This window comes from Desmodus rotundus, chromosome 3 (genome assembly GCF_022682495.2).
Source record: "Desmodus rotundus isolate HL8 chromosome 3, HLdesRot8A.1, whole genome shotgun sequence".
Taxonomy (NCBI): Eukaryota; Metazoa; Chordata; class Mammalia; order Chiroptera; family Phyllostomidae; genus Desmodus; species Desmodus rotundus.
Window position 1 is genome coordinate 199,259,393 of NC_071389.1, and position 109,911 is coordinate 199,369,303.

General features: G+C 47.6%; 3 protein-coding genes across 10 annotated transcripts; 2 read left to right on the top strand and 1 right to left on the bottom strand.

Moving 5' to 3' along the window:
• The first annotated feature begins 3,056 nt into the window (after nt 1–3,056).
• Nucleotides 3,057–27,887, top strand: FAM118A (family with sequence similarity 118 member A). Of its 6 annotated transcripts, none has more exons than XM_024579051.3 (9): nt 3,057–3,205; nt 12,589–12,644; nt 13,390–13,645; nt 16,622–16,843; nt 18,650–18,778; nt 19,925–20,210; nt 21,740–21,772; nt 23,015–23,092; nt 26,680–27,887. In XM_024579051.3, exons 2-9 carry the CDS (start codon nt 12,598–12,600, stop codon nt 26,697–26,699), a joined length of 1,071 nt encoding a protein of 356 aa, XP_024434819.1. In that variant the 5' UTR covers nt 3,057–3,205; nt 12,589–12,597; the 3' UTR covers nt 26,700–27,887. The 6 variants fall into 6 exon arrangements, with proteins under 6 accessions (XP_024434819.1, XP_024434820.1, XP_045042754.1 ...); XM_024579052.3 differs by having other exon boundaries at nt 13,393–13,645; XM_045186819.2 differs by having other exon boundaries at nt 3,059–3,205; nt 12,528–12,644.
• A 1,800-nt stretch (nt 27,888–29,687) lies between these two features.
• SMC1B (structural maintenance of chromosomes 1B) lies at nt 29,688–82,952 on the bottom strand. 3 transcript variants are annotated; one of them, XM_024579518.3, is made up of 25 exons: nt 82,812–82,952; nt 81,401–81,589; nt 78,973–79,085; nt 78,682–78,885; nt 76,254–76,492; nt 74,477–74,735; nt 73,228–73,368; nt 68,195–68,277; nt 67,378–67,585; nt 62,441–62,626; nt 60,106–60,285; nt 58,275–58,421; nt 55,631–55,768; nt 55,193–55,309; nt 53,515–53,621; nt 44,756–44,897; nt 43,749–43,894; nt 40,952–41,105; nt 40,271–40,369; nt 38,117–38,273; nt 37,467–37,621; nt 36,251–36,402; nt 34,239–34,308; nt 31,479–31,589; nt 29,688–30,135 (listed from the first exon to the last, which is right to left on the bottom strand). In XM_024579518.3, the coding sequence occupies exons 1-25, from the start codon at nt 82,918–82,920 to the stop codon at nt 30,034–30,036; spliced, it is 3,708 nt and encodes a 1,235-aa protein (XP_024435286.1). In that variant the 5' UTR covers nt 82,921–82,952; the 3' UTR covers nt 29,688–30,033. The 3 variants fall into 3 exon arrangements, with proteins under 3 accessions (XP_024435286.1, XP_053775670.1, XP_024435287.1); XM_053919695.1 differs by having other exon boundaries at nt 44,756–44,884; nt 53,493–53,621; nt 82,812–82,920; XM_024579519.3 differs by lacking the exons at nt 34,239–34,308; nt 36,251–36,402.
• A 118-nt stretch (nt 82,953–83,070) lies between these two features.
• Nucleotides 83,071–96,073, top strand: RIBC2 (RIB43A domain with coiled-coils 2). The gene is made up of 7 exons (XM_045187265.2): nt 83,071–83,373; nt 84,159–84,240; nt 86,352–86,696; nt 89,721–89,839; nt 93,037–93,264; nt 94,756–94,922; nt 95,905–96,073. The coding sequence occupies exons 1-7, from the start codon at nt 83,260–83,262 to the stop codon at nt 95,981–95,983; spliced, it is 1,134 nt and encodes a 377-aa protein (XP_045043200.2). The 5' UTR covers nt 83,071–83,259; the 3' UTR covers nt 95,984–96,073.
• Nucleotides 96,074–109,911: the final 13,838 nt, after the last annotated feature.

The following is a 109,911-nucleotide window of genomic DNA, read 5'->3' on the forward strand; positions in this document are numbered from 1 at the left end:
TCCCAGGCGGTGTCTTGCCCTTTTACTTTCACAGGTGTCTGTCCCTCCCCCACTCTCTTCTCTCTCCAGTCTCACCATGCCCTGACACGTGTTCACTGTCGGATTCCCTGTCTACACGGTGGGCTCCGTGGGAGCAGGGGCTCATGTTCCCGCTGTGGCCTCCACTGCCCGCACAGGGCGTGCTGCTGCCTGGCCCCTGGCCGGAGCACGGCTGGGGGTGTGGTGGGGGGAACGGACATGGCCTGGTGAGTGGAGACCTCAGAGCAGCCTGTTGCCAACTTCCAGGCCAGTGGGGAGGAGGCCTGAGCTGGAGCGTGGGTGGGCTGGGTGGAGCTGGGGTGCAGGCCCACCCAATGTCAGAGAAGGAGGGCCAGAGAGACTTCCAGGTGCACTGACCAGGCTGCCCTCCTCCCTTCTGCTGGCAAAGCTGTCTGACAGGTTCTGCACACGCGACGTGCTGCCCGGTGCCCGTGTCCCCGTCCTTCGGCCAGCCTGCCCAGCGCTGGGCAACACTGGGGTTTCTGTGGGAAATGATGTGTAGTGTGTGTGTTTGTGCGCACACGCATGCACTTGTGTGTCCAAAAGGCTTAATCGACTTCTTTTGCATGAGAGCGTGTGCAGCACGTTTGTGTAAGGAGAGATGTGCACACAGTGTGAGGGTGTGTGGCATGTTATGTGTGGAGGATGCGGTCCAGGGCCCTCACGCCAGGGCAGGGCATCCGTGTACCATGATGTGGGTTTCTCCACTCAACAAAGCCACGGGCCTTCTCCAGGACGGAAGGGTTGTCCACTGGTCCCTGGTGTCTCTCCGCTCACTCTTCGGAGCGTCCCTCCCAGGGCCCTGCCTGTGACTGTGTCCCTTTTCTCCTTTCCGATGATGTGAATCCCCTTCTGTAGCCACACAGCCCCTGCCAGCAGTTCTGAGCAGACGGCCCACTTTCCAGCTCGGCCTAGTTACCGTAAATCCTCTCTGTTTTCCAGTCTGTTAAAGGGGACTATTAATACTAGTGCAGACGGCGACTGTGCGGAGGAAGGAAGATGTGTGCACGGAGAGTTTTGCAGAGCACCTGGCGCATAGTAGGTGCTCAATAAAGGGGGTGTACACACACACACACAAGCATGTCTTTCCACACACACCAGCATCTCACTGGGCAGCCTGGCCATTTCGGGCACACACAGGCACTCCTTTGTTCAGCACCCGCAGACAAAGGCGCTCACACAGGCTGGTGGAGGCGGATAGGGTCCCCTGCACCTGTGGCCTTCAGCAACGTGTGACACACACCTGCACAGCAGCACCACGCCCGCCCCTCACCTACTCTGAGAATGCTCAAGGCGGCCAGGTGGCCGTGCCTCCCAGTAATTTCCCACAACCTGAGAGACTCTGGGACTTGCTCGGAGGCAGCGGAGAGGGGCGCATTGCTCCTAAGGCATCCCTCCTGCTGGCCTTGTCCTCCTAAGGCTGCTGGCCTGAGTGTTTGGGTGGAGGGGCCAAGACACCCCCGCCTGTGCTGGGGCCACACTGATGGCTGCTCCAGCACCCACCGCCCTGGAGCCCTGCCGCACCTTGGGCCTGCCTCTGACTGCACCTACCCCCCAGGGCTGTGGTTCTCAAGGCCTGTGCTGGGACCGTGCCTCCTGCAGGTCTGGTGCCGGCCCCTGAGCACAGGAGTAGGTGAGCACGAACCGAAGGGCACCGTGTCTCAGTCCTGCAGCCACGGGTGGGGAGCTATCTGCAGCGGTGGGTATCTGTGTGGCCTGGGGCAGGGGCGGTCTGGGCAACCTTGCTGGGCCTCAGTGGCATCCTGTCAAACTGGAACAATGGTGGCACCTTCCTCATTTGGTTGTTCTGAGGACTAAATGCAGGAGCACATGCCACGCGTTCAAGCAAGAGCCCGGCACCACATAGGAAGCCCAGGTTGGCCCCGTTCACACCCGAGCCACTGGCCCTCAGGGGGTTCTGGCATCCAGGCCCCCACAGTTCACAGGCTGCCAGAACCCACTAGCACAGACTGCGACTAGATAAATGGGAGGCTTCCGTGTGGTCTGGGGGTTGGGCAGAGGAAGTGGCTTTTTTAGATCCTGAACAGGAAGGCTTGTTCAGGGCGGGAAAGACTTCCAGTGGCAGAGTAGGAAAGGAGGAGGCCACCAGAATAACATGGCCACCAGGGCACACTAACCGGGCTGCGTGGGGCCAAGCCCACCTCATTCGGTCCTCTCAGCCACCCCGGGAAGCCGACCTAGCATCCGCCCCCCCGTGTACAGACACGGGACCTGGGCGCAGAGAGCTGACAGATCACAAGGTCCGACGGGACGAACCCAAGCTGACCCCCATTATCAGCGTCCCAGGAGGATTATTTCTTGATGAGGGAAGCTCACCAGGAGGCCGCGCATGCATTCATAAGCAAACGTTTGGGCACCAGTCGTGTGTCCTGCCCCGTTCTTGCTTCTGGGGACCCAGGGGTGTGCTTGGCAGACACGTCCGGCTCTCTCAAGGGAGAGGGAAATAAGTGCAGGTCATTAGGAGAGTAGTAAGAACTCTGAAAAGAAAGAACGCGGGGCCGGGGGAGAGGACCGGCGGTCTTAGTGGGGCAAGATGTTTGGGAAGCGGGGGCGCGTGTGGGGACCGGAGGCGGCTCGGGTGCTGGAGCGCTGTGCAGGGGTGCTGTGGAGGGGCGCTCCCGATCGCACGGAATACTCGCCACGTGCCAGCAAAGCGCGCCGACCCCGCTTTGCAGATGAGAAACCCGGAACGCGCGGCGAGCAGGGGACAGGTGGGGTTCAGGCAAATGTTTGGAAGCGGGTGGTCTCTTTGCGAGCACAACCCACCTGCACCCGAGATTCCGAGGGGGCGGGGCCTCAGTGGGGGCGGGGCCGGAGGCTCGGGGCGGAACACGAGTCCTGGCCCCGCCCCCCGCAGGGCCGTTGCCGTCGGGGCGGAACCTTGGCGCGGCGGGGGCGGGCGCGCGGGGGAAGGCTTTGCGGCGGCGCCGCGGCCGGCTGGCGTGGGAGTCGCGGCTGAGGGGCAGGGCGTCCGCACCGCCTCCCGCCGGGGTGCGCGCGCAGCCCCTCCGGGCAGACCGCTCCCGCCTGACCCCGCCCAGCGCTGGCGGCGTGCGGCGCCGGAGCCGGGAAGGGGACCGGGACCGCTGAGCTGGAGGAGGCGGCGGGAGCCAGAGCTGCGACCAGCGTCTGGGCGGCTCCGCAGGTGAGAGGCGGGTCAGAGAGGCCCAGGGGTCCCGGGTTGAGAGCCAGTCAGGACCCCGAGAACTTCTGGGTCCGCTCCGTCCCCTTCGGGGCCCCCGGGGCCCTGACACTCTCGGGATCCCCGGCCATCCCAACGACCGCGGCAGCAGACTTCGGTTCCCAACAGCTCCCCTTTCCCTCGAGAACCCCGCGGGGTCCGCCTCGGCCCCCTGGCCCTGTCGGGGTCCCCTGCCACTCTGAGGACTCTTCGAACCCCAAAACGCTTCAGGATTTTCCCGACACTCCGAGGTCCCCAGACGACGTCCCCCCCGCTGCAGGGCCCCGAGACCCCTCAGAACCCCCTGAAGGTTCCAGAAACCCCCAAAGATTCGCTCAGGATCCCAGAGACCGTCCCCGATGTTCCCGTCCCCGCCCCCAGGCCTCGGAATGCCCCTGGATCCGCTTCCCACCCTGGGCTTCTCCCCTGTCCCTCTCTAACCCGTTCCCGAGGTTCGGTCCCTGTTTGGCTGTTTCTCCACGCTGAACTGCGGGCGGGTTTCTAACACCTGAAGTCCCTGGACCCGTGAGGCGCCTGCGAGTGTATTCCGGGCTGTGCGGATCCTGGATGACAGTGCGAGTAAAAGGAGAGGCAAGTGCCAGGTCACCCGATGACCCTCTGTAACCGAGCAGGGTGGTGATCTGAGCGCCCGCATTTGCATTTTGCGTTTTCTGCCGCATCGAGGCCAGAGCCGGGATGGTGGTTAACTTTTAATGCGCTTTGGCGAGACTCGAGTGGCCCGTGGGAGTCTGGAGTCAGAGCTGATGGGGTGCAGGGAGGTAGAACCAAGTAGGTGAGGGACTTGGGGCGAGTAAAGATGCTTTGAGGTTGTCTCCTTAATTTTTTTCACTCCTGGAACTAACATTTTTTTGAGAGCCTGATAGTTTGCAGGAGTTGGCAGAGGAACTAGAGAGCTCAGTTCCTGCTCTCAGGGCCTGTGCAGGGCGGTGAGGAAGAAAGAAGGTTGCTTTTACATTGTGATAACAGTGTAGTGACCTTGATTTCAGCTTGGGGGGGGGTCGTGGATTCCTGGAAGGGGTGTTAAGGAGGGCTTCTGGAGGGGAGGAAGTGACAGCTAACAGGTGAACTGATCTGCAAAGCTTGAGGTTGAAGAGAAGTTTGCTAGGGAGGCGTGCTGTGAGGCACACCAGATTTTGGAGACCAAGAAGCGTGGCTGGAGCATAGATTCGTTCTGTGGTGGCTGGAGAGGAATTGCTTCCCATATGGAGAAAGGTTCTTGGGGTGGAGTTACAGGGACTCTTATATGAGGCAATCCAGCTTTATTTCGGAGGCCCACCCCGCCCTTGGCCCTTGCTTGAATCACAGCCTCTGTCATTGGCCTGAGTCTGTGAGGACCCAGCGCAGAGCCAGATGAAGAGGGGAGCTGGAAAGTGGAGGGGAGGCAGGGAGGTGCTTGGAGGAGGGGAGACCAGAGTGGGGGAAACGGGGGAGGGTGGCAGAGCAGCGTTGTAGCTGGGGCATGGCAAGAAAGGGGGTAGGCAAGGGGCATCAGGACCGAAGCAGGAACCCTTCTGGAGGCCCTGAGGGGATCTGGCAGGGCAGCGCAGGAGGGGACTGACGATGGCTTTGTGCTTTCGGACAGTTGCTATCTGGGCTGCAGGAGAATTGTTGGAGGAAGCAAGAGCACGTGACAGATGGTGGCGACCTGGACAGGGTGGTGGCAGTGGGGACCTCGGCTTCCTTGGGCATGGACCTGGGAGGCTGGGGTTGAGGTTTTTCCTCTGTGAGACTACAGTGTCCCACTTGGGGAGTGACATTGGGAACTTTTCACCCCCTTTTGTGAGGTTTTGTCCTTTTCCCCGAGGGAGGGTGGTCCCCTCGGGCTTCGTCAGGGTGACTGCAGCCCCCACCTGGGAGCTGCAGGCAGAGCCAGTGGGGTGGGACGAGAGGTGGTGCTCGGAAAGGCAACGACACCTGGAGCGTGTGGAAGCCAGGCGGGTCCCCAAGGACACGGGAGGCTCTTGAAAGACAGACGAGTTCAGGTGCGCTGTGTCTGACGTGTCACTCTGGAGACGGTGTGGGCTACAGACACTGAGAGGGAAGCAGGGAGGCTCTCAGCAGTGACAGCTTGTGGGGACTTGAAGTAGAGACGGAGGGTGTGGCTTAGAGACACAGGAGGAGGGCTCGAAGGGACTTGGGTTGCGGTCTGGACTCGGGTGTGCGGGACATGGGATAGAGCTCGCAAAGTGTTTAAGTGTATTTAACCATATACAGAGGGTCTAGTGGGAGGCAGACTGGTTTTGAGGTTTTTTTGAGAGGCAACACACATTTATGTGGGATTAAGAAAAGATCGCTGTCCATGAAGAACTGATTCAGGCAGAAGCCCAGGGTTCCGACTAGGAGGCAAAGACCGTGGTAGGCTTTGTTCTGTTAGATGTGATCCCTTTGAGTGTTTCCAGCAGCCCTGTGAGGGCTAAGGGACTCCTTTTGTACAGCTAAAGGAAACAGGCTCCAAGATCGTAACTTACTCGTGCTAAGTTGCACAAGGAGTACCCGGATGTTTAGCCCTAAGGCTGGGCTCTTCGAGTGAGCTCCCACGTCTTCGCACAGGAGCCCAAGGTGTCCCTTTGCCAGGAGCGTGACATCCTCTTGAATGGTGGCATTGTTCCCTGCCAGCCCTCGCTGAGACAGTGTGATAACACCAACAGCGGCCAAGTAGAAAAACTGTCTGGAGCGGGTTGTTTTCCCCGAGGCTCCTGCCCGCAGTCTGACATCTGCCTACGGGCTGGGGGAGACGGCAGGGTGGCTGCCGATCAGTCGACTGGACTGCCGCTGGTTATTCAAGCAGGTTGAGTGTTACTGGGGCTGTGGTGAAAGGTTTGGTTTTGAAGGAGGTAGAAATTAGGGCCTTAGGTGAAGTTCTGGAGTCACAGGGCATCAGGCGACACCCAGGACGGTGGCAAGGTGATGGAAGGGAGCCAGCAGTGAGTTCCCAGCTTGCCCCTAATGCCGAGGGACCCTGACTGATCACAACTCTCAGAGCCTCCTGCTCACCTGTGACCCCACTATGTTTCAGACCCCTCTAGCTCCGGGATGCCTCGTTTCAGGTTGAGTTGGCCGTTTACTTTCTGGAGCATCTCCTGTGCCCCTCTGCCCCGGGAAGTGGCCTCCCGTTGACCTGTGGCCTCTGCGCTGGTGTGTCCCACCATCACTGGCTTAGCGTTAAGGGACACGTGTGTTTGAATTACGTGGCGCGTCTCAGCTGACGCACGAACTGTAAAGCAGTTAACGATTTGGCGGTTGGCAGGGTTCCTCGTGAAATGCCAGGTGTGTTTGCTTGCCGTCCTGAGCTGCGCCCGTGGGAGGGGAACGTGTGCAAGACTGCATGTGGCGCCTTGGCCTCTTAGACGGGGCGGACGTCACCGGTGGGCGTCACGATAGCTGCTTCACAGGCTTATCGAGGGGGTTAAGTGAGGTGACGTGCGTAAAGTGCTGAGGGCTTTCCCTTGAGTCTAGTGAGGTCACGAAAAGTGTCAATAATTAATGTATTTGAAATAAACTGTGACCTTTACATTTTTTATTTGTGGTGGGTTTTGTTATTTTCTTGGTTTATGCCCAAGTAGCTCTGTTTGGAGGCACTGGTTTCAAGCAGCAAGTGAACACATTTTGATTATTGCAGAATAAGCATTTTCCCCATCGTGATCCATTTGGACTGAAGTAGCGTGTGCTCCAGGTTTTGCATGTTCTGTAAGTAAAGAAAGCAATTCTTTCCAAAGACCCCTCAGCAGTAACAGCCCGGGTTAGGGTTTGCCAGCCCTGTGGTTAAATTAGTATGTGGTTCTGCTGGCTGCCTCGGAAAAGTTGCCTTGGCAGCCGGCTGTGGCTGAGGGAGATAAGCTGGCGGCTGACGGGGTCCATAGTAACAGGTAGACCTTTCGTTGTGCGTTCAGTGCACCGCAGCCTGCGCAGCTGTGCAGCGATGGGAGCGGTGGCCCTACCAGGGGACAGATTTGCACACTGAGGTCCAGGAGTTCTGGCCAGGGAAGCGGTGTTTCCTTCACTCCAGACGCTGTGTTTTCTCCACCCGAGGGCCTGTGCTGCCGTGGGTGGAGGGGTTGCCACCTCTTGTGATTCTGGACGCTCATTCTTTGTCTGTTTGCGCCATGTTTCCAGCTCGGGCGAACCTAGTCAGCCTAACCAAACTCGGAGGAAGCTCGTGAGCCAGGCCACAGGGGTTTCGCTGGTGGTTGGGCGTGTGCTTGTCAGACGCACTGGAGGAGTTACTCCTGTTGCCCAGTGATTTCTGCTTTGTGGCCCCTCCCAATCTCCACGGGAACCAGATCGCCACGGGAAGGGCCATTTGTGGGGCTCCAGCCAGAGTGATGAGGGTGCTGCTGTGCAGGACCTGGGTGTGTTGGTGTTCAGGGTGCTAGGCAGGGCCTGCTCCCTGCTCTGGGCCTCCAGGCCCGCCCCCAGAGTATGGTGGATGGTTTGGGCCTCCGCGAAGGATGTTCCAGCCCTTAGGAACCACGCTGGTTAGTTAGATGGATTATACCTAAAACTGGTATTTGCAAGTCTTGGGTCTCTTGTGAGCAGCCCATTCACACATCATTTCTCACGTGGGTTACTTTTGGGCCAGGAGCAGAGTGGTCCTAGGAGCCACTGATAGCGGCAGCCTGTTGCGTCGCCCCAGGCGTTCTGGTAACCTGTGTGTGACTGTTCCCGCGGGTTCTGGGGCATCTTATTCCGTCACTCTGTGGTTTGACCGCAGGGGAGTTACAAGTCCCCGTTTTAAACGTTGATGACTCTTTGCGACGTCCCTCGCCCGCTGTGCAGGAGGCCTGGACTTGCCCGTGTCTGTGCCGCCTCTTCGCTGCGCTCAGGTGGGATCTCCCTGCTCTCGCACGAGAACCCGCACACTCGTTTATTTACAGAAAGGAAGGAAGAGGCTTATCTAAGGATATTTTTGAGGATCCCACAGACCTGAAATTTCTTGGTTTGTGTGTGTAAAGTGCAAGGGTGGTTTGTAATAGAAAGTAGTTTTAGGATTTAGTTATGCTAATAATTACTGTTCTTTTAAAAAAAGACTTTATCTATTTACTTTGAGAGAAGAAGGGAGGGAGAAACAGGGAGGGAAACATCGATGTGAAAGAGAAACATCGATCTGTTGCCTTCCATGTGCACCTGGACTGGGGGACCAGACCCACAGCCTAGGCACGTGCCCTGACCAAGAATCGAATCCACGGCCTTTCGGTTTTGGGGGTGACGCTCCAACCAGCTGAGGTACCAGGCAGGGCAACAATTACTGTTCTTGACATTTTCCTCCCCTCCTCCTCAAACCTTTGGGGGCTCGTTCACTCACTGATTCTTTTTCCTTTTTGTCTCTTGGCACGTTTGTCTTCTCCCTCTCCCGTCCTCTCTCCCTCTCCCGTCCTCTCGCCCTTGAGCCTGTGTAGACGGCGGCGGTCGCGAGCGTTCTGAATGCCCGTCAGTTCTGTGGGTCGGTTCAGCAGGCCTCTGGCTGGCCTTGCTGCGGTTGCTCATGCCACTGTGGCTGTCTGGCTGCGTGACTGGCCTCAGATGGCCCCAGGCAGCCTGTCACAGTTTGGGTGGGTGGCGCTGGGTTGTCAGCTTGGGTGCCTTGGCTCCTCACTATGGCGGTCACCCTCCCAGGAGGCTAGATGGGGCTTTTCAAGACACAGTTCCAAGACAGAGCAGGCTCCAGTGTCAAAGTGCTCACTGAACTCTTGCTTACTTGTTGATATTTCACGAACAAGCCTAGAGCCGGTGGGTGAGGGACTGGGCCAGGGCATGTTACTAGAGGCCCAGGAGCGGGCGGGGCGGTTGTGAACTGCCTGGCACAGTGGTGTTTGGGAGGGAGCGGGTTTGTTTGGCCAGCTGCAGGTGACAGGCGTGGTGCTTGTAGTTCATTCTCTTTTGCATCGGGCCTCAGTTTGATGGGCGTTTATTTAGTGCCAGAAGCTGGGGGTTCAGAGAATAAGGCAGTCTCTGGCTGCTCGGGAGCTAGTGCATAAAATACTCAGGGTCTCAAATTTTAAGCAGGAAACTCCTGTTAAGACTTCTTTTCATGGCTTGTGATAACAAGGACAGGAACTGCTCGTACAAATCTGTGTTGGGCCTGATTTCGCTTTCAGAAAATGCTGATAGGTCCTTGAAAAAATGGGTTGCTATGAAGGCTTGGCTCGGGGCCTGCAAGCTGCGGTGACGACTTTGTCACCAGGGAAACCAGAAGATGCAGCTTCCTAAAGCCCTTGGAGGCTTTTGTTACTGTTCTCTGGAGTCTGATTGCCCTCGAAGAGTGGTGCTGGGGACGGGAGCAGAACCCCGCTGCTGTCCTTTTGAAACTTCTGGGATCCGGTACTCATTGCTTTGGATATTTCCTGCGTGGCCCTTGGTTGAAAAACAAGGGGAGATTTGGGGTGCTTTCTAGGTGCTTGTGGGATGTGGCCCTGATGGTTGCACTGCTGAGGGAACAGGAAATGAGGTGATGTCTGACCGTGCGCGCCGAGGGGGACTGGGATGTCTCCACACTGGCAGCTGTGCAGCTCGCCGTTCCCGAGTCGCAGTGTAGGGTGCTAAGACAATTGGGTGCTTCCCACGGAGACTTGGACCCTCCAGGGCGGACGGCAGAGTTAAAGTCTGGAGGCCCGTCTGCCTGAGCGGGTGTGACCGAAGCGCGAAGGCACCAGCTGCACACCTTCAGCAGGTGCAGGCCCAGTGCGGGGTTTGAGCGCCGGAGCCGGCACTGAGCCGCACCGGAGTACGCGCTCACCCGCATGGAGTGCTCGGCGGTAACTCGTTCGTTTGGAAACCCTTGAAATTACTTAGTGTGGAGTTAAGTCCAGCCCGTGAAGTTTGAATTGTTCATACTTTTTGGCAGATGTGTGAGCGCAACGTTAGTTTTTCAACCGGTCACTATAACCGTGCACATACGGAGAATCAAGAGTAACCAGTAATTGAAGAACCAGAGCTGGTTTTTCAGGCTCTGTACCACGGAAACAATTTTGGGCAGTTATTCAGTCTTCGGTTGACCAATGGCTGTTAGAAAGGGCTCTAAAATGTAGTTGCGTAGAGAAGGCTGAGATGAAAGGCCACTCCCCATGGGTGGGAAGGGGCGACTGTTTCAAAGTGATGTGGATTATTTGGGGGGGGCAGAGGTGAGGGCAGTTGGGGTAGTCCGCAGATAAGCATCTCACATTAACGTTTCAAGTCAGGCACACAGCGAGTGCACAGGTGTCGTATGTGGAGTTGTACACCGGGAGTGTGCATGCGTAAGGTTGTTACCCGGTGTCACCCCAGCTGTTTAATTAAAGAAAATAGGGCCCTGGCTGTACGTGTAGCTCAGTGGATTGAGCACAGGCTGGGAACCAAAGGGTCGCTGGTTCGATTCCCAGTCAGGGCACATGCCTGGGTTGCTTGCCAGGTCCCCAGTGAGGTCCACTCGAGAGGCAACCACACATTGATGTTTCTCTCCCTCTCTTTCTCGCTCCCTTCCCCTCTCTCTAAAGAAATAAATAATCTTAAAAAAAAAAAAAGAAGAGGGTTGAATAGGAGTGGTTCTTTGAGTCCTGTCCTGCACAGGAGGTTAAGAAAGGAAGTGTGTGGGGGGCCCACTTGGCACAGGCTGCAGCCTGTGCGCTTGGCCTCGGCAGCTCGAGCTTCCAGAGCGCCATTCACGCCCCCAGCCTTCAGCACTCCGTCAGCTAGCGAGAGTCCCTATTTCACACTTGTTAAAAGCGTTGGCAAAGAAAGAGTGAGGTTAGTCGGTGGAGCTCAGGGCTGGGCCAGGGTTGCGTATCCAGTGGAAAACCACAGTGTTACTTTCCTTAGAAAACACCTAGGAGGTTAAAACCACAGCCACAATGGGATGATCTGACCTTTGACGGCTGTGACAGTCCCTCCCCAGAGGGAAGCAGGGTGGGTGAGGGCGCAGCACCGGCCCTGACAGGGCTGTCCCCTGGGCAGGTGGCATCTGCGAGCTGCGTTTCCATCTCCTGGAACTGCGGTTTCTTCACACCCGGGGAGGATGTCACAGACACCTTTGAGGTGTGAGGGAAGCGCCGAGCCCTTCCCCTGGGGTGGCACCTAGTGTACAAAGTGCAAACGTTTTTGGGGACATTCTTAGGATCCCATTTGCTGTGAAATGTAATGACGCTTACACACTGATTAAGCCGTGTTTTCTTGCCCTGGAAGATTATTTTAGGTGACCTGATTCTAATTGAGGGGGGAAAAGATTACACGTCTGAAAAAAGGCGGTTTTCAAGCAGTGCAGGTGGGACACAGCAAAGCGGGCGCGTACAGGGTCTGCTGCCATGCGTCACCACCCTCGTCTTTGACCCGGCGATTCTGCTTCTCGGAAGCCTCTCCTAAGTCAATGATTTCAAAAGATACAACAACTTTGGCCCGGAGACGGTTGTCAGGGCACTGTGGCCGCGTCCTGTGCTGGGGGCACAGGTGGGGTGAGTGATGGCATTGGGGTGAGACCGGGTCTGGGGGAGGAGCCAGCACACTCGCATTTCCCCACGGTTTTCCTAACACGCGGGAGCTGCTTTCATTCTAATGGGTGGGGAGAGTGGGATGTGAACTCCGGTCTCCAGTGATTGAAAAATTTAAAGTAAAGTGTGGAGGGAAATACGTAGATGTTAGCAACAGCTGTTGCTCATTCTGTATTTTTCCTGTACATTTTCCTGTTTCCAGTCAATAGTTCCGGCATCGGGAGGGAAGTGCCACTGCGGGCAAGTGGAAGGGCGCGGAGGAGGGCTGACCACAGAGCCCAGGCTGGGGTCAGGGCTTGTTTTGTGTGAGCGCAGAGCTGACCTTTGACTTTGATGGTTTCTTTGGGCTGGATTTCACTCCGGCCACGGGGAGGCCTGGCACCTGGGAAGACTTGCTGAGAAGTGTCGCCAGCCTCCTCGGGGGCAGTGGTCAGTACCCCAAGGCGCAGGCACACCTCCCCGAGAAACGGCTCTGCCTCCGCCGTGTTGTGCATCGGACGCTTCTTCCTCCGTGAGGAGGGGTTCGAGTTCACGCCAGCTGGAAGCTCTTCCGGGACAGGGTCGGAAATGGGCGGCGTGAGAGCGTGGCACTGAGGCCGCCACAGCACCTGGACTCGGTGCCCGGGTTCCCCTCGTTTCCTGTCCTGTGCAGAGGACGGAGTCTGGATCCGAGCCTTCTCCTGGCCTGGCAGGTCACCGGGGTTCGGAGACATGGGTGTCTGGGTTTTGTACTGATGTTTTCCAGGTGGCCCAGTTTAAGGGGACATCCTGGACCTTTGATTTTAATTCCAGCCTTAACTCTCTTCTAGGGGACTGATAAAAACTTTTACCTAGGAAATAGAAGTCGCTTTGACTGACTTTTCTCTTCAGGTTTCACAGATGGATTCACTGGAAAAGATGACAAATAAAAGTGAACAAAAATCAAGGTAAATAAAGTGAACTCCACCTTCATGCAGGCTTGTAACATCCATTACAAGTCTCCTTCTGCTGCTCGGCACCTACAAGCGAAAGTGAGGGGAGAACCCTGGTCAGGACGGGGTCTCGGGCTGTGTGATCACCTTTGCTTCTTCATCAGAAACATTCCGGAAGGCAGTTGTCTTGCCCAAGGAAGGGACCCTAACCTGGGGTCACCAAGCAGCAAGTGACCAAGGGCCCCAGCGCAGGCTAGGGTGCTGGGCTTTGCCGGGTCCGCTGGCCATAAAGTGCAGAGCAGGAGGCCCTTTTCTTGGAATGGGCTGTGATTGGTAAGTGGCAGAAAACCAGCATTTTGCCAGGATTTTTATCTGTCACAGGAAGCAGGGGTCATTTTGTCATAGTTGTTTACAAGATCTTTGCAGCTTCAAAGAACTAAAATGCTGAGCTTTTGGTTCAATGATAAACATCATTTACACATGCCTTAATGCCCCGGGGTTGGGGTGGGGGTAGTGGGGCTCCAGGTGAGTAAGACTCAGCTGTTCCCAAGTCCTCTGTGCAATGAGGCTGGACCAGGGAAGTAGACGGAAAAGAACGATGCTTCCTCTTCGAGCAGCGTGGCGTGGGGGAAACGTTTGTGGGTCCGGGTCAGGCCGGACCCAACTGGACAGGGCACAGGCCTTCCTGACGGCCTTGCCTTTCCTCCTGGTTGCGATATTTCCATGTTGACTTTCACTCTCTCCCTCCCTTGTTTTTAAGCAGAAAGTTTTTAAAAAGTCTCATCCAGAAACAGCCGCAGGAACTGCTCTTGGTGATGGGGACGGGCGTCAGTGCGGCGGTGGCCCCGGGCATCCCTGCCCTCCGCTCCTGGAGGAGCTGCCTGGAGGCCGTCCTGGAGGCTGCGGAGCAGCTGGAGGTGCTGCACCCCGGGGACGTGGCCCGGTTCCGCAGGAAAGTGATGAAGGACCGGGACCTGCTGGTTGTGGCCCACGATCTGATCCGGAAGATGTCACCTGTGAGTCTTTCGCAGACAAGCACTCCTGGGTCACGGGGGCGACTGGCTCTGGGCTGGGCTGGTGAGTCTGTCACTCTAGCATTTACATTCCAGCCAGCCTACAGACGTCTTTTCTCAGCAGAGTAGGCTGATGAGCCAGGAACCTTCAAGTCCATCAGAATACCGTCTCCTTGGGCCGCGGGGCTGGGTGTGGGCTCCTCACAACCGTGCTTGTTCCCTGGTGCCGGGCTGTGTGAGACTGTGTCAGGGACGGCGTCAGTCAGGCTGCTTTGGGGATGGAGCCTAGGATTTCCTACTGCTTAGTGCCGGGGTGCCTGTAAGGTGAGCTTCGGGTCTGGGCTGGCCAGCCACATGTCTTCAGATGACAGGTGCTTCCTAGAATCCCTGGGAGATGGGAGAAGTTATGGCTTCTTTGTCTGCCAGTGGAAGCACCTACTGTGGGGAAGCACTTGGTGCTGCGAGAGACCAGCGCCGAGCGAGGCCCTTGAGTTGGGGGGCCGGCGTGGGCAGCATCGGCCCTACCCAGGTGCGTAGCCAGGTCGTCACTGCACAGGCAAGCCACAGCGCCAGGGCAGGCATGGGGACCCCAGACCCTGTGGTGGGGGCGGGTTCCCTTTCTTCTTGTCATGCCTGTCTTCGCTGAGGCAGCGCAGCCTCACCTGGGGAGCGGAGTGGGGAGCAGACGTTGGAGGGCTGGCACAGGAGGGGGCGAGTCTGGGCCGCTGTACAGAGAGACCCACGGTCCTGGGAGAGTGTGGTGGCCTGGCCATGCCAGGGACCCGCTGCTGTCTGCCTGCTGTGCTGACCTCACCCCGCAGCCTGCGCTCTGGGGCAGGGCCCTACACCTGCTGGGACTGACTGTAGTGGGTGGGAAGGGCCTGCCGTGGAAGTCACGCACACCACTTCTGTTTTCATTGCGTTGGCCAGTGCCACCCGTGGTCATACCCAGCTGTGCTGGAGTCTGGGAAGTGTTTCCAGCTGGGCAATGGCCGAACATGGGTGTTGGATTGATGAGGGGCAGCTGGCATCACTGACGGACAGGTGGGCCCCACCTGCCTGCGGCCTGTTCTGTGCACGAAGCTCCATGGGGCACGGCCGTACCCATGGTTTGCACACTGCGGCACAGAGTGGGCAGTAGCAACGGAGGCTGGCCCGCAAAGCCGAGAACGGTTCCTCTCCGGTCCTCTATGGGTGGAGCGCTGGGCCCTGTCCTGGGAGACCGGGGTAGGAGACAGAGAAGTGCCACAGGGCTGCGGGACAGCCCCGGGCCGTCCAGAGGAGGGCATTCCTTTGGAGAGAGGCCAGGTAGGTTGCTGCTTGTTTAATCCAGGAGATGAGTATTTGGAGCTTTATTCTGCTCTTCTCTTTACTTCTGCATGTTTTTGAAAACTTCCATAAGAACACAGGTAAAGCGCAACCAGACAGAAGGGTCGTGTTTTCCCTGCCTGTGGTCAGCACGCCAGGAGCAGGCGAGGGGTCAGTCTGTGGGGAGCTGGGCTCTCCGGGTTGGGGTGCCACCGGGGATGAATTCTAGCAAAGCAGGGGAGGCCGGGGTCGCAGGCCAGAAGCTTACCAGCCTAAGGGGGTTGGCGCCATGGTAGCGTTTTCTAAGCTGCTCACTGGAGATGATTAGCCGGCAAGGGTGTGAGTGACAAGGTTAGCAGTAGCGGGGTCTGTGGCCTGCAGGTTGCGGTGGGGTGGACGTTGTCCTGGGAGTCTGCAGGTGCTGGAGTTGGGCAGATGGGGGAGAGAGGCTGGACCGGTGGTTCTGGACAGGCTCCTGGTAATGGTGAGGTCCTGGATGTGGCCGTGGTGTGATGGCCAAGCTGGGACCAGCTTATTGGAGGAGAGGGATGGAGGAGTGTGGAGGCCATGATGCAGGAAGGGTCCCGTAAGGGGATCTGAAGCCAGCACAGCCAGGCATCCAGGAAGGACAGCCAGGCAGCCTTGACAGTGATCAGGGCCCCCCCCCCCCCCCCCTCACGCTGGTCCGGGGGCCTGGGGGTTAGTTTTCTGTTGGGGATGGTGGTGAGGATGGAGATATGGGGGCTTACCCATGACACCCACTGGGAGGATTGGAAGGGTTTTCGGGATTGGGGAGGGTGTCAGAAAAGGGAGTGCCCAGAGCCATGGCACCAGCGACAATCTGGGAGTCTCATGACAGCTGACATCAACAGGGACAGAGGGGTGGATTCGGATGCTCAGGCAGATGGCGATGGTGAGGCAGAGTGGGCACAGGCGTTCCACATGGATGCACGGTCTGCCGCCTGTCCAGTCTGCAGGTGGCTGGGTAAGGGGCGGCCTCACGGGGCTGTGTCCTCCCAGTTGCCCCCGACTCCTCACGGCAGAGCTCTTCAAAGGGCTCTCTGTATTTCCTCCTCCTCACGAATCTACCCCAGCCTGGCTCCATCCACTGAAGCAGATTGCCAAGGCCACTGGTGACCCTTGGCACACCACCCTGAGGCCACACCTCATCCTCACCCTGTGGACTGTCTCAGCGGCGTGTGCCACACTGTCTGCCACTAATTTAAGATGACGTAAAGACACGCCATTTCCTAGACCCTGAACGAAGGGAAAACCAGTAGTTTGCAGCTCTCAGAGGAAAAGTCTCTCCCTTGGTCTTCAAGGCCCCACCTCACGTGGTTCCAGGTCGCCTCTCTGACCTCACCTGCTGACTCAGCCCCTCATTCTGCTGCAGGGCATTCTCTCTGCAGAGGCCCCTCCCTGATGCCTGTGACCCAGCCCCGCTGTGCCCTGGCCGTACCTGTCCCCCTTTCTCTCCTCTACTTTCTCCAAGGCATTTAGCACCCTTGATGTATCACTTATGTCTCCCTCCTGTAGAGCTTAATATACTACGAGGTCGGCCAGCTCCCCCCTCTTTCCCTCCCTCCTCCCCACCTAGAGTGTTACCTGGGTGGGTGCTCACGTGGCTGAGACATGACATCTTTTGCTAACTCCCGGTCCACCTTCCCGCAGCGGACGGGCGACACCAAGCCCAACTTCTTCCAGGACTGCCTGATGGAGGTTTTCGACGACCTGGAGCAGCACATCCAGAACCCGCTGGTGCTGCAGTCCGTCCTCAGCCTGATGGAAAGGGGCACGATGGTGCTGACCACCAACTACGACAACCTGCTGGAGATCTTCGGGCAGCAGCAGAACAAGCCCATGGAGTCCTTGGATTTGAAGGACAAGACCAAGGTAGGGGCTGAGGGGCCGCGGGCCGGGGGCGGGTGGAAGGGAGAGGCCCCAGCGTTGGCAGCCCGTGGGTGTGGAACAGGCGTTCGTCTCTGCAGTGGGGGTAGGGGGGATGGTCGGTCATAGTGAAAGGTGCCGTCAGCTCCCCATGCTCCTCCCCACAGTGAAACACGGCCCTAACTGGTCTTGACCTTGTGCCAGCCCGTCCTGCGGGCCGCTCCAGTGGAGGGGTGACGCCCTCACGTGCGAGCTCACTTCGTACTGCCTGCTCTTGTCTTTGTGTTCTGTCCTGCTGACGTGCAGGGCTTTCTCACCTGCATTTCCTCGTGGTCATCACAGGAAGCCCTGTCTTACTGTTAGCAAGCTTCATTCTTATGAATAGGCAGCGCTGCATCGAACACCCTTACACTTCTGTGTCTCTGTTTCTTTAGCGCAAGTTCCTAGAAGAGGTTTAGGGTCAAAGTGTATGACTTTTAAAGACAAATGACATAAATTACCAATTGTTTTCCAGGAGGGTTCGTAGTTCCACCAGCTGGGTGTAGAGTGCAGGCTGACCTCGCTTTCCTGTGCTTCACAGGTTTGCGTCTTTTACCAGTTGGAGGCAAGACCCTCCCCAGCAGAGCGATGAGACTTGCTGTGGTGCGATGGTCTGGACCCGAGCCCACAGTGTGTCTGGGGGCGGCCTGGGTCCATTGCCTGCATCTTGTCCACACGTGGTGTCACTAAAAGACACAACAAAATACATTTCACGTTTTTATTTTTCTTACTAGTGAGGTTGAATGCAGTTTTTTTTTTAGTGACTATATTCTTTTATTGTATCTCCGTGTGTTTTGTGTGTTTGCTTACAGATTGCATATGATCACTACTCTCGGACACCGCTGCTAGGTTGTCTGGCTAACTTCCCGAGGGAAGGCCTCAGCCCGGCCCTGCATGCTGGCAGCTGTCGTGCGCACGGCCCCTCGGACCCCAGTCAGGCGGGGGATCAGCCGCACCCTGAGAGCTCCCCTTCGGCCCCCTTTCTCAGAGCTTGGCCAAGAACGTGTGCTGGGTGGCCGCGGGCACACGTCCTGGGCACAGGCTGTCCTGAAAGGGTGGCGCTGGGGCTGCCGAGCAGGCCCCCTGGTGCAGCCGTGCCTCCCTGAACAGGACACCTGTTCACGTGCCTGGCCCACCTGGGAGGCCTCCTCGCTGTCGCAGATGGTGTCTCTGGAAATAAACACAAATGGCTTGTGGCAGAATTCTAGCTGCTCAGCTGCTTGTTCGGTGTTGGAGCTGTTGCTGTCTGTCTGTCTGTCTGCCTGCCTGGTGTGTCGGCACGACCTGCTGAGGTGAAACCACTGGTGTGAAAACGGACATCCACCCTGTATGTCTTTTTAAGGACCTTTGTTCTGGATCTTGAGTGGGAATCAGTGTAGAGTAATCGATACGTTATCTCTTTCATGAATTTTTTCCGGGTGTTGAATGCTGTATACATAGCGGTCATTGAAATACAGTAGGTGACTTTAGACGTGAGAATCCTCACAACCCTCTAAAGTGATCAGTCTCGGCACCCTGCCGTCATCTCAGGGGTTCAGGAACTTCCTGCATCACTGTCTCTGTCTCGCAGTTCTTTCTGATGCGATGTGGCCGGAGTCAGCAGCGCTAACAGCGGAGTTACTCTTAGATTTCAAGGGTCCAATTATTAATGCGAACTTCTCTTACTCTTACCAAGGTAGCTCTGAAAAACCACACATCCAGTTTAGACGTTTCCCTCTTGTTTCTGTTTTCAATAATGACAGGTTTCTTTTTTCTGGGCTCGATTTTTGACAGGTCCTTCAGTGGGCAAGAGGCCACGTCAAATACGGAGTTCTCCACATCCACGGCTTGTACACAGACCCCTGTGGGATGGTGCTGGACCCCTCGGGCTATAAGGATGTCACTCAAGACCCAGAAGTGATGGTATGGCCGCCTGATTTGGCGTCGCTTGTACTCCTGGGGACTCTGGGGCAGCGAGTGGTCTGAGTGGTTCCCAAGCCTCCAGGCGTTCCTGCCCTTGGAGCTCACGCGGCTGCCTGCCTGCGCCACCTCACTCGCAGCCTCGGCCCCGTCCGACTCGCCTTGCCACCAGCCATTTGTGACTCAGCTGCCCAGGGACAGCTGTGCTTCTTCAGAGTAACGTGCAGGCCCACAGAGCCTGTGATGCTCTTCGCCAGCCACCCCTCCCTCCTTGTCATCTCTGTTCATTCACGTGTCCAGCTGTCTGCAATTCTGTCCTTTCTGTCCTTAGCTCTCTCTCTAGCTTTCATAACCTAGTTTTAAATTCCACTCTCTGGGAGGCTTTCTTGATATCAGAGACAACGTAGAAAACTGCTTCCCCACTTTTTATAAACTCCTTGGTTACAGTGCCGAGAAACCACAAGGTCTTTGCCGAGTCTCTGCAAGTCCAGGGCTGGCGCTGGCCTCTCCGTACTGGCCCTGAGCCACCCGTGGGACGTGGCCAGGTGTGGCACGTCAGATGGGTGGCTGAGGCTCCTTGGTGCTCCAGTGACGTGTCCTGGGTCAAGAGACACATGAGCTGATACCCTCTGAGACGTGGGGTGTCCGAGTTGGTGGGTCTCCACTGCAGGCCCGAGTGACCCCACCTGTGTCGCTGGACCCGCCTCAGCTCTGCTGTCCTCACTCCCCAAACCCTCTTCTCCTGATGCCAGTCCCCATCCCCAAAGGTTCTTACCCATGATCCACCGAGACAGTGAATTCCAGGGTGTGGCCCGGGCATTTGTGAACTGAGACATTTAATGTCATTTATTGTGTGTTTTAGAATCATACGTGACAGGTTGGAGTGAGCGTACTCAGCTCAGGCCTGGTGGGCAGGGTGGGCCGTCGGCCGTCCCCACCTTGGGTTCACGTGCCCTGGACGCTGACTCGGGCCCGGCCAGGTATCCTGGCCAGAGAGAAGAGGTGCTGCTTCTCTGACTGTTGGTCAGGGTGGCTCTGGGAAAGGTTGCGGGGGGCGGCGGTGGCTCAGAAGCACGGTGTCGTGGCTCATGGGTCTCCTGGATCCATTGTCCATCGGGTAAGCAGCCGGTTTCTTGGTTGGTCTCTCAGGAAGTGCTCCAGAACTTGTACCGCACCAAGTCCTTCCTGTTCGTGGGCTGCGGGGAGACCCTCCGGGACCAGATATTCCAAGCGCTCTTCCTGTACTCGGTGCCGAACAAAGTGGATCTGGAGCACTACATGGTTGTGCTCAAGGAGAGCGAGGACCAGTTCTTTAAGCACCAGGCCGACATGCTGCTGCATGGGATCAAGGTCGTGTCCTATGGCACCAGTTTCGACCACTTCCCGGGGTATGTGCAAGACCTGGCCTCACAGATCTGCAAACAGAGGAGTCCAGGTATGGGAGCCTGTTCACTTTTCCGTGTACAAAACCCAGAGGGTCCTTCCAGCGCTCCCCTCCTATTTTGAGATATAATTTACATACCACAAATTAAAAGTGAGATCTTAGTGTACCTAACCATGAAATCCACCAGTCCTTTAGTTATTTTCCAAAAACGCCTCTGTGTGCTTTAAAACCAGAAGGCTGCTGTGACAGCGGGGTCTGTGAGCCAAAGGCGTTGCCCACATGGAGCTGCCCACGTGGAGCTGCACACGGGGCTGTGCCAGGTGCCACGCACGCTGCGGGTCAGCGGACCGAGACAGGAAGCCTGAACCCTCCACGTGTTTCATACCTTTACCTGTCCCAAACTGCAGGGACACTTCTTTCTTTTATATCACACCTTTTCCGTGTTCAGCGTGTGCAGCCCACCGTCCAGGCGACTCTCCTTGGCCCTTTGTTGGGGGTTGTTCACCTGCCAGGAGCGACCAGGATCACTGAGTCACTCTTAAATCGGCCGACTTGACGTGTGGGTGGCTGATGGCTTTGAGTTGGTGCCGTAAGTTGTGGATGACAGCGACCTTGGAGAAGCCTGTGCTGACTGTCGTTAAATGGTAGTAGGAAGCTCATGCACGCAGGGCATTGGTTCAGCACAGAGACAGACAGACAGCTGGACCTGACCAGCCGTGACTGTGAAGACTGGAGACACTAAGATCGTGGGTGACAGATGCGTAGATGATCCAGCACCTTTTTCCCATAAGTCCTTTCCGTAAATAATTAGTGAAGTGGGCCTATTTAAGCGGCATTTCCATTAGTGAAAGTGCGACAAGGGCGGTAGTCGGTTTCTTGCTGAGAGGAGAAGGGGGCTGCACTCTGTCACACACCTGTGAATGTACATTTGTGACTTAACTTCGTGTTCGGTCATAGTACCCACCGTGGCCAAGAGCTGACTGGTAGACAGCGGGATGAGCCCAGAGGTGAATGACTTGCCCGGCTGGTGCCGGGATATTTAAAGCTGGGATGGGGCCCTGGACTGAGCAGGGGGAACCGTCCTGTTCAGGGTGTCCCCGAACAGGCCTGTGTGATGGCTCTGGAGAGGGACAGTGTTCTTGTCACCTCTGCCCCTAACTGCCATCTCCCTTAGCCTCCACACGCACCAGGACCTGCGTGAGCCCAGGCTCCTGGGGTGTGCCATTGAGTGTCTTTCTCTCCCCGCCAACACCCCTTTTCCAGACCTTGTGAATCTGTGTGTCCTTAGGGGCATGTGTACCTACATTCATGAGGTGCCTCTCCTGGCTGGAGAAGGTAGCATACTGATGATGACAGAAATAAGTGACAGCTGGTGCCATGCTGAGCTCCCTGTGTGCCAGGCCACCTCAGGTGCTTCACACATGGCCCCTGGGAAGTGGGGGGGGGGGCGGTAACCAGCCCACGGTCCCACAGCGGGCCAGGGCTGCGTTCATGCTGGGCAGCGGCCTCACTGCCCCTCCCATGCCAGCCGGCCGGGGCACACGGAGGCTCGGCCTGCTGATAGTTTCCTTCCTCCCCAGATGCTGACCGAGTGGACAGCACCACACTGTTGGGTAAGGCAGACCTTGAATTTTATCAGCCTGGTTTTTGCCCACACATTCTGTTGTCTTCCTGCCACTATTTGTAAAATCATAAAAATGTCTGCAAGTTAAATTCTTGGCTGTGCCCTGGCTGGTGGCTCAGTTGGTTGGAGTGTTGTCCCATCCACCAAAAGGTTGGAGGTTCGGCTCCCCATCAGGGAACACGCCTAGGTTGCAGGTTCAATGCCTGGTTGGGGCACAAATGACCAGTGTTTCTCTGTTACGTCAATGCTCTCTCTCCTCTCCTCCCTCTCTCAAAATCAATAAAAATACATAAAAAATGCAAACACCTAGCCTGTGTTAACACACCGCTGCCACAGACGAGACACAGCAGTGCCTGCATGATGGTCCCTGCCACAGGGAAGGGGATAAAGTGCCTCCCTCTACAAGGAAGCACAGTTTCATCGTACACGGGCCTGAGAATAATTCCTGTCCTACAACCTAGCGTTCCAGGGGAATCAGGGCAAGATTCTGTTTTGTGAGAGCATTCAGCCCGAGACGCGGTGACTGTGACCTGTCCCTTTCCGAAATTCTAATTGCAAAGGCTCTAAGCTTTCATATACAGTTTTCCATTTAATACGTGTTTGAAATATAAATGCTTCCTCTGCTGGGCTCAACTCTGCCTGTTTCTGAGTTAACAAGGTATGGCCAAGCTCGGTGGCTACCAGCAACCTCCTTGGGCAAACTTGACAGTGGCCTTCTCCACGCCGGTTGTTCTGTTGGTCAGGAGGGGCTTGGCCGTGGAGCGGGGCCCCTGCAGGGCTCAGCGACCCAGATATGAAACTTGTGAGTGCGGTGGGCATCAGTTCAGGAGTGACGACATTTGCACTCAGCTTTCCATGTCTGCCTGCTTCCCTGTGAACGGACACACTCATTATGGTTGTGTTCTCATGTCAGTGTGACCCTAGCACCCTCCTCCTCTTCTGAAAGAGCATTAACTCGATACATGTCATCTGGACTAAACCAGGTGCATGCATTGCTCTGTGGAGGGTGGGCTCTGCAAAGGAAACTTTTATTATTGATGACTGATTGATTGATTTTAGAGAGAAACATCGATTTGTTCCACGCATTTATGCATTCATTGGTTGCTTCTTTGGTGTGCTGACTGGGGATTGGACCTGCAACCTTGGCATATTGGAATGATGCTCTACTAACCAACTGAGCTGCCCAGCCGGGGCCTGGACGAGCTTTTTAATGAGTTTCTTCCTCTTCCAGGGAATGCATGCCAGGGCTGTGCAAAGAGGAAGCTAGAAGAGAACGGAACTGAAGTCTCAAAACAACTCCGACAGTCAGGTACCAAATGTTTCGAGTTCTTTCTCTGTGTCGGGAGCTTCTGCAGGTTTCCCTAACTTGTGGGCATTGCAGCCACAGCACTGTCTTTACTGTCCCGGTCCCTGGAAGGAGTGAGGCATGACACGGGCTATTCAGACCACCCCGAGGGACCCGCTTCTAAGCACTTCTGTTCATTTAGGTTAACATATCATTGACAAAAATACAGAGAAAGTGCACAGATTGTGAGGGCGGCCAGTGGATTTTCACAATGTGAACACACTGATATAATCACATCCCTTTCCAGACACAGAATGTTGTCGGGAACTCCGCCCCCCCCAGCTTTTCAGTCACTCCTGCACCACCCAGGGGTGACCACTGTCCTGACTTATGACACCTTAGTCCCCACAGAATACCATTTTAGATCATTTGGTTTTTGTTGCCTCTATGGCTGGAGAGTGACCTAAACTCTTTATTTCAGTAGATAACCTCTGTTGGCTCCAGGAAGGTGGTTTCCCTCTTGCACTGTCCCCTCCCTCACCTCCTACTGTGAATTACTCCTTGTCCTTTAAGTGATGTGCTTGTTCCTGCTTCCCAGTGTGAAGCTGGCCTGTGATGGGCCACCCTTCTCCCCTCTCCTCCCTCCCCTCACTTCCCTAAGTCACCCATGTTGATCTCCATCGCTACGGGGCTGAAGGAAATTGGCCCTCAGTCTGGCTGTAGGCTGCATCTCCAAGCTGGGGAACAAACTCACTTTATTAAAACAATGTGAACGCCCGGGCTGGTGTGGCTCAGTGGACTGAGCACTAGCCTGTGAGCCAACGGGTCACCAGGTCGCCAGTTAGATTCCCGGTCAGGGCACGTGTCCAGGTTGCAGGCCAGGTTCAATGAGGATGTGCGAGAGGCAACCAATTGATGTTTCTTTCTCCCACAGTTCCCCTCAAAAATAAAATCTTAAAAAAAAAAAAACCCAGTGGGAACATTTTCCCAGTTAGCCGGCTGTGTGCTGTGTTAATGGGCCCGGTGTCCCAGTTTCTGTGCCAGCGGCAGGACATGTTCTCATATCAAGGTCAAGTGTCTCCTCACATTCCACTAATTATGTTCCTCTTTTGATTGTTGCATGTTGGTGTTCCCTGTGCTTTTTATTTTTTGAGGAGTTTCTAGATTTCTTTTCTCCTCTTGTCCAAAAACTATGTTTCATAATAGTTTTTAACGTCTGCATTGTGCGACACAGGGCCCCTCAGTTCCCAAGATGTCTTCCGACCTGCGGTCTGTTCCCCTGCTTGCGGGTCTCCTTGGCCGCCTTCCTGTCCGGGCTTATCGTCAGGTCTTCTTCCTTCTCCTGCTCCCGTCCACTCTGCGGCCGCTCCTCAGGGAGCCCCCACAGGCCCAGTGCCCCAGGGCCGGTGCGTCTGCGGCCGCTTTGTGTGGTCCTCATACCCGTGGCTGGTTGGAGTGTAGGTTCTTGGTTCGTAATGTCCCCTTGGAACTCCAGTCTTGTGTCCAAGTTTCCTGTTGAGAGTCTGATGCCAACCCAGTTCTCAGTGGTTTGTAGGCGACCTGTTGCTTTCCTTTCTGGAAGCTTTTAGGATCTTCTTTTTCCTTGGTGCTTAGAAATTTTGTGATGTATTTAGATGGATTCTTTTATATACCTCACTCCATTTCCCCCCATTTTCTCCAGTTCTGGAATAATCCATGGCTTTCTTGATTTAACCTTTCTGTCTTCTCTCTCCCTTTTCTTCACACTAGTGGGGTCTCCTAGATTGAGTTCTACTGTCCACTGTTTCTCTCACGTTTTTTTACTTTGTTTTCATTTTTCTAAAATCTTTCTGAGATTCTGAAAATTATATTCTAGCCTTTGGGTTAAACTTTTGACAGTGTTACTGTTAATTTCTAGGGGCTCTTGTTTTTTGAGTTATTATTTCTCATTGTCATTTTATGACTGTAATATCTTTTTAAATCTCTAGACAAATCAGAGGCTTCTCTGGGTACCTGACTCTACTTCATTCCTGAAAACATTGGCATGCAGGGTTTTCAGATAACAGTTTATTTTTTAAAAATTTTATTTACTTCCAGAGAGTAGAAGGGAGGGGGAAAGAGAGGGACAGAAACACTAATGTGTGGTTGCCTTGCACGCTCCCCACCGCCCCCCACCGGGGACCCAGTCAGCAATCCAGCCATGTGCCCTAGACCAGGGAGTCAAACCCGTGACCCCCGGCTTGCAGGCTGGTGCTCAGTCCACTGAGCCACACCAGCCAGGGCCAGAGTTTATTTTTTACTACTTTATAAGAAAACCTCCGTGAAACACTCTTAAAAACTTCTATAGTAACCCACCAAGAATTTCTGGGGCCATGAAGCATTTACCTACCCTGCTAGTGACGTGTAAACTAACTTCTCCGTGGGCATGTGTGAGCCATACCGTGATCCGTATTTCCTTCTACAACTCAAGGGTCATGTACTGTTGAAATAGTCTGTTGTAGATAAAAAGATTCATAATGCATGCAAATAACATGTAATCAGAAAAACTCAACAAACAAGGCAGTTGTTAAAATGGCTGCTTGCAGAGTGAGTGGTGGCCCAAGTTAGGACTGTTGGCAGGAGATGGATGAGGCTGTGGCCTCTTGCTGTCTCTGGTGGGTGGAGGGGAGCACGTTACTGGGGACCTGATGGGAAAATGGCCGAGCAATGACTGCAGCAGATTTCACAGACTTCACCTCGATTTTGTACAAATTCATGTGTTTTGTACAACTTCAGCGTATAGTCATTAGGAGAATTCCACTGTAATAGCATTTTGTATAAAATTCTTCAAAGTCTTGTAGCAAATATGTGGATTGTGAATTCAGCTAGCAGAGACTGCAACTGAGTAAAAACAAACAAGACTTGTGTTTTTGAGTCGTTTCCTCCAGGTGAGTGGTTCTTTAGGGCCAGCAGGTGTTTGGAAAGGCAGGCCCAGGTGGTGGTTTCCGCTGCTGCGGCAAACACATGGCTTTCCTCCCATGGTGGGGACTCGGAGTGGGAGTGTGTGGGTCAGGTGGCAGGGCTTTCTGCCTGGTGAACTCGCTGTGCAGCAGTGAGCAAGCCATGCAGCGCCTTCCCTGGGCCCATTCGATGCCAGTGCCCACACCAGCAGCTACCTGTTTAGACAGAGCGCTTGTTCTTTCCTGCAGAAAGCTTGTCCTGTTCTGCATGTGGGTGAGAGGCCAAGGTCCATCTTCGTGGTGCTGCTGGCCACTCCCACAGGCTGGAGAGCTGAGGGGACCACGGTGGGCTCCCATCTGTGTGGGCTGAGTGTCCTTTGTCTTTGCACTTGATCAGCTCCATTACATGTGCTGAATGTAATGGAGCACCTGCCCCGGTGCCCCAAGAAGGGAGAGCGCACCCATGTTTACGGGTGGAGATTTCTGCGTATCTTTGTAAACATGCGCCCCTGATGGTGCCGGCCACGCGCACGGTCATTTCCGGACCACGGCTGCTGTTTCCATTGTGGAGGTGTGTTCTAAGTCTTCGGCACAAAAGGAAGGCTTGAATTTTCCAAAATAGAAATCCTATGGCAAATACTTTTTGAAACTGAACCTTAACATTTTGGTATTCCTTTCTTTTCATTTAAACAGATGACGCTGGAGCATCTTGAACTCTTTAAAGCTAATAAAACCTGCAACTTGAAAACTGGCCTTCTGTAACCACAGTGCCATACCCGAGTGATGAGGAATATTCCACACGGTCTCTCACTTCTGAACCGTCATGCTCCCCAAGAGAGCCCTGTGGGGGTGTGGCCTGAGGTTGGGTGACAGTCCCCCTGTGTGTGTTCAACCGCACACACTCCAGGTATCCTTTGTGAGGGCTGATGGACGACTACCTCAGGGGCCCAATCGGCAGGAAGGAAGGTGCCTGGTATTCTGGGCTCCCACTCGACACTCCCCCTTTGTCCAAGTGGGTTTTTCTAATAAAAGGGAGAGAGTGAAGACTGTCCAAGCAACAATAGTTGCCAAAGAGAAAATAAAAAACTAGACTCTTAACTTTTATAATTTTTATGCCGAAACATGTTACTTTAGAAAAAACTTTTCAGGTGTGTGTGTTACATTGTTATATAGTAAAGAATACCCGAGGCATTGACTCTCCCAGTAAGAGTGGTGTGACTTTGAAGAGTGACCAAATCAATAGGGCTTCTTTGGAATCCCAGTTTTAGTTAACTTCAGTTCCAAAGACTGACAGTCTAACTAGCACGAGAGGCGAAGTCACAGAGAAACAGGGAGGACCTTTTCAAAGGGCATTTCCGTGCTGCACATGTCCGTTTTGCAGCTGGTAACTGAGAATCTACAAGTGGAGCATAGACCATGTTTTTAACTTTTAGTTAGAGTATAAATTCCCAGCTTTCAAAGTCCAGCCTCTCTGTGCTCATCTCTTGCATCCCCTCCCATGGCCTGTGAATGGATTCACAGAGCGTGGTGGGCAGACCTTGCAAGGGGAGGGACTGCAGCACCAGATGTCCCGGACCCCCTTGGGCAGGGGGCGGAGACAGCTGCTGCCTGCAGTGCTCCTGCGGGGGGTTGCTCGAGAGTGGCAAAGGCCCTGCTTGGTTTCTGTTCCAGGGGCTATTTTCACATGGCATTTCTTGTCAAGTACTAGGGCCCTTCCCACTGCTGGCACGGGAGCTCCCCACAGGTACAAAGAACACGAAACGCTGGGGGTGGGGGGGGGAGAGGGGTGTGTGTGTAGGGAACGAGATAAGCCAGAGACCTGTGTCAGACCTTGTCTTCTTTTCGAAGCATGAAAAACAAATCTTTTGTGCTACTCTGGTCATAAATAAAATTTTAACTTCCACTCTGTGTGCTCAACTTTTCCTCGGTTCTGACAAAGCTTGGTTTAATTTATTTAATGAGACTTTTTACCATGAGTTGTCTGTCAGTTGTGAAATCAAGTGATTACCTGAATGTTTCAGATTTTTAAAAAGCAATTATGAATTGTTTAAAGACTCACAAAGTGCAATCTGGGATGGCTCTGTGAATCTGCAAGTCAGCCGACACACGGTATGTTAAGGTCACAAGCATGGAGACGACGCGAGAGAGATGGAAACCTGGAAAGTCATGCAGGGTCCGTTCAGCACCTGCTCTGAGCCATGCTGAGGGATGTGGGCCTGGCCATTATGCGTGGATCTGCCCACAGTTCTGCTGTGACACCTGTTTTAAAGAGCAAACTCATTCCAGCCTGATTGATAACGGAGAAATAATTTGAGCATACTAGCTTTGCTAATGTACAGCGTCTTCCACGAGAAACAGGAGGTTACATTTTAAAGTTACATGAGCAACTATAGGATACCCTCTTTGTTGTCTCACCAAAGCCTGGACTACTCACTCTGGGGCCCTTGAAGACAACTGCACCCAGCGGAAGAGAGCTGCATGGAGATGCACCAGCCCTGACGCCACCAGCTCCCTCAGACCCTCCCCGTCCACTGCCAGATCTGGTGATGCCCACTCACAGGCCAGCTCCAGGGCGCTTTCAAGATAAAGTGCCACGTTTACTATAATGTTTGTGTAGTTCTTAACCATTTAATGTGTGTAAGCCAACTATTAGCAACCCCATGTTTCCCATTGCCTGTGGGTTTGCCTGTTCTCAATAGCGAGGTGGTTCCAGGAATGGGGTGGGGGTGCTGCTTTAGAACGGACAGTCTGACGCCAAGTTAGGAGAGCAGCCGGGAAGAGATGAGGGTTGACACTGAGCTCAGGTGGCACTAAAGGGACATTACAGTGTTAGGCTGATGTCTTTCCAGGCAGAGGGAGTCGGGGATTTAGATCGTGCTGCCAGTACTGAAACAAGGACAAAGGACCAGCAGAGTGGTTTCTGCTCTGCAGTTCACAGAGATGAGCTGCCGAGGGCAGGAAGCAAGGCTCGGGGCTTAAGTTCTTGGGCACAGAGTGTGTTCTGTTACATGAAACAATGAGTGCTGTTCAGAAGCAATTCCATTACTTCAGGCTACTCCTTGGTTGGTAGCTCTTGGGCCCAAAGCAGTCTTACACAGAAGACTGCCAGCACCCTGGAATGCTTTAGTCTGTTCTGAAATGGAAGTAAAGTACTGTTGACAATTATGCAACTTTCTTTCCCGCCTGTTAACAACGGATTAAGTGGAGAAGGCAGCTGGGAACACCTGTGTTCATGTCCTTCCTAACAAATCCTATTCAGAAAAATTTAGATTACATTGGAGCAGTCATAATTCAATTTTGCCTTAAATTTTTTTTTTTTTGCTTAGAAAACTAGATGGGAGACATTTGAAATTAGATTATTTTTAATTGGTATTTTCATATTGACATCAGTTTCTCTGAAATTATTTCTCATAAAACCTACGTTCAATATCCTATAACTAATATATTTAGAAACCAAGAGTATCCTTTAAAGATTACTTAAACGAACAAGGCAAGACCAGAGTGAAGATGATGTAGAATTCAAAATTTTTCTGGCTTTCAAAATGGAAATGAAAACTACGGTACAAAATTGTACCCTCTTTTTGAAAGTCATGCAAAACTGACTCTCACAGGAAACTACCTACGGGAATGAGGCCTGAACACTCCTTAATGGAAATAAGCAACAGCTTGTTGAGCTGGAAATAGTTAAGCTTTTACTTTTTTAAAAATCCTCACCCCAAGGACTTATTTTTGATTTTTTTTTTTTTTTTTGAGAGAGATCATCAATCAGTTGCCTCCCATATGTTCCCCAACTGGGGATTGAACCTGCAACCTAGTATGTGCCTTGACCAGGGATTGAACCGGAAGTCTTTGGTGTAGGGGAGGATGCTGCAACCAACTGAACAACCCGGCCTGGGCTAAGCTTTCTGTTAAATGGCGCACAGCCTGTCTTGCTTGCTCCATAGTTAATCAACGGCTGTTTGAACATTAGAGAACTGAACAGTGAGGACCCTGACCACTATCTGATCTGCTTGGAGAGTTGGCAGTGGCTCAAGGGCGCTATGGCCCCTAACGAGACTCCTGCTGTCTCCTGCTGCTTTCTTGGCCTTCAGTGTCTGGATACTGAGAAAGATCTAGGGTCAGTACTCGGCTGAACATGTGGTCGTCGCGCTGAAATGGAGAGCAGAGAGGTGAGTCAGTCCTTCGTAGGAAAAGGCGTTACTAAGTGTAAAGTAAGAGCCAATAGTGAATCTGGATTTGCATTTAAAAAGGAAATTCCTTACGGCCACCTAAGAAGGTATCAACTGTCTGCATTTACATCAGCTTTACTGATTTGCTTAGTTTTTGTATTATCTGATAAAGAGCACTAGAATAGTCCATGCCAAAATATGGTTCTCGTGTATGCGGATTGTTTTGAGCTACTGCGAACCAGCAGATGCAGGAAAGCTACAGGACCTGGGCACAAGCTTTCCTCTTGTGAAGGAAATTTACATTTTGTAAAAGGTGATGCCTTCCCTACTCTTAACAACTCATCAATGGAGAAGGCACCTATTTGAATCTGCAGAGCAAACATGACTTGTTTACCACACTCTTCCTGGTCACCTTCCCATCACCACCCTCTCCAGAAGCCGGAAGCCCTTTTCTCTCGTTACAGCCTGAGGTAGTTGGGAGGCCCAAGCTCTAGCCACCCCTTAGGTTACTCAGGCGCGATGCTCATGTTCATGAGCTCCTGGTTTTCTCTCGGTAACCTGTCTCGCCCAATCTGATTCACAGGCCCAGCAGAGGCCCTAAGAAGGAGACTGTTTTCCTCTTCCACATGGGGTGAGAGCTCTCATTTCTCTCCTGCAGCAAAGCTCCCATGGTCCCCTAACATTTTATAGGCACAGGAAGGGAAACTATTTTTTATCTTAGCTCAAAGGAGAACTCAAAAAGGAAAACCTCGCTGTTCAAAAGTGGAATGATTAGAACTAGTTGCTCTACTTCATTAGCCTGAGTATTTTGAACAGCTTAAGAAAGTGTGTTCAAATTCTACAAACTACTATGCAATCTGGAACTTCCGGTCAATTTCTTTGTTTTTTTTTTCCTTTGGTACTTTTGGAAGGTAAATGGTTCCTTGTTAGTTCTACCACAATGCATTTGTCTTTGCCTAAAACATTCAAACATTACAGAAATAGGAACTACAATATTAAGTTTACTCTGCGTAGTTAATATGTATTATTATTTTCAGAGCAATGCTCTGCAATTTTTGATTTGCTTTTTATATTTTAAATCTCTGTACTGCCAAAGAAAAATATCTGAGTACTTTTAAATCTTATTTGATTAAAAACTAATGTAAGCCTGTAGTTATCAGACGAGATTGGGCGCGTTCAGGGTGGTATGGCCGTAGACGCGGGAGGTGGCCTCCGGCAGCCTCAAGAGCCCATGTAGTTATCAACAGCAGAAATCAAACAGTATCTACAGTCTCTACGAGGAGCCTATGGTTGTGCGTCAGGACCCCGGAAGGTGGTCTTTACCTCTGGGTAGATACCGATCAGAGCATCGGCCTTGGAATAGAACTCCTCTTTCAGGGAAATGATTATCATCTGAACCTGTTCTTGAGTCTGCTCTTTGATGTAACTTGACACCTGGGAGGAAAGAAAAACCACACTTTTCACCAGCAAGAAAAGACCTCATTTCTGGACTCTGGGGGGAGTGTTCCTGCAGGTCTCAGCCAGCCCATTTTAGGTGACAGACACTTACCTGCTTTCCTGGTAATTTGGTAAGCCCACTACAACTGGAGAAACAGAACTAGCTCAGATTCTAACATAAGAGGTTAGTAAAATTACAAACCACATTAGATCTAGGATCTAAAACTTCAAGAATAAAACTTTTTTTTATCCACAATAAAATGTGCAATTATATGCCATAAATATGCAATCATCCTTTATAACAAGATAAAACAAAAGCTACCACTCAGACGTTTTATGAGGGTGAAGGACAGCTGGTGTTTAAACTTCCAACTTCCTATTTTGCCAGCTGAAAGCCTGAAAACGGAAAATACGGCAATGACATGTATTTATAATCCAGTCATTTGGTTAGAGGTGAGCTCTGCAGTTTCTTCAGGAAGGTCAATTCTAAGGAATGAGAATAAGAACAGAACAGTCTGGATAGAAATGGGCCTTAGTAACAAACTGCTCAGAACTTGGAGAATGGTGAAGAACTTAGACTTAAACCACAGTTTATCAAGACACTTGCCAACTCCCTGGATCTCCCTGTGTGCCCAGAATGGGTCTTCTCCATGTGTTTTGGTCCTGACTGCACCCAAGATACTAAGCACACAGCGTTGGAAGCAGGAATGGCAAGCTTCAGGTGAGGACTGAGTCACTAGCAGAGCTGAATGACGAGAAGAGGGAAACTGCTTTTGGCTAAGAGGTTGAATTGACAGAGGAACCCCAGCATAGTAGGCAACGGTAGTCACTATGCTCCAGGACTAAAAAAGTCTTGGGACATTGATCAGAGAGGAAGAGGAGACAGGATGTAACGATGGAAGGCATGCATTCTGCTTGGAGGGTTACCTATGAAAAATGCTGGGCACCCTGGTCACAAGGGGGAGTGGAGCGATGTGACAATTGCTCGTACGGCGTGACTGCTAAGACTCAGTACGGCAACGGAGTGCCAGGAACTCACATCTCAAAGGGAAACTGGAAGTGAAGAGGTTTTTAACACACAGGATGGAGAGTAAAAGAAAAGTCTTAAGTAGGACCTAGTTCCTGGAGACGCCATCATGTGAACATCAACCAACAAACATCTACATTTTGCTAGAAGATACAGGCATCTTAAATGCCACTGAGAGAAGATGCAGTCCACCAAGACAGATGCCCACTACTCTGTAACACACAGAATATAGGATACAAGGTGCCCAAATTAATCGAACGGGTGATTTCTCCCAAATAAGCCAGGCCTTGGAGTCCAGTTCCCTGATGTAGACTGGTTGGCATTCAAGAGACAAGATGTTCTTTTGTTCCTATATTCTTCTCCCAGTTACCCTGAAGTCTGGAAGGTCACAGAATGCGGCTCGTGCCTGTCCTCTACACGGTTCAGGGGACTAAGTGTTGTGGGTCTGGAGTTGTCCTGTTCTTATTCGCACTGAAACATGTCCAGAGAGCAGGCTCCTGAGAGATCTGGGTTAGATGAACGCATCTTGGGAAATGCTGAGAGGCAACCTGCACGCCATTCGAAGGTACCTGGGACTGCAGCTCCTGAAAGTCCCGACTCTCCCAGGCCTTTCGCATGAGACTCAGTAAGAAATCAGGGAGGTCAGCTTTAGAGACTCGGGGCCTGGGACCTGAATGGCACCCCGAGAGCGAATGCATGTCTCTGAGAGGGGGACTCTAACTACGCTCACGAGACGAAGGTGTAAACCAGAATGCCCACTTACAAGTTAATAATGAGAAACTTATCTGTCAGCGTGGCCGATCTCCTGGTAAGCAGCTGTAAACACAAAGCCCAGTCATTTTTGGAAGGTGGATGTGCCTCGAATCAGAACCAGGAGTCTAATTCACCCATCTCTAAAAATGGGTGTTCTTGGGCAGGAGGATCATGGCACCAGGAGTCTGTAGGCCACAGGGGCGCCCCCCTCCCCCCAGGCAGTGAAGGGTCATGCTGGCGTGGGCCTCTGTCCCTTGGTCATGCTTCCATGGCTGGCCCCCTCCTCATGTCAAAAGTCAGGATGTGCAGCCTGAGAGCCTCTTCCAGGTGGCCTGGCTATCTGCGCACTGATCTTTAAGGCTGACCTGAAATTGAACTCTCAGGAGTTAACTGTTTCCTTGGTTCCCTCACTGTCTCAAATACTGGAAACACCACCACACACAAGTTCAGTAACTGGATAAACTTTAATGAATAAAACGGAGGGGCACCACTTCAAACTTTAATTACTTTGGAATTTTATTTAGAGATATTATTTTTGGACTTTATTGAACAACTGATTTGGTCCTGTTTGCCACGGGGCCTATTAGTGACTCTAACGTCCCAACATCTAAATTACAAGCAATGCTGGGGACCTGGCACCGCCATCTTCACTTGGCTCCGTGTAGAACCCTCAACGCTGATGGTCCCCTAAGCTTTGAATGAAACTGTCCAAACCATTTTGTTTTTAGATATTTAACTTATATTTGATTTTTCATCAATAATTATCAAACAAACTATTTTTGCTCAGGGTATACTGCCTCCTGACCAGAACATGATCCTTGAATTACAGGCGTTCTGTTGGGAATTAAAAGCAGAAGGACACTTACTTTGCCAATGTTAGTATTGTCCAGGGCTGCATCCACTTCATCCAAAACAAAGAATGGAGCAGGCCGAAAACTAGAAAGAAGGACAAGTTACAACTTTCCATCTGTTTTTCAAAAGACTGGGAGGAGAGGATTAGCCATATTCAGATAAATAAGATACATGCTTTGGATGCTTTTATCTAGGTCACCAATGAGCGGTATGTTACCAAATCTAATGCTCTATTCTCAGTCCACATCCCACTTGACCTTCACAGGTGGTGGTACCTGGGGCGGTCCTCTTGCCTGTTCCTCCGATGTCAAGGATGACAGGGTCTATTCCCCACCGACCTGTACCCACTGCCCCTTCCCAGCCCTGTCTGCCAACTCCTTGGCTCTCCATTTAACCCTGCAGTGCCCCTGGGGCTCAGGGCTTAGAGCACTCCTCTGATCTGCTCCCTTGCTGATTTCACCTGCTCTCAAGGCTGCAAATAACACCCACATGTGGATGGCCCCCACACTTCTGCTGATGGTTCTGATTTCTCTCCTGAACTTGCCTCCATTATCTAACAGCTTACTCAGCAATTCCTGATGGGTGTCTAATAAATAACTCAAACTCATCCAAAATCAAACTCTTCACCCGTCCCTCCAAACCTATTCCCTTCCTATTCCCTTCCTGTTGCCTTCCCCTCCTCAATTGATGGCAGCTCTTACCAGCCTAGTTGATTTACCAAAAGCCATGTAGTCATCCTCCCTGACTCCTTCTTCACACCCATGCCTGTCTCTGACCCTTCTGCTCTCACCCTGGTCCAACAGTAGTTTCCTAACCCTGTGCCTGACACAGCTGCATGGTGTCTCTCTGGCCTCAGGGCCTTTGCACGTGCTGACCTTCATGTCTACAACATTCTTCCCTTAGCTGTCCACGTTACTCGCTTCCTTAGTTCCTTCATGACTTTGCTCAGTTGTTACCTTCTCACAGAGGCCTTCCCAGATGACTCTTTAACATTACATCTCTTCACTGCTACTTAGAATCTCCATCCCCTGCTTTGTTTCTATGCAGCATTTGTCATTTTCTCAGGGTCTCCACATTAGAGATTTCATTTGTTAATACGCCTTATTTACCACCTGTCTTCCCCACCTAGAATGAGTATCTCTGAGGCAGGGATTTTGTTTTGTTCACTGCTGTCTCTTCAACGCATAAACACCACTCGCCACACAGTAAACACCGAATGAATAGCTGTTGAATAAATGGATGGGGGTGACAGCCAGAAATCGTCCTACTCTGGTAAGATTTACTCATCACGGGCTCATGTTTAGATCCTGCCCCGCTTTCCCCAGCTCCCCCTGCATTACTGTCTTTTCCTTTTGTCCCGTAGGGGTCTATTTCTCTTCCTTCCTGAGACCAGTAAAAACCAGTCGTAGAACTTCCATGTCGCCATTCCAGACCATGAGAATACAGGCAGCATCATCTGCACCTGAGATCTTTACGTAATGCCTTGGATGCTGAAAATTAATAGCCTTAATTAACTAACTTTTTTTCTTGATTGATCTTATAAACAGTGCCACTGTCATCAGTAGAAATGAAGGGGTGAATTTTTTTTTTCTAGAAGACATACTTTGCTTAACATTCTTTACTAAATAGCAGATCTCTGAATATGGACTAGGAAAATACTGTACAAGCTGGGTGTTTTTGTTTTGTGTTTGTTGTTACTGTTTTGTTTTTTCTTTTTCTTTTTTGGCAATTCTGATGTCACTCACATTTGGCCATTCCAAATATTTATTTTTCTATTTACTTTTGTATGAAGCGGAAATATCAGTAACAGAAATTTAATAAAAATCTGTCAAAGACTGAATTCTCTCTTAGATTTTCTGTTTAAATTGTTACAGACAGAAAACATCACCTGAAGTGTCTGGCTGAGGAAAATAGCTTTGTATCACATACTGCTAAACACAAGCAAAGACGAGCAGGGAACAGGGTCCGGGAGGAAGTGCACCGGTCTCCGCCCCGGTGTGGAGCCCCCAGTGCGCTGCGACCTTACCTGTGCACAGCGAACAGGAGAGCCAAAGCGGCCACACATTTCTCTCCCCCCGACAAATTGTCCATCGGCATGAACCGCTTGCCTGGGGCCACGCAGTTATAGCTAATTCCCTCCAAGTAAGGCTCTTCAGGGTTCTCTGGGCTAAGAAATGCCTGAAACACAAGTATTTATTTAACAAAATCTGGAAAGCAATTAGTAAATTTTAACTTGGATTTGCAATAGGGCTAATTGCAAAATATTCTAATGGTTAGGTCCCTGCCCCTACCCCCCACCCCCATTTTGATGGAAAAGACCAATGCCTGTGAATAATGTATCTAGCTCCACATGTGGTCACAGACAACAGGGTGTCTGTCTGGGAGGGACAACACGAAGGATCAGGCCTTCCAGGAGACTGCCATTCGAACTGCAGCAGCACATGCCAGTCTTAAAAAGGTCTTCATTCAATTCAGTCATTGGTCCATTTGTCAGCTGTTTATTGAACACCTATTTTGGGCCATGTATAGTAGGCACAGAGATGAATCCTGCCCTCAAAGAGTTAGTGAGTCTTTTTCTGTCCTACTTTACTCAAACTAAGTGAATTACATCTGGCTGAAATTCAGAACACCTGCTCCAGGGTCAGCTCTCAGTCACAAAGGACCACCATGAGAAAGGGTAACATATGAGAAAGCAGATACATAAGACCCGCCCTGCCCATCTTTCCTCATTCAGGCCCACAGTACCTGCTGTGGACACTGACAACGGAAGGGAGGGCTTACGGCACGGACTACCATTACAGTTCACCTGGCTGGGTTTGGGTCGGGCCTTCAGTTCTTTCCTTCGTTACTCAGGTCAACTCTACAGACCCCAGCTCAACCATTTCCCAAGACCCTCTCCGCTCCCCTACCTTCACTACAGAGACCACCGGCAGTTCAATAAAACCAAACTAGTACCAGTCAATGTAAGTCCAGAACTAAAGGGAACTTGGAAACCAGGTGATTGATCCCACTCATTTTGCAGATGAAGAACCAGGACTAGAGACCTGGACTTGTCCAGGCTGGCTGGAGGTCGAGTACGTGGGATCTAGAACGGACTATTATGATAACCAGTCTTCATCAGCTGACTCTGCCCTGTCAGTGGGTCACTCAAATAACGTGGTGGGTATTTATTTCCCACCAGAAAAAAAGCACAACCAGTAATACAAACTTCCCAATAATACTTTGGGGTGAAAAATACATACTTGGGCACTGTTGTTTCTGCAGAGCTTCTTGTAGATTTGATCAATTGAGACTGAGACGTGCTCAAAACACTGGCTGAAAAGATCATATCTCCTTTTTTTCACCTGCTCAAACTCTTGCCTACACATTCTGGCTTCCTTTCTGCTGGCCTCAAAAGCTAAGAGAGAATCAATGTTCTTTATTTTAGAGACCACTGAGGAGCTTCTCTTTGATTTTATAGCATAAATTATTTAAAAAACTGGATTTTGAGGTTGGTTGTCTTGAATAAAATCTACTTTGAAAACTCATAAGTTATTATTAACTCCACAAACATGGCTCTTGCAATTGACAAGCCCTTATTCTGTTGGGGTGAATTTTTAAATAATAATGACTAGTTCTAATGAAGTGTCTAATATGCCTATTATGCTGATATAAAATATATTATCTGTTCAAAAACAATAAACTTGTTTTTAAATTAAAGTAGAACACTTTTCAAAAGGGAAGCAATTAAAAGTGATGCAGTATTAAAAATACACATTAATATAAGACAACGAAGAAAATATATATAATAAAAACAAATATGCGATCCAGGGGGAGTTGTTGATAACTGTTACAGAAGCCAAACCCAACCCCCGGGAGCGCGATCTTGCTAAGGACTGAAGCTCAATTTCACCATCTGCGGACTCCTGGAACTTGTCTCGGACAGTCTTCAGGTTCTCCAGGGCTCTCAGGTTTGGGGCTGCTGTCTTCAACAGGACATCTTCTTGTGATGCTACTTGTTGCATGAGGAGCCTAAGGTGGGCCTCGATTTCTTTATCAGATTGTAGAGACTATTATTGGCAAAGAACAGCAATGATCAGCATGCCTTTTAGATCCAAACTGCTAAGGGATCAGTCACAGGGTCTGGCCCCACCTCCCTCACCAGCCCCCTCCCTGTCTGATGAGTCACGCGCACTGTTTGTGCCTTCCCAAGTGGGCTGTGCTTTCACAGCTTTAATTATTGTTACACATGTTGCTGTCTTGGAATGTGCTTCCCCTCCATATTTCTTCATTTGGCTGAAAATCAACAATGCGTGTATTTCCTTCACTTACTCGTTCATTAAAAATACTGACCATCTACTATTAGATATGGAGAATTCAATGATTAAAAAACAAGAAACCTGTCCCGCCTTGGCTGGTGTGGCTCAGTGGATTGAGTGCCCACCTGCAAACTAAAAGGTTGCCGGTTTAATTCCTGCTCAGGGCACATGCCTGGGGGGTTTCAGGCCAGGTCCTCAGTTGGGGACGTGTGAGAGGTAACCGAGTGATGTATCTCTCACACACTGATGTTTCTCTCCCTCTCTTCCCCTCTCTCTGAAAATAAATAAATAAAATCTTAAAAAAAAACCCCATCTGTCCTCTTCTTGCCTTTAAAGAGCTCGCAGGAAGTGGGACATACACGCTGGCATCTGCAGCAGTGCGGAAGCCCTCTGACAGGCAAGCACGGGTACCACGGTGAGGGAGGGACGTCCAACCCACCTGAAGAGTATCACAGAAGCTAGAGCCTGAGCATGAACAGCTCGAACTCGAGCAAGGGAACAAGTGGAACGGGCATGACCTGCCAGGAAAATTGTCTTGACCTCCTAGAGGGGGTTAATTACTATACAATAAATAGGACTTTTTAATTTATTGGGAAAGAATTATTTGAAAAACATTGAGTAAATTGCTTAACTTAGGAACCTTTTTCAAAACAGATTCTTACCTCATGCCATATGCTAAAATAAATTGCAGATGAATTACATAAGTGAATGAAAACAAAAAAAAACCATAAACAGGAAAAAATATTTGTATTTACTCTGTAATGGGGTATGATGGACTTTCCAGATATGAAAGCACTAAATAGACTGTAGAAAAAATAAAAGGTTCTTTCTGATTGCCTAACAATACCACAGCTACAATCAAAAGGCCCAACAAATGTAATAAAATATATTAAGAACACATGAAAAGACATGGTGGGTATTGCTACTTGGCATCCGTCCACTCAGCATTCCCTCCTTTCTCACACAGCCTCCGTTTGACCGTTTCGCCCTCATAGACCCCTAGTGCCTGGGGGGAAGGTGGGGTGGTGGGCCTGCTGGGTCTAAGACTAAGTCCAGCCCACCCCAACAGTGATTGGTTTGGAATGAACATGTGACCCAAATCAGGCCCCTGTGATGAGGGGACAATTGCTGGAGCTTTGTAGGAAAAGCTCTCCTTCAATGTCAAATGCCCCCCACTGCAAAAGGCCTTTCTCTTCTGTGAAGGTCATGGCCGTGGCTGGAAAGCAAAGAACGGCTGCAGTCCCTTTGCCCTCCTGAGAGAAGCAGCGCAGGACGGAGTCAAACACGAAGAAAAGCAGGTCCATAGGGATGACTGAGAACAGAGTCAGAGACTCTAAGTTCGAGACCGTGACCTGGATTCCAGGCCTGTGCTCTGCAGCCAGGAAGGCTCTGTCGCCTACTGAGGTAGCACCCTAGGACACTGCAAAGCCAAGTCAGCACACGCTGGGGCATGTTGGCTACTTTTGTCTATTGCAGGACTTAAAAAACTTCAATGTTCATTGGGAATCGAAATACTGGTGACCACAAAGAGCTTTCTTCTTCCGCAAGATACTTCATGGTATTAGTGTTCTGCAAAATGCAGTGAGAAATGCTGATATAAATGTTTAATAATTTTTATCAGCTATTTCTTCATTAGAAAATCTACATTTCCTTTGAATTTATGCTCTAAGGTCTAAAACTTACCCTACAGTATTTAAATATTCACTATACTGCAAGTCAGTCATGAACAACAGAAATCTTTCAATTACCTTCAAATCTTCTCGTAGAGAGCTGTAGTCTATCTCAATGGCTGCTTCCTTTTCATATATGTCCAGTGTTGCCTGGGTACTTTCTACCTCAGTCCCCAACTGGAAAACACAGAAAGCCCTTTCCTCGTTATCTGACGTGGGGATCTCCACTCATCTGTCTTGCCCCACCTCTCCAACTCCAAGTGACTGTCACCTCACTCAAGTCTGGCCTGTAAGACCATGACAGTGTGGCCCCAGCCAGCTGGTGCCGTGTCACCCCTTCAACTGCACTCTGTGCCAGTCTCCCCTGCGCTCACTCTGCTCCAACTGCACAAGGCAGGCGCATATCCCCCCCGGGACCAGCACGCGGCCCTCTGCCTGGACAGCCGTCCCCCAGATGTCTGGGTCACTTCCCCTCTCAACTCCAAAAGCTTTAACTCTCTGACGTCTCTTGGGTGTCTCCTCACAAGTAAGAAACTGGCCTGTCCCATGGGCTAAAAGGACCTGGATGAGCAAGAGCAGAGAACTGCACAAAGTGCTTGGTCATCTTCTGTCCCAGGAGGGGGAGACGTCTTCTCTGCCCCTACAGGGGTGCCAGGACACGGGGAAGGACCTGCAGAGCTGGGACATCACTAGGCAGCAAAGGGCACTGCGTCAAGTTCTACACAGCTGCGCCCATTTTAAAACCACTGGCTGGAATACCTCTACTTCAATGATGTCATCCAGTGACCCCGACAAAAGGATTATTTCAATGTCTTGAACTTTGCAATCAAGCAGCATATTATGCTTCTCTAGCCGTTTCTGTTCCAGAGAAGACTGAATGGTTACAACTTCTTTTTGCCATTTTCCCACTTCCCTGTAAACACACAGATATGAAAAAGTGATTTTATTTTACTCACTATATAAAATTTCATCGAAGAAGAAAAATGTTAAATTTACATAAAATTATTTTTTCCTATGAGTGCTATAAGTTCTCACGTGATCTCACTTATGCTGGTAATTGAAACTTTAACACTTGGGAATGTAATTAGTTAATCCAAGGGAGAATTATTCAACGATGAGCATTCCTCCTTTCATCAGGCTACCAATAATACAGTTCTTTCCTGCTTACTTTAATTTTAAATCTGTGCAATTTTTCAAGCTGCGTTTCTTCTTATTTATTTATTTTTTCATTGAATCGAATGGGTAACACTGGTTAGTAAAATTATACAGGTTTCAGGTGTACAGTAGTGTAACACAGCACCTGCATATTGCATTGTGTTCCCCACCCCAACCAAGCTGCACTTCTCCCTCAATATAAGCTCTACAGTTTAGACCCTCAAACCAAGAGAGTCTCTTAGTAAGAGGAATGTCTCTCCAGTTAAGGTATTTCACACCTCACAGCTCTGGGAACTGTGTTACCACCACCACGACCACCAACGTAATGCCTTTTGTCTTCAGTGAGTGCTTGGGAATTCTACCAGCTAAAACAATAAATGATTTTAAAAAGAACCTAGAAACAGAACCAAAAAATAGAGTTATATGGTTTTCAAGAATATGACAACAAACAAAAGATGTGGTTCTGTTTCATCTTTAAAAAAAAGAAGAGTAAAAAAACTTTCATTGCACTCAAGAATCTTAGACAAAACTTTTGGCTGTGTCTGGGGCACATGGAAAAGGGGCCACATAATGACCCTGACAAGCTCAGGGGAGCTCTGCATAGTGGGCCCTACAAAGTTAGAGACAGAAAGGGACCTCGCAGGACGGTCTGAACATAAAATTCCTTGCTAAAAGCAAGACAGAGAGTTACATTCTAGGCTTGTAGCTTCCTTGCAAAGGCCGATCTTTACCTTAAGTGAGCCTGTCCATTGTCTTCCTGCATCTAACACATGCTTAGAAAGTCAAAGTAACCTCCTTCTCCAGACCCCTCAGGGCAGTACAACCCCCACCAGAGCCAGAGCAGGCGGCCACAGAGCCCCTCATTGCTCTCATGGGCAACATGCCAAACCTTGGCATGTGGGCAACGAGAGCAATGTGCTGTAACGGTAGATATTAACTCTCCCATGCCCACCAATGTGTCTGTTTTAGTTTTCATCCAATCCCAGAGATTTCCCCACTCTGTTTCTCCCACACCCTAACCTATATCCAGTGGATTTCATATGACCCCTTATGTCTTTTCCTCGGATTTGAAAGTGTAACATAAGCTGCAGAACCGCCATTCTGCAAAGCATTTTCTCGATCCATTGCAATTTTGCTTCCTGGTAATTGTCAAAAGTGTGGCTCAGGTAAACTCTTGTAAGTCTTCTTCTTAGGTTGGATGTTCTTTTGTCAACACCTGAAACACTGAACATCTCCGAACAGCGAGGAACACCGTGAAACGCCCAGAGACCGAGCAGAAACAGCGCATTTCACCTATCGCTGACAGCGGCGTCAGTCACACAGGAAAGCCGCTGTCACGGCAGTGCGACAGAGTCAACTGATCCAAGAAGTTACTGTCATCATCGTGGCAGATGCACACGCCCATCAGGTGCCGGGCACTGTTTTGAGAGCCCATAAACGGCCACTCATTCAACCTCACAACTATTCCCTGAGTGGGCACTGTCATCCCCATCTTCCTGCCGAGGGAAGGGGGTGCAGTATTTAAGGAGCAGAGATGGGACACGCAGCCACGTGGTCATGGTCCCCACCCGTCATGCTTTGTCACACAAACAGACTAGAGGGAGACTCTGCAGAAGGAAAATACCAGTGTCAAGAGGAATTTAGGGTAAGGGACTCTTTTAAAAAAATATTGTATTTATTTATTTTTAGAGAGCAGGAAGGAGGGGGAGAAAGGGAGGGAGAGAAACATCTATGTGAGAGAGAAACATCGATCTGTGGCCTTGGGGTCCGAACCTGCAACTCCGGCATGTGCCCTGACTGGGAATCAACCAGCAACCTTTCACTTTACAGAACGATGCCCAACCAAGCCACACCAGTCAGGGTGGGTGAGGGACTCTTTATATAGGTCCATGTTTTCATCTGTGAAAAAGAACCACTCACTCTTGCCCTGGACAGTGTAGATTAGTTGGTTGGAGCAGCACCATTCTGTAATCGAAGGGTTTCAGGTTCGATTCCTGGTCAGGGAGCACACATCTGGGTTGTGAGTTTGACCCCCGATCTGGATGTGTATGATCCCCCATTCAGGCGTGAACGGGAGGCAACCAATCGATGCCTCTTTCTCTCTCTCTCTCATCAATATTCTCTCTCTCCTTTCCTCTCTCCCTGTCTAAAAGTAATGAAAAAGTGTCCTCAGGTGAGGATAAACAAACAAACAAACAACGAACAAAGCTACTTACTCTAAACAACTAAGCTGTCTCTTGGTTTCCTCCTAAATTAGGATGTTAAAAGCTGTGATGTGAGACCAAAAGCAACAAAGGACACATATTCAAATAATAAAATTTCCTACAATAAATATCAAAGTCATGATAAACATCTTCAGAACTTGGTTATAGCCTTTCAAACTGATGAACTTCTTAATTACCTGTCAATAGCCAGAAACTTCTTCCGTTCCTCTTCCATTTGAGCTTGGGCTTTCTCAGCGCTGGAATTCTGAGCAGCAAATACGTCCTGAAGTCGCTGCCGCTTTGCCATGAGCTCATCCACAGCTTGCAGACAGTTTTCTTCAGCCTGAGTGGAGGTGATTTGCATTGCAGCTTTACCACCTTTTATGTCAATAAGGGCGATAGCTCTGCCTCTTACAGTGAAACCAAACCAGTCATTCTGAGGTGCACCCTTGTCCTGCGTGCTGCCTGAAGCTCCCTCCTGGAACAGGACCCTCTCGCTGCACACTCCTCGGAAATTGGTGATCACCACTCTGCCTTGGTCCTGCACTCTGGGTTCAGTCCTCCACTTACTGCCACCTGACTTCTGCTCCTGTCGTCCGGTGAAAACGTTCTTGCTACTACGACCTCTTCAGTAGCAAACTAGACATCTCCCAGGCTTTACTTTTTTGACAAGTTTCATCACTTCCTCCTTCTGGAAACTCTGGGGCTCCTAGGCTATCACCCCACTGCTTCCCCTTCATAACTTATGTGAACGCTCCCCTAGGCCCCCTCCCCGCTCTGCTGCTCTGCACTGCTTTCCTCTCTGCCTGGGAGTCTCAACCACTCACAGATGGTGTCTGTTTAACCCCACAGCCCGTCTAGACCTCTCCTGTTATCCACATGCTCTCTAACTCCTGGGTGAAAACTGCTATCTAGACATCACATAGGCACCTGAAGTCCCACAGGTCCAGAATTTTCTCTCCTTAACCTGCTCCTCCTATCTGCCAACTGCTCAAGTTATGACCAGCCAGTCCTCTGTGGCATGCCCCCTTCCACCTTCTCTCCCACTTCCAAATCTAGTAATTCATGAAACTATGCCCATTTTACTTCAAGTTACTTCTCAAATCTGTGCCCCCACCCCCTCTGTAACACTCAGGAGCATACAAAGGTGTACTCAGTGACGGAAGTCATTATTTCAGTGAGGAGACACTTCATTATTAATTACCTTCTTCAGGTTATCGATATCTTCTGCACTTTTCTGGATAGTTTCTTTTAATGTGCTGATCTTACTTAGTTTCTTCTTCAGCTGATTGCGACTATATTCGAGTTGAATATTAAGCCGAGTTTTTTGTTTCTCAAATTCTAATCTAGTGTAATAAAGTCAAGTGTTACAAGTGGTAAACATAATCCTTCGATTCTTTCTTTACTTTTTATACGGAAAATTTCAAACATACAAAAGTAGAAAGAATACTATAATGAATTCCCAGGTCACTACCACCCAGTTTTAATAATTATCAACCCATGGTCAATCTTGATTCACCTATTACCCCACTTACTACTCCTTTCACCACTGGATTATTTGAAGCAAATTCCAGACATCATGTAATTTCATCTGTAAGTATTTTAGTATGTATGTCAAAGTGAAGTGACTTCTAATACATAACCATACACTATTATAGATAAAAACGATAATTTCTTAAATACTAAATTGCTATCATTGACAAATTTCCTGGGTCTCATTTTTTTTTTAAAAAAACTGTTTCGTTTGACTCAGTAGCCATACATTGTATATGAGTATGTTTCTTAAATCTTTCATAATCCATAGGTTTCCTCTCCTCTTTAAGTTACAATTTTGTATCTATTTTTATTTATTTAGTCAGTCCTTTGAAATAGCTATTCATTCACAAACTCCAAACTTGGGAATGCAAGACCATGTTCCTTCCTTACCCACGTCCCTGTGTTGCAAGCTTCATAAAGTCTTCTAAAGGACTCTAACAACAACTGCAGCTCATCCTTTCCACCCTCTCTCCCTCAAATCTTGCTAACAGAGTCGTTTGTTCAAGAAACTCTTTAAACACTAATTGTATCAGATACTGTGCTAGAGATTACAGATACAAAGACAACAAAAACACAGTAATGATAAAAACAAAGAATACTATTTAATGACAGCTTACTAATGTGCCTGGCACTGTTATAAATGCTTTTACATAGATTAAGTCAAGTTGTTTGTCTCTCTGATACAGGTAATACCACTGTCCCTATTTTTTTTAAGATTTATTTATTTATTTTTAGAAAGAAGGGAGAGAAGAGAGTAATAGAAACATCGATGTGAGAGAGAAACATCCATTGGTTGCCTCTTGTACACACCACCAGGCATGTGCCCTGACTGGGAATTGAACTGCCAACCTTTTGCTTTGCAGGATGATGCCCAACCAACTGAGCCACACCAGTTAGGGCCCACAGCCCGTATTTAACAGAGAGACCAAGGCACAGAGAGGTGAGTATCTTGCCTAAGGCTACCCACTTAGAAGTGATGTAGCCTGTGTGACCTACTATGTGGGGCAACAGAACCCCTGCTCCTGACCATTCTGCCTGTAGGAGCGGTTAAGAACAAACTCGAGGGATTTCCTTCTGCTACAGGGGGCAGGCCTACAGACTGTGTATGAGTGAGACACTTCTTCACTTGGCTTTGGGACACCCCACTACTCTGGCTTTCCTCTCCCCTTACTCACTGCTCTTTAATGATTCCTTCTTATCTGCTCCATTTGTTAACATCACCTGGGAGCCCTTTTCTGTCTACATTCATTCCCTTGTTGATCTTATCCATCATATGACTTTAAGTACCATTTGTATGCCAACAATCCCAAATTTATACTTCCAGGCTGGACCCTACCCATGAACTCCTAACTTGTCTGTTCAACTGCCTGCGCTGCCTCTCCAATTGGACGGCAGAGGCATCACCCTAGGACGCACAATGGGTCAGCTACTGACAGTAATGGGGTGGGCCCTAGCCACGTGGCTCAGTTGGCTGGAGTGTTGTTCCATGCACCAAAGTTGCCGATTTGATTCCTGATCAGGGCCCATGGTTGGGGCACATACAGGAGGCAACCAAGTGATGTTTCTCCCTCACATCGACGTTTCTCTCTCTCCCCCTTCCTCTCTGTCTAAAAGTCCTCTGGTGTGGATTTAAAAAAAAAAGTAATGAAGTTTTATTAAGTTATTAGATGTTAGATCAATCTAAAATTTGATACCACTTTCTACATCAGTACAACTAGAAAAATACTGTATTCTTCAGTGTGTAACAAACACTTTTTTGCCCACATTTCTGAGGGAAAAATAAGGAATCGCATTATACATGGATATAATGAATACATGCCATGGGCGTAATACGGGGTATAGTAACCCTGTGTGCAATGTGCACAAAAACCATCGGGGCACATTATACGTGGTAAAATACGGCATCATAAATAAAGGTACTATTCATAAGAGAAAAAACTAAATTTGTAGGAATTAAGTTAGTAAGTACATATTTCTATGAAAAAAACTTTAGAATTATGATAAATATGATGATTTGAATAAGAGACATTCAATGTTCTTATTGAGAGGACTTAATATTTTGAAGATGTTCTCCCCAAAATAAATCTATAAATCCAATGCAATCTCAATCAGAATTCCAGTTTCATTATATGAGAAGCTCAATAAAAAGTGATAGGCAGAATTCTTTACAAAGCAAATCTGTTGAAGTTCAAATAGACTTCAGAATAAGAAGTATGACAGGGGTGAAAAGGGACATTTTATAATGATCAAAGATTTCATTCAGCAAAAAGACAACAAGCTGAAACATGTATGCACCTAATCACAAGGCTTTAAAATACAGGCGGTAGAAATGGACAGAAACTGGAAGGAGGAACTGACAGACCTAGAAGCACAGCTGGAAGTTCCAGCACTCCTGTCTCAGTGACTGCTAGAGGAACTAGACAGAGTCAGCAAGTACACAGAGGACGTGGGAAATACCAAGCAACTCAGCTGCCACTCAGAGAACACCCTGTCCAACAGCAGAATGCACTTTTCAAGTGTACACGGACATTTACTAAGACAGAATACACCAGACAAGCCTCAATGAATGTGAAAGGGCTGAAACAATGCAGAATATATTCCTTAACACAGCGAAACTAAAAATCAGTAACAGAAAAATATCTGAATCCCCCCTATTAAACAACATGCTTCTAAATGCCCCATCAGTCATAGAAAGAAATCACAAGGAATGTTAGAAAACGTTCTGAATAGAAAAATGAAAATACAACATACCAGCAGTAGTGGGATGCAGCTTAAGCAGTACTTAAAGGGAGTTACGAAGTCTGTCCAGAAAGTATCCAGCCATGTCATATGAAAAATAGAGATGTTTACTGAAGAAGATACAAGGAACATTGTACATAGAACAATGATACCTCAGTCCCCTTCAAGTAAGCCCCATGGGACCTCACACAGTTTTCCCAATCTCTGTCAGTTGCCCTGTTGTATTTTCTTGAATCTCAATGATGGCCTGAAATCTCCTCCCTTTCAAAGGTGCTATTAGTTTTGGGAAAAGGCAGAAGTCACAGTGCACCAAATCTGGGCTTTGGGGGGGCTGAGTCACCTGGGTGGGTGATGTGATGTCTTGACAAAAAATTCTGCGTGAGACGAGATGCATGGACAGCTGTGCTGTCATGATGAAGCTGCCAACCACCAGTTGCCCAGAGCTGCAGCCTCCTGAATATCCAAATAGTTTTGTGGAGGAATGTTCAAGCTTAATGCAAAATTTTTTGCAGATTCGTTGTTTTACTTGCTCATTTTGAATGTGACGGCCACATAATACAGATGCTCATTCAATGACATCTACTGCCCTCACTGACTAGTACAGTGAAGTCATCAGTGTTCACACATGCACATTCCAGTCCACGCTCCTTGGCTGCCAGGTTACATCGATGTCATGTAAACCATTCTTGTTATATTAACAATGGCTGGACTTTTTCTGGACAGACCTCATATACAGCTCAAAATGCTTATAAAAGAAGAAAAGTCTAAAATACATAATGTAAACTTCTATTTTAAAACCTAGAAAAAGAAGAGTAAATTAAACCCAAAATAAATAGAAGAAAATAACAATGAGCAGAAATCAACAATATAAAAAGACAAACCGCAGAGAAAATCAATGATGCCAAGAACTGATCTTAGAAAAGACCAATAAAATTAAAACATCACTAGCTAAACATTAAGAAGAAAAGAAAGGAGACAAATCATCAATATCAGAAATGAAAGACACACCAGTAAAGATCCTACAGACATTAAAAAGGATAACAGGAAGTATTAATAACTTTATGTTTATAAATTTGACAACTTGTATGAAATACACAAATTCCTTAAAAGACACAAATTACCAAAGAACAGCCCTCTATATATTAAGGAAACTGAATTTGTAATTAAAAACCTTCCCACAAAGGTGGGTGGCCCTGGTGGTTTCCCTTGCAAATTTTACTAAACGTTGAGGTAAGAAATAATATTATTCTACAGAAACTCTTTCAGGAAAAAAAAGAGAAGAAAACAATTTTTGACCAATTTTATGCATCTGGCATTGCCCTGATACAAAAATGTGACAAAGACTTTGAAAGAAAAAAAACTATAGGCCAGTATGCTCATAAATGTAGATGCAAAAATCCTTAACAAAAATTTTAGCAAATCAAATCCAAAAACAAAGAATAATACAAGCCCACGTGGGTTCATTGTAGTTATGCAAAGTTGGTTTAATATTCTTAATTTAACCAATGTAATTTACCATGTTAATTACCAACACCGCAAAAAAAACCCAACCATATAATCCTCTCAACAGGGGATAGAAAAAGTATTTGACAAAATTCAACACTCATTCATGATAAAAAATTAAGCAAACTAGAAATAGAGGGAACTTCAGCTTGCTAAAGGGCACCCTACAGTTAATATATGTAACCATGAAAGACTGCTTTGCACCTAAGATTGGGGATAAGGAAGGATATCTATTCTCACCATTTCTATTTATTCAACATTGTACTGGAAGTTCTAGTTAGTGCAATAAGACAAGAAAAAGAAATAAGCCATACTAATTAGAAAGGAAAAAATAAATTTTTTAATTTACTGACAACATGTCCATCTCATGTAAAAAATCCTCAGGAATCTATAAAAGAGCTAGAACTAATAAATGTAACAAAGCTACAGGATACAAGGTCAATTTACAAAAAACATTTTTATTTCAATATACTACCACCAATCAATTTGAAACTGATAATTAAAAACAGTTCTATTTATAATAGCATAAAGATATGAAGTACTTAGGAATAAATTGAACAAAATATGTGCAAAACCTGTCATTGCAAATGAAGATTAATGAGAGCAATTAAGGAAGACTTAACTAGGTGAAGGCAGATATCATGTTCATGGATTAGTATTGTTAAGATGTCAATTCTTTCCAAAGTGATCTATAGATTCAACATAATTCCAATCAAAATTTTAGCAAACTTTCTTACAGCAATTGAAAAGCTGATCCTAAAAGAGTAATGGAAGTCCAAAGGGGCTTGACCTTCCTTGACCATGTTGAATAAATGAACAGACATGATAGAATTATAAAAAGAGGAAACAAGCCAAATGCTGAGTTTTATTTCTGGACAATGGGAAAATGACTGATTTTTTAAAAATATTTTCTCTATTTTCTCCAAGAGGCACATTATTACTTTTAGATTTAAATTATATTTGATTACTCTATCTATATGAAAGGACAGATGCTAGCTAAACTTACTGTAGTAATCATTTCACAATATATGCTGTACAGCTTAAACTTACACAGTGAGGTACTATCAATTTTATCTCAGTAAAACTAAACACAGAAATGCTAAGTACAAAATACATCCATCATCCAGATGAGTATAATACAGTGAAGTCTAGATCTTAAATAATCTGCAGTCATAAATGCTCTGTGTTTACTATTTTTTACATGGTCTCAACTCCTTTTAAGTACAGGGGTGAAAAAAGTAGATTTACAGTTGTGAATACATGAAACAAAGTTTATTCTTATATTATTATTTATTAGTTATTATATTATTTGTATCAGAACTGTAAACCCACTTTTGCCAAGCCCTGTATAAAGTGACAGCATCTTGGGAAAGGAGGAATCCCTGATGTTCAGTCCTCCTTGTCCTCATCACTACTGCACACTGGAATTCAGGATTTATAGTCATCAAGGCAAAAAACTGTATTTGAATATGGTACAAAATTTAAAAGGTGTAAAAATATCAGCAATTCAACCTAAAACACAAAATAACAAACAAGCAGAACAAAAACAGACTCATAGATACAGAGACCATTTTGACTGGGGCTGGATGGGAGGAAGCTGGAGAATGAGTGAAAAAGGGGAAGGGGTTAAGAAGGACTAATTGGTTGTTACAGAACCACCACGGGGATGCAGAGCACAGCACAGGGAATACAGTCCTCCCCAGTATTCTCATCTCTATCCGTAGTGTCAGATGAGTATGAGATTGTTTGGGATGATCATTTAGTCAGTTCTATAACATCTAATCACTGGGGTGTGCACTGGAAACTAACACAATAATGTATGTCAACTCTAACTGAAAAATGAGAAATGATTAAACAGTAATTTAGAAAAAAGAAAGGTGCAGATAAACTGCCGCTGTAGGGTTTTCAGAGGACTGAGTCATATTTATTTGGGAGACCAAAAAAGACCGTGTGCAGAGGGGAGGGTGGTTAGGGGGCCGGTGAAGAAAAGGAAAAAAAAAGGTGTAAGAATATACAAAAAGTAAAATACCTCTTTCACACCCTCCCAGCCTCTCTCGAAGCAACAACTCCTACAATTTCTAAACATATACGTGTATGTATATTTTCCTCCAAATTGTCATTTGTCTTCTCATTTTCTTCGTGGTACTTTTGCTATGCAAAAAGTTTTTTTATTTCTATACATTTGCATTTTATTGATCTTTTCTTTGATGGTGTCTGGCTCTTATGTCATACTGAAAAACCTTCCTTAATCTGAGACTATTTTTAAAACTTCTCTTATGATTTATTCTAATATTTTTATGCTTTAATTTTACTTACATTAACATCTCTGATACAGCTGAAATTAATCTGAATCTAAGGGATGAGACAGAGGTCCAAATACATTTTTTCTAGTTGCTGACACAGATACCCCAATGCGATTTATTGAAAAGTGTGTATTTTCTCCAATGATATAAAATGCCACCTTTCTCTTAAGTCAAATTTCCCTTATAAATCTGAGTAAGTGTATTTCTGGACTCTCCTTGTGAGCCAGTATTTCAGGATTTTAATTATATAGCTTTACACTATGTTTAAATTTAGGAGTTCCAGTCCTTTCTTACTACCATTTTCAAATTTTTCTTGGCTACCTCTGAATACGTGAACTCTACAATCAGTTCATCTAGCTAAAAACAAATCTTGTCCATACATATATTGAGATAATATTTTGGTTATAGATTAAATTAGGGAGCACCAACTTCTTTATAATGTTGAATCTTCTTATGAAAGAACTAGTGTGCCTGTCCTTTTTATTCAAGAGTCTGTTTATGTCTCTAAATCTTGATTAAAGGTTTCTTTATATATTGCTTTGACATTTAGTAAGTTTATTTTAAGTACTAAGTATTTTATTTTTTTCCCTCACTAATATAATCAGAATATTTTCTTCCCAATATATTGTCTCCCTGGCAGTTTGTATATAGAAAGGCCACAAACTTTAAATTAGTTTCTATATTAATTTTGAATAAAAATTCACATTAACATTTGTATTCAGCTATATTACTGAATTCTCTTTTTTTTTGTTGTTGTTTCTAATAGTTTTTATTTGTACTCTAGGAGTTTCTGGACACATATCATATACCCTGCAAAGAGGGAAAAATTTGCCTCCTCCCTTTGCAATATTTATACCTTATTTATATTTCTTGTCTAACCCTATTGACTAGTTTCTTCAGCACAGCGCATTCGACAACGGTGGTGATACTGACATGCTCCTCACTAACTTGACTAGAACATTTCTAGTGTGAATCCATTAAAATTCAATGCTGATTGAGAATAAGATGTATTCTCTCCTATCACAGGTATCTACTCATATTGTAAGAATTTTTCATCAAGAATTGATGGCAAATTTTGTCAAGTGCCTTTTCTATCGTCTATAGAATTGATTATGTGATGTTTCTCCTTTGACTATTAATATGCAAATTACAGCAATAATTCCCAATCCTGAGCCATTCTTTTATTTCTGGTGTGAGGCTCACTAGGTAATGGGATATAGTTTTGCTGATGTGTTGCAATGTGTTTCTATGTAACTTTATTTTATTTGGTTATTTATAGGTGAGATTGATTTATACTTTCTTATTGTATGTGCATGTACCTTTTTGGATTTTGGCATCGATATTATGTTCTTTTCAAAAAAAAATGTATTTCTCCCTCTTCTAACTATGAAACAGTTTAAATATTGAAGGTTTTCTGAAATACTAAATGTCAAAGTTTCTTCCGCCTTTAAAGTTTACTGGGATGATTGATTCCACTGTGAACCCAGATGTCCTGGCGAATTTGGGGATGGGAGTGGGTAGCAGCTTTTTTACCTTCTTTTCTTAGGGTAACTGGCCTCCTTAGGTTTTTCTATCTTGGTAATAATCATTTCTTGAAAATTACCAATTTTATCTATCTATATACATATTTACAGAGAAGTAAATAGTGTCTTATTATTCTTTTAATAACCACTCTGTAACTGTGTCCCCATTCTCTTATTTTGTATATTTGTATTTTCTTTCTTTAAAAATAAGAGAAGTCTTTATAAGGCTATGAATATTTACTGGCTATTTCTTGATAAACTGAAATAAAGTCTACCTCAGACATAATTCCCTTAAATTATGAAATAACAGTTACATTTATATATATAGCTTGCTTACCAATATTTTCAAATAAAAATACCTTTTTTGATCAATTTCTTGTTGCTGTTTAACATGTTTTTTCTCAAACTCACGAATATTTTCCACACCAATTTCTTCACAGAAGTGTTGGAAAATATCATCTTCAACCTTTTAAATGATTTCAAAACAAATGATTTAATAATTAATTTTAAGAAAGGATATAGACAATGATTAAATCTAAATTTCCCCCTCCAGCGTTTTCCTGGATTAGGCGAAAAACTAATGCCAACAAGCATCACAGTTCTCTGAGGAGCCAGCGCATTCTTGTTCTTTAGCTCCAAAAACTATGCCCATCTGTTTCGAAATTTCTTATTCTAAAAATTAAATAAGAAGGTACAAAACTAATTTTACTAAGAGTTTTGGCTTCATGAACTGTTTAAAATAGAAAACATTTAAATTACGTCAGACACACCACATACATTGTTTTACATAAATAAAATATTCTTTAGGACAGACTAATGGATGGAAAGCAGGATGACAGCCTGTGTGTGGGGGGGCATTAGCGGGTGGAGGGATTGAGCAAAAAGGAAAAGGGACTCATGGACATGGACCAGACCACACTGTGGTGACTGGTAGGGGGAGGGGCGTATACGAGGGCTCAATGGTAATGGAAAAAGAAATACAATAATGATTAAATTTAAAAATCTTTAAAAAGTTTAAACAATAAGATATTCTTTATATGAGTAATACTATAGTTTCTTAGGCCTTATAAAGCCAAAGGGACCACAGCAGAGAATTAAGACTTAAAAAAATTTAGAAAAACTAGAATGATCCAAATCCAACAGAATAACATTTAACCTCAATATTTTTAAAGCGCTGTATTTATGTTCAATTACAGGAAAAACAGACCTATTTTAATAGCAGTGCATGTTAAAAACTTTCGGGTTTTACCTGAATTTAAATTACATATATGACTGTTCAGTAACAAACTATCATTTACACAAGTAGATAACCCAAATCACAGAAGTTCCAGCTCTGTGTGAGGCGCCCCACGGTGCTCTGTTCGGGACAGACAGCACTTTGACAGTATGCTTTATCCTGGGCGCTGACAAGCAACAGGATGCCCAGAGGCTGGTTACCAGGAGTGGTCTTAAATCCATGATAAATATAAATGATTAAGGAATTAAGGATATTTAACTGGAAAAGAGATAATTAAGGAGCTACATAAGTGAGAGAAGGTAGAACTAAAAATAATTACTGAGTGATGATGTGACAAACAACTTTCTAATGATTAAAGATAAGCAACAGTGGAATGGACTGAACCAGAAAGTTCCTGTCACTTTATATGAGCTGAGGCTAGAAGACCAACTCTTTGTTTCCCCAGGGCCAAGCACCGTGCCTGGAAAATACAATAAATGTGCTAGAAATAATTACTGAGTGAATAATTAATCTTAAAAAATAACCCAAATGACAAAGTTCTTTTTTTCCTGGTGTCAGGGGCAGTGGGAGAAAGAGGCTGTAATTTTTACAAGGAGCAAGGAAGGGTTCGAGGGCAAAGGAGAGCGGCCATTCATCGTTCACTGTCTCCTGAGACGGGCAGCAATGGTTCTCAAAAGACCCGAGAAAACTAATTTGGCAAACTATTAAAGCTTAGCACATCTTCAAGAAGCCCTAAATCTGGTGGCTGGTCTAGAACTATGTTCTACATGCCAATTAATAATAAATATATCATTCACGACCTTATCTATCTTTTCTTGGAATTCTTCGATCCTTTGCTGCCGTTCTTTGATTGCTTCATTCAGCATAGAACACTGGGAGTCAATATTCATCAGTTCACTTTGCAGCTGAGATTGTTCCTAATTACAAAAGAGGAAAAATTATTTTTAACACAGCTATTTCAGCTTTCCATAGTGAAGCCAAAACATGACAGGCATCTTTCAGCATAAAAAGGGAATCCACGAGTTAGGGTGAATTCAGGTACAATTGTATAATAAGGTTAACAACCATAAAAATAAAGTAAATAAAGTAACTAAAGGACAACCATAAAAATAAAGTAACTAAAAGAGTATCTCAGTCATGGAGTAAAGTGTGAAAATTACATGGTGCTACATAAATGTTAACCCTTGAAATTCTATGTCCTGCTTCTAATTTCTGTAACATTTTATCTAAGACATTACCCGGGAAGCAGCAGCAAGGTGCTTCTTTTTAATCATCTCTAGTTCACTTTGTGAGTATTTGAGCCGTGTATGAGTTCCTTGTACGAGAGTCCGTATTTGCTTCAAATCTGCTTCCTTGCGAAGCATCTTCATTAAATCCTAAAGAGAAAGAGAAGTATGATGAGAACATTTTACAATAGAAAAGCACTTTCATTTTTCAAAGTGCTTTCATAAGCCATAATTCACTGACTTTTTACACAGGGCCACATCCACACCCCATCTTCCCTTCTTCTGGGCAATTAAGTACATAAGCCATCTGGAGAACCAAGGTGCCATACAGCATCCTCAAAAAACCAACACACTTCCCAACAGGAAACAGGCATGAAAATGGAGGCGCGGGGAGTGCATGTTCCAACCAAGGCACGTAAGTGGGAGCATGTGACACAAGGCGCCTGGCTTCAAGTGCACCCTTGCCTTTCTGCTTGCCTCGTCCACCCCCTTCTCCCTTCACCCACTCTCTTACTCAACCAGATTAACTCCCTGGTGTATGTTTTTCTGTATTTTTATTCAAAGTCTTTATGCAAATACATATATAAGCATACCCGCCTATATATATTTTGTCAGTCTTGTTTTGCAAATTTGGAATCACATTCAACATACTTTTCTGCCTTTTTTCTCTCCTTCAGTTACAAAAGTAAACTGATAAAGCTCTAAACTGATAAAGTTCACTCTTGAATAGCTGCATATTATCTGAGTGAGACCACACCAAAATTATTCAAGTATTCCCTAAATGATAGGCATTTACTTTGTTTCCAGGTTTTTGCCACCACAAACAATGCTGCAGCAACACACTTGTATGCTTACCCTTAGGCACTGGTGTTTTATTTCCATGTAGTAGATTCCCCAGGGTAAGATGGATGGGTCAAAGTTATTCATATTTTAGTAGCTGGGGCTGACTGCTTTCCCCAACGCTGTAACAATTCACATTTCTATAAATAATGTATAAGCTCATGTTTCTTTACATCTTCACGAGCATATACATTTTTCCAAGTCCTTTGTTAGGTATGAAGTAATTTTAATTTAATTAGTATTTCCCTGAGTACTATATTCTATTTTCAGCATTTTTTCATGTTTACTAAGTCTTATGGATTTCTTTTTTTTTCTGAACGGCCTAATACTATCCTTTGCTCAGATGTGTCTCCATAATGTCTTTTTTTGTTTTAAAAATGGTATTTTTAAAATTTTTTTGTTTTTTATTTATTTTAGACAGAGGAGAAGGGAAGGACAAAGAGAGGGAGAGAAACATCAATGTGTGGTTGTCTTTCTCACGCCTCCCACCGGGGACCCGGCCTGCAACCCAGGCGTGTGCCCTAACTGGGAACTGAACCCATGACCCTTTGGTTCTCAGGCTGGCACTCAATCCACTGAGCCACACCAGCCAGGGCTAAAAATTATATTTTATTGGTTATGCTATTACAGTTGTCCCGATTTTCCCCCCATTGCTCCCCTACCCAGCACTCTTGACTCCCTCAGGCAAAACCCACATCATTGTTCATGTCCACGGGTCTTGTGTAAGTTCTTCGGTTACTCCACTTCCTATACTGTACTTTATATCCCCATGGCTGCTTCGTGACTACCTATTTGTACTTCTCACTGTCCTCACCTCTTCACCCATTTCCCCATACACCCCTCCCATCTGGCAACCATCAAAATGCTCTCCCTATCCATCATTCTGTTCTTCTTGTTTGCTTAGTTTGTTTTTTAGATTACACTGTTGATAGATATGTATTTATTACCAATTTATTGTTCATAGTTTTGATCTTTTTGTTAAATAAATCCCTTTGACATTTCATATAATAATGGTTTGGTGATGATGAGCTCCTTTAATTTTTTCTTGTCTGGGAAGCTCTCCATCTGCCCTTTGATTCTAAATGGTAGCTTTGCTGGGTAGAACACTCTTGGCTGTAGGTCCCTGCTTCTCATGACTGAATATTTCTGGCCAGTCCCTTCTAGCCTGCAAAATTTCTTTTGAGAAATCAGCTGACAGTCTTACGTGGACTCCCTTGTAGGTAGCTATCTGTTTTTCTCTTGCTGCTTTTAATTCTCTACCTTAACCTCTTGCCCAAGGTTATACTATTAGTGTGTTGCCAGCATTCAAACTCAGGCAGTGTTGCTACCAAATTTATATTCTTAACTACAATGTTATTTTCCCTCTCTAAATAATGTCGCATCATTTGTAATAACAAAAACCGAAATGACAAAATTATTGATTAATTAAATAAAGAAAATCTACACAATGAAATACCAGGCAGGATTCATTACAAATAAGGTGGTTTCTACATGGTAATGTGACAACATGTCCACATTGTGCCATCAATGAAAAAGCTTGCTGCAAACACTATGTCAAGTCTCTTATAAAACAAATAGGAGAAGTAACACATAAGTTTGCATGTACACAGAAAACTTCCAAAGGTTTTTTTTTTTTTTTTAAACATCAGACTATTTTGTAAATATTGCTGAGACGTAGCTTGGGCAAGGTATTTTTATTTTTACTTTATTCCACTTTGCATTATTTAAGTTTTAAAAAAACTATAGGCATGGTAATTACCAAAAAATTAGTTTAAATAAACACAATTATTCTATAACTTTTACAACATGGATTTACCTTTAATTCTTGCATTAGTTGGGTTCTTCTGTCCCTTAGATTCTTTAACTCTTTCTCATCCCAGCATCGAGCCTTGTATTTTAAGTCACTTGAACCTCCAGAAATCACCCCAGATTTTAAAAATAATGTTCCATCAAGAGCTACTGTCTGTAAAATTAAAAGTATTTTACCTTTGAGAAATGTACATAAAGAAGATAAACTAGAACATAATAAGGCATTTTTTACAGCTGAGAATTTGTAGATGAGAAATACCACATATTTAATAAAATGTCTAGCATATGAAAAGACACCAACCAATAAACCACAAATATAAAACCCTGTCTTGTTAAGGCCCAAAGCAATTCTAGGCAACAAATTAGAAATTAAAAAGGCTCAAAATAAATTCTGTATTAGTTCCATACATATTCAATATTGAAAAGGAAAAACCAAGAATAGATGTATTTAATGCAAAATAATTTGCATTATATAATCCTATATTTTGAAGCATTTAACAACACATGTCTATGACATATTATAAAAACAGCCTTAGCAACTTCAGATACCCAAAATATCGCATTCTCCAAGGTGGATATGAACTGGGACCAAGAACAAAAATTTAAATGGAGTCAAAGGTATAAAATAAAAAGAATGTATAGTAAGTATGTTATCTTAAATAATAAAAATGAGACCTATTTTAAAAAATAGCTTGAAGTTATAGACCTAAGTAAACATATACTTTATGGAATAAACAAAAGCAATTCTCAATGTTTTCCAAATGTTTCTAGTTAAAATGGAGAACTAAAACTATGTAATATGACCTCATTTTCTAAAAAGCCAACAAATAAGAGTCTTTATAATTTCTCCAAATTTTAGAGGAAAAAGTAAAATGAGAAGTTTAGAAACTTACTAAGTAGCATCACTGGTTTTACGACATGGCTTATGCCCTAGGCACTACGTGAACTTCATCACAGATGTAGTTTAAAAAAAAAAACAAACTAATCTCTGGCTGGTGTGGTTCAGTGGATTGAATGCCAGCCTGTGAACCAAAGGGTCGCTGGTTCAATTCCCAGTCAGAGTACAACGTGCCTGGGTTGCGGGCCAGCTCCCCAGTTGGGGGTACTTGCAAGGCAACCACACACTGATGTTTCTCTCCCTCTCTTTCTTCCTCCCTTCCCATCTGTCTAAAAATAAATAAATAAAATCTTTAAAATAAAAATAAATCAATAAAATCTTAATAAAAAGCTAAGTCAGGTAATCTGAGAAATTAAACACTGCTTAACTAAATATAAACTCTCTTCAACTGAGACTAAAACATATTTATTTTTAAGACCAAAATAATTTTCTTGAGATTAATATTTAGTAACCTCATTTTCAATTATGCCATTTCTGTAACTTCAAATGTGGTAAAATCTTGAATGTGAAAAAAGAGAGGTAGTATCTCTATGAAGCCATGGAAGAATTAACCCAGAATGTAAAATAAGCACCTAAAATTTTTCCTGATATTCAGAAAATATATATACTATATATTTAAATGCAGGGCATATTGAGATTCAGAAGAACATTTAATGCATGTAAATAAAAAATAAGTTAGCTGCTTTGAGGGTATTACTATAATAAATCTAATTTTCAAAATATAATGTATGATATTGGAAAACACTACAGAAGTTAATTTTTAAAAACTCAACTGAATATTATAAAAAAAGTATTGAAGCCATAGCCATCTTAGGCTCTATGTTAGTTTTCCTTATTGAAAAGAGTCACATAACATCTTCTATAGATACTTGTGTGTATAGTGTGTTAGTCTTACAAATATTGCTTCAGATTGTCCAAAAGTACGACCCCAGCGTCTCACCTTCCGTCTTTCCGGTCCGTCGAATGCAACATGCCGCGCTTCGTCCACGGTCTCACAGACAAGGCCATTGCCACACACAAACTGGATTACTCTCTTCAGCTGAGGAAACTGAGTCTTTATGACATCAATCACCATTTTACAGCCTTTAATCTCCCGTAACCTCTCATTAATTGGCTTGATCTAAAAGGTTTAAAAAATACTTACTATATTAGATACACTAAAATAAAAAACCAAATAGTGCATTCTTTCTCAGAAACTATACATAAACATGACAGGAAGAGATTAATTAACAGTATATACTTATATACAATAAAGGTTTGACAAGAACCTGATGAACTATATCTCACCATTAGCTTGTGTACTATTTTTTAAAAATACATTTCATCAAAAGCCAGAAGAGAAAATTTCCAGATTCAACTGTGTCACTAACTAGCTGGGACAAAGCAATGCATAAGAAGTGCTCCATGCTCTCAAACTCATAAAATCTAGTTAGAGGGCGCCCAGTCATGTGTGTCAAAAGAGTGGCGCGGCATGTGGACTCAAAACTCGTTGCAGGCTTCAATGATTAGGGAAGCCCTCACAGCTCCTTTGACACGATTTGTAAGTTGTATCTATAAACAGATCAAAAAAGTATCAGCAATGTATTATTAAACAACAGAAAGTATGATCTCCTTTTTGTAAAACAAAACAAAGCAAAACCCCTATACGAGAGGGGACCCCAAAAAACGGGAATTTATTGATAAAAAAGTGTGTATTTATTCTCACATGTTTAAACTTCAGCCACCTTCCAAGTACTCTCCATTTGATGCAGTGCACCTATGGAGACATTTTCCTCTGCTCAGAACAGTGTTTTAACTCATCGATTTTGATGCCTTTTAGTGCTTCTGCCACTTTTTGTTCTACCTCTTCCACATGGGCAAAACATTTCCCTTTGAGGACCTTTTTCATCCAGGGAAACCAAAAAAAAAAAGTCACTCACGGCAAGATCGGGTGAATAGGTAGGGTAGGGCATAGGGGTCATGCCATTTCTGGTCAAAAACTGCTGAACCCTCAGCGTGGTGTGGGCAGGTGCGCTCGTAAATCACCCAGCATGAAATGGGCAAGCACACTGAAAAAGTCTTCAAAAAACATTCACTGAGGCCGAGTGCAGCGTCTCACAACCAGCTGGTGCACTGATGCAGATGGGCTCCCAGAACACTCACCCAGTGGGGGAAGCCTGTACTACGAGGGGCCTGCCCTCCAGAAGATAATACAACCAAAACGCGTATATACACAATATACCTGGGAATATGTATTTATAAATATGTATGTATAGAAGCAATCTACAATAGTTACATCTGAGGAATTGGGCATCGAGAAGGGATAGGAATAGTTCCTTTATATTTTATAACATTCTGTATTAGATTTTTAGAAAACGAGGGTGCCTTGAAAAAAATCTAAAACATGAAATAAGTAAAACAGGAGTTTAACAGGCAGATGAGTTAGGTCAAGTAGTCTTAGTGGACAGAAGGTACAAGCAAAAGTGTGGAGTGCAAAAGTCCAGTCTGGACCACTGGCACCCAGCTAGCATTTGCTGAGCTCGGCCCTGTGCCAAGCCAGTACTGCGCTAGGTTCTCTCCATGCAGTGATTCCCCGCAATAATCTTACAAGGTAAGGACTACTTCCTCCACAGATGCAGAGATTGAAGCTCAAGAAAAATTAAGAACAAATGAGTGAGAACGAATTAAAAGCAGGGCTGAGACTCATACTGAGGTTGGGCCAAGTCTAGGGCATGTGGTTGTGGTTACCATGCACACTGCCTTCAGTTCAGGGTCTGGAAGGCAGGACCAGGAGAACATTTTCTTTAGTAGCCAAGGCAAAAAATCACCGAAGGACACCAATCTTGACACTGATCGAGTTCCTGCCTTGGGAATTAGAGTCTGGATACTCCAAGGCCTCTCAATACATACTCCCAGGCTCAGCATTAGCCTGCTTCACCAAGACTGATGCGTAGTTATTGGACACATATTTACAACTGAGATTCTGACCATCTTGACACTTTGCTACTCAGTAAGAATATGGCTGGCTAGTGGGCTAGAACAATGTCCTCAAAGTCATTAAGGTAGAATTATGGCAAAAAGAGACATGGAAGAGATGATATGAAGACAAAAAAGATAGCGCCCACTTGACGCTACTCTTGGCCTGCCAGTACAGTACCACCAGCCATCTGAACGACTAACAGACACACTGGCATCCAAGCTGTGATATTTTCCAATCGCTCCCATAGTTTTAGGCAATAAAGACATACTTTAAAAGACATGATTTTATCAGTAAGTACTAAACACAAATTTCTTACATCAAGGTAATCTAGAGCAAGGAATGTCTCAGGTTCAGCTCTTTCCTCCTTCAGAAATCGAATACAATCTCTTGCTACCTTTTCAGAGGTTACAACAATGGCGATGATGTACTGGCCAAAAAGCTTTGTAACAGCTAGCTGGTACTTCTTATGAATAGGGTGACACAGGTCAAGTAGTCTTCCAAACTTGGCAGGTTTCAGAAAAGGAGAGAACAGCAAACACATTTGTGAAGAATATACAATTCATTGTCTTCTAATGTAACAAAACAGCACAAACTAAAACCTACTTTTATAAAATTATAAACATCAGAATTTAATGGTCTCATTCCTTTGGACATGTTTTACTATGAAATGTCCATTCAGGTGTGTCACACTTCATTTAAGAAAAGAGTAACGAGGGGGGATTAGCCAAGGTATTAACATATTTTTACAAAGCTACAATTATTAAATTCATCCATTCCCTTTAATTACTAAATGAGAATCTGTGAGTACCCGTTTTACCACCACGTGCAGTCACTGAGCTAGACACTGGGTAAGCATTACAGGTGCTTTCTTATCTCCCAGAGCTCTCAGTCCAGTAGGGAAGAAAGAGATGAATAATCCATTGATCATACACACGTGCAAAACAGGATTATCCGAGACACTGTGGTAAAGAACAGCGTGCTCTGAGAGTGTAACAGGGACTAGGCTGAACTGAGACGTCAGAGAAGGCTTCCCACAAAGACCTGTTATTTGAGATCTGACGAATGGCCAAGAATTCATTAGACTGAAATTCAAAAAGTTTACTTAAAAATGTCAGAATGTCAACAGCCCTGTATCAATGCTCCCTAGACTCTCTGAAGATCCAGGTTTACACTTTAGACTTTGTTTCATTTGCTCTGTTCTACTTCAGGAACACCATTTTTTTAAGTGATAGACCATTTTTGTTAATACTTATTATCCTGCTCTTTGTCTTTTTCTTCTCCATTCACCTGCACTTATAGTGGCCCCACTATCTGTGGTGTGGCTTTCCGTGGTTTCAGTTACTGTGGTCAACCATGGTCTAAAAATATTAAATGGAAATTCCAGAAATAAATGACTCAATAGACAAGTCATAAGTTTTAAACTGTACACTGAGTACTGTGATGAACTTTCACGCCATCTCTTCTGGGACATGAATCATCCCTTTGCCCAGGGGACTCGCACTGTTTACGCTCCCCATTAGCCACTTAGTAGCCACCGTGGTTTTCAGATGGATGGTGGCGGGGTCACTGTGCTTGTCTTCAGGTCACCCTTATGTACTGAATAATGGCCCCCCAGCACAAGAGCAGGGATGCTGGCAATTCCGATGTGCCCGAGAAACTGGAAACTGCCTCCTTTAAGAGCAAAGGTAAAAAGTCTAGACTTAATAAGGAAAGGAAAAAATCACATGCTGAAATTGCTAAGATCTACAGTAAGAACAAATCTTCTTCAGGTGAAACTGTAAAGGAGAAAATAAAATCACGCTAGTCTTACTGTCGCCCCTTACCCTACCAAGTTCCAGCCATAGTGCGTAGGGACTTAAAAAAGAAGGAAAAGGCATTACATTTGAGAACGAAATACATGAACTGAAAAAATGTCATATATGTATATATATATACATACACATACATACCCCCTACATACACCTAGGGTTCAGCATTGTGTGCGGTTTCAGTCACCCGCTGGCATCTGGGAATGGACCCCGTGGATAAGGGGTGACTGCTGTAACTCCAGTCTTACTTCTAGGTCAAAACTTTGATTTTCTGTCTGTATAACCCATTCCTTGCTACTTGCAATTTATTAATTCAGTAATGTTTGCTTTGTTTTCCTAGCTCTACATTTTGATTTTATGGGGGATTTTGTTCTGTAACTTCCCAGACTAGGCTCTTTGATTCTCAAATGCTTTTACAATCATTCTCTCTGTCGTCCCGGCTAGGTGCATCAGTTGGGTGGAGTGTTGTCCGGTACAGCAAAAGGCTGTGGGTTCCACCCCCAGTATGGGATGCAACTAATTGATGTTTCTCTCTCTCTAAAATTAATAAACATATCCTTGAATGTGGATTTTTAAGAATCATTCTTTCTTGCTCTGGCTGGTGAAGCTCAGTGGATTGAGCGCGGGCCTGTGAACCAAAGGGTTGCTGGTTAGATTCCTAGTCAGGGAATGTGACTGGGTTGTGGGCCAAGTCCCCAGTTGGGGGTACTCACAAGGCAACCACACACTAATGTGTCTCTCCCTCTTTCTCCCTCCCTTCCCCTCTGTCTAAAAATAAATAAAATCTTAAAAAAAATCATTCTTTCTCTTTGTTATTCTATGTACCTATAGCTGCCATATCTGTTCTTTCCACCATGCTTATATTTGATGTGGGCATCTCTGTTCAGACCTTTTATTTTCTGTGATGGATACATTTTGATTGCCTCACCTAGAACTGAGATGGTTATCTCCTCTGAACAACCGCTGATAAACTAAGTATTTTTCTGTTTATCTTCTAAGTATTTTCTGATCTATTTGTTACCTAAGGGCTTGGAGGGCAGGAGCAAGTGAGACCTGAGTCTAGTCTGTGTACATGCTTTGCTTGAACTCTGGAGTTTTGCTCTTTCCTCTGAGTTTTAATCAATGTTCCATACTAAGTCTCCTCTACTTTGGGGGAAGAGGACAAGTCCCATTTGGGGGGAAGGCTTTGAATTGGCCTCCCAATTTAATGAGGAGTCCTAGAGCCATCACTTCTATCTAAGATCATCAGAGGTTCACATTACCTGATTCAATAGCTCTGTTAAAACATTTATTTATTTATTTATTATTTAAAAAAAAATTGATGATTCAATAGTTTTTTAAGCAATGCAACAAATACATATGAAATTCCTTCTTGCTAGATTAAGGGATACTAGGTAGGGTTTCTCAGGAATTAATCAATTTATCAGTTTGCTTTTTGCAGATAAAAAATATACTTATAAATGCTTTAAATGGCTATCATCAATAAATCCACAAATAACAAGTGCTGGCAAGGATGTGGAGAAAAGGGAACCTTTGAGCACTGTTAGTGGGAATACAGATTGGCACAGCCATTGTGGGAAAGAGTATAGGTTCCTCAAAAAATAAAAAATGGAATTCCCTTATGACCCAGCAATTCCACTTCCGGAAATATATCCGAAGACACCGAAAACACTGATTCCAACGAATATGTGCACCCTATGTTCACTGAAGCACTATTTACAACAGCCAAGATCTGGACGCAGCCCAAGTGTCCATCAGTAGACAAGTGGATAAAAAAAGCTGTGGTGCATTTACAGAGTGAACTAGTGCTCAGCAATTAAAAAGAAGGACATTTTAGCTTTTGTGACAGCATGCATGACCCTAGAGGGTATTATACTAAGTGAAATAAGCCAGAGAAAGACAAATACCATATGCTTTCACTTAAATGTGGAATCTAATGAACAAAATAACCAAACAAAATAGAAACAGACTCCTAGATACAGAGAACAGACTGACAGCTGTCAGAGGAAGGGAGGCTTGGGGCTGGGTGAAACAGGTGAAAGGATTAAGCAAAAACAAGAACAAACAAACAAACAAAACTCATAAACAACAGGGTGGTGATTATGAAAGGGAAAGGTGGTGAGGGCAGGTGGAAGAAAGTAAGAGAGGGGTAAACGGATGGAAGACTAGACTTTGGATGGTGAGCGCACAATGCAATGCGCACATGATGTGTCGTAGAATTGTACACTTGAAACCTACGTAATTTTATTTACCAATGTAACCCCAATAATTTCAATAAAAAATAAATGCTTTAAAATGCTAACCTTCAATCTTTTTTTAAAAAATGCTGAACTATTACCATTTTCTGAAGTTTATGGCATTAGATGTATGAGCCCCTTTCCTTGTTTGATGTTGAATTAATTTTAAAAAAGATTTTATTTATTTATTTTTAGAGAGAGGGGGAAGGGCGGGAGAGAGGGAGAGAAACATCACTTGGTTGTCTCTTGCACACCCCCAACTGGGGACCTGACCCACGACCCAGGCAGGTGCCCTGACTGGGAATTGAACCAGTGACCTTTTGGTTCACAGGCCTGTGCTCAATCCACTGAGCCACACCAGCCATGGTGAATTGCTTTTTTAAAAACTAGTTTTAGTCATTTTGTGTGGTACTGGGGGAGGGATTTTGTGACCAAAACTTACACCTCCTCCATTACTATCTAGAAGTCAAGACCAAGATTTAAGAGTCAGAAAGTCAAAAAGGATGCTATGAAGGAGAAGACATGGTGGCCAGAGAGACAGGAGGAAAACCATGAGACTGTGGTGACACAGAAACCAATGGCAAGGCGTTTCAGAAAGTATAAGTGGTTAACAGTGTCACATGCTGAAAACAGGTCATCATAAAATAAGGACAGCGAAGTGAACAGCGGTGTTGGGACACGAGTGGGATGCCAGACCCGAATGCCAGAGGGAATAACTTTGTGAAGTTGACACCCTAAGCTACAGGTTAGATATTGCTGCTTTGGGGCTATGAACTACACTAGTGAAACTGGATGCACAGTCAGATTTAGAGAATAAACACTCATTGTTACAAAAAAATGCCAATGATATCTACTGAAAATATAATTAAAAAAATGAAAGCACGAAAAATGTGAGGTTGGAGGCTGTGTGTTTTTTGGGGAGAGACTAGTTCATGGTATTCAAGTCCTTTGGGGATACTAGCCATAACTTGAACGTTCTGGGTAATGTGTTCACATCAATGTTTCTCCCCAATAATTACTTATCTACAGATACTACTAAAAGTTACATTTTACCCCAATTATTTACTATTACATTTTAAATATAAACTATCGAACACAAAACTTAAAAGATCTCTGAAATAATTTTGCCTCCAAATAATGGTAACATTTTAAATCCCAACTGAGAAAGCTTAGCCTCTTTGTTTAAATTAACTATTCATTCTAATTACCACAGAATCTGGGTAAAGTCTTTTAAGGTGGTCCATAACCTCCGCTCTCTTCTGCTGACGTTTTCCCTCATGGTAGTCAATTCCAGCATTCTGCAGTTCACTTCTGACGAGATTCATCTCTTCATTAACTTCAGAAATTCTCGATTTTGTCTTTTCAATTTCATCCACTAGGGTTTCCTCTTGCTGTTTTTTCTCTTTTAAGCAATCCCTAAATAATAAGAACAACAATTAATTATATAGCAAAAAGAAAAACCAAAATTTAGGAATGACAAGGTGTACAATATACTCAGGTCTGCCCTTGCAGGGGAATGGAATTGGGGTGCTCTGACAGTTTTAATAGATGAAAAATGCTGCAATAAAATAAACCTAGCACCAAATTTGGGCAAAGAGATTTTGATCATTTTTTGTTGATTCAAAAGATAACGTATTTCTGGAGACTGAAAAAGCAAGGATAGATCACTCTAACTGCAGACTCATCATGAGCTTAACAGTAAGTAAACGCCAATTTAAAAAGTTCTTAGTGGTAGAATACTTAGGTTGTACTAGCTTTCATGACACAACTTTTATTATAAAGTATCAATACCAAAAAGGAGTTTTAAGTTTCACCACTGATATACATTTATATTTTCAAAATGTAAATATTTCATTCATGTGCTTAAATATAATTTTTAATTGTACACAATGACAAATAAAAATAATGGAGGAGCAAAAACACTGACACAATGAAAGCATTCCTTTGACTGAATGCATCACAAGTAAACCAGACCCCTGAAACGTAAGACAGCTGCAAGGAACCTTCTTTTTCAACAATACCCACATGCATGTTTTTGTGTACTCCTCCAGCTTCTCTACGCGTTTTTTATAATCTTCTATTCGTTCTTTTATTTGTTTTAGATTTTCCTAAATTAGAAATGAAACCTAAAATCAATTACAGCAACTCCAAATAAATAAAATCAATTATTTTTCACTATATGCTTAGAACTTACTGTAATAACCTTAGTTGTTCTGAATTGGAAAAATATAACCATATAAAAATACTCATAAGAGCAAATTTTAATTTTGAAAAGGCAGGACAGAGCTTTCAGGTTACAGGGATCAGGGCTCAAACCCCAGCTCTACCATTTATTATATATCTGATCACAAAGTTTACTCTGGTAAACTCAAACTCCAAGAGGATTAGTTTCAAATATCTATACACAGTTCTTTTTTCTCACACATCTGGAACTTTTTAATTAAAAAATTTTTAATTGGTGCCAAATTGAGATGGAGTAAACAGGTCATCCACACAGAAATAAAAAGCATTGGAATAACAATAGAAACTAACCTTGAATGTGCCTTTTAATTAACAACTAAAAGAAAATAATAAATCTCAGAAAAATAAAAACAAGTAGTCCCTTTTCTGACCAATAGCAGTTAAGAAAAATACCACCTTGCATTATAAAGTTAGTTCATAAATGAACAGATGTGGTTTGATAATGATATATTATAAATTGAATATTTTACAAGAATAGCAATCATTTCCTCTGGGACTTCTGCTCTGTTTTACTATAAATCTATCTGTGCTTTGTTAAGTATGACAAATCTTTTTAAGCATTCATTTTTCCATTACAGATTACATTCAATATCATTCTGTATTAGTTTCAGGTGTACAGCAAAGGTGTTAGAAAGTCTTGTACTCTACAGCGTAGTTCTCCCAGCTGCTTCAAGTACCAGCCTGGCCCCACACATACTTGTCCCAATATGTAGTATAGGGAGTGACTATACTGCCTACACTGCAAACTAATTCATGCAATAAATATTTATTCCCTGGCTACCATGTGCTAGGAACTAGACATATAATAAAGAACAGGAGAGAGTCTCTGCTCTTGAGGATTAAGGTCTGGTGGGAGACAGAAAATTAAGTAATTCTGGGAGAGTGGCTTAGTGTGTAACAATACAGGACGTATAAGGTACTATAGGCTCGGGTCAGGAGGGCTTCACAAAAGTCTTGCTCCATTAACATTATCACTAAATCCAAACATAATTTGTATCCACGTCCTTAACCCCTTCCCTGTCTAATTCATCCTATGTATCACAGCAAGATTAATCTGTCTTATTCCATTACTAAGTAATTAAAAACCAGGAGTATACAAAAGTAAAACATACAATTCTTTTTCAGTATACCACACCAGGAAACAGAATACCAAAGTTTTTTTAAAGTACATTTTATTGATTATGCTATTACAGTTCTCCCAATTTTTTTCTCCCTTTTATCCTCCCTCTGCCCTCTACCTCCCTCCCTCCAGCATCCTCTGCTTAGTTTATGTCCATGGGTTGTACTTGTAAGTTCTTTGGCTACTCTATTTCCTATTTTTAACCTCCCCCTGTCTATTTTGTGCTTACTAATTATGCTTCTTATTCCATGTACCGTTTCCCCCCATCTTCCCCCTCTCCCTACCCACTGATAACCCTCCTTGTGATCTCCATTTGTTTCTTAGATAAGTTCCTTTAACATTTCATGTGGTAAGGGCTTGGTGATGATGAACTCCTTTAACTTGCCCTTATCTGGGAAGCACTTTATCTGCCCTTCCATCCTAAATGATCGCTTTGCTGGTTAGAGTATTCTTGGATGTAGGGTCTTGCTTTTCATGACTTCAAATACTTCTTTCCAGCCCCTTCTTGCCTGTAAGGTTTCTTTTGAGAAATCAGTTGGTAGTTTTATGGGCACTCCTTTGGTAACTATCTCCTTTCCTTTTGCTGCTTATTTTTAATCCTGGGTAACTTAATTATGATGTATCTTGGTGTGTTCCTCCTGGGGTCCAGTACTTGGGGACTCTCTGGGCTTCCAGAACTTCCTGGGAGTCTATTTCCTTCGCAAGATTGGGGAAATTTTCCTTCATTATTTTTTCAAATAAGTTTTCAATTTCTTGTTCTTCCTCTTCTCCTTCTGGCATCCCTATGTTTTGGATGTTGGAGCTGTTAAAGTTATCCCAGAGGTTCCTAAGCCTCTCCTCATTTTTTTTGAATTCTTGTTTCTTCATTCTGTTCCAGTTGGATGTTTAGTTCTTCCTTTTGTTCCAAATCGTTGATTTGAGTCCCAGTTTCCTTTCCTTCACTGTTGGTTCCCTGTACATTTTCCTTTATTTCACTTTGTATAGCCTTCATTTTTTGACTGAGCTCAGTCAATTCTGTGAGCATCCTGATTACCAGTGTTTCAAACTCTGCATCAGATAGGTTGTCTGTCTCCTCATCGCTCAGCTCTTTTTCTGCAATTTTGTCCTGTTCTTTCATTTGGGCCCTATTTCTTTGTCTCTGTGCACCTGTTAAGTTCTAAGAGGCGGGGCCTTAGGTATTCGCCAGGGCAGGGCAATCCTCTTTGCTGCGTATGGCGCTGTCTGTGGGGGAGGGGTCAGAGAGGGAACAATGCCCCTTTATCTGCCCTAGCCCCACTTTCCAACCAACTCTCCTGTGAGACTGGAAGTTTGTTCCGCCTTTACAACCCCCACAGTATTTTACAGCTAGAGGTTTAGAGTTTTTAGTTTTCCGGTCAGCCAGCTCCGCCTTGCCAGTGTGGTCTGCCACCTTGCCATGGGTCCTCTCCACCCATTCTACTGGTCTGGATGAATATTTAACTCCTTGGTTGTCAGAGTTACATGCAGTTTGATTTTCTGGCAGTTCTGGTTGTGTATTGTTTTTAAATTGGTTATTACCCTTCTTTTGGTTGTGCGAGGAAGCAAAGAATTTCTACCTACACCTCCATCTTGGCCGGAACTGAAATACCAAAGTTTTCAAGTGTAATTATTCCACGAAGGTGCTTACCTCACCATACTCATGCATCACACAAATTCACTGAGCAAACATCTATGCTAGGTGTCAGAGTTCTTAAAATGAGCAAGACACAGTTAATTTTCTCTAGGAACTCACACATTTTTGAAATCAGAGCCCTCATACTGAAATTTTAGTATCTCACTTAAGAATTCCATGCAAAGGGGAAAAAAAAATCACTAGTTAATAAAGAATATAAAATTTAGTCAACTGGAAAAACCTGCCTGTCTTTACTGTGGCCACTCCCAAGACTTGTGTGTTGCCAGAAGGGCTCCTCTGTGCTCGGTACTCCACATGCCGGGTGGGTCCCGAGCCTGGAACAAACTTCAGACGTGGCTTAGGCTGAAGAACAGGCTCTACTGGAGGGAATGTGAAAGGCCAGGGGCATCGTCCTACGGGGAGGTGTGTCAGGGACTGGGTGCTCCACTGGACACACAATGGGGAAAAATCAGACTGCCTTGGTACCAGGCATTTGGCATTTGAGACACCAGCTAAGCACGCTAGTTGTCTGGGAAAGCCCAGCATTGCCATCCTGGTATCTGTGGAAAGTCACAGACCCTCCTGTTGGGAAAGGGAGTCAGCAGTCCTGTGGGAAACTGAATTATGGGTACAGATTTCTCCATCTCTCTCTACCTGGATATATTTCTTCGTCTGTCAATGTTTCCCTTTCAAAAGACAATAGCAATCCAAACACTTACTGATATCTACTAAGTATAAGGTTTATAATGTACATTATTACGAATCCTGCCTTTAAGAAGCTTCCAGTCTAGTAGAGCTGTACTAATTAACTGTACTTTCCCCTAATATGATAAAATCCCTTATATATAGATTAAGAATAATGAGTGACTATATGCAGAAGAAATTATTTTCAGGGTTTTTTTTGGCAGGGGGTGGAGTGGCAAGAAAAGGCAAGTTAGGTAAAGCTTTGTAGTGTGGGTAACCATAGAGTTCAAGATGTAGAAATAAGTAAGTTTTTCCAAAATTAGCATGCACAAAGGCAAAACTGTGCAATGAGAATTTGCAGATATCAGTGTACAGTTTTATAATGCAATACAAATTATGTAAGTGTTTTAAAACGAATGTCTGCTATATTACTACATTTGTTTTTTTCCTCCACAAAATATCCTTTCTTCTACTCATATGATTATCTTATAATACACCATGGGGCATCAGAGGGAGATACCAGATGCTTGGTGTAACATCACACTCACTTTCATCTTATTCGACCTGTCCATCAACATGAGGTAGACACACCCATCCTAGCTGTGCAAATGAAGAAATCAAAGTCCAGAGAAGTTAAATAACTCAGTTACTCACCAAGATTACATAGGTCAGTAAAGAACAAGACAGACTGGAAGCCATGTCTGTCTTACTTTAAGGCAAACCATTATAATGCTGTTATTTAAAGAAAAGATTTTATTTATTTGTTTTTAGAGAGAGGGGAGGGAGGAAGAGAGGGGAGAAACATCAGCGTGGGAGACACATCCATCAGGTGCCTCTGCACGCCTCCAGTGGGGTCCTGACCTGAAACCCGGGCACGTGCCCTGACTGGGGACCGAACCAGAACCTTTCGGTTTGCAGGACGGCACTGAATCCACTGAGCCGTGCCGGCCAGGGCTATAATGCTATCTTGATGGTTAATTCTCATGTAGACTATTACGCTCCTCTTGGGCTATGTCTTTATCGTTTTCAAATAATTTTGCATTCATCTCTATTATGATAGCTAATTGTTTTTCCCTTCATCTATCCTCCTCCTAACCTCACTGATCTATAATACATGTAAAAACAGAGGCTATGTCATCTGCTAATGTCTATCACTATATAGATGCACAGAAAATACTGACTGCACGAACAAAGGCACTACCTGTATCTTAGACCAAAAGAGTATCTACATGATACTAATCAGCATTAACAGGTAATCCAGAATTTTTTAATTAATCATTTATTTCTGATGCAAATCCACTTATATACTGAAAAACTAATATAAAAAGTTAGTAAATTTTCACTGAAAATAATTCTAAATCATGACTGCACAAATCAAGGTACCTGAACTTCTCCACGCCTCCTCTTTTCAAATGTCAGTTTTTCTGTATCAGCCTTCTGTTCCCACTGCAGTTTTTCCAGTTGTTGGTTCATTATAGCCACCTTCTTTCTTACTTGTTCCTTAAGTTCTTTGTAACGATTCAGCTGTATAAAGAGCAATTAAAAATTGCTAACTCAAATCCTTTTTTAAAATCCTCGCCCGAGGATATGTTTATTGATATTAGAGGAGGGGGAAAGAGAGTGAGAGAGAGAGACAGAGAAACACCAACCAGTTGCCTCCTGTATGTGCCCTGACCAAGGATCCAACCCGAAACCTAGACACGTGCCCAGCTCTGCGGTGTACAGGAGGGCACTGCAACCAGCTGGGCAGCCCGGCCAGGACGAGGGGGATTCTTTGTATGATACCCTCTACCAACAGGTAATCCTACCAACAGTGTGTTTTACATAAATTAGATCAGAATTGGCCGCCTTCTCCAGATAAGATAATGTGAACAAAAAAATGAATGTTTTACTTCAAACTGTTTAGATGCATCAATAAGGTATTCAAAATCAACTCTATAAGGTCTAAGAAATTCTTAAAAGAGAAAGATTAAAACTTACTAGTAGTCCAAAGGAAGAGGAGCTCAGAGAAAATTATGTATTTTTTAAATCTATATAGTCACAAATATTTTAGTATATATATTGTAAAATAAGATTATTATCAAGGTAATGAAAGAGATGATAAAAATTTAGTTGAGTGTCTAGAAACTCTTGAATAACAATTTCTGTACATCCACTATACTTATAATTAAATCTTATATACTGAATTAGACATTAATTCATCACTTAACATTTTACATCACCAAGCAATCAATTTCCCTCCTGTCAGTTAAGTGATCACGTCTTTTCAAAGCCACGTGTGTCTGACTTTTAAGTTTTTATAATATTCAGGAAAGAAAAAAATGATGACTTTAAAAATACAGGAATATAATTTCCTTTTATTACAAGATACCATGTAATGTTCTTGAAGTATTTCCTGACTTGAATAAACTCAGAAGTGTCAATGCCATTTAATCTTATAAAGAAAAAATAGCCTAAAGATTAAATTTAGATTTCATATACAAGTAGGAAAATTTAAATCCCCATAATGTAGATTCTAAGAACACTCTCTTAAAGTATCATAAAGAGAGGTCATTCTTCAAATTTTTTTCTAGTTAAAAGGAGAAGCTGAAAATAACAGAAACAAAGATTTCCCTCATGTTGACTTTTTCACCTGACTGGCTTCTAATTCAATGTCTCGCACTTTCCGTAGGACTTCTTCCTCAGTCTGCTTTTCAAAGGTTTTCCACGCGACATCTAAATCAACCAGCTCTGTCTCTAGGGCTTTTATGTCATCTTCCTGTTTAGAACATTGTTTTTCACTATCCTTCATTGATTTTTTAGCCACTTCTAATTTCTTGAGGTGGTAAGAAGTGTTTTCTTTGGCTTTAATGTATTGAGGCCTCTTCTGACTTAAAAGTGCTTCAAGAGATCTAAAAATAAATATAAAGTTTGCTTTAAAGGAAATTAAAATTTATGATATATAAAGTAAAGAAGATCTTTTGATCAAATCATACATTTAAAAATAAATTCTAAAAACTGACTTTCAGAGCACATCAGTGGTTGCCAGAAGTTAGGGGGAGGATTGAATAGTTGAAGCATAGGGGAATTTTTAAAAAGATTTTATTTATTTATTTTTAAAGAGAGGGGAAGGGAGGGAGAAAGAGAGGAAGAAAAACATCAATGTGTGGTTGCCTCTAGCATGTCCCCTACTGGGGACCTGGCCCACAACCCAGGCATGTGCCTGGGCAGGGAATTGAACCAGTGACCCTTTGGTTCAACAGGCCAACACTCAATCCACTGAGCCACACCAGCCAGAGCAACATAGGGGGATCTTTTAGGGGTAGTAAAATACTCTGTAATGGTACTATATGAATGTGTAATACTGTACTGTATGATACTGTAATGGTGGAATATAACACCACATATTTGTCAAAACCTACAGAACTTTACAGCACCAAGAGCATACTTTAACGTATGCAAATTAAAAAAAAATCACTTAGAGGAGCCCAAGGCATCCTAGATAGAACACAGGAAGTGACAAAACACTCTAACTATATTACATATGCATGAAACCACCTTACTGAAGGGGATAAAGGTGCTAACCTAGTAACTTTAAAAATGAGTAGAGGCTGTAAAACTAAAAGCAAAAGCAATTGTACATAAGCATCATACGCTAGTAGATAAAGCTGCTTCCTAGGAGGATATGGATCAATAATTCTGACACTGCCGTACATGACTGCTGGAATTGAACAATTAAGCAAGTGAATGGCATTTTGTGGAAGGCTGTCGGAGTGGGAGCTTGTAGATAAGCAAGGAAAGGTCAACACCAACAGTGATGTCAGGCTGATATCATGATACATTAGAGATATGTCACATGACATCTATATGTTAACATCTCTGACATAATGGGATGAGAATGGCATTTTTTTACCATTGTGATCTTCTTCCTCCAAATTCACAACCCTGTCTAATTATGAGAAAACTAACAGACAAATCCCAATGAGGAGTGTTCAACAAAAACACCTGACCAGTACTCCTTGCAACTGTCAAGGCCGTCAAAAACAAGGGAAGCCTGAGAAACTGTCACAGCAGGAGGGGTCTATGGAGCTGTGCTGACTCAATGAAACGTGGTATTTTGGATCAGAAAAAAGACAATAGGTAAAAACTAAGAAAATAAAAATAAACTATGGACTGCAGTTAACAGTAATGTACCCACACTGGGTCATTAATTCTGACAAATGTAACATACTGATTATGTAAGATGTTGTAAGCAGGAGAAACCGAGTGTGGGGAATATGGGAACTCTGTTCTCTATAATTTCTGTTATCTAAAAGTATTCCAAAGTAAAAGTTTATTTTAAAAATCAACTTTCAAATCATTACTTTTATTTTTATTTTCTCTCTTGATCTACATAAAATCCAATTGTTAATAACTCTTTAAAAACTCACTTTAATTCTTTTTCTGTTTGTTGTAGCTGTCTAGTCAGCACTCCATGTTCCTTTTTCTTGGCTTTCACTGTTGTTTCGTGACGAGAAAGAGACTCTTTTGTGACACTTAAATTTGTATTTGCATGTTCTAACTCGCTGTTCAGAAAATGAATTTTTTTCTCATTATGATATAGTTTGAAAAGCTGCAGTTGAATCTTGTTTATTTTCAGTTCTTCGAGGAGACTCTGGTAGCGTTCTGCCTATAAAGCAGTACAATTCAACCAGTTAAATGGAAGTGTATTTAAAAATGATCTTTCATAAACGCAGCTACAGTGCTAACAAATGATCTCTAACGAACGTTAAGAAACAGTATTCTCACTAAAAGTAGCATTATTTGGAGGTTTCTGGATACACTTTTACAGCGAACCAATAAAATAGTAAGTGCTTTTTAGATCACTCACTCAGTGGAAGGGGTGCGAACAACGGAGTGACACCCACTAACCTGTATCCTCGACCCTTTCAGTCTTCGCTTCAGAGTGTGGCAGCCCATTAACGTTTCTGACATCAGCTTCATTTGAAAATTGAAGGCCGTTATATGACTTGGAAGACCCCTAGCAACTTTAAATTCAATGACTCCAGGAAAAATTCCTGCTACCGGGTATAATTTTTCTACCAGGAGAACTAATAGAACCATTACAATTCTAAACTACGTGTGAAACAGCATTTGTACTATTAATGAAGGAATGGGCTGCCTTGACAGGAAGGCTCCTCATCAATGAAGTATTCCACATAGCAGGTAAGCGGCCATCTGCCAGGATGTTGTAAAAACTAATTAGGAAGTTGGACTATTCTAACTGTTCTTACAATGTTTAAAGTTCTGCAACCCTTCATTTCCATAAGCTGTTTCAGTATAAGTACTATAGTCTGACTTTCACTGACAAAACTGAGGATATATACACACATTTAAAAACATGAAGAAACAAAAAAAAATCACTGATAAGGAACACATCTACCTCTCATTTATTTCTTCAAATATTTTTGACTGCCTACTATGTGCCAGGTCCTGTTCTTGGGAATACAGTGAAGAACAAGAGAGAAACAGTCTCTGCTCTCGTACACTAATAGTCTAGTCATTCTAATGGGGTGGGGAGGAATGAAGAGAACGTAGAGGGTAATTAAGCAAACAAATAAACAAGATCTCCTATAGCAACATACGCTACAAAAGAAACAAAATAGGATGATGCAGTAGTGCCAGGGAGGGGGTAGGGAGAGGTGCTAATTTAGACTAAGGGCATGGATGGCAAATGCTGGCCCAAGAAAATGGCTTTTTAATGAAGAGCTGAATGAGAGCGTTAGCCATGTAAAAATCAGACATACAGCTATTTTGACAGACAGAGGACACAGCAAAAGCTCCATGCTAGAATGAAGTGTGAGGTGTTCAATAAATAGTAAAGGTCAGTGTGGTAGTGGAGTAGAGGAAGGTAAGACTTGAGGGGTGAATTGGGGACAAATCAGAAGGCTGGACAGGACAGCAGATTCTCAGTGCAGTGGAAAGCATTGCACCGGAAGAGGTTTCATACAAGACAGAATCTGATTTGCATTTTAAAAAGATCACTCTAAACACAAACAATTTATCAACCATTACACAAAGCACTCTACTAAGCAGTGTGAAAGGCACCAAGAAATTACCTAAGAACAGCATTTGCAAAGCATGGCCACGGCCTCCTGGGGGGGTTCCCAACCCCATATTAGGGAGTCCCTGGATCAGAACTATTTTCATAATAAAATAAGACTTTGCTTTTTTCATTGTGTGGATATCTCCAATGATGGTACAAAAGCCAATGGTGAGTAAAGTGGCTAGGCCTTGACACAAATAGCATTTAATACAGAACCATAGCTTTTATTAAGCTAGATATTAAGATTATAAAAATATAAAACAATGTTACACTTTTAATTATTTAGTTTAGAAAAAATGCAGTTTCTTCATAAAAATTTATGTTAACATGTAATGAGTTTATTAGTTATTTTTACACTGGTCATTAAAATATATTTTAAAAGTCTCCAAGTTTTAATTTCAAATACAATAAATATTTGTAGGTATAACCCACATGAACAGAAACTGCTTGTGGTCCCTAGTAATTTTTAAGAGTATAAGGGGATAAGAACCAGACTTTTGAGAACCTCAGCCATATAAGGCCATATAAGGCATATACCCTTCAGGCTTATTTTTAGTGGGGAGAATAATCATTTTTGTAGTTCAGGTTGTTCCACCTATTTGGGGGAAAAAAACCCAAATGGTGAAAAACATATCAAAAAGTTTATCTTTAATGAATTTGGGACTTTGTCTCATATCATTAAAAGAACCTCGTTAGTAACCCCAAGCCAGTATTTAGCAATTTTGAAAGTTCTCGTAGCCAACACTCAACTGGTTACATCTTCACGACCTTACCTCTTCTTTCTCTAATTTTGCGTGTTTGCGCTCTGCAGCTATGTTTCTTTTCTTATTAAAATTAAACTGTGCATCCTCTTCGGCTCTCTGTAACTTTCTTCTCTTTTCCTCATATTCTCCTATAAGCTCTCCTGAAGTGCTGATTTCCTCAAAAAACTGGGTTCTTTCTTTGGGTTTTTTCATTGAAATTGACTCTACAGTTCCCTTTTAAAAAGAGTAAAGCACAGCAACATATAAGTTATAGTGATATTTTTCAAAATCATAAACCAAATAACCTTTAGGGCTACTCACCTGAAACACTAGACAGCTCCGCGCTTTGACTATTACGCCTATCTTTTCCAGCTCTGCTACATACGCGGAGCGGCTCACCGGACTATCATCAAAACGAAATTCCGAGCATCCCCCTAAAGTAAAACAAACATGTCACGGGAAGTATAAATACTAGACATGTATCAACAACCGTTGGAAGTTTTATAAAATTACTTTTCTTATTGAAATGGGCAGTTATGCAATAGTATACATGTTAATAAATGCATTTAGTCAAGCAACAAATATACTGTACGCCAAGGAGTATTCCACAGCGGTAAACAAAACGACGAAAGTCTGATCTCAAGGAGCTTATATCCCAGTAATGGAGACACATCAAAAACAACATATGTAAGTAAAATCACCATCACGGGAGAAAATGTTAGGTGTTAAGGAGTAAGTAAAATGGAAAGGGGAAAGGGGACATGAAAGTTTCTGTGCAGTGGGAATAGGCCTTGCAATTTTAAATAGGACTGTGATCTGAATGTGCCCCCCCCAAATTCATACTGAAACCCTAACTCCCAAAGGTGACGGTCTTAGTAGGTGGGGCCTTTAGGAGGTGACTAGGTCATGATGATGGAGCCACACATCTGACAAGGGGTCAACACCCAAAACACATAAGGAACTCATATAACTCAATAGCAAAAAACCAAATACAGAATATGGGAAAATAACCTGACTAGGTATTTCTCAAAAGATGACATGTCAATGGCCAAGAAGTATATGAAAAGGTGCTCAAATTAGAAAATATCAGGGAAATGCAAATCAAAAGCACAATGAGCTACTACCACACATCTGTTAGAATCAAAAGACGAAAGGCAAGTGTTGGTGAGGATGTGAAGGGGAACTTTGTACACTGTTGGTTGGAATACAAATTGATACGGGCATTATGGAAAACGTGAAGGTTCTTCAAGATTAAAAACCGAACTACCTTGTGACCTATGCAGAAATCCCTTATGAGTGTACAGTCAAAGAAAACGACATCACTGTCTCGAAGAGATACCTGCCCGCCCCACGCTCACTGAAGCATCACTAACAGTAGCTAAGGAGTAACCTCAATGTCTGTCAATGGATGAAGAAAGAAAACACGGGACTATTACTCAACCTAAAAAAGAAAGAAAGCCTGCCACTTGCAATGTCATGGATGAGCCTGGAGGATGCTGTGCGAAGTGAAACGAGCTATGCACAGAAAGACAAATCTGCACGGCCTCACTTGTGTGTGGAATTTAAAATAGTTGAGACCCACAGGACACTTAGTGCAACGGTGATTGCTAGGGGCTGGGCGAGAGGAAAGTGGGGAGACGGTCAAGGGTACAAAGTTCCAGTTATGCAGGATGCAAAGGTCCGGAGAGCTGATGTGGAAAAGCTGACAGCAGTTAACACCGCCATACCATATACCTCAAGTCTGCTGAGAGGGGAGATGTTCCCACCGCACACGCGCGCGCACACACACGCACACGCACGCACACATACACGCATGCACGCACACCTGGTAAGCACACAAACAGTAAGCGGATGAGGGGATACGCATGCTAATTAGGTTCCTTATGTCACTTATTTCACAATGTATACGAAACCATTAAGTTGCATACCTTAAATATATACAAATTTTGTCAATTATACATTAATAAAGAGAGAAGGTTTATGATGGTTTATTAAATAAACAGAGTAGGCTAAGGAATCCTTAGTGAGATGGAGACTTTTGAGTAAAACCTGAAAGAAAGTGAGAAAACCAATGAAGATATCTAGGTAGTAAAGTGGTGAAATACTCAGATTAGACATGAGGTACAAATTGTAAGTATTTCTAAAATTACCTGTGACTGAATTTGGGGGAAATTAAAAAAACAGCATCTACACATTAGAATATTAAAACCATGTTCCCGTGGGCCAGATTGAAAAGGCAACAACAAAAAAAACCCCCCAAACCGAGAAACACCTATTTTACGAGGCTCTGTAAAGTCCTAGCATACTGGGGGGGGGGGGATCCACAACCCCAATCTTGTTTACTCAGAAAATAGGGATTTCAGGAATAAATCCCCAAATACAAATCCTAGCATTTCACTGAGGTTGCTTTTTGATGGCAGAAACCAAATCCACGCACGTGGTTCGTCAGGAACAGAGCCCCGTGGACACCACAAAGGCCGTGGGGAAGGACCTCGCGACCTGTCTGCCGTCCAGGGGGCCGCCCCGTCGTCCCCCGGGAGCCCGGCGGGGAGCCCGGCGGAATGACGCGCTGACCCCGAGGAGTCTGGACAGATAAGCCGTCTGCTCCAGGGAGGGGCCGGGCGGGGCCGACCTCTGGCTTCCGGAACCGCTGCCCCGGGGAAAGGAGACTCCCAGCCCGCGGGCGAGCGGGGCGGGCACTCGGGAACGCCGCGTGGCTCCCACCCGACACCTGCAAAGGTATACATACCTCGAATAATCCTTGCGAACGTTTTCTCTTCTCCGCTCTCCTCCACATACACGATTTTCACACTTGCAGAAGGGGACACGGGCTTGCCAACGTGCGCGCCGTGAATGAGTTCTTGAATACGTTTCACTCTTAAATTAGCTATTTTCTCTGCCATTACAAAACTAAGTGCATCCATTACATTAGATTTTCCTGGGGACAAGACGAGAGGAGGGGAGAGGGAGTTATTCATTCTCGGTGATAAAAAAACGAGCCTTGCCCAGAGCCAAAGAAACCGGCAGGACGCTGGCGGGGGCGAAACGCAGCCAGCACGCGTCCACGCAGACGGCGCGTGGACACTTCAGGGCGCGCGCCCCAACGGCTCCGTGCGTCAGCCGTCTCTCCCGGGCGGCCCGCTCGGTCCGAAGGCGCCTCCATTCGTATCTGGAAGGGTCCAAACATGGAGCCCTAAAGCCCAACCCCACGTAAGCAGGACGCCACTGCCCATCGTTGACCAACTCCGGTTTCGGTGCGGCCCGCCGGGAACGGCCGTGCGGGCGGCGGGGCGGAGGCCGGCCGGCGCCCGGGGAGCGGGGTTCGGGGGGGCGCCTCCCCGACTCCGTGCGCGGAAACACAGACTAGGGGGAGGCCGCGCCGTTGCCCGCCGCTCTGGGAAAGCCGGCGACGTGGCGGCCCGGCCAGCGGCGGCACGTGGCTCTCGGAAGGGGACAGGCAGGAACTCGGGACGGTGCTGTCGCAATAACCTCGGGACACGTTCTGAGGGCACCACGGAATGAGGTTATTTTGAAACTAGTGTAAAACGAGCAAAGCACGCCTCTCCCCGGGCCCGAAAGGTCAGGGCGCAGAGCGAGGCCGCCTGGAGGTCAAGCCTGCGCCGGAGCGACCGTGTCATCTTCTGTCACCCGTCGGAAGGTGACAGTCACTGTCGGGCCGGGAGCGGCGGAGGAACGGGGGCCGGCGGTGGGGCTCGGAAGGGAAGGCCGGGGGTAACGTCCCCCACTCCCTGGGGGCCCTGGAGGGTCGGCCCGACCTCCACATCCTCCGCGAAAGAATGGCGACAGCACCCACGGGCGAGGGGTGAGGACGCACGGGGGCCCGGCCAACAGCGGCAGTAGCGCCAGACCCCCGCGGGGCACCACGGCTCCCTCCAGGCCCCGCTCCCACGCGGTCTTCGGCGGAGAAAGGGCAGGGGCGGCGGAGGTGACTGGAGGAGCGCAGGGGGCGAACCCAGAGCGCGCGCGGGGCAGGGTCAAAGGGCAGGGTCCGGCGGAACCCCGGGGCGGGGCGGGGAGGAGGTCGAGGGTCAGGTCCAGGGTCCGGCAGCAGGTGCCCGAGTCCAGGGCCTGCGGCCACCCTCGCGTCCCCTCAGGTAAAACGAGGCCCGGCCGCCTGGGGCGTTCTGGGTTCCAGTTACCGGAGCCGTTGGGGCCGATGATGCAGGTGAACCTCTTGAAAGGGCCGATGACCTGGCGGCCCCGCCACGACTTGAAGTTCTCCACGAGCAGTAGCTCCAAATGGCCCATGGCTGTGCCCTCCGCGCCTCAGCGGTGTTCTCACACGCAGGAGGGAAAAGCGCGGGAAGGGCCTCGCGACGTCTCGCGAGAGCAGGGCGGGAACGTGATCAGCGCCGCGCCGTTCCTTGGCAACCGGGCTGTTTACGTTTCCGAGGAAACCCGATCTCCGCTCGATCTGCGCGGCTGCAGAAAGCTGCACTGAAAGCCTGGGGAGCGGGCTCCAACCCGGCCAGCCCACCTCCTAGGGAGACAACCTCGCACGGCTACCGCTTGCTTGTCTTGTCGTTTTGTCTCCTCTTTATCTCGCGTGTTCTAAAACCTCTTAGAATTCCTCGAGGATTCCCAGCCATGGAGGTAGTGCAGCCCAAGGACCTGCAACAGCACTTTGGTTTGGCCAGGAGGAGACACGCGGAGCTGTGCAGGCAGAAACGGGTCTTCGACGCCAGGAACAGGATCATCGGGGTGAGACCTTCGGCCCGACGGGGAAAGGGACCCAGGGGGAATGTGGAGGGGCAGGTGGGGAGCAAGAGCTGACCGCGGGAGAGAAGAGGAGATGAACCCCTCGAATGAAACTGTAGATCTAGACACAACTGCAGATGGCACCAGGCGTTTACGGGGAAAACTAGCGCGATATACTGACTTCACTGAAGATAAGGGAGACCTTAACAGAAGAATTATACTGCCTCTCATTTGCCAGTCAGGCAAATGGAGTCCTGCAGAGGGGAGGGAGTTGGTCTGGAGTGTGTGGCCAAGGAGAGACTAGAATGGGTTCTCCCTCTGAGCCAGATTTTCTCCATTGCCAGCCGTACCTTCCAATCCATTCATTTGACAAAATTCCTACTTCGTAGCGAGCCTGAGCTGGTGCCCAGGAGATGAGGGATAAGGCAATTCTTGACCTTCAGGGTTTATGGCCCAGTGGAGGAGGCAGACATTAAAATGGTCACATTAAAACGCAGGGAGGGAGGGGAGCACCCTCTGGGGCTAGAAGAGGAAATCAGAGAGGGCTTCCCAGAGGTGGTGATGTCTAAGCAGTGTTGTGAGGATCAGTAACCGAGGTAGGGGGGAAGGAGGCTCTGAGGACAGTGAAGAGGACAGGTTGAGGACCCAACTATAAGCAAAGGCATTCAGTTATGAAAAGAGCCGATGTGAACCTGAGACAATACACTGACAGCGGGGCAAGGATAAAAAGATAAGTAGGACTGTTAATAATCTGGCTCTTACTCCTCTCCCCTTGTTTTCCATTCCAGGGAGATGCAGAAGCCTGGGATGTTCAGGTTCATGACCAAAAGATAAAAGAAGCAACTGAAAAAGCCAGACATGAGACATTTGGTGAGCTAAGTGCATCCATTTCATTAGATTTCCCTAAATGCCAATCCTAGCGGTTTGGGGCCGTATGCTTTACACTCCCGCCCTAATTTCTTCACATATATACAAACTGGCCATTTCTACTCTCTTCCTCCTTTTAAAATTTCACCATTCCTTGTACTCAGTTAACTTAATGTGCTCATTTTTCCTTTGTTAAAAGAAAAAGAGCTACTCAATGTGAGTTCTAAGAAATATATTTTAAGGATAAATGTATGTTTTCAGGAAAAAAAAACCTGGTTATGAAAAACCTTGAACACGCACATTCTCTATCAGGGGCAGCCTTTTACACTAGACAACACACACAAACTCCCAGCTCACACCCCTGAGCTGGCTCAGAACCAGGTATGGTTCAAATAATAGTGTTTTAGCTCTTGGATAAATTTTTCAAATAGAATTCATTTTCCCACATCATGTGCAACAATTGCAGCTTATTCTGTTAAATCATTATCAGGGTTTTTTAAATAGAAAAAAGCAGGGGCCCCACATTCTTATGGGACCCCCCCATATATACATACATAATAAGTGTGGTTATTTTCTCCTGTTTAGAAATAATAGAGAAAAGCAGGGTACAAAATTTTATATACAATGGGTTATTAATTAAATTTTAAAACATAAGAAAGATATGCTTAGAAAAGGAAAGGAAATATGCCCAAATGTTAGCAGTGGTAACGGAGTGATGAAATTATAAGTGACGTTTTTCTTCTTCTTTATACTGTTCTATGTTTTCTAAATGTTTTACCTTTTTAATTTTTAGTTTAAAATAAATCAAACTTCCAAAAATGATATGAGAGATATATACCTACCCACCACTAGATTAGATGTTAATGTTTGCCGAATTGGCTTTAGTTATATTTTAAGAATGCTTTTTGAAAATATATGTATATTTCCCACCTCATCATTTTCCTTTTCCTCCCTCTTCCAAGATGTGCGCCATTCTCACGCTTGTTTTTGGGTGCGCACCTGTGTCCGTGACCACCTACTGCAGTTTTTTGGTGTGTTTTAAGATTTTACAGCCCTGGCTGGTGTGGCTTAGTGGATTGAGCTTGGGCTGCGAACCAAAGGGTTGCCAGTTCAATTCCCAGTCAGGGCACATGCCTGGGTTGCAGGCCAGGTCCCCAGAGGGGGGCCATGTGAGAGGCAACCACACACTGATGTTTCTCTCCCTCTCTTTCTTCCTCCCTTCCCCTCTTTTTAAATAAGTAAATAAGATCTTTAAAAAAAAAAACTGGGAAAATTTATCACTTTAAAAAAAAGAAAGATTTTACATACATGGTATAATATTGAATCGATCCTTTGTAAGTTTAAAAAAATCCAATATTGTATATTTAAATGTAATCAATGATATGCATATAGAATATTCATTTTAATTATTTTCTGATATTTTTTAATTTTTTTTATTTTTTAATTTTTATTCAGTTACAATTGTCTGCATTTTCTCCCCATCTATTTTCTGATATTTTGTTATGTGAACTATCGTTTATTTATCCAGTCCTCCACTGATGGCCCATGTAGATTTTCCATTTTTTAAAATAATTGCAAACAGTGCTTCGTGAGGGCCCTGCACTATGGCCCGGCGCACACGAGGGAGCGTGACGCAGAAGTCAGAGTGTTGGGTCAGAGGATGTGCATGTTTCCAGTTCCGCGGGATATTGGGAGATTGCTCTCCAAGTTGTAAGCGCACCAAGTTACACTCCCGCAGCGGGGCGTGGGGGTCTCGTGCCCCCGCACCTGAATGCGCGCTGCCATTAGCGTGTTTAATGTTTTGCCCACTTATGGGATGTTTCTAACCATCTTGGAAGGTTGATCATCCTTTCACAAGTTTATCAATTATTCAGATGTCTTTATTTGCCTCTTCCTATCTACCCTTTGCCCATGTTTTTGGTTGGGTTATTTGTTTCCTTAGTTGATTTATAGGTGTGCTTTATGCATTCAGAGTTCTAATCTTTTAATGGTTATGTTACCCTTGTGGAGGGTTGTATTACTTTTAGAATCACTAAAAATGATTTTTTTATGTGGAATCAAATTTATTTTTCCTTCTGAATCTTAAGCTTAGGAATACTCTCGGTCCCTTCTAGCCGCTGAAATGAGGCACAATGACAAAATCACATGCCTGTTAGAAGACCGGCAACGAAGAGATAGGAAAAATCTCTGCAAAGCTATCAATGACTTCCAGCAGAGCTTTCAGAAGCCAGAAACTCGTCGAGAATTTGACCTCTCCGACCCCTTAGCCCTGAGGAAAGACCTTCCAGCCCGGCAGTCAGATAATGATGTTCGGAACACGGTATCGGGAATGCAGAGGTTCCTGGGGGAGGACTTAAACTTCCAGGAGAGGAAGAAATTCCAACAGGAACAAAACAGAGAATGGTCCTTGCAACAGCAGAGGGAACGCAAGGATGCTCAGGCCAGCCAAAAATGTGCAGGTAAGGAAACAAAAACCACATGTTGGTTTCTATACTTTCTTTAACAAATCAACTCCCATCTTTTGTTTTGTTTTGTTTTTCTAAGTCCTATTAGTGTGCTACTCTATGGCCATGGAGGGAGGGACATCAGCACCTGCGTTTCAGCATCTGAACATCTCCCGTCTCGAGTCCTGCAGGAACACTTTCTGAGCGTGTTCTCTGGGCCCTAGCAGGTGCTAAAGGCCCCCATAACTCAGACACAGTCCCTGCCCTCAGGGTGTTTACAGTCTGCTGTGAGGATGCAGGGAACTACCTGGGTCCAGCCTACGTCAAGAGGAGTTCAGTGAGACTCCCCCCACACCTGGCCTCCCACCTCCATTGATGGGAACTCCATTCTTCCAGGTGCCCAGGCCCAACGCCAAGTCATCGTGACCCCTTCATTTCTCTCAAATGCTATGTCGAGTCCAACAGGAAGTCATCCACATCTCAACTACCTTTCCCCGCTCCTGCCATCCCCCTCTGGACTCAGTTACGAACGTCTCTCCGCAGGATTACTGCAGTAGCTGCTGCTCGTCTCCCTGCTTCTGCCCTTGTCCCCTTCTGACCTCGTCTCTTCTCAGCCCAGCAGCCAGAACGATCCTTGTAAAGGTTAAGCTAGCTAGCTCCTTTGCTCAAAATCTTCCAGTAGCTTCTTATTTCACTCAGTCAAAACCAAATTTATTTCAAGGACCAACAAAGCCCTCAGTCTGACCTTACCTTCTACTATGTTGCCCTTCATCCTTCCCATCCTTGCCGCACTGGCGTCCTTGCTGTTCCTAGACCGTGGGACTGTGTCAGGCTCACTTCTGCCTCGGGACCTTTGCACCTACAGTTCCCTCTGCCTTGAAATACACTCCCCCAGATCTTTGCATGGTTGCCCCCTCTCCTTCAGGTCCTTGCTAAAATGTCGCCATGTCAGTGAGGCCTCCACTGACCACTACTACAAGTTGTAATCCTTTACCCTCCCCACCCCCACCTTCCCTACCCCTCTCCTTGCTTCCCTTTCCCCATAGCGTTGCTCAGCGACATCCTGCACGGCTATGTCTCTGCCACCCCTCTCCCCAGTGCCGTCTCCTAGGCCCCACGGAGGTGGGAGACTTTGTCTATTTTATTCACTGCTCTCTCCTTAGTTCCTGGCACATTAATAAATATTTGTTGAGATAATCCCTCACAGGGCTTTGAAAATCTCATCCGTCTCCCAGGTACCCTGCTTTCACACTTCTGGCTGAGAGCCTCGTCTCAGCCTTGGACTTGGTCCTTGAGCTGCCTCTAGAAGTCTTCCTAGGCATCTCCAACACCCTGGAAACTAACCCGGCATTTCTCCCTGGCCCTGCCACCCCTTCCAGCTCCCTCCCTCACTGAGACCTCCTTCCCTTAGTCAAGCCAGACAGCTGCGGGCGCTCCTTGCCCCCCCTGGTCTCCAGGCCATCCTCAGCTCCTGTCCCTTATCTGCTGCACACATTTCCGACTCCCATCCCTCCTGCCACCACTGCGGGGCAAGCTGCCACCTTCTCACCTGCACAGACCACACCAAGGGCCTTCCCGTTGTCTTCCGCTTTCTTTCTTGTCCCTCTCTGCTCCGTTCTCAACATGGCAGTCGGAGCGCCACTTTCTGATCAATGTCAAGGTGAACAATGCCACCCAACTCCCTCCACCCTGGCCTAACTCCCTCCAGTGGCTTCCCGTTACATATGGGATACAGTGCAGAGGCTGCCCGTGGCCTGCAAGGCCCTGCACGTGGGCCCCTGACCCACTCACTGTGTCCCAGTCGCTCTGGCGTGCTTTCACTTCTGGGTCCTGACAATATCTCCCCACTTGAGAACCTTTGCACCTGCTCTCCACCCAGCTCCTTATGTCCTTCAGGACTGATCTTAAATGTCACCTCTTCCTGGAGGACCTCTCCCTCCCCACCCTCCAACCACCTAGTCAGGCATCGCCCCCATTTTCCCTCTAGCAGCCTTTCCCTCTGTGACACTGTCTCAGTCCGTCGTAATCTGTCTACTTTGGCATTTGTTAGTTAGTTATCTGTCTCATCCCCCGGACAGTGAGTCCCAGGGAGGCCCCACTGCACCCTGGGCTCCCAGCAGAGTGGGCAGCCGGCCCACGGAAGGTTCTCGATAGCTCTGTTACGTGAATGGACAGACTCACAGAAGGTGAGAGGGGAAGCGGAGCAGAGGCCAGAATTCACTGCCAAAGAGTTAGGAGTTTTTTTTTCCCTTGCCTTTTTAAATTGAATTTATTGGGGTGACCTTGGTTAATATAATTATGGAGGTTTCAGGTGTAGTTCTATACTACATCCTCTGTATATTGGTCTTTGCTTTGCGACATGAAGAGCAGACCCACAGGCACAAACACCATAGGAAGAACCTTCTGATTACTGACTTTTTTTTAATGTAACAACCCTGCAAGCAGGGTTGCCCTGCCTCACAGGGGAGGGCGGCTCGAAAGGCTGAGTGATACACAGGGTGGGCTAACCGAGCGGGGAAGCATCTGGGCTGGACCAGGAGACTCTGTGTCTCCAAATCTTTGTGTTAACGCAGTTTGGACGCTGGACTTTTGACCCCTTCTCCTCCTCCTCTTGGCAAAGTGCCACTGACACTCCAGGGTGTCTGTTCCCTGACACCCTTTCCTCTGGGGAGCCCATCTGGTTCCCATGGCAGAGCTCCCCCTTTTCTGGGCTCCCACCATCCCTTCCTGGTCGGTTGTGAGGATGTAGAGGCCTTGAGAGGTCAGGGAGGGCAAGGAGCCCACTGCGGGGGTCCCAGGACCACAGCGGGCATCACCGATCCCAGCAGCGATTGCTCATGCTGGGTGCCAGGCTCTGATCCCAGAGCTCTACCTGAATTAGCTCATCGAGGTCTCCCAGCAGCCTCTGGGGCACCGCTAGGCTGTAGATGAGAGTGGAATAAGCAGCAGACACGGAATGGACGCCCTGGGGGTGCTCTGCGTGCCTGGGAGGGCGCTCTGGGCGGGCACCAAGGTTTGCTTACCTGGGCTTCCTTCCAGAGGACTTCTACATGCAGACCAGGCTGCAGTGGGATGAGACCTCCAAGCACATACAGGGCCTGGGGAGCGCCACCAGGAGGGCGGCTTGTGCGGCTGTGAAAGAGTTCAACAAGAGCCAGGTACTCCACAGGCTGGGGTGGGGGGCAAGGACAAGCCCCCAGCCGCTTACCCTGGGTGCCCTGGCTCCCTTAAGTCCCGGGCTCAGCCCATTTACTGGGATACATCACAAACCCCACCCCAAAGGGGCCCTGTGTGGGGGTGGGGGGAGGGGAAGCCAGGGCTCCCCAGGCACAGAAGCAGATGAGCTCCAGCCCCAGCCCCAGAGCTCCGAATCTGGGCGTGAAACCGAAAACTAGCCGTGTAAGCTGGGGAGGGCGGTGTCAGTCTACCTCTGCAAACCTCAGGTTCTTCTCGGATACGAGGACAGTGACGTCTACCCAGATACCAGCCAGCACTGCCCTGATGCCTGGCCTTGTTTTAGGTCTTTTTTACACCCATCCCCCTGCCCCCCAGCCACCACCCCTGGAAGTTCCTCCTCACCAAGGAGAGGCCCGCAGCACCCAGTGTTCGCAGCAACTGTGATGATCTGCACAAACTGGGCTCTCCTGACAGCTCCCTCCCCGGAAGCTCCGCCCAGCTCCTCAGGAACACTCCTCTCCCTGTGCGCCTACCCCATGCTGATGTGTTTCAAGTTCTCTGTTCCTTTTGGAAATTAGACTCCTTCCCCAGGTTTTCTTTTTATGTTCAATTATATGCCCTGGGTGGGGTGGGATTTTGGCCTGGATTCACTTATTGGACCAGCTGGTGGACCAGGACAGGGGTCTGCAAGGCCGAGCCTGTGGTGTGGTCCGCGGCAGAGCAGGAAGGCGACTCTGGAGCTGCGCTCGCCTGCATTCCCAACCGCATCGTTTTCCTTCCCGTGTGTCTGTGCGCACAGGCGTGCTTATTAGGAAGCACGCTTTATCTTTAAGGCCTAGTAGTACCGCACTATAAACTAAAGGTATTGGAGACACGAGCTCACGTGCATCCTGCTGATGGGGGTATGTGACCAAAGCTCCTGGAGAGGCTGCACCAGAGACCAGAGGGAACGCGGGTGTTCGGCAGTCGGGACAGGGACGAGGGGGGCTGACCGAAGGGCACACTGCGGAGGCACCTGCAGCCCAGGTCACCACCCAGCCAGCCAGCCGCAAGAGGTCTTGGCGACCACGTGGCCCTTGCCCTTCCTTGTTCAGAGGACACAGAGAGGAGAGGTCCTTACTCCAGGCCCCGCAGCAACCTAGTGGCAGAATGGGGCTCTTTTTTCAATGTAAATTTAAGAATTTGTTTTCAATTATAGCTGATATTCAACATTATATTAGTTTAAGGCGTACAGTGCAGTGGTTGCACATGAGTGTAACTTATACGCAGTGATTCCTCCGTTAAGTCTAGCGAGGAACCGGGGCCCTTGATACTTAGTCCATTGTTGCCGGGTCATCCAGCCGCTCGTTCATTCCCTCGTTCATCTGTCAACGGGTACTCCTTGAGTCTTCCTGCTGGGCACTGGCATGGTTTTTGCTAAAATGCGTTGCTGCATTCATCGATTTATTTACTCGTTCACCCAGTGAAACTTTTAGCGAGCCCCTACCATGCCGGCACTTTTGGGTCGCGCACTCTCTGCTGGGCACTGCGCTGCCCCTGTGCTGGGGGAGCCGACAGTGCTGTTCTGGCCCGTGACAGACATTGTTAGCTACCCTGGGATAGTCTAGAAGTACAGGGTCTAGAAGACTGTCCTCAGAGGAGAACCCCAGGCAGCTCATTCAGACGCAGCAGGTGGAGACACACACTTGCGAGCCTCCGTGCGTTCCTTTAGGGAGACGGTGTGGCTGTGGTGTCAGGGTTCCGTGTGCAGGCGCCTGAACCCCACTGCGCAGGCCCAAGGCCAGGCTCCTCTCTAGCATTGGAAAAGCCACTCACGTGCCTCAGTTTTAGCGTCGGGAGAATGGGAATACTGAAGACACCTACCCGTGCCAGTCAGAATGAGAAACTCCTCCCAGGTCTCAGTGGCTTAAAATACAAAGGTGATGTTCGTCATGCTCCTTGTCCCCCTCTGCTGGCCGAGGGGCTCTACTCCCCCCATCCTCACTCTGGAGCCTAGGCCCTGCGACAGAGCAGCCACCAGCTAGGGGACTCTAGCAGCACAACAGAGAAAGCATGTGCCAGGTTCCCCCACCACGTCCTTCCAGAAATGCCCAGTCACCTCTGCCACATGGCCACGCCGTGTCTAAGCAGGCAGGAAGTGCCATTGTGCCATGTGCCCAGAAAGAGCACTGGCCATGTTTAGTGACCCACCCGATCACATTTGCTAGTGAGGCTGTGGGGTGATACCAGGTAATGTCACATGATGCAACGCAGGGCTCCTTACCAGGACTCATTGGTGATGGTAGTTATTTTTAACCCTAGCAACAATCAGCTGCTCTCCTTGATCACTGTGTTCGACAGCCTTACCCGAGGGGCCTGCTCAACCCCATTTAACTGATAAAGAAACAGGCTCAGAGAGGGGAACTGCCTTTCCCAGGGACCCCCAAGTACTGATCTGATTTGCTGTGGCCAATTCAAGTACTGGGCTTCCAAACGATGCAAGTCCAGGGTTTGAATCCAGCCTGTCCAGCTGCACAGCATGTGCTTATGTGATGCCATCGAACTGGCTGCCTTGTGAGCCCCCGTGGTGCGCCCCGTCCTTGCAAAGTGCCCTGTCTGCCCGTTACTCCGGAGAACCAGTAACGCTGACGAGTGCCCACACAGCCAGGGCCGGGCCCTCCACTCATCATGCTCATTGGAGCAGGGATTTGAATTTACTTGTACCGGGGCGGGGGGGGGGGGGTGGCTGGCGTGCTCCTGGAGCACTGAGGTGACAGTATGCTTTCACATTTCAAGTCACCCGTGTTGTGAATCACTCTTGGATGTTCTGTGTGGCCTGCATCCATGTAAGGGTGACCAGGGCCACAGGGGAGGGCACAGAGCCCTGCCCCAGGGTAAGTGAGGCCAAGCAAGGCAGCAAGCAACTCCCTGCTTGGGCAAAACGGTGCAGAGACCTGAAGCAACTCTGCACACAACCAGCAGGTGGCGATTCCCACAGCCCAGCCCACACGCCCAGCATGGGGTGCAGGGCAGCCCACATCCACACCTGTTGAGTCCACCCCATCTCCCCACCCCCACCCCTGGTCCCTAGTACCCTTAGCGCATTCTTCCTTCAAGCACCCCCAGTGAGATTTGTGGTGTTTGCCCACGTCTCCCTGGGGTCACTCCAAGCATCTTCCCTAATGTCTTCCCCACCTAGGCCACGGAGTCAGCAGAAAGGAAAAGTCTAGAGAAAAACCAAGAACAAGAGGACAACCTGGCAGAGATCTCCAACCTGCTGCATGGGGACCTGCTCTCAGAGAACCCACAGCAGGCAGCCAGCTCCTTTGGACCCCACCGCGTGGTCCCCGACCGCTGGAAGGGCATGACCCGGGAGCAGCTGGAGCAGATCTGCCTGACTCAGAAGCAGCAAGTGCACGAGAAGCTGGTGCCTGCCCCACCCTCATGGCCCCCAGACCCGCTTCCTGACACCTCCCTCCCTCCCTCCGGGGCATTAGTCACAGCTGCTGTGACACTGGCCCAGAAGCTGCCCTCAAGGGGTTCACAGGCCAGTGAGGGAGATGACACGGGCCAAGTAATCCCTATCACGTATGATGTAGCTCGGGTGGTTAGTGGTAGGGAGGGAAATAAGGCTGGGGGAGAGGGGATGGAGGTTGCTGGCCAGAGGAGGGTCAGTGGGGGACTGAGAAGTGACATTGTCACAAAGACCAGAATGGGGGAGGGAGCGGGTCCTGCAGACATCTGGGGACAGGATGGCCAGGCAGGGTGAACTGCCAGGGCCGGGAGGCGGGACTGCTAGGCCTGTTTGGGGAAGAGTGAGGGGCCTGGTTGGCTGGAGTGCATGAGGGGCGGGCAGAGGAGGCCGGAGAGGCGGAGGGCCTGGACCCGGCAGGCCCCCGGAGGACTTTGTCTTTTTCTGTGACTGAGATGGGGGACACTGCAGGCGTGCGGCAGAGGACCCCTCTGCGGTGAGGGTGGACTCCAGGGGCTGAGGGGGAAGAAGAGAGATCCTTGGGTCCTGAAAGCAGCAATTTTGACTGATTTTCAGTCTTTGTGAATGACTAAGAAGACAGAAAACACAAAGGGCAGAGACCCCACATTAAGCCTCCAGCTCAGAGCACCCCCCGACACCCCCACACCGCCTCTTCCATGCGTGGAGGTAACTGGGGAGTCGAGGCCAGGCAAAGAATAGTTAGGTTGTCTTCTCTCGGTCCGGGCCAGTATGTCCCCATGCCGCCTGTATTCTTGACGAAAGTATCTGTGTCACAACGCAGGGACCCATGAGTGGCCTCGTTTTACAGGTGAGGAAACCGAGGTTCAGAGCAGCCGTGTCACTTGGCCTGTAGGTGGCAGAGCCAGGCACCAGCCTGCCTTTTGGTCCCTGGGTGAGGGCCCAGGCCCCTGGCAGCTGGTTCGCCCCCTGCCCCTCTGGTGGGGGAAGCCCTGCCCTAAAGCCCACGGAAGGTGCTTTAGGTGCCCCCGTACAGGCCCAGCCCCTCCGCCTTTGCTCCCTTTGCTGTGAGAAAAGGCAGAGCTGACAGAGCAGCTCCAGACAGCTGATGGAGCTGCCCGCGTTGAGGGTTTGACCTCTCCCGTCTGCATTAATCCGGTTTCTTCTCCTAGGAGTCAGGGGTTTTATAGAAGGGTCTGGAAGCCAGTCAGCAAGGAATGAGCTGGGATGCAGAAATTCACCCTCGGGATCATGAGCCCGTCGTCCTGGGTGGGCTGTGACATTGGTGCATTCTAGAAGCGACCCGGTGACCCCAGCATTCGGCCAGGGGCAGCAGGGACTCCTGATTCCCCGCCTGGCATTGCTCACAGACCAGAGCCTCAGTTTCCACCAGCCGGCCCTCCTAGCCAGCTCCGCCCGGCTCTTGTGTCTGGATAGGTGGTGGTGAGTCACGTCTCCTCTCTCCAGCGGCTCCAGGAAGAAGAGTACCAGCGAGACAGGGGCTGGGACGGGCAGAGAGTTCAGAGTGCCCGCGCGGCTCTGCTGTTGGAGCGGCAGCAGCGGCGCCAGCAGCGCGCCCTGCGCAGAGCCCTGGACCGCAGCAACCACAGCCTGGCCGAGGAGCAGCTTTTGCAGTGAGTGCTGGGTGAGGGCTGGGCAGGCCCGGGGAGACCAGGCCAAGGGGGCTGGGAGCAGGTTAGGGTCAGGGGGATGGTGGGGGCGGGGGGATAGGTGCTGACCAGCAGCGCCCATGGAGCAGGCTCTGTGCTTTCCTGGTCCCCTGCCCCCAATCTTACCCGCCCAAAGGGCCCAGGACCCTTGGTGTAGAGTCCACCAGAGAGACCCACGGTGGTAGTGGTTTGGGCTATGGCGCAGCCTCCTGGGGAAGATGCGAACAGAAAGGGGAGAAGGGCCCAGAGCTAAGAAGCCAGAAATAAAGGGCTTGGAAACCACCAGTCCCAGACCAGGTGATGGAGATCCCATCACGCCCACATCTCTGAACACACCTCCCTGGGGGTATCCTCACCTGGGCCCTGGGGACCCCAGCGGCTGAGACTCAGATGCTGGTGACACGGTACTCAGAGGGCACTGGAGTCAGGGGAGGCCCCAGAGGGCCAGAGGTGTGGAGGAGGAGGGTGCCTCTCCCAGCCTGGAGTCTCTTCCTTGATACAGACAGGCCCGAGAGTGGCTGAGCGCTCCCCTACAGGCAATGCCAAGTGCAGGTCGGTAGGTGAATGTGTCACTGAAACCCACATTATTTATTTACTTGTGTATCTATCCATCAAGCTCTTGGCCTGAGCTTAGAAGGGACCCGCCTGCGTATCCGCCAGACATCTGACCCCTTTTGCCATGGTCACCTGGTCACTTGTCGGAGGCCCAAAGGGAGCAGTGAGACACGGTATGCGGAAATCAGATGGGACAAGCAGCAGTCCCCACAGTCACACCTGCGGCTGTGGGATTCTGAAATACCCCCAGTCTCGCTGAGGAACTGCCCCTCTCCACGGTGATCCCCAGAGCCGGAGGCATCCTGGGGACACACTGATAAAAAAGTAGAAAGGTGGACTACTCAGGAAGCCAGGCTTTTGCTGATTGTTTTTCTCCTCGTTTTATTTTCAGGAAGAAATATATGAAGGAGGTCTATACAAACCAACCCACCGAAGATTATTTTACACAATTTAACACGGGAAGTCGATAATGAAAAAGACATTTCCTACCCCTGTGAATTGTTTCTGTGTAAAACTTGGTAACCTTGAACGGCCCATTTATTAAAAAAATATTTTCACGACTTGGTCAACAAGTGCCCTTTAACTTATTTTTCCACGCTGGACAAAACATTTGTTAAAGTCTCCCACGCATTTCTATGAGGATCATTAGTTTCTGTGCCGGGCAGCCCAGAGAGCGTCCCCAGACCAGTCTGGGTGCCGTGGGTATGGGGCGGAGCGGACGCGGCCCTGCCCAGGTCCTTCTAGGGACAGGTGGGCCTGTGTGTTGGGTAGACTCCAGGTTCAGCGGCTGCCGCAGCTAACACTCACGCGCTTGAGTTTTGTGCGAGGCTCTGTTCGATACGCTTCCTGTGGAATGAACTAGTTCCACCCTCACAGCAGCCAGAAGTGGGTATTTTTATCACACGCACCAGGTGAGGAGCCCGAGATACGAACGTGCTAGGTGACCTGCCCCAGCGCACGCTGATGGGCAGCGCCGGGCCTGTGGCGGAACCCGCGGGGTCTGGCTCTCAGCAGCTTCACCCCCGCCCCCGCCGGCTCCTGGGAACAAAGAGCCTGAACAAGGGCAGCTGCAGCACATCAAGCTTACTCCTTGTCCTTGTCAAATGTCAAGACGAGCAGTGCTACCCTGGTGCTGTGTACCTCCACCTGCGGTCCCGGGAAGGCGCCCCCAGCCGCCGCCACCAGCTCGCCCTTGGGCCAGCAGGTAGGCGTAAAGGCTGCGGCTGCAGGCTCCGGGCCTTTAGGACTTGGCACCGAAAGTGTGCGCTTCCCCTCCGCTCACATCCCATTGGCGGGGATGCAGACATGTGACCACGGCTCCCTGCAGGGGAGCCTGGGCATCACGTGACTGGGCAATGCTCCTAAGATGGTGTAAACTACGGGAGACTACGTTTCGGGGGACGGCCCGCAGTCTGCTAGTCTTGAAGAGAGACTTGAAATTCGCCAGAGGGGAGGTGAAGGGAGGCGTTTTACATTCGGGGGGTGTGTGTGGGGGGGGTCTCCAGTAATGGGGTCTCTGGCTCTAAGCCCAGCCTAACTGGATTCTGACCAGTATTTTCTTCTCCACGTGGGTTTCTGGAGGGGCCACATGCACGAGGCCGATGACAAACGGCAGTTCTTGGTGGCAGCGTATCGTTAGCCACCCTGCCAGTGCTGGAGCTTAGCCACCCCCCCCTGCTCCGGCACAAACACAACCCTTGCTCTTCCCGTGCTCCAGCCGGGTTGCTGGCTGACGTCAACCGAGCCCGAGGGTCGGCAGGTTCCCAGGTGGGTCGGCTGGGGCTGGGCTCCGGCCACGTGAACACTGGCGCCCCGGTGTGAGCGAGAAGTGTCCGTACGTCGTCTGCTGCAGGCGGCACGTGAAGTGTGGTGGAAAGAGGGCCTGTGGCCAGCGCCTGAGAGGCAGGCAGGGCCAGATGGAGGACTTCGAGGACTTGAATCAGAGAGTGCGGCCACTGCCATAGGCCAGGGAGTAACGCGCCGATGTGTACGCGGCAGAAAGGTAAAGGCTCCAGACCGGCCCGCTTTGAAGGCGGACTTCAGGGCCTCGCTCCCAAGCCAGGCCCCCCCGGGCTCCCAGAATGGCAAAGCATTTGGGCAGATGATCAGCTGGGGATGTGGTTCACACCCAGCGGGGTGGGGGGGACCTCGATGTTATGCCAGGGAGGGGGAGCAGGCAGGTGGATTGCTCAGCACCTAAAGGGTGTGGGGGCTCCCTGGGCACCTGAGCAGGGAGTGGATGAAGGCAGAGGGGCTCCCTCGCGGGCTGCTCCCCAGATGCCCACTGAGCGGGTTTCTGCCACCTTTAGGCAGCCATGTACGCAGCTCCACAGGCCCACTCCGGCCCCCCCTCCCCACCACACCAGCAGGGCAGGGACATCCGCCTCCACCCATCACAAATGCGTCTCCTACGAATCCCACCATTGCCACTGCTGCTAAGGGTCCCCGGAAGTCCTTGTTTCTTGAGCAGGGATCACCTGTTCCTGGAGTGATGGACGGCAGCGGGGACACTCCCTCTGAGGAGGAGGGTTGTGGGCACATCGGTTCCCTGGGGCTGCCGTAGCAGACTGCCACCAAGGGGGGCTTACACGCCGGAAACTACAGCTGCTCATTGTGGAGACCAGAATTTCAATGGGCGGGGCTGGCTCCTTCCGAGAGCTGGAGGAAACTGTTCCAGGCCTGTTCCCCAGCCTCTGGGCACTGGCTGGCGACCTCTGGCGTCCCCTGGCTTGTAGGCTCATCACCCTGATCTCGGCCTCCACCTGTTATACATGGCGTTCTCCCTGCGTGCGTGTCTGTGTTCACATTTCCCCTTCCTATAAAGGAGGCAGGCGACGGACAGTGGCAGCCTCTACAGATTGTTGGTCCTCCCACGTTGGCACAGGGAGATGGGGTGGGAGGTGGGAGGCCGAGTCGGTTCACTCAAGGCCCGTTGCTCTCCCTGTCCTGGTGCTTTGCTAGGCACTCCCACCGTCTAGCAGGAGACATAGGTATATAAGCAGATGCAGAAGCCTGGAATCATAGGGCCAACATGGAGAGATTGCTTTAACTCTTGAGTTTTGCATCATAAAATGTAATATATAAAAATATATTTCTTATATATATACTTAATATATTTTATTGATTATGCTATTACAGTTGTCCCATTTCCCCCCCTTTATTCCCCTCTGCCCTTCACACTCCCTCCTGCCTGCATACCCCCACTTTAGTTCATGTCCATGGGTCGTACATACAAGTTCTTTGGCTTCTACATTTCCTATACTATTCTTACCCTCCCCCTGTCTATTTTGTACCTACCATTTATGCTAATTATTCTCTGTACCTTCTCTCCTTTCTCCCCCTTCCACTCTCCCGCTATAACCCTCTGTGTGGTCTCCATTTCTGTGATTCTGTTCCTGTTGTAGTTGTTTGCTTAGTTTATGTTTTTGTTTTAGGTTTGGTTGTTAATAACTGTTTGTTGTCATTTTACTGTTCATATTTTTCATCTTTTTCTTAGATAAGTCCCTTTAACATTTCATATAATAAGGGCTTGGTGATGATGAACTCCTTTAACTTGACCTTATCTGAGAAGCACTTTATTTGCCCTTCCATTCTAAATGACAGCTTTGCTGGATAGAGTATTCTTGGATGTAGGTCCTTGCCTTTCATGATTTCGAATTCTTCTTTCCAGCCCCTTCTTGCCTGCAAGGTTTCTTTTCAGAAATCAGCTGACAGTCTTATGGGAACCCCTTTGTAGGTAATTGTCCCCTTTTCTCTTGCTGCTTTTAAGGTTCTCTCCTTATCTTTAATCTTGGCTAATGTAATTATGATGTCCTTGGTGTGTTCCTCCTTGGGTCCAGCTTCCTTGGGACTCTCTGAGCTTCCTGGACTTCCTGGAAGTCTATTTCCTTTGCCAGATTGGGGAAGTTCTCCTTCATTATTTGTTCAAATAAGTTTTCAATTTCTTGCTCTTCCTCTTCTCCTTCTGGCACCCCTATGATTCGGATGTTGGAACGTTTCAAGATGTCCTGGAGGTTCCTAAGCCTCTCCTCATTTTTTTGAATTCTTGTTTCTTCATTCTGTTCTGGTTGGATATTTCTTTCTTCCTTCTGGTCCATACCGTTGATTTGAGTCCCGGTTTCCTTCCCATCACTCTTGGTTCCCTGTACGTTTTCTTTTATTTCACTTAGCGTAGCCTTCACTTTTTCCTCTAATTTGCGACCATATTCAACCAGTTTTGTGACCATCCTGATTACCAGTGTTTTGAACTGTGCAGCTAATAGGTTGGCTATCTCTTCGTCTTCATGTATTTTTTCTGGAGCTTTGATCTGTTCTTTCATTTGGGCCTTTTTTTTTTTTTTTTGTCTCCGTGCACCTGTTTCATAGTAAGGGGCGGAGCCTTAGGTGTTCACCAGGGCGGGGCAACCCACGTTGCTGCAGTTGGGATGCTGTACGTGGGGGAGGGGCCGAGAGAGAACAGTGCTGCTTGCTCCGCTCTCTGCTGGTTTTCAATCACTTGCCCCGCTTCCCACAAGCAAATTTGGCTCTGCTGGTGCTGATTCCCAGGTGGGTGGTTTGTGTACGTTCTGCGACCCTGCAGGTCTCTCCAACCAACTCTCCTGTGAGGCTGGGAGTTTCTCCTGCTGCCGCCACAACCCGCACAGGTGTTTTTAGTCAGAGGTTTGAGGCTTTATTTCCCCGCTGGAGCCCTGGGGTGTGAGGTCTGTCTCGTCCCTAATTGTCCTTCCTGGTTTATCCGCACATGAATGTGGGACTGCACGCTCCGCCAGCTGCCACCTTGCCGTGAGTCCTCTCCACCCGCTGCCCGTCTCCGCCCCTCCTAACGGTCCCCCCTTCTTTATCTGCTTGGTTGTTGGACTTCTGTACAGTTCAATTTTCTGTCAGTTCTGGTTGTTTTTTGTTTTTAAATTTGTTGTTCTCCTTTTGGTTGTGTGAGGAGGCACAGTGTGTCTACCTACGCCTCCATCTTGGTGAGAAGAAAATATAAAAAAATATTTCAAAAAGAACACTTGAAAACCGTGCACACTTACTTGCTATAAGTGCGCCCTCTGCTGGTAGCTAGCGGCACAACACATTCCCCATGGTTCTCCGGCAGGAAAATGAACCCCGAGAATAAAACTACCATCTCTGGTCCTAGTGCTGGGCAGGTTCTAGCAACGCTGGGGGGACCCCGCTGGATGAGCTTCGTGAGTGAGCTCTGGCTGGAAGGCAGCACCAGCGCCCAGGCGTGGAGCCCTCTCCGTGACTCCCCTCTGAACAGCCCATTGCGGTTCCACATGCAGGTACACAGGACCCAGGGAGCTTCGTTTGGTTTTGTTTCCCTTTCCTCCCCCAACATTTTATTACAAAAATTTCAAACACACAGAAAAACAGAAGGAAGTGTGCAGTCTACATCCATATATCCACTGCCTAGATTCTACAGTTAACATTTGCTTCACTACCAATCTCTGTACAGACTGGCTTTTGAAAATGCCAGTTACACGCTGCTTACAAAAGAGTCACCTGAAATGAAGCGGCACAGAAAAATGTGGCTGCTGTTTCTCCTGGTTTCACAGCCGAGGAGGCGTCGATGGAGGAGTTTCCAGCTTGTGGAAGGGCGCTCAGCTGGGACGGGGGAGCTGGTTTCCAAGCAGATAACCTGAGCCCAAAGCCACACTCGCCGCCATCAGCCCCCATCCAGTGAGCCCACCACCCTCCCTACCAGCCACACTGCAGGGATCAGTCAGAAACATTGTACCTGCCCAGGTGGGCACGGCTCAGTTGGCTGGAGCATCTCCTGTAAATGGAAAGGCTGTGGGTTTGGTCACTGGTCAGGGCACATGTGGAGATGTGCTATTGTATCTCTCGCACATTGATGTTTCTCTCCCTCCCTTCCCCTCTCTCTAAAAGTAAATGGATGAAATCTTTAAAAGGCAAAGAAAAGAAACTTTGTACCCAACCCAACAGTGTGCCAATGCAATTCTATGTATGTGAAATTTTAGAATTAGCTGGGACCGGGTGGTGGGAGTTGATGGTGAGGGAGCAGAGGTAACTCTCATGGACTGATAGGAATGTACAGAGAAAAAAAAAGAGAGGTCCCCACCCCACCCCTGCCCAGACAGCAAAGGGAGAGGCCGGAACACTTGCAACCAGACAGTGCCCTGCTGGGTTGCTGTGTGCCTGTGCCCTTGTCCACCAGCAGGTGGCACTTCTGCTTCACACGCATCTGCCTCTGCAGGCTCCAGAGTCCCTGGCATCCTGTTAACACAAGTGCTTCTGGTCCTTCTCCGCAGACAGGGGAGGCTGGTGCGGAGGCTGTTATCCCACTGTGACAGCCACCTCAGAGTGCTCACACAGTGGGGTGGCTGGTCCCCACGCTTCTCTCATGCTCATGTGTGGGAACGTGGGGTGAGGAGGGGAGTATGGAGCAGAGCCTCCAGAGGGCATTTTCCAGAAGAGGTATCTTCCCAACCATCTATACTGTGTCCTGTGATGTCAAAACAAGGATGAAAGGAAGTGGGAGGAAGTCCAGCCAGAGCAGGACCATGAGAAGGAAGTAGCAGGCTGGGAACTTCCTGTGTGCTAACCCCCACCCAGCAAAGGCCCAGGTGTTGTCCCCCACGCTTGTCCAACCTGTCCCCGGGGTCTGGCTGCCCTGTCCTGGAACCTCGCCACCCCTCTCTACCCAGAGCTGGCAAAGTCAGTTTTGCCCACCTTGTGTCTTGTGGGCCTGCCTTCCTTATCTTTTGGCAAATGACCCTGGCACCAGTCACGGCCCCAGAATGTGGACACGGATGGGCCATGCATGCAGGCAGACGGAGTGCCGGTGACTCAGTGGGTCTTTCCTTGTTATCAGACCTTCTAGAAAGCTTTCCAACCACACTTGCTCTCACAGTGCCAGAAGTGACCCCAACTCTGCCATCCACAATTGTTGGGGACCGAATAGTCCAAAGCCCATGGGAGAAAGATTGGCTGGGGCCGCCTCCTCCAATGGAATTAGTCACCTATCAAGTTCCCATGGGGTTCTTGGGCTCAACAAAGGCACCTTTGCTGACAGGTTTCCCTGTTGGACCTCACAGAGCCCGAGGACAGGAATGACAGCCATCTGGGGCTTTCCTGGAATAAGCCAGGAGCCAGCCGGCCACCACTAAGTCTCTCACTCAAGGTCACGTTGTCCTTGGCTTGCTCATCTTGTAAGTGACCCCGAATGGGCACTTTCAGCTCCAGAGCCACCGCCGACTGGCCCCATCTCCATGGCCAGGGAGCCTGATTTGACCAAGTCATTCTTGGAAACGGGCAATCCATCAGCGAAAGCCCCATCCCTGCTCCCCTTTGCTGTGGCCAAGGCTTCCCTGACCTCAGCTCAGACCCACTAGGCCAGCAGTCCCAGAAGAGGGACAGAATTGGGTCCCTCTCAATTCCTTTTGTGTGGCGCTGTGCCCAGGAGTGGAGTGGGAGATGCAGAAAGGAAGGCCTCGGGGTTTGGATCTCAAATGAGCTGCACGTGGCCGTCTCTCTTGCCACCTCTCCAGGGTCCCTGAGCCACACCTGGCACAAACCCCCTTTCCCCGAGGTCTGGGAGGGCCCTGGAGGTTCCCGGGGCTCAGACTGTCAGGGACCTGATGGAGACCTCATGCCGTGATGGGAGCCAGGGGCTGCTGAGGGGGTGGGGGGAGGGGTCCGGGCCTGTGGGAGGACAAGGGGACGCTGGCATCGCCTCAAGCCCAGGCTCAGCCTCCATCCCTTCACGTGGCTTCAGACAGGTGGCTGTGCGTCTGTGAGGCTCAGTTTCCCCAGCTGTAAAATGGGATGATGACACTGACCTATCTCTCAGGGTGACCGAAAGGGCTCGAAGAAGCACTCGGGGACAGTGGCTAAGTGCGCGGGGCCGCGTCCCCCAGCCTCAGATCCCCGCTCTGCCTCTCACTGGCTGTGAACCCTTGGAAGAGAGACCGAGGGTTCCCAAGGCCATGTTTCCACATCTGTAAAATGGGGTAACGAGTGCATTATTGTTCCAGGATTATGAGAATTAAATGAGATAATTTGTTAAAGTGCTTGGCACATAAGATGATCTTCATAAATGGTAGCTATTAATATATTTAAAAGTCCAGGTTTAGGGATATCCTCGCTTACGGGTGGAGAATACCATCCAAGTCATGTGATTTGAAAGGACTCCAAACCACTAACACAAAATCTGACCAAGGGAAGGGCAAAGTTCTCCATTAAAGTTCAAAACGTTAAATGTTCTGTGTAAACATTTTTCCATTTCTGTCTTGCAGAAGCCCCCTCTCTCTGTAATAAACCTTGGAACCTTTGGAAGGAAACGTCAAATGAGAAAACCCGGCGTGTCCTGCCTCGTGACACTGAGCTGCGATTTCTTTGGTCACCAGACCCTTAGTGAGAGCCATCTGCGCTCCTGGAGGTGTGCGGGGTCTGGGCACGGCGGGGCGGGGTTGCCCAGGTCTTTGTCCCCAAGGAGTTCACCATCAGAAGACCCTGGGGCCGTCCCGATGAAAAGTGCAGATGAAATCGACCGTGGGCTGGCTCCCCACCCAGAGACATGCTGGAAAATGGATCTCTCTGGAGGAGGATCCAGCAGCCGTTTCTTGGAACCGTAAACGTCTGAGGGCCGCTGCAATCCTTCAGATTGTCGTGTTTTCTCTGTGCGAGGAAGCCAAGCTTTTCATGCTGCATCTGGGTGAGTATCGTTCGATAATCACAACCAAATGTTGTTGGAGGAAATGACTGGAAATTACACTTGGGATGAGAATGTGGGGTTTTGGATGGCCTCTCGGAAGGCAGGGCTGAGAAACAAACACACAAGACGTTTTGCCTATAAATCTCCCCGGGATGTTGCAACACTCGGGTGTCTGCCTCCTCCTCCTCCCCGCAGCCATCGGGAGGCCAGGATGGAGCGTCCTGGGGCAGGCGGGTGTCCGCCAGCTGGCGGCACGTGTCCCTCGGCCTGAGGACAGGGCCTGCCCCTTGCCCTTCTCTCAGTGCCTTCGCTTCCTGCTGCTAGGAATCTCCACCTGGATGTCCCACGGGCACCTCAAACTCGCCGTTTCCAACATTCCCGATCCCCCTCACCCACCCACCACGACATTCTCTCTCTGATTTGGTTCCTGCATCCCTGTGCCCCCCGCCCCTGTCCTGGTTTGGGGGTCCTCCTCCAAAGTCTGGTCCAGTGCAGCAGCCTCCTCTCGCCCATCTCCCACAGCCTGCTCCCCCCTGGCCCCAGCCACAGTGGTCCGTGGGAAAAACCAGATCCCGCCTGGCTGTGGCCCCTTTGGGGAACTGAACTGGAACCCAGATCCACCAGCTTCTCCACTTGGACTCCACCTTCCAAGAAAAACACAAATGACAACAATGTTAACTCATCCAGGATTTGGTACGAGGGGGTCTCCCAGGAACTGCCCGCCACCACGACACTCTGGGTGAGGCTCTGCCCCGCCCTGCTGTCCACCACATCCTGGCAGTGGAGCTGACGGCCTGGTGGCCGGGTTCTGGCACCTGTGCTAGGAAAGGCCGGCGATGTGGAGGTGACTCGGACACAGCCCTGCCAAGGGGCTCTGAGGGCGGGCAGTTAGCAGTGTCTGAAAGGAAAGTTTCCATGAGGCGGGGCCAGAGAGGGACAGGGGCAGCTTGAGAACCTCAAGACTGGAGGAGCCCAAAGGGTGGACCTGTGCCCGTGGCTGGGGACGTCGACAGGGCTTCAGCAGGACAGTGGGTGGGCAGAGCTGGATGTGGGATCCAGAAGGCAGCCTACGTGCTCTCCCACACCCCCTTTCCAAAACCTGGAGGCCTTTTGCTTGGGCTTTGTGCTTGGGAATCCTGGGCCTCACACCCCTCGCCTGGGACAGCTGCTTGGGCCCCGCCAGCCTCTCCACTGCGCTGGGGGGCCTGCTCACAGCAGCCTCCAGGGGCTCTGATGATTCACAGATCTCTGCATTTGCTTCCTTTCCCTTTGTTCTTACAAGGCAGCCAGGAAATAAATATTTGCTGGGTAAATGCATACTCCCCATTTCCCTAAAAAGGCTCCCCACCAGTCTGCCCTGAGGCACCCAAAGGGCTGAGCTAACGAGCTCAGGGCTGGGTTTTGTCAACCTGGAGATGACTCTGGCTGAACCCTAACAGCCAGCGCTCGCTGAGTCCCCGACTATGTCCTCCATGTGCATCTTTCCCGGCGATGCTGACAACCTGTGAGATACTATGTTGCACCCTGTGTGTATGAGAAACTGAGGTTCTCCTCGGCCGTGTCAGGGGTGGAGCCAGGCAGTCTTGCTGCAGAAAGCACCCGTGGTAGCTGGTGCCGCCTCCTCCCCTGTCCTGCAGGGCACCTTCCCCCACCCCTGTCCAGCCTGGGAGCAGCTGGGGCACAGAGACTAAGGACACCCCGTTCCCGGAGCCCGAGCAAGGTCAGGACAATGCTGGTGTGCAGCAGAGGTTTGCAGAAAGCTAGGAGCGCAGTATGTATGCAGATCCCAGACAGCTTCCCCAGCAGACAGCTGTGGTCCCCACCAGACCCTGCCCTGCCCCCAGGGCACTAAAGGCCTTTGGGCAGCTGTGCATTGGTATCTGGCAGGGAGAGTCCTCACTCTCCACTCATTCACTATGAATGCACTGCCCTCCCCTCTCCAAAAGTTGACACCCTGCCGCTGCTCCCACTCTGTGGTCAGCAATTTGCTGAGCACCCACAGAGCGCTCCAGCGTTTCAGCGAACTCATGATATATGATGTGCAGTTTTCTTTTGGGAAGGCAGGAGTGGGCTGTGGGTGCCGGGGGATCACAGGGGCGACCGCGGGATGGCCCCGCACACCACCCCAGCTGCAGCTGGGCCTCCTCTGCGGAGCACGCATAATTGGTTCTGCATGGCCTTGTGAAGCTTTGTGTCCGGATCTGGGGAAAGAATTTGGAGGGATAGCCCGCTCCCTGCGGATGCCTGCTAACCTGTTCCCAATTAGGCGCTTGTAGGGGCTCAGGGCCCCATTTGTTTGTGAAGTTCTTTGACCAGATTGTGCCTCTTCCTTTGTGGAGACTTTCTCACCTTCTTTAAAATACAGACTAAAGCCCTGACCCATGCGGCTCTATGGGCTGAGCATCCTCCTGCAAAGCAAAAGGTCCCCCTACTCCCAACCCCTGTTGGATTCCCAGTCAGGGCACGTGCCCGGGTTGCGGGTTCTGTCCCTGGATGGGGTGCATAGAGGGGCAACCCAGCGATTTTTCTCTCCCTCTCTTCCTCCGTCCCTTCCCCCGAAAGAGAGAGAGAGAGAGAAATGGAGAGAGGGAGAGAGAGAGAGAGAGAGAGAGGGAAAATATTTTAAAATGCAGCTAAAAACAGTCCCTTGGAGGTGAGAAAATGCAAAATCTGCAGTCGGGCGCTGTACTGGATTTTATGGGAAGGGTTGGAAAATTGTTAAGTCTTGTCCGTCTGCACCGGACGGTGCCCAGCGCCTGGGTGGATGTGGCGGACACTCCCTCAGCTGGCTGGCTGCGTCCAGGCGTGGCTGGCCACCTGGATTCAAGAAAGAGCTTAGACGGAAACTTTGAAGAAGCGGTCTTTTCTTCCCCGGCTTGGACACCATTTTTGCCATCTACAAAAATACACTTTGCTATTTTTAGGCAGTTCTACTCCCAGGACTCTCTCCCTCTCTTCTTCCTTCAGAATGTTTCTGAGTTTGTTTTTGTCATTTAATATTTTTCCTACCACCTGGGGAAGCCATCAAGCCCTCACATTCCTGAATCAACTTTTTCTGCTGCTTGCTAATTAGAATAAACCTCTGGTTAAGTTACGTCCTCCTAACGTATTTGTGGTGTGGTAGAAAGCACTGTGTGTGCCACCCGCTCCCCTGGAGGAACAGCGCGTGACTGGCATCTGGGGCGCCTACCATGTGCCACGCTAGCCACCCCCGCAGGCCGGTCCCTTCCAGCTCCTTCTACCATGTGCTGCGGGTGCTGTCACCATCACGGAGGGCTCCAGATGAGAAAACGGAGCCCAGGGACACAGACAGAGCCAAGCACCAGGGGCGCGGGCACGCCGAGCTCGAATGCAGGCTCATGAGAGCCGGAGCACACACGTTTGGGTTGCCTCTCCTGAAATTCTGCGCATTTTGCTTGAATGTGGAGTGTTCCACTGGACACCTCCCTGCTCCCGGAAGTGTGCTCCACTGAAGAAGCTGGACCGGGGGGCTCAAGGGGTGGACCTCCCTCCTAATTTGTCCCCAGCACCCCAGCCAACACCACTCTGAGAAAAGTCAGCTTAGCTCCCAGCCCTCGTCCCCCCCACTACCCACCTAAAGGGAGGTGACACTGAGGCCCCTTCACTACTCCTGGGGCCCCAGGACTTGAATGAAGAAAGTCCCCCTAGCCCCCCTCCCAATGCAGGGCTTGGCAAAGGGAAACCAGCTTCTGCCCTCCAAGTGGGCTTGGTCCCTCACCCAGGCATAGGGCTTGGCCACAGTGGGCAGCACCAAGTTGACCTTGAACTCCCCAGCCTGGCACCTGTGTGCAGTAAATGGCTTCACACTGTGCGGCCCAACCACCCTCCTCGGGGAGGCTACCTGTCACAAATGCACCAGCCATGTAGCTTCAGGGCCTGACAAGTGATACCAGGGACAAGGCGATGACATGGGTCTCGTTGATGGAGCACCTACTATGTGCCAGGTGCTATTCTAAGCACTTGTAGTTGTCTAATTCGTTTAACCTGCCCCGTGGCCCTGTGAGGAGGCTCTCTTATTACCCCCACTTTACAGATGGGAAAACTGAGGTTGTCACTTGAGAATACAGGGACCGTGGGCCCAAGCTTCTTTTAGAAACAGAAATCTGACCCATCGCTCTGCTCAGCCTTCTCAGCCTTCGGGACATCCCTCCGTATAACGTCAGAGCAGGTGGGTGTGGCCCCCACCGCCCTCCCAGGGCCGGCTCCTGCCTGCTGCTCCAGCCAGTGTCCTCTAGAGACCCCACACCCGCTCTGCTCCAGCCACACTCTGAAACCCTGGTCACTCCCGGGGCCTCTGCACAGGCTGGCTGTCCCCTGGGCTGTCCTTCCCAACCTGGTTTGCTTGACAGGTTCCTCTTCTTCATCTCTCAAGACTTCCTTGACTATCGGTGGCTCCTGCCACACGCACCTGTCATAGAACATCTTGCAGCTTCTCTCCGCCCACCGTCCCCTCCCGCAGTGGGAGCCTGGCGTCGTCGGTTCTCTGTGCAGGGCCTGGCAGTGAGTGCTTGGGAAGAGCTCTGTCCCGCTTCGTCCCCAGCCCTGGCCAGCACCCACCCCCCGGCTCTGGTCCCTCAGCCCGTTCCCACACCACTCCAGGTGAGGTTCCCACTGGTGACTCAAACTAGGAACTTAGCGTTTGCTAAGATCACACTGTATCTTTCTAGGAGTGAGGGTTGCAAGCTTCCAGAGGACATAGCCTCGCCTGTCTTTTTCTCACCGCTGTTGGGCGCCCCCGCTGTGCTGGTGTCTGGACATGGGCAGAGTGACCCTGCAGAGGCCTGGGAGAAAGCAGGAGGACAGTCAGACCGCATGGACACCCCATTCATTTAAAAAAGCAAAAACAAAACCAGAGCAAACCAGAGGTCATGCTCTTGGCACAGCAGCCCAGGAGACGCCTGGTGGGGGGGGCGGTGTCTGGTCAGCGGCACTTTCAGTCTCCCCCTTCCTCCTGGGAGCCGCGGGTCCGTGGAGACAGCACTGTGTCAGTGCAGGGCGGGGTCTTCCTGCGTGGGAAGGAGCCACGGGAGGGACCACACACACTCCTAAACACTTCGCTCCGGACTTGCAGCGAAACTGCCCCGAGCATCTGCACACTGTGCCGACTACCTGGCTCTAACGCCCGGGTCCCTGGCGCAACTTCTCAAAACTGCAGGCCTGTGACACCTTGGGACTCAGTCATGAGCTACGCAGTAATGCCTGGGTGGCACCCCATAGCCATGAAATGGTGACCCGTCCCTGGCCACGTGTGCTTGTGCTCACTGAGGTTGCAGGTACCAAGAAGCACTGAGCTTGGCTGTTCTGCCTATTTGGAGGTCACCCAGCCTTGGGGACAGGCTGGGGGGTGTAGAAATGGAGAGAAGTGAGTAGATTTAAGTGCTGCTGATGAGGCCCGATTGCCCAGATGTGACCCTGGCTGACTGGGCCAATGTGGGTGGTAAGATGGGGAGGAGGCAGAACGACTCTCAAGCTTCCCTCTGGCTCCGCAGTTGGCTGGTGGTGGCCTCTTTCGCAGCAGCAGGAAACAGGAAGCAAGCCCAGTGCATTCGTGTGTGTGTGTGTGTGTGTGTGTGTGTGTGTGTGTGTGCTGGACAGACAGCTATTGTCCCACAGTCTGGAGTCCGGAAGTCCCAGATCAAGGTGTTGGTGGGGTTGGTTCCTTCTGAAGCCTCTCTCCTTGGGCTGTCTCCTTCCGTTTTC

Excerpts from the sequence above, each read along its gene's own strand:
- SMC1B (XM_053919695.1), bottom strand. The coding sequence starts at position 82,920 with ATGGGCCATTTGGAGCTACTGCTCGTGGAGAACTTCAAGTCGTGGCGG. Across the intron at positions 78,886-78,972 it reads GGAGCTGTCTAGTGTTTCAG|GGAACTGTAGAGTCAATTTC; the intron begins GTGAGTAGCCCT and ends TCTTTTTAAAAG. Across the intron at positions 53,622-55,192 it reads TCCAAGAAAAGATAGATAAG|GTTGAAGATGATATTTTCCA; the intron begins GTCGTGAATGAT and ends ATCATTTAAAAG.
- RIBC2 (XM_045187265.2), top strand. The coding sequence starts at position 83,260 with ATGGAGGTAGTGCAGCCCAAGGACCTGCAACAGCACTTTGGTTTGGCC. Across the intron at positions 84,241-86,351 it reads AGCCAGACATGAGACATTTG|CCGCTGAAATGAGGCACAAT; the intron begins GTGAGCTAAGTG and ends GGTCCCTTCTAG. Across the intron at positions 86,697-89,720 it reads GGCCAGCCAAAAATGTGCAG|AGGACTTCTACATGCAGACC; the intron begins GTAAGGAAACAA and ends GCTTCCTTCCAG.
- FAM118A (XM_071221107.1), top strand. The coding sequence starts at position 3,809 with ATGACAGTGCGAGTAAAAGGAGAG. Across the intron at positions 3,833-12,588 it reads CAGTGCGAGTAAAAGGAGAG|GTTTCACAGATGGATTCACT; the intron begins GCAAGTGCCAGG and ends TTTTCTCTTCAG. Across the intron at positions 16,844-18,649 it reads ATTTGAAGGACAAGACCAAG|GTCCTTCAGTGGGCAAGAGG; the intron begins GTAGGGGCTGAG and ends GATTTTTGACAG.